The sequence below is a fragment of the Marmota monax genome, unplaced genomic scaffold, assembly GCF_021218885.2.
Source record: "Marmota monax isolate L192 unplaced genomic scaffold, Marmota_monax_Labrador192_F-V1.1 WCK01_AAM20220418_F8-fsc00035, whole genome shotgun sequence".
NCBI lineage: Eukaryota > Metazoa > Chordata > Mammalia > Rodentia > Sciuridae > Marmota > Marmota monax.
In genome coordinates this window covers 3,113,680-3,231,559 of record NW_026691961.1, presented here as the reverse complement: position 1 = coordinate 3,231,559, position 117,880 = coordinate 3,113,680, and the positions used below count along the sequence as shown (strand labels likewise).

The 117,880-nt window shown below is 50.5% G+C and overlaps 1 protein-coding gene across 12 annotated transcripts; it reads right to left on the bottom strand.

Annotated features, from left to right (window-relative positions):
* Positions 1–23,315: 23,315 nt before the first annotated feature.
* On the bottom strand, positions 23,316–115,977 carry Syt17 (synaptotagmin 17). 12 transcript variants are annotated; one of them, XM_058576099.1, is made up of 12 exons: positions 110,189–110,580; positions 106,786–107,653; positions 106,612–106,634; positions 105,814–105,962; positions 99,907–100,055; positions 95,739–96,358; positions 76,146–76,266; positions 74,503–74,658; positions 32,305–32,470; positions 28,056–28,149; positions 25,575–25,707; positions 23,316–24,361 (listed from the first exon to the last, which is right to left on the bottom strand). In XM_058576099.1, the coding sequence occupies exons 2-12, from the start codon at positions 106,886–106,888 to the stop codon at positions 24,282–24,284; spliced, it is 1,794 nt and encodes a 597-aa protein (XP_058432082.1). In that variant the 5' UTR covers positions 106,889–107,653; positions 110,189–110,580; the 3' UTR covers positions 23,316–24,281. The 12 variants fall into 12 exon arrangements, with proteins under 12 accessions (XP_058432082.1, XP_058432118.1, XP_058432208.1 ...); XM_058576135.1 differs by lacking the exons at positions 106,786–107,653; positions 110,189–110,580 and adding an exon at positions 115,958–115,977 and having other exon boundaries at positions 106,612–106,629; XM_058576225.1 differs by lacking the exon at positions 106,786–107,653.
* Between the last annotated feature and the right edge of the window lie 1,903 nt (positions 115,978–117,880).

Below are 117,880 nucleotides of genomic sequence, written 5' to 3'. Positions count from 1 at the left end.
GAACACACACAGCCAACGCGCACATGGTGCCGAGTGAGCGCCAGGCACTCTTCGGGGGGCTCTGAAGTCCACCTCAGCCTCCTACGAACTTCCCAAGGAAGGTGCTGGCTGTGGACTGGACGCCTGCCGACCCCGCCCCCTCCCCATTCATGTGTGAAGCTCTGACCTCCATTGTGATGGTGTTGGGAGGTGGGGCCTTCGGGGGGTGGTTGGGTTTAAAAGAGGTAACGAGGGTGGGGGTCCATGGTGGGATTGGGGTCTTTAGAGATCAGAGCATTGTGTTCTCTCTCTCTCTCTTATGTGAAGACCACTGCAAGCCAGGGAGAAGGCCTTTGATGGTGGACTTCCCAGCCTCCAGAACTGTAGGATGTCTGTGTGTAAACCATCCAGTCCGTGGTATTTTGTTATAGCAGCCTGGGTTGACTGATACAGAATGTTACTGCCTTTTCCCGTTTTTGTAGCTAAACCGCGGCTGTGGTTTGGAAGTTGGCCTTGGGTTGAAGGTCTTGGTCTCCAACGTCTGGTGCTCTTGGGAGGTGTTGGAAAAACGCAGCCTCAAGTTCTCCACAGCTGTTTCACATTTGTAGATGGGGATGACAATACTTAGCCCTCTGAATTGCTGGAGGGCCTGCCTGAGACGGTGTGGATGCAGTACTGGGCACACCACGGCCTTAGAGAAGACGGGATCCTGGCACTGTGCCTCTGGGGCAGCCTTTGACACGGTCAATTTCGAGTCTGTTACTGGTATGTGGCGTTCATCTGCTTTTTGTCACTGGGTCCAAAACAACTGATAAGAACAACTTAGAGTAGGAAAGGTTTATTCTGGGGTCATGGTTTCAAAGGTCATGGTCAGCTGGCTCCTTTGCTCTGGGTGTGGTGTACGGAAGCTGCTCAGCTCCTGGTAGGCAGGAAGGAGGGAGGGAGAGGGAGGGAGGGGCCAGGGAGAAGAGAAACCCTTGCAGGGCACACCCCAGTGACCTGCTTCCCCTGACAGGTCCCACCTCCAGTGGTCCACTGTTATCACTGGGGGAGCCCAAGTCCTTCTAATCTAATCATCTCACCAAAGCCCCACCTCTGGACTTTGTTGCATTAGGGACCAGGTTTCCAACCCTTGGGCTTTTGGAGACATTCCAAAGGCAAACCTCAGGGCGTGTAAACACATTTCTCGCTCCACACCCGAATGCCAGCCCTGGTGGCTGGAGGCTGGATATCATCCAGGGCTCTGTTCTTCTGTGATGCCGGGGATTGAACCCGGGGCCTTGCACAGGCCAGGCAAGTGTAGCTCTGCCGCGGTGCTATGTCCTCAGCCCTAATCCGGTCCTGCTAGCCCATAAGTAAGGCCACACAGCAGACACTAAGCAGTGTTTCTTCCCATCTGTCCCATTCCCCTGCAGAGAGCCACCTCTAGGCCACTGATTCTTTCACGAGTACCAAGACACGTGTGCTCAGAACACTGACCTCTCAGATCGTACATCAAGTCATGTACTTGCCTCTTTCTTTAGTGGTTGATAGACTCTCGGTTGTAAAATGGACAGGTTGGAACCCATCCAAACTCAACAGAAACCATCCGATGGCCTCGCAAGAAGCTTCACGAATCAGCCTTCCTGGTAACCGTGCATGAGGGTGTCCATTTCACCACAAGAGCTCCCACACCAGGTGTTTCCTGTCTTTTGACTTTCTCCCTCTCTGCAGGGTCAAACATAGCACTTTGCTTAATGATGGAGATGGAGCATCATTTCATAGGCTATTGGGCATTTGGGTTTCCTCTGAGACCCTTTTGAGCAGTGGGATGACACTCGGGCCCTCTCACGTTTCCCAATCTCTGTGCTCCCGATGCCCACCTCCAGAGACGGGCCACACTGGTGTCCCTGTGGGTCAGCTGAAGGGCACCGGAGCCCTTTTCAGTCAGCAATGATCTTGCCAAGTCATTCCCCGTGGCTGGAAACCCTCCAGTTTGAGAAATCATACAAAACAAATTGCAGAGAGTGACTGGAATAAATATCTGAGCCTTTCAAAGCCACCGTGGCTGTGATTGTTCAGCCAAGCGTCTTGCTGAGGGGCAAGTCTCGGAGATTGACAGGTCACAGGCTGTGGGCGCCTTTGGTGGGTTGGGCCCGCTGTGCTATTTGGTAAGTCTGTCCCCAAAGACTCATTTGGAAGCTACTGGGCGAACGGTCAAGGAGGCTGTGGTCTGCTGTCGCGGGGGACAAAGGGTCAGGTGTGAGTCAGAGACCTCTGGGCAGCAGGAGCCCAGTGGGGCCGGCCCGAGCCTGCCTTGACCCCAGCCAGTCTGCACCAAACCGCCCTCTCCCTGACGGCACCAGGGGCCTTCACATTACTCCTAAGTTCTGCAGGCTGGTCCCGGAGACTGGCCCTCCCCTGGCCCTGTGCTCTCTCCAGCCCCCATCATTACCATTTTCTGGTTCTTGAGAACAATCACTCCCACTTCCCTGGATGTGAGGTTGAATTTTAAAATCCGCTCTGCATTCAAGCAGCGACTTCATAATCACATCCTGAGGGCTGAGCACCGTGCCTGGTACACAGCAGGGACGAGGCAATAGATCATTTTTAAAATAAACGACTCCTCGCTGTTCAACGGTGGGCCCTGGACCAGCAGCCACAGGCGTAGCCGGGGGCTTGTGAGAGATGCCGAATCGCAGGTCCTACTCCAGACCCAATGGACCGGGGTCTGCATCCTTCAGATGTTCCCCAGGTGACTCTCGTGCACATTGCATTTTGAGGAACAACGGCCAGATTCACAAAATTGTTCTCAAAATCAGTGACATGGAGTGCATTCGTGCCTGGCAAAGAGCGTGGCATATCATAGACACTCAAAGACTATGCGCCATCTCCTCCGTCCCTGCCACACTCCATCCTAGTGTCAGATCCCTGAAGCCAGGGTGGGATCTCATTTCTTATGACATCTCCAGTCCGGTTTAGCACGGGCTCATAGTAGCTGCTCAGTGAAACTTCAAGTGCCGAAAACTTAGCATGGCTCCGGGCAGAGATTTCTCCAGCTGCAGGCTGCGATCTATTCGTGGGTTGGAAAATAAATTTACTGGATTGTCAACGTGGAAAAAAATAATGTGAGGAGGGTTGTAGGAGGAGGGCAGTCTAGGAAGCACCAGGAATCTCTCTCCCCACCCAGACAACATGGCCTTGGCCAACTCTAGCTGATGTAACGACTGGGTTGTTTGAAGGGTTGTAGCTTCAGGGAAAGGCTTGGAGGGTAAGTGGTGCTTGATTCAAATCATAGCAAGGAAGCAGCCACCCACCCCCAACCCCACGAGCATGTTCCGTAGCACCTCGCAGGCAGATTGCAGAGTCCCCCCCCCCAAACAAAAAGGGACTTGTCCTCAAACAATTTGGGATCTGTGTGCTGGTTGGCAATTGCTGCTTCTGATCTTGAAAGTCACAGAAACCACATGTGAACCAGACAGACTATAAACAAAGGGACAGGAAACCCAAAAATGAACCACAAAGACATTCTGGAGGTGAAATGTACACTCCCTGAAATGAAAAATTTGTGAGAGGAATTCAAAGGCATATTTGAGCAAATAGGAGAAAGAATCAGCAAACTTGAACATAAGATGATTAAAATGACTGAATCTGAGGAATGGAAATAAAAAGATGGGAAGTGAACAGAGCCCAAGAGACCTGCAGGACACCATCGCATACAGCAAGGGACTTCCCACGGGATGAAAGAGGGGAAGGGAAAGGTTTGCTTTTTAGAAAAACAATGGTCCCAAATGTCCCAAGTTTGATGAAACACGTGAATAAAACATCCAAGACACTCAGAAAACTCCAATAGAATTGTGTTAGTCAGCTTTCCATTGCTGTGACAAAATACCCATGATAATCAACTTGTAAGAAGAAAAAATTTATTTTGGTTCATAGTTTCTGAAGTTCCAGTCCATGACTGCTTGGCCCCATTGTTTTGTTCCTGTGGCAAGGTCGAATGTCAAAGTGGGGAGTGCGTGGTGGAGGGAAGTCACTTCCATTGGGGCCATCAGGAAGCAAAAGGAGAGGAAGGGGCCAGGGTTCCAATAAAAAGTGATCCTCTTTCCTGGGCACACCCCCAATGACCTAACTGCCTCCCACTAGGCCTCGCTTCTTAAAGGTTCCTCTTAAAGGATGATGACCAAGCCCTTGGCATATGGACATCTGGGGGACATGTAAGTTTCCAACCACAACAAGGATGATTACAGAGACTCACACCAAAAATTATCATTTTGATTATGATCAAAGTTTCAAAAAAATAAAGACAGACTCTCAAAAACAGTCAGAGAGATGTGACTCATACCTAAGTTTATCAAGAGATTTGTCATCAGAAACTTTGAAGACCATGAACTAATATAATGAAAATGCTAAAAGGAAAAAACTGTCAAACAAGAATCCAATTTTTGGCAAAAAAAAAAAATGTCCTTCAAAACTGAAAGAGAAATTAAGACATTCCCAGATAAACAAAAGCCAAGTTCTTTACCACTGGAGGTGTCCTGTGAGAAGGGCTAACAGGAGTCCTGCAGGGTACAGTGAGGAGCACCAGGCAGGCAGTAGCTTAGGCTGTAGGGAGAAATGAAGACCTCAGCAGAGGCCAACACGAGACACCAAGAAAAGCCACTGTTATTATCAACGTGGTTTGTAACTTCACATTTGCTTTCTGTGTTGTTAAGGAAATTAACACTTAAGAAATTCTTAGTCTATGCTTTTGGACACATAAATACAGAGGTAATTTTATAACATCAATAACTGATAGGGTGGCAAGGATGCGGGGAAAAGGTCCCCTCATACATTGCTGGAGGGACTGCAAATTGGTGCAACCACTCTGGAAAGCAGTCTGGAGATTCCTCAGAAAACTTGGAATGGAACCACCATTTGACCCAGTTATCCCACTCCTTGGTTTATACCCAAAGGACTTAAAATCATCATACTACAGGGACACAGCCACATCAATGTTTATAGCAGCTTAATTCACAGTAGCTAAGCTATGGAACCAACCTAGGTGTCCTTCAACAGATGAATAGATAAAGAAAATGGGTACATACACAAATGGAATATTACTCAGCCTTAAAGAAGAATGAAATTATGTCATTTGCTGGTAAATGGATGGAATTAGAGACTATCACGTTAAATGAAATAAGCCAGTCCCAAAAAGCCAAAGTCTAAATGTTCTCTCTGATATGTGGATGCTGACTCACAATAAGCAGGGGGCGGGGGAGGGAAGAATAGAAAGAAGTTCATTGTACTAGACAAAGGGAATAAAGGAAAGAGAGGAGGGATGGGAATGGGAAAGATAGTAGAATGAATGGGACATAACTTTCCTATGTTTATATATGAATACATGACCAGTGTAACTCCACTCCATGTACAACCAAAACAACAGGATCTTTTTTAAAAAATAACTTATATAAAGCAGTAAAGTTTATTTCCCCTCTAGATAAAGGACTATATCAAATTAATATGAAGCTTTATGAGTTACACTGTCTTATAAATAAGAGATTTTCACCACAGCTTTGTAAAACAACCATTTTCCCCAATCATTCAGTTTCTTGACTGTCATCGAAGGCAGGGGACCTCAACCTTGGAGGCTTGTGAGAATTACCCAGAGAATTCCTAAAAATCAGAGCTCTCTGGAGATCAATCCAATCATAATCTCAGGGCAGGGACCCTGGAATATCTATTTTTATAACTCCTTGGGGTGATATTAATGGTCTGCCCAGGTTGAAAACCACCGAAGAACAAGATCTTAATTAGAATAAGTTTTACTCCAATATACGTATAATCAGTCAAAATACACTCGACTGTCATGTATATCCAAAAAGAACAAATAAAAATAAAAAATAAAATCACTGACGGGGTGGGGGCTGGTGCTATATAGGAGCTGCTTTGTATATTATGAAAGTTAAGCTGGGATACATTCGAAGTGGAGTGCTGTCACATTAGGGTCTTAAATGTAATCCCCATGGTAACCACAAAGAAAAAATACATACATACATATATATATATATATATATATATATATATATATATATATATATATATTCATACAGATATAGCAACAAAATACGTACACACACAGAGAGAAGGAAATAAGGGAATTAAAATGTAAAAAAAAAATCAACTAAACACAAAAGAAAAGAGTAACGCAGACTAGAAGAGATAAAAAAGCTATAACTATAAATGGATTAAATGCTCCAATCAAAAGACAGAGATTGGCAGAAAGAACTTGAAAAAGTGATCCAATTTGCTGCTATTTTACAAGATATTTTAGATCTGGAGACAGGAATAGATTGAAAGTGGAAGGGTGGGAAAAGATATTCCATGAAATCAGCACCTGGAAGACAGCAGGGTGGCCATGAAGGGACCCGTCACAAAAGGCCAATTAGGACAGGGTAGTGCCCTGTGAGGACCCGGAGTGGGGAAGTCCACAGAGATGGACGGTGGTTGCCAGAAGCTGGGGCCAGGGGATGAGAGCTGCTGTTGAACAGGCACCAGAGCTTCAGCTTTGCAAGATGAAAAGACATCTGGTGTGAGGGCTGGGGATGTGGCTCAAGCGGCAGTGCGCTCGCCTGGCATGCGTGCGGCCCGGGTTCGATCCTCAGCACCACATACAAACAAAGATGTTGTGTCCGCCGAAAACTAGAAAATGGGTATTGAAAAATTCTCTCTCTCTCTTCTCCCTCTCTCTCTCACACTCTCTCTTTAAAAAAAAAAAAAAGACATCTGGTGTGGGTGGTTGACCGCATTAAAAATGTGGTATTGGGGCTGGGGTGGTGGCTCAGTGGCAGAGCACTTGCCCAGCATGTGTGAGGCACTGGGTTCGAGTCTCAGCACTCGATTCATATGAATAAAATAAAGGTCCATCAACGTCAAAAAGCATTTAAAATATGTGGTATTAAAAAATAACAGGACTGGGGTACAGCTGGGTATTAGATCTCATCCCTAGCACCGTAGCAAATAAATGAATAAAATAGAAGAAACATTTTAAAATATCAAAACGCAATTACACAGAGTAAGGATTTATTGTTTTGTGAAATTTTGCTTTGTGTGTGCAGGTGGGTATACACTAGGTCACTTATGTAAAATGTGTACACCCCCTGAGGGTCACAGGCTCTTGTGAAAGCCAGGGCTTAGTGGTTTTGCACACATGTTGTGTAGTCAGAGTGGGATCCAAAGCCTGGTTCTTCCATTTATTGACTCTATGCCCTTGGTCAAGTTACTTAACCTCTCTGGGGCCAAAGTCTCCATATCCGTCAATGAAGATAAGTCTAGGGCTCCTCTTGTAAGATTGTTTTCATGAGTAAATGAGGGAGTTTGTGTCAGTTAGGTGGCTCCTGCTGGCACGTTGGAAGTGTCCCATGAATGGCATTGCTATCATTAGAAGTAGAATTAGGGTTTTGGTCTAGATGGGGGGTCAAGAAACAATATGACCAACAGGAGTCATGCTCAGGCTGCAGGAGACAGTACAAATGACCTCCAGCCCTTTGAGGACTGCAGGCGTGGCAGGGGGAAGAGATGAGACTTGGGATCGCCCTGGCGGAGAGATAAGAAGCAGTGGGTGGCTGCGATTGGGCAGGCCTTTCTGGAATCCGGCCCAGAGCCTCAGCGTGGGGCTCAGAGGGGCACCCTATTTCTGGCTTCAGGAAATGCATGGTAGCACAGTTGGGGGATCCCTCCCTCTTGGCCTGAGAATAAACCTGCCCAATTGAGAGGAAGCTCTCTGGACAAGGCTATTTTTATTGGGTGAGAACATTCTTTGGGGACCAGGGTAAAAATGGCCTTCCATCTGCCCAGCGGGGCCTTAGGTGTGGAGGAGGCAGGGCTGGGAACCACAGCCGGGACTCCCCACAACCTGCGCCTTTCCCTCTCTACAGACTTCCCGGATTCGGTCACTGGAAGTTCTTCTAAATCCAACAGTGGGAAGGATGTGAAGTTCTCCCAGTGTTTAGTCAGCTTCCTCGCTACTGTGACGGCAAGACCCCACAAGAACAATTGTAGAGGAGGAAAATATTATTTGGGGGGCTCACAGTTTCAGAGGTGTCAGTCCAGAGACAGCAAGCTCCATTCCCCAGGGCTGCAGGGAAGGCAGAACTTGTTGAAGGACGAGTCTGGCAGAGGGAAGAGCTCACCTGGTGATCAGGAAGGAGAAAGAGAGAGGAAGAGAGAGAGAGATCTAGAGAGAGAGGAAGAGAGATCAAGAGAGAGATCTCTACTCACCAGGTACAAAATATATACCCCGTATCCAGGCGGCCAATGCCCACCTCCTCCAGCCACACCTCACCTGCCTCCAGCCACCACTCAGTTAATCCCATCAGGGATTAGTTTACTGATTAGGCTAAGGGTCTCATAACCCAATCACGTCCCCTCTGAACTGTTAGGGTCTGTAAACAAGTCTGGATGGCGCCTGGCATTTTGCCAGAGGGAGTGGTTTGTGAAGTAATGCCAGCGAGCCATTAAGTGTGGAGATTCCTGATTGGTTGACTGCTGTATCTAGTTTATGTTAATTAAGATAAGCTGTGTGGAATGTATAAATACCCCTCCTGTCCTACAATGAAGGGCTCCCACTCCTGCTGTATCAATCTACACAAGTTGTTTGTCACCCCCTGGTTATTTTGCCCAGCCAGCCGGGCTGCGGCACTGAACCCTCTTGCACTGTCTCACACGTGAGCTTTTGGGGGACACCTCACTTCCAAACCCTAACACCCAGCTACATAATAGGTCCAATAAAAGGTAATAAAATGTACCTAACAGAAGGGTGGTGACCTTCAGCTGGGAAGGGTGGGGTGGGGGAATGGAGAGGAGATGGTTAATGGGGACAGGGGCACATTGGGACAGGAGAAATGCTGCCTAGTGTTCCACAGCACATTAGGACAACCAGGCTTCACAACAATTAGTTGTGTATTCCCAAATAACCAGCAGGAAGGATTTTAAATGTTACCAACACACACACACTAAATAAATAAATAAATAAATAAATAAATGTGTGAAGTGACAATTGCCCTGTTGTAATCATTACACATGGTACACATGCATGGAAATGTCACATGGAACCCCATAAATATGTGCAATTCTTATGTGCTGGGAGCCATTAGCCAAGTAGGTATGACAATTTCCTTGCCAGCGTACCCCATGTTGCAGTGACATTGAATGTACGTGACCTTGCTCAAGGACCAAGGCAGATTAGGGTGTTCCCGGTTTTAAGATAATCGTGTTTAGGGCGTTCCCAGTTTAGGTTCCAGGTTTAAGGTTTAAGATTATTCCTGCTGGGAATAGGGCGTATCCTGCTGCCTGAGTTCCCCTTGAGTTCTCACGGGATTCAGACAATATATTTTGGAGATAGAAGCCCAGTGGAAGTGGATTTGGGCAGAGAACGTGGATTTCGGCAGAGAACGTGGATTTGGGAAGAGAACGTGGATTTCCCCAGAACGTGATTGTAGACGGCTGGTGTGAGTTCGGGAATAAAGAGTTGCTGTTTGAATCTACAAGCTGTGTGGTGGCTCGTGATTGTGTGCCCAGCCAGACTGCGGCATTTGTGCCCAGCCAGACTGCGGCACTTATGTGTCAATTAAAAATAAGAATATGGTCAGGTGTGGTGGCATATGCCTGTAATCCCAGCCTCAGCAATGTAGGGAGACACCATGTCAAAATAAAAAAATAAAAAGGGCTGGGTATGGGGCTCAGTGGGTTAAGTGCCTTTGGGTTCAATCTCTGGTACCAAAATATTTTTTTTTCAAATAAAAAATATGTAAAAAGACATAACATAGAATTTAATATTTTAGCCATCTTTTAAGTGCGTGGCTCAGACCATGATGTTAAGTACACTCACAATATGTAACCGTCACTACTACCCATTCCAAGAATTCTTTTTCGGGGGGTGTGGGGATTGAACTCAGGGGCACTCGACCCCTGAGCCGCATCCCCAGCCCTATTTTGTATTTTATTTAGAGACAGGGTCTCACGGAGTTGCTGAGCACCTTGCCATTGCTGAGGCCGGCTTTGAACTCGCGATCCTCCAGCCTCAGCCTCAGGAGCCGCTGGGATGACTGGCGTGTGTCACCTGGCTTCCCAGAATTCTTTATCCATCCGAAAAGAAACTGCACCTATGAAACGATCACTCCCAACCCCCACGCCATCTCCTCTACTTTACTTTTGGTCTCTATGAAGTGGCCTGTTCGAGGTGCCTCATCTGCCTTTGTCCCTTTGCGTCTATTTTATTTCACTTCGTGTAACGTTTTCCAGGGTCGTCTCTTGCCGCAGCTCGAGTGAGGACTCTATTCCCTTCCATGATTGGGTGATAGTCTCAGTTATTTTTAATAGAGGCGATGGAGGGGGGAGGCAGGCGCTGCGATTTTCCAGAGTACTTCAGCAACGGGGAGGGAGACAGAAAAGTCACCTGTGGGTCATTTTCACGGTGGCCGCATCACCTCCACCATACAAAGAGCGCTCTTCCCAGGGTCTCAGGGGCTGGGCGAGCGCTCTACCCCAGTTACACCCCCAGCCTCTAGGAACTGTCTAACTCACGTGCTCCATGGCCCGCCGGGGCTTCCAGTTAAGTCGACTTGGCTGGAGAGGGACTTTTCTTGGGGGGTGGGGGTGCTCCCCCCTTAATTGGGCTGGTAATTTATAGCTGACAAATTGCGGTGGATTTGTTTGCTATCAACTTGGCTAAAGTGAAAGGAGGCTTCCAGAACTCCCTGGCGCCACAGACGCACTGCGCACTGCGCGCTCATCTTGGGTGGTGGAGATGGAGCTGCGTCTCACTGTCTCTGTTTCTGCGCTCACTCCCTTTGGCTCTTATCTGCTGGCTCACCTGGCTGTCTGGGGCAGCAGCCAAGTCTGGCACCGCCTAGATCTTCCTTCAGCTCTCTCTGCTCCTGGCTCAGATGCGTGTTAAGCTGCAGGATGAACCGCACCCGGGACTCCTGCTGGAGGTTCCCATCTCTGGCGCTGGAGGCCTGGAGGCAGTGAGACTCACGTGGGTTCTGGCTTGTCCTGGTGGGTCCAGGTGCCTGGCAGGTGCTCATTGGTCCTTGCTCTCTTCCACTTCACGTCCATCATCTTTTCCTGCCTTCCCTGGGGACCCAGCACAAGACACAGAAACCACGGCCCCACGTTGGCTGTGCGCACAGCTCCCACCACTGGGTAGGATCAATTGCTATGAAAACCCTTTATGCACTGGGCCCTGCGGCGCCTGTCATCCCAGCAGCTCCTGAGACTGAGGCAGGAGGATCGAGAGTTGGTAACCAGCCTCAGCAACTTGGCAAGGCTCTGGGCAATTTAGCAAGACCTTGTCTCAAAATAAGATATAAAAAGGGTTGGGGATATAGCTCAGTGGTAAAGCACCCCTGGGTTCAATCCCTGGTACCCTTCTCCCCAGCCCAAACAAGAAATCCTTAGGCTTTGTGACTCCTGATGATTGTATTTCTCCAATGGGATGAAAATGAAAATTTATAAATGAAGCCCTCACTGATAGGTGGAGTTTTAGACCTCTGTTAGCTCATTTTTTGTGTGGTGACCTGGGGATCCAACCCAGGTCCTTGCACATGCTAGGCAAGCGCTCTGCCATTGAGCCACACCTCCAGGGTGTCAGCTCATTTAGTGTCTATACTCTTGTCCAGATGTCGGCGGGAGAGATGTTGTACCCATTTTACTGAAGAACATACAGAGACTTGAGCTGTGAGCTCAACTTATAGAACTAGTAAGTGGTAAGACACCAGTAAGAACAGGCCCATTCAAAAAGGCCCACTGTTCTGCAATGCCCTTGAACCCTGCTGGTTGGTGAAGAAATCCAAAGCACAGTCCAAAGTGCTTGGCCAGCCACCTTGACCCCCTGAAGCCCTCTCCTGTAAGAGGGGTGCTCACCTGAGCCCCTCTGACCGACCTTTTTTGCATACTCATTTTCCCTGTTTCTGCTCCTCAAAGATGAGATGCTACTTTGGCCAGGTAGTAAGATGGTGATGAGGCCATAATTACTGGTGGGCAGAAACACACTGTTCATTCAGAGATGTATTAGGGTTCTCCAGAAAAACAGAACCAACAGGATGTGTGTTGTGTTAATCAGTAATACGTACATAGTTTAAAATTTATATTTTAGGGAATTGGCTCCCACTGTTACAGAAATTTTTATCAGGCAAGGGCTCATTGCCTGACCTGTGTAGCCAATACCGTGGCACTGAGTTTCTGCAAAAAGAAAAAACTTCATTGTGTGGCAAGAAGGCAAATGTATCTCCTTGATCAGCTGGTAGGAGGAGTTGGTAGGAAGGGAGAGGAAGAAGTTGGGTGGTCTGCCCCTTTGCAGGTCACATGTTTCTTCCTGGAGGGAGTTACGTTCTGTGCAGAGAATTTGGGGCTGTGGTGTCACATACCTGAAATCTGGCATCTTCTGATCATGTCCATTCTTGAAAAGCTGGTTCCAAAGCAGAAGCATCATCATCAGAAGATATGAGTTTTGCTGGAGTCCTAGCCCCAAGGGGAGGGGGCTGACTTCTGGGAGACTCAACAAACTAGGTTCAGCCACTGGCTCCAAAAATCAAATAGAAAAAAAAAAGTAATGGGTGGAGCAGGAACGGAATTTTATTCAGTGTAGCTATACTGGAAGACGTGGGGAGGCGAGCAGTGTCTTCAGCCCTGTCTTTGGGGTCCTGATGGGAGCCTTAGGATTAAATTGGGAAGAACTGGGGCAGGGCCAAAGGTGTGCAGGGCTAGGCAGCCTTGGTTTGGTGGATCAGTATCTCAGGGCTGGTTCTGCAAGGTCCTGGGGAGGTGGTCATCCCCCGAGGGGGGCAATTCAGTTTCCATCATGAGATGATTGTTCCTGCTCAGTGCGGCTACTTCATTTCCCTCATGGGTAACTGCTCCTGCTTAGGGGGACAGTCTCATCATGGGGTGATCTGCCCACAAGGCTCGCTGTTCCTGGAATGCCAGGTGACAGTAGCAGACAATGACAGGCAGACAGGAAAGATGTGGAGTTGGTTCTTTGGGGTTTAGGACAATCTGGGGGGTCTGGAATAGGATCCTGTAAAAGTGAACAGTTGACAACCCGTTGATTATATGTCCCTGCAAAATTTGAAACTACCTTAGTTATTCTTGGCTGTCACGAGCGGTCCGTGGGCTGTGTGTGAACTATTGCGCACAGTAGCCAAATGAGGGGACAGGCCTGGCACTGTGGGCTCCCTGTCAGGGAGTGATCACAAGATGCAGGTGCGCCTCCCCCTCTAGCTCTGCCTAAGATCCCACACAGCTCCGGAGATGGGTGTGACATGCCAAGATGTCAGTCCCTCTGCTGATCACAAGACATCCTGGAGCAAGACTCCACCCTCGAAACCTTATCCCTCTCTGATGTCTCCATCATAAAGTAAAGGAAATGCAGGGCTCATGCCCTCTCTTTCCAGCATGGAAGCTGACCCTTAAGGTGGCAGAGTGTCCCGCACTCTATTTGAAAAACTTATGTCTGTGTCACGTGATTTTTTTGCTGCTGTCTTAGATTAATGTTGCAGCCAGCTCTTTTACACCCAGTTTGTGTCGTCTGCACGGGGCATGGGCATGGGCGAGACTTGGCACCTTTTGCCTTGAAGGGGGATGGGAGAGATTAGGTAAATTCAGGACAAATTGACCTCACATTACTAGTTTTTAGACAGACACTCTTTATATGATAGACATGTCTACATGGAGAGCTGAGCAGGAATCTGCCCCAAGGTTTTTAGGGTAGAAAGGGGACAGATACAGCTGGGCACAGCACATACCTGTAATCCCAGTCCTCAGGAGGTTGAGGCAAGAGGATTGCAAGCTCAAGACCAGCCTCAGCAATTTAGCAATGCCCTAAGCAACTTAGTAAGACCCTGTCTCAAAAAAATAAAAAATAAAAAGGGCTGGGGATGTGGCTCAGTGATTAAGTGCCTCTGAGTTCAATCCCTGGTACCAAAAATAAATAAATAAATAAATAAATAAGAAGGGCAGATACAAAATGAAGGTAGAGATGTCAAACTTTTATCCTGCCTTTAGGATATCTATGGGCCCAAGTGAAGAGTTTTAGCAAAAAACATCCTCTAAATCTCTATTATAAGAAAACTTTTCCGGAAGAACAACTTTGTTATTTGAGAATTTATGTCTGGCTGTGTCTAGGGCTTAGCCAATTTTATCACCATTGTTTAAATTTCCTCAAGGGTTTCCAGATCTTCAATTCAGATCACTCCCTAGGAGGAAGCAAGCTTCTAGATCAGAAACTACAGAAATTCCTAGAAAATTGTAGAAATTCACGTGAAATCAAAAGATCATTCAGTAATAGACTCTGTGATTTTTTTTTTTTATAACTTAAAGCTTTTTGAAAAATTTTTGGTTGTAAAGGAACACAATACCTTTTTTTATTGATTGATTGATTTTTATGTGGTGCTGAGGATGGAACCCAGTGCTTCCCATGTGCGAGGCAAATGCTCTACCACTGCAAAAGGACAGCCCCAGCCCCACCCTGTGATTTTAATTGTGTTAAGAACAATTACCCAAGAGTTTGGAATAAAGTTAAAAGATTACAGTATAACTTTTCAAAATCAAGTGAGAAAACCGTCTGCTTAAATGGTATCTGATTCTCTAGTGGACATAACTTAGACTCTATTATTGATTAAGGCCCAGGTTCTATAAAATTAGATGTTAACTTGTAGAAAATTGAGAAGTTGCTAACGATTCTTGTCCTGTGGACATGCAACTAATTTCTATCCAGTAGAGAAGAAAACCTCCAACATTACTAACCTTTTCATTCTGCAATAATTATTCCAGAACCTTCGATGTAAAGGGCCAGAGGACACATATTTCACTGTCTGTCACTGAGGCGTAAAAACGACGACACATGATACGTACCTGAACGATCATGACTGTATCCCAATAAGCTTTCTATTTATGGTTACTGAAATGTGAATTTCATATTATTTCCATGTGCCCCCAAATATTGTTCTTTCTGTTTTCAACCCATTTGCATGTAAAATCATTCTTAGCTGGTGGGCCATCGCCAAGCAGATGGTGAGTCCGATTTGACCACCAGTTTGCCGTTGTCTGGCCTAAAGATTTTATTGTCCTTTTGTAAAGGGATCATTTAAAATTAGAAGCCCCAGATGGATTTTTCTCTCTTTCCTTTCCCTACTAGCCTGTCAAGCTATTTTTCTCTGCCACAATTTCCGATAAGCCATCATCTCACGCTAGAATGGGAACTGAAAGTGTCCCCAAAGCCCTGACCTCCAAAACCTGGCCCCCAAAACCCTGGCCCCAGCACCCATGGAAATAGGAAGCAAAGCCAAGAACCAGAATTTTAACACCTCTCAGGCTGGCTGGATCTATATATGTATATTCCTGGCCTTTTTTTCCCTGTAAATTATAACATTTCTGTAGGATGAGCAACGGAAGATTAGCCATATTCCTGTTTTAGACAAACTATGATTAAATTAATTTTCCTTTTTTTATATCATTTTCTCTTATTTCTGATGCAGGTGGGTGACTGAATTCAGTTAGGTGGGACCTGGGCAGCCTCTGCCGGGGACCTGGGTAACACTGTAAGTCCTTGAAGTTTTGTGTTTAATTTAGAAGTTAATCCTGGCTTTCTGTTTCCTGCCAACTGCATGTGCACGGGGTGTGTGTGTGTGTGTGTGTGTGTGTGTGTCTTAGCTCTTCCCACCTCCTTTGAACCAGTTTAGCCTCCTGCTCTTTCCTTCATTGATGAGTTAAGTAAATTCCTGGACATGCACTCACTGTGCATTTGTATGACGGTTGTTACGGTTTTGACCTTCTGAGAATTATGCGTGGACACATGTCACAGAAACTCTCAGGGGCTACTTTCTTCTTTCACGTCCCTCCAGTGCATTTTGATTTCAATTCGTACTGAGAGTGGAGTAGTTTGGTGGCCTCTTGTTACCTCCGTTCTCCTCCCTCACCCTCCAATGTTTTATTACGGGGGGTTTTTCTAAATAAAGTTGGCCTGCCCCTATGCCTACCGTTGCCCCCCACGGTGCTATTATCCCTGGGAGTCCCTGGGGCAGCACCTTCCTCCATGAGATAGCTGGCAGGAAGTAGAGCTTTGGCCAGGAGTGGGGCTGTCCCCAGGCTGGCCTGTGTGGGCTGAAGGTGATAAGTTAATGACGCTGGTGGTGGTGACACACAGCAGGGTGTATCAAGGAGGTATGATGGACTTCAAGCTGCCACGCCTTCCCCAGAAGAGAGCAGGGCAGGTGCATCCTCTAGGGGCTCCTGCAGGGCTTCTCCCATCTTTTCCTGGTGGCTGGGGACCTGTGGTATCATTAATGCAGATCAGTGCTCTCCAGAGAACCTGGCTTTGACAGGCCCGACTTCCTGGGGATTATTTCTATTGTAAAACAAAGAGCAAGGACTCCAGTGGGTGTCAGGCAACGTATAGGTTCCTGCCGAGGGAGGTTCACCGAATGCCCGGCTGTGGCTTGTTTCATGGGGGGCAGGTGTTAATTAACTGGTCCCCAGGCTGCGGGAGGTGGACATTTCCTAGCTGAGGAGCACGTGGAAAACCCGGCATGCCCTCCCCCTACCAACTCAGGAAGATGGCCAAGAAGCTAAAAAAAAGCTCACGCTGATCTGTGTTTTTGCAACTGCTCCTATGGTTCCACCTTGCACCCTAGGTATGTTTTGCATGTGTATCTAATAGCCGCATGGAGTGTCAATCAATGAATGTGTTGTATTTTCCTTGATTGGCAGTTTATTTTAAGGGCAATAGTTCTCCAGCTTTTAAAAAATTTTTTTAAATTTTTTTTTAAAAATTTTATTTCCTCACTCCTTATGCTTTAGATGACGGAAGAGGTTCACGTTGAACTTGGAAGTGTACTTACAAGTAGATCATTTGGTCATTCTGATTTTAAACTCCAGTCACCCTCTGTATAGAAGACAAAAAAAAAAAAGGGTTTCCCAGGGGCCCAGCTGAGCCTGGCTTTTGGAAGTGGATGAGAGGGAGACTTAGGAATGGAAATGGGAGGACCTTCTGCTTTTGGGGTGTGCAAATTGAGAAAGAGGAGAGGTGTGTTCCAGGCGCGTGGGGGCGGCCCACACTGGGGAGCCCAAGTCCGACCACCTGGCATTGGTGCCTATTCAGAATTCGGAGCTGAATCCAGGCCCCTGGAGTCTGCCAGGGAGAGTCCTCAGAGCAGATCCGCATAGGCAAAGGGTTCAGGGCCTCTTACGTTACGGAAAACGGTGCCCAGAGGGCGCTGTCCTGGGTGGCGGACAGCTGCGCCAATGCCAGGTCTCAGCAGAGCGGTGCGTCTGGTTTCTGTCACCAGCAATCAGAGCAGTCTCAAGGAGGCATCTGCCTGCAGAAAGCCCCCAGGGCTCCCGGAAGCTCGAGGACTGTTGGAGAGTGGGAAATAATGTGTTGGTAGAAGGGCAGGTGACCAAGGGTCAATACAGACTGCAGAGAGGGACATCTGACTGCTCCAAGGAGTCACCGAGTGTTCACCTCGGTCCTTGAAGAAGCAGGTGTTCAGACAGAATCAAACATGCAGGAATTTGATTCGAGAAAACACCCGCGAGAAGGAAAACAAGTGCATTCTCATGGCCTTGGTTATATGCAAACTCAGGAAACAGGCCGCTATGAAAAGTCCGTAGGGATTCACCCTGGCTGGTAGGATGGTGGACACACACACACACACACACACACAGATACACTTTCATCTACTTTTGTAGTTCACCTGTATTTTTAAAAGTCAGCTTTATTGAGCTGGACATGGTGGCCCACGCCTGTCATCCCAGTGGCTCAGGAGGCTGAGGCAGGAGGATCACGAGTTCAAAGCCAGCCTCAGCAACTTAGCAAGCCCTGGAGCAACTCAGCGAGACCCTGTCTCTAAATAAAAAAATAAAAAGGGATGTGACTCAGTGATTAAACACCCCTGGGTTCAATCCAAAAAAAAAAAAAGAAAGAAAGAAAAAAAATGTTAGCTTTATTGAGATAAAATTGTATAAAAGACACTCACATTTAATGTATAGAATTTGGTGATTGTGGACATACACCTGCAAGTGACTCCATCAACACAATCAAGGCAATGACTATATCCACCACCTCCAAGAGTACTCTCTTTGTGCATGGTTTCTGTAACGAAAAAACTCATCCTATGTACCCTTTGAACCAGCAATGTTAGGATTATCTCCCCAGGGGAATGACTGAACGTGTGTACAGAGAATCTTATCACTGTGTTATCTTTAGCAGTGAAAAACTGGATGTGACGGAAATGCCTAATGGTACAAGATTGGTCAAATACAGCGGGACCCCACGCTTCATTGACAGTGATGGTACATATTCACTGTCCTGGGCATCAGCTGCCTGTCCATCTGTCTTCCCTAAGTGGGGAGACGGGATATCCACCTGCTTACCTGTCTGTAGTTAATACCCAAATACATAGACCTGTGCAGATGGTAGTCATCATACGGCCATGACGTCATAGTCTGTTATCTCTCTATACCTAACAATATCTTTCTCTCATATCCATCTGTCCGTTGTCTGTTGCTTACCGTTGATCACGCCACCGACTCTCCCTCCCTGCCTCTCTCCCTCCCTGCCTCTCTCCCTCCCCCTCTCTCTCGCTGATTATTCTCAGGCAGGACCGCCTTTCCCGCCTACAGCATCTCTGCAGTAACAACCCGGGAAAGGTCGGGCAATCTGTGGGCTGTCAGAGGCTGGCACTGCGGCACTCAGATATGACAGGAGACAAGGAAAAACAAAACCACCCTGAAGTAGATGCAGCCCCTGTGACCTGGAGTCATGAAGAAAGGGCGAAGTCTCGAGTTCTGCTTGAGGATGCGGGGAGATGTGTAAGGGGGTTCAGAAAGATTTCCATCTCAAGTGGGAAAATAGAGATAGTTGTGGCCCTGGAGAAATATATTTTAGTTTTCTGGTAAACGTCACCTATCCAGAACTCCTCATTCCCCACTGTTACTTGATAACTCAGAGTCAGAGCTGGACGTGGCTCTGTCTTCGTTTTACTGAGAAAACTGAAACAGAGAAGTTCAGTCACTCCCGAGAAGTCACACAGTAAGTGGCAGTGGTGGGATCTGAACCCATTCCCTTTTGATTCCATATGTGATGACGTGGCAGGAGGGGCAGAGGGTCTCCGGCTGTCAACTCCTTCAGGATCAGCCTCAGCCGCAGAGAGCTACCTTAACTGCAGGAGCGTCCTTTCTAGGTAAGCCCGCTTGGGTGTCTCAGTGACACTCAGGTCTAAAGGCCTGAACGTCTCAGCTCCACGCACGTCATCCACTCTGATGGCCCAGAACCTGCCGGGTTGGCTGAGAATTTCTCAGGCAGCTTCTCGTTTCCGCACCTTCCTCTGCCTTCCTTCCGCAGATACGGGTCCCTAATAAACGTCTTGTCCTCAAAACTCAGTCTCAGTAGCTGCTTCCGGCTCAGGAACCCCCGATCCCGGGAGCAGATGAAGACACAGGTGAGAAGGTGGGGAGGGGGTCCGTAGCTGTCCCACTGACAGCCCTGGTGATGTGTGGGATAGACACAGCCCCACCCTGGGCACAAGGTGGGGGCCCAGTGCTGAGACCTTCCCTGGGTGACCTGGAGGGCTACCCGGCAGGCGGAGAGGTCCAGGGGAGCCGTGTATCAGCAGCTGAGATGAACAGAGAGAAGGGTGGCATCCGGGTGACTGGATGGGACAGCCATGGCTAAAAGGCCCTGGTGCTGCCCAGAGAGAGAACAGGGCGCCCAGGAGGGAGTTAAGCTTCCAGCCAAAGCAGAGGCTTTTTATGCCAAGGTTAGGACCCTGACGCATGGGATGGGGCCATCAGGGTGGTGTCCCCAAAGATGTCAACCCCCCCCCCAGGCCCCTCTGAAGCTTCTGAGGCTGCAGACCTGGTCGGAGAGGAGATTGGAAGGAGGAGAGATGGGCGTCTGGGCCGTGGGTGGACCATGGCTGCCCTGGGGACCCTGCTCTTGGTGGCAACTCTCTTCCCTTGCACCATCCAGCCAAGGGGGGGGGGCGATCTTTCTGCCCTTTTGGTTCCGGAAATCTTCACTGACCTCCATCAGCTGCCTTAACTCTGCTCACGACTTGGAAAACACTCTTTAATTCAACTGTTTCCACATCTCTTTGGAGGATCCCCTCTGTCCCCCAACCAAGACCGTCTAGAAACCTCACACCTGGGCTTTGGGGTCAGAGAACCTTGGGTTTCAGTCCCGCCTCTTGGCTTGGCTGCTCAACTAGCTGTTGGGACCCTGCTCAGCCCTCCCGACTCTGGGTTTTCTCACCTGTAAAATGGGCTCAGTGACAATCCCTATTCCTACCCAAGGAGGTGGCTTGTGTCAAGACGCCAAGCATCACGTTGGCACCCGGGAAGCGCCTGACAAATGCCAGCTATCACTGGGGCCTACAGTGAGCACCGGCCTGCCCACGGGTTCTCCTGGCTCCCACACCCGTCTGGAGGGCTCAGGGAGCAGACCCACTGGGCAGACAGAGAGGCAGGGGGCCTTCCGGGCTCCTGAGGTCCCACATCGTGTTAGGTGTGGGACGATGCCTGGGAAGTTCTTCCCGTGTGAACGTCACCCCCGCCTTCCCTCTCTGAAACGTGAACCCTAGAGGTCAGAGGGCAAACTGCAACCACCCTTGGCCCCCCACCTGCTCTCATAGGGCCTGGGAGTTAAGAATCAGTTTGACAGGTGGCAACATGTGACCTGACTGTGAAATGCAGATTCTAGTGTCCCACCCAATTTTCTTGGGTCACATGGCCACGTTCGCGGTGTCTGTGATTGCTTCCCCCCCAGCCATGGCCGAGTTCAGCAGCAGCCACGGAGACCATGTAGTGCAAGGAGCTGAATCGCGGACTGTCTGCCCCCCGTGGAAGAAGGCGGCTGAGCCACGGGATGGGAAATGGCTTCTCCACATCCTCAGCTGCTTGCTAAGAGAAGCCGGGGAACCCCACGGAGGAGCCCATTATGACTTCCATTACTGGTAGTAATGACCCCTGACGCGGGGCTCCTTTCTGGGTAACATCTCATTTAATCTTACCAAACAACCCCCACCCACCTTATGTTTCACCTTCCCACAAGTTACTGGCCCTAGAAACAACCCACCCCCTTCTCCTCTGTCACTTCTCCAGAGTTTATCGCCCTCTGTTATGATGGTATATAAGTCCCCCAGTCTCACTCACATCCTTCTGCTGGGCACATATCCATAACCCCAGGCACCTGGGGGGCACAGAGAGGAAAACTGCAGCCTGGCAACTGAGCAAGACTCTGTCTTCAAATAAAAATTCTTGTGCCTTTTTTCCTTTTGATCTTTTAATTCATAGGTCCCCACCAAAGAATATAGAAGATAGTAGAAAGGGTCTTCTTCTCCAGCACCCCCAAATTCCCAAGGATGAAGGCAGAAGTCCTTGACCCATTTTTTTGTTTGTTTTAGTGGAGAAGCAGAGGTGGGCAGCAGTTTTCCAGTAGAGCCAGCATCCAGCACAGGAGGCCAGCCTCTCTTTCTTGCCTCCTAAGCTGCAGCAATTTCTCAGAGCTCTGCTGACTTGAGGTTGGAGGTAGAGAGATGGAGTCCCCTTCACCTGGGACTCCCTGTGCCCCCACCAGAGGCTGATCCATTTCAGCCTGTAACTCCAGAACCGTGAGCCAAAGTAAACCATTTTTATTTATAAGTTGACTGCCTCAGGCATTTCATTATAGTGATTCAAAGTCCACTCATCCAGTCTCAATTTCCGCACCTGTTGTTTTCAATGGTAGACTCCCAGGGTCAATTCTAAAGCAATAAGAAAGTCCCATCTTAATATCCTTTTTAGAAGCCTCCTCTTGCAAAATCTGCAAAGCAGCTCGATTTACTAAATATTCATTGATGTGTTTTTGCATGCTTTGTTCTCCCGGTACCCAAGGTCTCCGATTTTTAGTTTCCTTGGTCTACCCCAAAGCCTAAACAAGGCTCAGGGGATCTAAAATAGAACCCAGACCTCCTGCCTCCCTGTCTAATGTTCTTCCTATTAATGAATATTTCTTGCTTTTCCACCTGGCATGGATCCCTTCCTTCTGGTCAAATTTTTAAAAATTGAACTAAGATTTCTATCATGTAAAATTCATCGTTGTAACCACTTAAAAAATGGAGAACTCAGCCACTTCTGACACACACACAGTCGCACAGCCAGCACCATGACACTATTTGCAGAACATTTTTGTCACCTCAAGAAGAAGCCCCGCGTCTGTCAACAGTCACTTCTCATCCTGCCCTTCACAGTCGGGCGGCTTCCCGACATTTCACACAGAGCTGCATGGAGCTGAACGACACATTCTGGGAAATGTGTCACTGGGTGATTTCATCAATGTGCAAACATTGTAGAGTGTCCTTACACAAACCAGGAGGCCACCGAGTCACTAAGCAATGGACGGTTTTTGTGTTATGTGTGGTGCCGGGAATTGAATCCGAGACCTTTTGCTACTGAGCCACACTCCCAGCCCCTTTCCTTTTGAGACAGGTTTCCCTAAGTTGCTGACTCTGGCCTGGAACTTGTGATCCTCTTGCCTCAGCTTCAACCTCAGCCTGAGTAGCCGGGATCATCAGTGTATGCCACTGTGCCTGGTGACAATATACCCTTATGGGGCTGCCATCATGCATGCCATCCATCTTGACTAGAACTTCATTATGTGACTCATAACTGTTATGGAATCATACACCATATGATCTTTTGTAACTGGCAACACAATGCTTTCAAAGTTCATTCCGGTTATTGTATGGCTCAGTTCTCCATTCCTTTTCATGCCTAAGTAATATTCCATTATATGGACATACCACATTTTGTTTACTCATTCATCTGTTGATGGACATTGGGGTTGTTTTCTATTTTTCTTTTGCTGTTATACATGATGTTGCTATGGCCATTCATGTTTTTTTTAAAGGATTTTTTTTTTTCAAAATGCCTTTAATTAATTAATTAATTGATTTAAGTTTTAAATATGTGGTGCTGAGGATTGAACTCAGTACCTCATACTTGCTAGGCAAGCACTCTACCACTGAGCTACCGCCCCAACCCTATGGTCACTCATGTTTGAATACCTGTTTTAATTCTCCTGGGTATGGACCTAGGCGCAGACTTGCTGGGTCAGGTGGGAGTTCTATGTTTTGAGTTTTTAAGGGAATGACAAATGATTCCACAGAAGCTTTGCCATTTTCCATTCTCACCAGCAATATATGAGTCTGGTGATATTTTTGTTTTCCTTCACAGAACGAATCTCCTCTTTGGACCTATCTGGTTCAGAAAAAAAAAATGTAGATTCGCGCACACACACACACACACAGTTAATTAATCTATTTTATTGAGGTAAAATTGGCAAGCCTTGTATCTACAATCATCCTTCCCTCTCTGTAGGTGCCACATCTGTGGATTCAACCCACAGCAGATTGTAAATATGAAAGAAAAAAAAATGCTTTGTACCAGCCATGCAGACTTATTTTTCTTGTCATTATTCCCTAAATAATACAGAGAACAACTGTCTACATGTCAACACAATGACATTTCCCTTGCATTAGTTATTATAAGTAATCTTGAGATGATTCAAAGTACATGGGCGACCGTGCGAAGGTTCTATGCAAATGTCACACCCTTCTATGACAGGGAATCGGGGAGCATCAGATTGTGGTATCTGCACGGGATCCTGGGACCAACCCTCCATAGAAATGTGTAATTCAATGCTTTGATATAAATATACACTGTGAACCATGCCGCAGTCAAGCTAATTCACCTGTCAATCATCACACACATTGACCTTTTGGTTTTTGGAGAGAATCCTTAATATCTCTGCCCTTAGCAAATTTCAAAAGACCACGTGATATTACGAGGTGCAGTCACTGTGTCATCCACTAGATTTCCAGGACTTGTCCATCTCATTACCGAAAGCTCGTGCCCTTCACCCAGCATCTGCTTATCCCCCCACTCAACCCCTCGGATGCGGTCAACTCCGCCCCCTCGGCCCTGTTCTGTGCGTCTCAGCAGGGCCCAGCCAATCAGCTTTGCCAAGTGAGGCTTCGGGGCGGGCAGGAGGCTGCACCCAGCCAATGAGATTCAAGCCTGAGTCCAGAACCACCCCTCGGCTTGCACCAGTACATCCACCACCGCTTTTTGTTTATTGAGCTAGTTCCATTTGGGTCTCTGTCACTTGGCCAAGTGGCCACCCTGAATAATTAAGGCTTGTTTGTTTGAAATCTCGTTAAGATTTACCTCTGGTGGCATTTTGCATCTATTCAGCTTCAGCTTTATAGTAGGTACAGCTACTCGGTGATGCTGGGGCCAACGGTGCATCAGTTAACGCTCAGAGGTGGGATCTTGCAGACAAAAGGGAACTTCCGGCTGCAGGCGTTATCATTCCATGACCTCAGAGCTGTGATGGAGGAGAAGCAGAGCATCTGGGTGAAGATCTACCCACCACAATAAAAGTCACCTCACCACCCCACTGGAGTAAGAGCCCTCCTCTCTGGTAGGCCTCGCGTCTACACTGGGGGCCCTTCCTTGCTGATGCTCAGGAAGGCTGCGGTCTGATCTTATTCCCTCATAAGGTTGGTCTTGGATTGCCACCATGGATGGGCAGGACACACTTCATTCAGAGCCTTGGCCAGCTCTGTTACCCAGTGGCTCTCAGGATAATAATTGCTATTCCATCCTACTCTCCTCTTGTCAGGAAAAGAAGGGAGAAAGGTTAAATGCTTGGGTCTGGAGATCCGGAGATCTTGGCTTGAAATCTAGCTCCATGACTTGCTTACTGTGTGACCTTAAAGAAGTTGCTCACCTTCTCTGCTCCCCAGTTTCCTCATCTGCAAAGTGAGAATATTAACAGTTTTCATTTCTTAAGATTGGTGTGGAGAGTGACGATGTTGTTGATGGTGATGGTAATTTCTAACAGTGCACACCAACCCCGACAGCCACTTCCATAGAGCATCTTCCTGGTTCTTCATGTCAACCTGGTTAAGTATCATTAGTCCCTGGGGATTGAGCCCAGGGGTGCTTAACCACTGAGCCATATCCCCAGCCCTTTTTGATTTTGATTTTGAGAAAGGGTCTCCCTAAGTTGTTTAGGGCTTCATTAAATTGCTGAGGCTGGCCTCGAACTTGCCATCCTCTTGCCTCAGCCTCCTGAGCTGTATCAGCTGTACCTCCCTCAATCCCCTTAAGGGTCCAGGATGCAGGAATGTATTAAGGCCACTTTAAGATGGAGGAAACAGCTGCAGAGAGGTGTGTGATTCCCTGCGAGGACACAGAGCTAGAAGGTGACAGAGCCTAAGTCCAAGCCCAGCTCTGCACTGCCTGCAGCAGGTGCCGCTCAGCGCTGATATTCAGAAGGGCCAGGCGGGGCTGGGGCAGCTCTTCTCCCGGGTGCCTCTCCCTAATGTCTCTGCAGGCACAACAGGGTCTGCTGCCAGTGATGACGCCTTAGATATCATTTTAACTGTGCCTACTGGGGAGAGTGGCCCTGCCCCTGGCCCCCCAGGGACCTCTGGTCGCTCTCCAAGGTGCTGAAACATTGCCAGCTGCCCCCCCCCCCACCTCCCGCTGCGGGGCCCCTCCCCAGCGCCTCTGTGAGTCTCGGGGACACCCACCACTGGCCGGCCGGTACCACATCTGCACACAGTCCTCCTCCTCCAGCCTCGCGTGGACCCCATCATCTGGCTGGCTGCCGTCCCAGTAGCTGTAGTCGTAAGAGGAGTTGTCCGTCCACTCAAACTGCCCTTCCTGGGGCCCACAGGGAGGGAGGGAGCCAGGCAAGGAGAGGGCACTCAGGGGTCTGTCCAGCTCCAGCTGGGGTAGCATTCTAGCATCTTCCTCCCCTCCACCTCTGCAGAGACGCCCCCACTTCTCATCGGGTGCTCCTGCAGTAGATCACCGCCACCGTGGCTAGCGCAATGAGACTCGGGGGTCACCTGCTGCCCACAGGGAATGAGGCAGCAGCCCTGGGGTTCAATCCCAGCTCTGCCCACGCGGCTCCAGTGCCCAGGACCCCAACGGACTCGCGTGTGGCAGGCCCTCCTCGTCTGTGTGGGTCCAGATAGTCTGCATCATTATTTTTTCCTGGTGTGGAACTACTCTGTCCAATTGTAGGAAAAGTCCTGTTGGGAATTTGATTGATGCTACAATAAATGTGCAAATTAACTGTGGAAAGAAAGACTTCTCTGCAGTGTGTAAGAACAGGAGCCCTTTCTCCATTCAGCTTTTTAGAAAACTAACCCCCACCAACACCGATGATCATGGAGCTCGTTTTTTTACGTCATGGAAATTGTGTGTTATTCCTGGGATGTGGTGCGGGGAGAGAGAGGGGTTGAGACTGAGCTGGAGTTGGCGTTTCCTCTATCCACTTCCTAGCTCTGTGACCTGGACAAGTTAATCAACCTCTCTGAGTCTCAATTTACGCACCTCTATAATGGAGCTACTACCTCCAGAGAGTGGTTGTGAGGGTTGGATGGATTCAAGGATGGGAAGGGTTTAACACAGAGCTTAACACAGCCATGAAAAGAAAAGAGAAAACAAAACCCCACAATCCTTTATCCTGTATTGTTTGTTATGATTATCAGGTCTTACAATACGAGTTCCTTAAACTCCAATTTAATGTAATTATTGTCTAACTTTAATGTTGCTATCAAAATTAGGAATTTTAGGTGTTTTTTTTTTAAGTTAGAACTTCTATATGGGTTCCTGACAGATTAATTCTGATTAATTCAGATTAATTCTGTTGGACGTGGTGGCTTATGCCTGTATTACCAGCAGCCCCGGAGGCTGAGGCAGGAGGATCTCAAGTTCAAAGCCAGCCTCAGCAAAAGCAAGGTGTTAAGCAACTCAGTGAGACCCTGTCTCTAAATAAAATACAGAATAGGGCTGGGGATGGGGCTCAGTGGTTGAGTGCTCCTGAGTTCAATCCCCAGTAATCCCCCAAATATATATTTATACTAATTCCAGCCCCGCGGCGTCTTCTCTATTTTAGCAGCAATTTCCACCATCCTTCATGGGCTCCTGTGCTGTGGCAAATACCATGCTAAGCCTTTCACGTGCATTAGCTCCTTTACTTTATAAAACAAGGCACTATTATCTCCGTTTCACAGACAGAAAAACTGAGGCTAAGAGAAGTATTTAAAAAGTCCAGTGTCTCCTAACCACCAGTAAGTTCCATCTCAGGTGGGTGAAGATCTACCCACCACAATAAAAGTCAGGAGCTGGACCCGGAACTCGGTTCCCTATTGAGCTCCAAGACAGGGCAAGACCATTAAAACAGCCCCCTGCCATCCCCAGGGAAAGCCTGGGATGGATCTCAGGCGGGGTCTGCGGTGACCATCCCAGTCAGGGGACACAGCCTGAGTCACCTCGTCAGCCTTAGCCTTATTCCCCCTCCCCCTTCACTCTGCCCACCCCGCCCCACGCCGCCCTCCAGCCACACTCATCTTCCTTAACAACCTTGAAGGTGCTCAGCTCTCCTGCTTCAGGACCTTGGCCCGTGCCGCCCCCCTACCTGGAATCTCTGTCTCTGGCTGCTCCGACTGATCTGTTAAACCATTGCCCAGAGGCTGCTGTGGCCCCGGGCTGTGCACAGCAGAAAGCCCAGCTGTAGGGGGCAGATGATTGATAGCTGCAGCCTTCTGCCTCTGCTGGCTACACTCCTCCAGGCTGTTCCCAGGCAGTGACTCGGCAGACCCGGGGGACTAACGCTGGCCCAGTTGGGGACTCCCCACCGGCCTAGCCAAGACCTCAGAACTGTGCTGTGGTGGCAGCTCCTCCCCCTCCACTCTGCATCCAGGGGTCTCAGGTCCACAGTGTTGTCCCCTATGCCACCTGCTCTATATCTCACCCACCTTCCCTCCACAAGCTCTGTACCCTCTCATGTCTTGGTGCCAAGAACTCAGAGGCCTTCTCTGACCAGACTGTGCGGTCATATCCCCTTCTGTGACACGGATCCTCGGCCATCTGTGGCCTGGCGGTGTCTGGTTTCTCTCTACACCGTGTCACCCAGCAGGAGCCTGGCCCACGGGGGAGGGTTTGCTAAATAAAAAGGAGCCTTGGTCAGAGCCCCCGGGAGCCTGCTGGCCTGCTCTCACCTGTCGATGATCGTGAAGGCCCGTCCAGATGTCCGTCGGGATGCCGGGCACACAGCTGTTGGCCAGGTCATACACAAAGACGTTCTCCTCCCAGCTGTGAGTGAAAGAAACGAGGGGCGCGCGCGTGAGTCCTACCTGGGCTCTGGGGGTGGAGGTGAAAAGCGAAGGCGGTGCTCGCTAGATTCTCTGCACCAAAGAAGCCTGCTTTCTTAATTAGGTCGCCCGTATGTGGCCTGCTTTTCTTCTAAAAATTTATTTATTTATTTTTTATTGGTTGTTCAAAACATTACAAAGCTCTTGACATATCATATTTCATACATTAGATTCAAGTTGGTTATGAACTCCCAATTTTACCCCAAATACAGATTGCAGAATCACATCGGTTACACATCCACATTTTTACATAATGCCCTATTAGTAACTGTTGTATTCTGCTACCTTTCCTATCCTCAACTATCCCCCCTCCCCTCCCCTCCCATCTTCTCTTCTAAAAATTTAAATCCATTTAAGAAACGCTAGCAGACAGCGGTGGGGGGGGGTTACGTTAAAAGCGACATTGAAGGTGTGGGGGGGCGTAGAGCACGCCTGTCATCCCAGCAATCAGGAGGCTGAGGCAGGAGCGTCACAAGTTCAAAGCCAGCCTCAGCAACTTAATGAGGCCCTAAGCAACTCAGCGAGACCCTGTCTCTAAATAAAATATAAAAAAAGGGCTGGGGATGGGGCTCAGTGGTTGAGCGCCCCTGGGTTCAATCCCCGGGGATTGCATGTCCACATAAAGTAACTTATTGAAATCTCCCCTGGCCACTTTTGTACCCTGCCAGTGCGTATAGCGCCCTCTCTCTTCTACTCTATTCCCACATGAACCAGGGGCAGCAAGATGTGCTTTCATTCTAGAAGCTAAGGCAGGAGGATGGATCGTTTGAGGCCAGCGTTTGAGGCCAGCGTTTGAGGCCAGCGTTTGAGGCCAGCCTGGGCAACATAGGGAGACCCAGGCTCAGAAAAAATAATTTCTTTTTCTGACATATCGTCTCCAGATTCTTTTCTGTTTACCTGGGCAGTTCATCCCTAGGCTAGAATCTGCACAGCCCACTCAGCAAAACCAGTCCCTGCAGTGAAAACAGCCCAACTTCCTTTAAAGGCATCCGTGTCTCCTTGGGGCCTTCTCAGTTCCTGTTTCAAAGGGCTTACCAAATAGTTCAGCCCCCAAAAAGAAATTGATGCCAAGAAGAAAAAAGAAATAGAGATGGGTGGGTGGGCAGAAGCATGGGTGGGTGGATGGATAGGTAGAAGGATGGAAGGACGGATAGATGGCTGGACAGATAGAAAGGACAGACAGCTAACAGGCACATAGAGACTCGAGCGTTGATTCATGCCAACTGCTCTCTTGGTTTTATACAAATCCCTGCACAAGGCAGGAACTGGGGCAGACATCACTGGCTGAACACCCCACAGTCACTCCTCATCCCTTTAGGAAGTCACATTTTATTTTCCCAGCCTCCTTTGCAGCCAGCAATGGCCAGAGGGCCAAGTTCGGCCACTTGGATAGAAATGTTCGTAGAGGGTATCAATGAAAGGAGGGAGGTGTGGGAGAGGCCCAGTTTTCCCCACCGCCCTTCCTCCTTGGGTTGAAGCCAGGTGTGGACATGAAATTTGGGAACTCACCCAGTTCCCCGGATATCAGCGAGCCCATTAATGGTCATTTGTAGAAGTTAGAAGGGTGGGTGAAGGATGTGAGCAGAAGTGGGTGAGTATCGGTACATGTCACTCAAAGTGTTTACAGACCCAGACAGGCAGATCCGACTGAATAAACGATTCCCATTATCATCCAATAAGTCATCATAAAATAGAGCTAACACGTAACCAATAAGTCACTTCAAACAGGTTTATGTTGAGGGACCCCCTGTTGCAACAAGGTCTATGGGCTCTGATTAGTGACCTTGTTGTTGTGACGGCTCTCTAAAGGCGGCCATCTTGCCTAGAACGTCCACTATGAAAATATTTCCTTTTGCTTGAGGCGTGGGTGACACCTAAAAGTGCACATGTGTCCTCTTTTTAGTTCTGTGCTTGTGGAAGTCATTGCTAATCCGTTCTCGGTTAGCAGCTCTCAGAATCCTGAACACGGCCCTCCAAGAAGTCACGTGTACAAGAGTTGCTTAGTGGATACTATTGAACTGGAGAGGAGAGGGAGGTAAGACTCACTTGCATCCCTTGGAAAGACGGCCTGACATGGAAATGCTAAGGAGATAAAATCTCTCTGAGGTCCCTAGAATGATCATAAATGAAAATGACAGCAGTTTCCTGCATGGAGCCTGTGAGTTGGGCAAGCCCTGCGTGAGAACTTTAGATGGAGTATCAACTTTAGAGACCCATGTCTTTTAAAGGTCAGTGTGGAATCTGCCTGCAAGCCACTACAGTGAAGAGCCAAGCTGATTGGCCTAATTTCTTGTGTCTTCTGTACTCCCTCCCCTTCTGACATCTGCCCAGGGATGACCTAGCACAAGAGCACTTACCAGACACTGGTGCCTTGCTTTCGGACTTCACAGTCTCCAGGACTGTGACAACTGTTCATTATAAATGACCCAGGCTCAGGTATTTTGTCATAGCAGCACAGCATGAACTAAGACAGTGGTTCAAGCGTCATTTGGAAACTAAGGATGGCTTCTCCATTAACAAAACACAGTGACCCTAAGACATAAGGTAACAATGCCCTTTCTTGGTACATTATTATTGTACAAAATAGTGGAATTCATTGTGATATGTTCATACATGCTCATAATTTAGTCAATTTCATTGCTCAGCATTTCCCCTTCCCACCCTCCTGCCTGCCCCCCGTCCTCTTCCTCTATTGTGTCTCCCTTCTATTTTCATGAGGTCCCCTTTCCCCTTTTTCCTCTCTAGCTTCCACATATGAGAAAAAATATGTGACCCTGGACTTTATGTGTCTGATTTATTTCCCTTAACCTGATGTTTTCCAGTTTCATTCATTGAACTGAAACCACATAGTTCCATTCTTCTTTATGGTCGAGTAAAACTCCCTTTTGTCTACAGTCTAGGTTTCCTTTATCCATTGATCTGCTGGTGGGTGCCTCGTCTGGTGGCATAACTTGGCTTTGTGAATTGCGCTGCTGTCACCTCTGGCATGCGTGCGTCTCTATCGTGTGATGACCTAACTTCTTTTGGATAGAGTGCAAGGAGTGGTGTGGCTGGGTCTCATGGTGGTCCCAGGCCGGGTCTCTGGAGGAACCTCCATTCTCCGTAGTGGTTGTACTCATTTACAGTCCCACCAACAGTGTCTAAGTGGAACCCACCAACGCTCTCTCTAACTTTAAGTCTCTGAGATCCATGAAGAACAGAGGCCAGATGGAGAGTCTGTAGTTTGAGAGCCAAGGGGACCTGTTGCACCTGCTCCGAAAAAGTCACAGATCTGCCGGAGGCCATCTCCGAAAGCTGTTGTTGAACTGTGCAGAGAGACGTGCTCTGGGGGGAGGGTGGGTAATGAATGGGACTAGGGGCCGGGGAGTCAGAGGTGGCTCTAGTGAAGGGGTGTTTCCGGAGCTACCCTGGGGGTGGAGGGGGTGTTTGACCTGCAGGAGGAGGTAGGGAGGGAAGGGCTCCCCAGCAGAGGAGACAGAATGTGCAAAGGCGAGGAGAACTGGGAGGGCTGGACCAGGCTGGAGGACCAGGTGGCCAGTGTGTCTGGGGCTTGGGAGACACAGGGAGGGAGGCCTTGGTGGGTGAGTGATGCAATGCAGCCCGAACCCCCTAAAAACAAAAGAGAACCCAGTTCCACACTTCATAGCTTTGCAACTTTGCACGAGTCAGTTACCTTTCTGGGTTCCTTTTCTATAAGATGAGAATATCTACCTAAAACCAGGGAGTCCTTATGTGATAAGGTACATGAACCCATATCCAATAAAATCCAGCTCTGATTCCCTGTGGTCCGTGCATCGTGTTCTTTATCCGTATATTATGTCAGTGGCGTCACGGGCCTGTGATCCACAGCAGAGCAGAGTGGACAAGACGGGCATTTATAAAGAGAGGTCTTCCAATGTGCTCTTGGCTACTGCTGCTAAATGCTTTGCCCTCGACAGCCAAGGATGAATTCAGTGAGAAACTGGGCTGGATAAAGAGTAGCTTTAATGATCAAAGAGAAAAACCAGTGGGAGACCCTATCCTCCACTCCCTTTCCCACGGGGGACCTTGGTTGGACCGTGGAGGACCGAGCGGGGCCGGGGGGGGGTCCACTCACCTGTGGATGGAGGCCAGTTTGGCGGATTTCCTGCCGATGGAGAACTCGGAACAGTGGAGGTCAGCCTCGGCCCAGGTCTTATTGAGAGGAAAGAATCGATAGCAGTGGCCTTTGAACTCCATCCAGAACAGGGGACACAGGGACGTCTGAGGCAGCTCTGGCAGGGCTGGGGACAGAGAGAAAATGGACCAGAAGAAAGGTTGGTGGTGCTCAAGTTGTTTCCATGATTTATTACGTATTTTTTCAACAATGGAAATAACAGGTGCCCCGTCACGATAAATGTGGGTGTCTGCCTGTGATGGTTTGGATATGAGGTACCCCCAGAAGTTCATGTGTCAGGCAATGCAGGAATGCTCAGAGGGGAAATGACTGGACCATGAGATCTGTAACCTCATCAGTGGATTAATCCACTTGATGGATTATTAATTGGAATGGATTCCTGGGTGGTACCTGTAGGCAGGTGGGGCGTGGCTGGAGGAAGTGGGTCATTGGGAGTGTCCCCTTGGGGATGGAGAACTTACTGCTCTTTTGCTGCTTCCTGGCTGCTACGAGCTGAGTGCCTAAATTTTTCAAAATAATAAGAGTAACTTATGGGGCTGGGGCTGGGGCTCAGTGGTAGAGCTCTTGGTTAGCACGTGTGAGGCATCGAGTTCTAGCCTCAACAGCACATAAAAATAAATAAACACAATAAAGGTACTGTGTCCATCTACAGCTAAAAAAAAAAATTTGAAGGAACATATCACTCTCAAACTTGGAAAAAGTGGATTCTTGGGCACATTTCCATTCTGTCGGGTTCGTACACAGTGATAGTTTTTAATGCAATTGTGATCATATGGATATAGGACAGGATTCTGTTTTCTAAAAATTAAGGAGTATCAGCATTTCCCCCATCAGGATACCTTTCTGTAAACATTAAATAGCTCTTAGATGCTCTCCCGAGTGGCCCTTCTAGAGTTTATTTAATGATTCTCTCATTTGGGAATAATTAGATTTCTTCCTTAAAAAAAAAAAAAAACGATTACAACATCACCAAGGTGAGCAGCCTTGTGCATAAAGCTTTTTCAGCCTTTCTGATGATTTTCTGAGAGATTTGGAAGGCTTTGATACAATTTGCTAAATTGCCTCCTGAAAGCAATTCTTACTACCACAGGCCACGTCTGCGAGGGCTCGTCTCCCTCTGCCCCGACCAGAGCCCAGTGTCATTATTTTCATGGCCATCTTTGCAAATTTTATAAGCAAAAAGATGGTATCTTGCTTCGATCTGCAGTTCTGGGTTCCCTGGTGAGGGTGCACATCTCCCCGCATTTATTGACAGCTACAGCTAAGGGCTATTTATATCTTCTGCCCATTAAGTGACTGGGGTTTCAGAATTTGCTGGTAACGCGGCAGAGCAACGCATAAGGGACCCATGTTGGAGATAATAACGTTCTCTCAAGTCTCAGCCCCTCGGAAGCTTTTAGGAGAGGTTTTTTTTTTTTTTCCCTGGAAATCACCACTCAAGGGGACTGACTAGGAGAGGCAGACAGGTCGAGAATCTTCCCCACACTGGGATGGATGGCTATTTTCAAGGGCGTGCAGGGAGCCCAGACAAGTGGGGGGATTTGTTAGCCTGGGCTGCCCAACCAGAGTCCTAGCCCCAGCTCTATGCCTGAGTTGCCGTGAGATTCTGGAACATTCCTTTTCTTCTCGGCTGTCCAACTAGATGACCCCTGGGGTCCCTCCTATCCAGCCATGTGGAATCTGCCTGCAAGCCACTACAGTGACGAGCCAAGCTGATGGAGTCCTAAAGCAGTGGGTGACATTCACTGAGCATCTATGACGTATTCAGCATACACACACACACACACACACACACACACTGAATGGGGGCCTCGAGAGTGGAGTCATCCTGTAATTAAGTGGCAGAGCAGGGACTTGAACTCTGCCCTCTCCACTCCAAAGCCTTTGTTTGAAAAGTGTGTATCATGCTTCACTGTGGGAAATCAACTGGGCTGAGAATGGTTCATTTTATTGAGCCTATCTATTGGGCTAAATAAATTCGTGGAGGTGCTGGCATACATAGCTTGTTCCTTGATAGCATGATTATTAGTGATTAGCTGCAAGGCTCTTGGAAATTGCTGAGATCAAATGCAAAACCAAAAGCGTGTGTGTCTAGGCGAGTATGTGCCTCTGGGTGCTTTCTCTGGGGACAGAAAGGGACAGCCACTTTAATCAAGAGGGCTAGCTAAGCAGGCAGGTTCCAGGCCATCCTTCTCAGGACTGGTCAGAGACGCTGGGCTTTCTCAGGGACCCAAACTGGACCCAAACCTGCACTCCAGCAGCTGTGCCCCTTGGTCCTGGTGAACCCCACCCTCTTGGCCAGTCTTGGCCAATAGTCTTTCTGCACGTGTCAGGATCAAAACTGGAACCAGGTGATTTTGGAATTTGCTCTTGATCCTTTTTCTGCAGAGCAAAGGGGGCCAGAACTCTGCTTAGCATGGCCAGAGTCTTCAGCTGTCTCTCCCTGTCTCTGGGTCTCCGTCTCCTCTTCTCTCAATGGACTAGGAGGACTTCACCTCCTAGTGGCATATGCTGAGAGGGTCAAGGACTCTTGTAATGGTGGGTGTGGAAGAGCTCCCTGTGGGGACTTCGGGGCACTGCCTACTGCACAGACTCAACAGACTCACTCCCTGGGGTCTACTTAGGGAGCGGCTTCTCCCCATAACATGGACGAGAAGCTGAAGATCATTCCCATTCTCCTTCCACCTGTCACTTATAGGCAAGGACACTCAGTGGTGAGAACTTGACCGGGTTTGTCTGGGTTGGTTGGAATGATCAATGCGAAGTACAACATCAAACCACTGGTTCCCCAGTCCCACCCATCTGAAGGTACCTGGGAATCTTAAACACCCAGATTATCAGGCTTGGGGTGAAGCTCACTGGCACAGCACTTACCTACCATGCCTGAGGCCCTGGGTTCAATTTCCAGGACCACAACAAAAAGTTGGTGTCATTCTATAGTAGAGTTGGAAATAGGGTGGCCCACCCATTCCACTGTGCCCAGGACTGTCCCAATTTTAAAGCCAAAAGTCACCGATCCCAGGTACCCCTGCAAGCCCCAGCAAACTGGAAAGGTCGGCCACCCTTGTGCAGTGATTCTCAACTAGGGGATATTTCAACCCCCAGAAGACAATGCCCGGAAACATGGTTGGTTGTCACAGCTGGGGGGAGGTGGCCCTAGTGGCCCGTAAGGGGTAGAGGCCAGGGGTGCTGCTAGACACCTACAGTGAACAGCTCCCCACACTGGGATAATCTGACCCCAACGGTCCATAGAACTGAGATTGAGAAGCTGCCAGGAGGTGACCAAGGAGGGTGGCTTAGGCATGTATCACTAAAGATGACGCCGGACCACAGCTCTTCACCAAGGTCCCCACAACCTCACGGTAAAAATACCTGCCCAGCATCTGCATGTCCAATCCTAGGCCACCCTTGTTGCTAATCCTCATAGCCAAGGGTTGTTGTTTCAAAGTAATTTATGTAACCCTCTGCAGGGTTCCTTTGGGCCTCTTTGCTTCAACCCCTTGGATTCTTGGCTGACTCTGGTATGAATAGTCCCAAGGCGGCACCATTTCCAAACTTCCAAGAGATTCTCTTTGGAGTATCTCTCTCTGTTTCTTCTTAGGTCTTGACCCCTCCCCGTGTGTGGAGCCCCTGAATTATGGAGACGGTGCCACTCAGGACAGATGGCCACTGCTTCCTCTTCATCTCGTTGTCTCTGACCCCCAAACACCCCCTCTTTTCTTAGATACCCAACCTAAACTTCATTGTCTTTACATTTATTTCTATTTCTGCAGTACAGGTTTGCAACACAGGGTGCTCTACCCAGCCCTTTTTATTTTTTATTTCGAGACTGGGTCTCACTAAATTGCCCAGGCTGGCCTTCAACTTGTGATCCTCCTGCCTCAGCCTCCCGAGTCTCGGGGATTCCGGGTGTGCACCCCCACACGTGGCCCAGCCTAACTTTAAAAGGGTGTTTGTAAAAATTCACAGGACATTTCTGTGTGGCCACAGAGGAAAGCTTTAGCGTTCTCCAATTCACTCTCTTGTGTGAGCTGGAAGTCTCCATCATTTTTGTCTTTTTTTACTTTTTTTCCTCCTTAACATTTTGAAAAATAAACTTTTAAAATTTTGGAATAAACAGGTCGTCAGAAAAGTTGCAAAGATGGTGTGGGGCATTCCCAAATGCCCTTCAACAGTGTCCCCATGTTAAACTCTCACATGAGGGTGGTCAAGACTAAGAAATTAACACGGTGCCATATCATTATCTCAACCACAGACTTTATTCAGATTTCACTAGTTTCTTCTTCTTTTTTTCTGTGCCCAGATCCAAGCCAGGACCCCCCATTCATTCACCTACCTATGAGTTTCACTGGGCATTAAACACCACTGCCAGGATTGAATGGGAATCAATTGAAAATCAAGACAAAATCAGCAAGACTTGGTTGGAACGGGTCAGTGTCTAGCATTGCGGGGTATTTGCTGGGGTCACCCTTAACCCCTCTTCACTCCCTGGCGTCCAGTTGGCCTTGGGGTCGGCTCCATCCCATCCCAACGCCCCTCTAGCCTGCCCCTTCTCTTCTCTCCTTCCTCGTGCCTCCTCTCCGTCACCAAGCCCCGCTCAGCCGCCTCCTGGTTCTCCCCTCCTGGCTCAGCTGCCAGATCCAGCCCTGGGGACAGCTTCACCCTCAACTAAACCCTCCAGGCGTCCTCCGCCCGTGGGAAGGGCCCCTTGCGACCCTCTTGCTTGGCCAGACCCGCGCACACGCCCTGGGCCTGGCTCTGCCACCGCCTGTTCCTGGCACGCGGCGGCCGCCTGCAGCCTCAGCACCACCCGGAGCTCACTGGCTGCGTGGGCTCTCAGGCGCGGTCGCAGAGGTCGCAGGTGAGCAAGATGCTCCAGGTGACCTGCTCACCTGGCCCTCCCTCCCTCCCTCCCTGAACAGGGCTCTGCAAAGGGGAATGAATGATTGATGGGAGGAAGGGGGCTGGTTGGGAAGAGGGGGAGGGAAGGGTCCTGGATCTGAGAGCCTGGGGTATAGGGGGATGGGGGGATGGGGGATGGGGGATGGAGGAAATTGGGGATGGGGGGGTGGGGGAGGGGGAAAGGGGGATGCGGAGGGGGAGGGATGGGGTGGGGGGGATGGGGGTTGCATCAAAAGGAAGCCCCGCCCCCAGCGTGGAGCACCCTTGACCCCGCTGCCCGCCTCCGCGTTTCTGTTCCTTTTGATTTTTCTCCAGAAGCAAATGAGGGTCCTGGATTCCTGGGGTGAAACCTACCAGAAAATGGGGCTGCGACAGGTCACTGCTCAAATCCTCCCCTTTCCACCTGGGCAGGCAAGGGCCTTTAATTGGGAGGCAAAAAGGAGCCCAGGGCTGCGCTGGAATAAAAATTAACCGTTGTCTGCCTGGTGTCCCTCTCCCCCTTGACTTCTGGCAATTTAGAAACCGCGACAGGTCTTTCTTGAACCTGTTTCCAGATCAGCCTCTGCTATCTGTCTTGGGAAGGGATGTCCTTAGCTTTCTCGCTTGACCTCCAGGCAGTGATGGAGATACAACGACCAGGGCCAACCTGGCCGAGCATTTATCACGTGCCAGGCACTGTGCTTTTATGTCTATCAGGTCATTTCATCGTCACACATCCGACCAGGTAGGTGCCACGATCACTCCAAGAAACCAAAAAGCACAGAGAGGCTGACTAACTTGCCTACCGTCACACAGCTCCTAATTGGCAGAATTGCTATTTTAAAGTCAGGCTATGTCTGCTGCATTTCAATCCATTTCCTTTTGCTTCCATACGGATGATCTGGGCCTCCATTCATTCCTTCATTCATTCATCAAGTGCTTTTGAGCATCTACTTGGTCTCAGGCAGCTGGCTACAAGCTGGTGTGGCTTCTGACCTCATAGGTCCCACAGTCTATGGAGACCAAGATCAAGAAAAATGAATGTAGAAATAAAGATGTCATTCAAAGGTAACCGGCAGATGTGTGTCACATGGGCAAAACCTTGAGGGAGCAGCCCCTATCGGAAACCCGTTATTGGTCCCTTTCCTGATCAGAACTGCTGGCTGCCTTGCACCTGTTGTCAAAGAGCCTACAGGTGATTAGGGACAGGGCACCACCTTGCTGGGTGGGGGAAATCCAGGGGACTGTCACAGGAGCACCTAAAAGTGGCACATAGATTGGATTTGGGCCATGTGGGAGGCTTCCTGGAGGAAGTGTTGTCTCCACCAAGATTTGAAAGAGGGTAAGAGTCAGAGAAAGAGTGTTCCGGGGGAGAGCATGCCATGCTCGAGGGGCTGGGGGTGCGGGGGTGATGGGCGCTTGGAGAACTGAAGTGGTTTATTCTGGCTGGGAACATGAGAGGCGAGGAGGTCAGAGAGGAGGCTGGGGAGGACGGGGGCGAGTTTGGGGGTAGGAGGCAGCGAGGGATGCCCCCAAGAAGCTTGTTGCTTTGGAAACCAAGAGGCCGAATGGGTGGGGCCATTAGTAGCACCAGAGGCCCCAAGGTCTCCCCTTTGGGGTGGGCGTCAAAGCCTTGGGGGACTCTGAGCTTGTTGTGGAAAGAAAACACACCAGTGCAATCCGGGGCTCTTCCCCCCACCCCCTCTCCCTTTTTAAAAGAATAAATTGTCACTTTCCTACTCAATCTGGCTGCCGGCTCCCCTGGCCCCCGTCCAGCCGCCCACAAACGCACCACTCTGCTGCCTCCAGCCCAGATCGGCCCTGGGGCCCAGCCAGGAAAGGAGTGGGGGAGGTTCTGGGGCCACATTTGCCTGCCCCATCCACTTAGAGGCCCCCAGACTCCAGGAAGGCGGTGCTGGGGGGCCCAGAGTCCTTGTGCTGTCCTGCTGCTGGCTGGCTGCCCTGCAGACGCCTCCCTGGCCTGCGCTCCACCTCCCCTCTCTGGGCTGCTCTGGAGGACCAGGCAAAGGGAGCAAGGACTGCACAGTCCCCCACGTCTCTCCAACTATTGTCAGGGCGCTCGCTCCTTGACACCAACCCTGTCATTCCCGTTTTACAGTGGAGGATACTGAGGCTCAGAGAGGTTGTCACTTGCGAGCAAATTAAGCAAATAAATCCACATTTCCTGGGTGCCCATATGACTTGAAATGTGTGCCTCTGAGTTGCTCACAGGGAGGAACATACGGGGCAAAAAAAATCATCATATACTAAGTATTCTACAAATATGTAGAGTACCTGGGACCATAGAGGAGGAGTGGAGTGGGCCAGAGTGTCCAAGGTACACTCCAGGATCCGGTCTACTCTAGGAGGGAGGTACAGCCAGCTTCTGGCACTCTGTGCTCCAGTTTAAGAGCTGAGACTCTGGAGTTAGATGAGCCTCATTGAAAACTTGGCTTTTCGCCCCTCAGTTTCTTCATCTGTAAAATGGGCATGGTGGTACAATGTTGGCAGCAGGTCCACCCTGGCCCCTGGAGCCCTACCTCACTAGTTTGTTCTGCATGCCAGTGTGGCCAGCTCACAAGGCCATGGCGAACTTGCGGTTTTTCTGTTCCTGCTTGTCCGTCTGAGACATATGTATCCCACGGGAATGCCTTGACCTTTTCCGGTCTGATGGACTTCTTGTTAAGGGAGGTTTCGGTACCTGACAATAATAGATGTTGAAACTAAATTTCTCCCCCCTCCCTCCTGCTTTTGGGTAGTTTTCCACTTCTGCTGCTTGGGGTATAAAAAAAGTGTGTTAGCAATAAAGGGTATTGACTCCTGGATGAAGAACCTTGGTGTCCTGTGTGTCTTTTAACCTCGCCGTCCCTCGCCGGACTCGGCTCCCTTGGCCGGACGCGGCAGTACAATAGTGCCTACGTCCCAGTGGAGAGAGTGTCTGTTTTCGTCAGCTTTTTCACTGCGATGACTTTAAGGCCTGGCCAGAACAACTGTAGGGAAGGAATACTTTCTTTGGGGGCTGACATTTTCAGAGATCTCAATCCACAGACAGCGGACTCCATTCCTCAGGGCTCAAGGGGAGGCTGGACATCATGGCGGAAGAGTGTGGCAGAGGGAAGCGGCTCACATGGGGATCAGGGAGCAGACAGAGAGAGACTCCACTCTCCAGATACAAATATAGACCCCAAGGCCACGCCCCCAATGCCCACCTCCTCCAGCCACACCCCCTGCCTCCTGTCACCACTCAGTTAGCCCCACCAGGGACTAATCCACTGATCAGGTTAAGGCTATGACCCATCGTTTCTCCTCTCCACCTTGTATTGACTCACCTGTGAGCTTTTGGGGACAGCTCACATCCACACCCTAACAGTGTCTGACTCCTAGTGGGTATTCTAGTAAACACTAGGTATTGTTACAGCAGAAGCAGCTCGGGTCCCAGAACCTCCCCAGAGCCCACGTGCGATGCAGGTTCCTGGGAGAGGAAGAGGCTACCGAACATGACTAATTCCCATCTGCGTCCCAGAAACCCTGCAAGAGCAGGTCCCGAGTGAGTTCCCAAATGCTTTGCTCTCATTTCCTGTGTCATGCAGAGTTCTTGGGCCCAGGGGCCAGGGAAAGGACATTATTTTTTTCTGGTTTGAAGAATCATAATAGCAGATATTTGTGTGGCTCTCCCTGGGTGTCAGACCCTCCTAAAAGCACTTCACATTCATTAACCCACTTCAACAATGTCATCCAAAGCAAGTTGGGAGGAAAGGCTTGGGGGAATCATGTAGTCTGGATCAGTCCTCCCAAGAGGTGCCTGAGGCTCTTCCCCAAAGAAAACCTGGGAGCCGAATGTTCAGGGTGGGGAGTGAAGCTGGGGATGAGTGACGGACACCTGTTCTGCACTGAATGATGGGCGGCGTACCCAAGAGGAAGAAACCCAGACCCTCTGGGATAGACCAGGGGCCCCTCCAGGATATCCTGTCCAGCATCTGTCCTCCTTGCCCATCATACAGGTGAGCCATCGAGACCCAAGGTCAGGGTTGGAAAAACGCTGCTGTGGACAGAATATTTGTGCCCAACCCCATTCACATGGACTCCCTGACCTCCGCGTGATGATGTGGTGGCACTGGGAGGTGGGGTCTTTGGGATGTGGTTCGGGTAGTTGAAGTCACAAGAGTGGGGCACTCTGTGGTGGCATTATAAGAGCCAAATCCGCCAGGACCTTGATCTTGGACCTTCCGTCTCCAGACCGTGAGAAATAGTGTCTGCTGTCTCAGATCCAGGATGTCTTCCTGGGCCAGCTGGAGCCCACTAATACACCCAGCGGGTTTGGGCAGAACGGAAGCCCCCCCCGAGGTTTGCCTGCAGAACCACGAGGACCCCTCGTTCTTACCAGGAGGGTCACCAGATTTGAAACAAAAGCAAAACAGAAAAAAAGGGGGGTACTTACTTAGATGTGGATTTCAGATCAACAACCACGGATTTTTCTTATAAGTGTGTCCCATGCAATATTTAGGATAGACTTATAACTAATAAAAAAAAGAAACCTACTGGTATTTTATCTAACAACCCTAGCACCCCTATTCAAACAGCCCAGTGATTGGCCTGATGAGGATCTCCTCGTAGGGATTTCATTACGAGTTTCACTTTAATGAAGGTTAAGAAAGAAAATGTAGTATCTCCGCCCGCCATAGGGTGTGGGTTAAATAAATAAACGAATACAACAAATTCGTATGTAAAAAGTGCTCAGAACTGTCTCTGGCACAGAGAAAGGGCTGTGCGAATCTTCATCGCTGCTGTCGACATTATTGTGTCTTTTAAAGAATGTTGGGAGAGAAGCTGGAGGGGTGTCAGGCAAAGAAAGGCCCAGCCGGGGAGACTGTAGAAGACGGGACCCTTTTTCTGCGGACGGGGGTCCCCAGGGTCGGCTCTCGGCCTCGCTTTTGCAAAGTGGGAGAAATCCGGCTCACGGAGGCCCTTCATGGGACACTCACTGGGAGGCCACATACTTGAGGCTGGTGGGTCCTGATCCCCGGGGACATGCCCCCAAACCTACAGAGCTGGGTGCTAAGGGGCTGCTAGAGGGACACCAGAGGGACAACCATGTCCAATCTGCCTGTCCAACCTCGGTGGTGGCAAAGCAGCGGGTCCGAGAGCTCCCTGGGAATGGCCGTCACAATCATGATGGGGGTGGGGGACCCCGATGCCGAATCCCTAACGAAAATGCCCTGAGTCGGTCCCCTTGCCATCCCCACTTTCTAGAACAAACTGAGGCTTGGAGAGATTGAGAAGCCCGCCCGGGTCGCAGGGTCTGTAAACTGCAAAAGTGGATTGAAACCGAGGAATGCAGAGGTCTGGGCTGGCAGAATGTCCCTGGAGGGGGAGGGGAGCTCTCCCGAGGCTCGGCCCACCCCCCACCCCACCCCCAGCCATTCCTCTGGCCAGACCGGCCTGCAGCCTGGCCTCCACGGTGGACCTTGAAATCCCTCTGAGTGTCCCCCTCGGCCCCTGCTCCCTCCCTTGCCCTGGGCTCACCTGGGCTGACGTTGATGTCTGTCTGTGGAAAGGCCTGGGCACAGAGGAGGCTCAGAGAGGCTGCGGCCCACAGCCCCCACCTCTGCATCCTGAGCCCCAGCAAGCTGCTTCTGCTGGAGTGGAACAGCACGGCTCCTCAGCCAGGACGGCTGTCCTAGGCGGGCAGGGTGGACCCCAGTCCCCTCCTCCCCCCTCCTCCCTCCTTTCTGCACCGCTGGAGGGAACTCTGAGTGACCCCAGAGAGCCAGCAGCCCAGGGCCAGCCTCCCTCAGAACCGTGCTGGGAGCCACCGTGTGGCCTGGGGCCTGTGTTCTCAGTTTCCTCCTGGGTAAGGGCGGTCAGGAGTCTCCCGTCCAGCCTCCCCCAGGACATAAAGCATCTCTCGCCCTTGGAGAGAAGTGTCAGAAGGTAGAAATACAGGGGAATGTCGAGTGTGGAGGTCTCCTGAGTCATGGGTGGGATTTGTTTGGTTCATACAGTGTTTTAAAATTTAAAAAAATGTCAGGACATAAAATTAGGAGATTTTCAGTAGAATTGCATATTTCTGCCTCCTGTTAAAAGTCTGAATATTGGAAAAGACTTAGTCATCATTTCCAAGGGAGAACAATCAATTGCCCAGGGCTGAGAAACGTGCGGCATCGGGCAGGGTCCATGAGCTTGGGGACACTGAGGTCCTACCCACTGGTCTACCCTGAAGGCCCCTGGATCTGTCCAGGGGCCTCCAGGTTCAAGGTTCAACCTGTAGAAGGTTCAACAGGGTTACACGGGGTGTGCGCTCAACAAAGAGCCAATGCCGGCCTTTGTACCCAGCTCTGCTGTGTGATTTATTCATACGCAAATGTTTGAAATCCACTCGGATCTCATTGCAGTTATGGAGAATTAATATTGCCTCAGAATCAGAATCTTGCCAGGCTTGGTGGTGCATGCCTGTAATCCCAGTGACTTGGGAGGCTGAGGAGGAAGGACTGCAGCTTCAAGGCCAGCTTCAGCAGCTTAGTGAGGCCCTAAAAAATTTAGTGAGATCCCGTCTCAGAAGAAAAAAAATAAAAAGGGCTGGGGATGTAGCTCAGTGGTAAAGTCCCTCTGGGTTCAACGCTAGCACCAAATAACAGCAACAACAACAAAAATAATAAATAAAATAAATAAAAATCAGAATCTCTCTCCTATTCTGTGCATCCTTAGACAAGTTGTCTGGCCTCTCTGAACCTCAGTTTCTTCCTCTATAAAATGGGGGGTAAAAAAGTGCAGCCCTCACAAAGATTAAATGAAATAATTTATTTATACTATTTGGCACAGATGCTGGCAAGAAGTAGGTGCTCCTTAAATGAGGGCATATTTTGTCATCATTTTTCTTGATCTGGTGCAAGACTTTTCCTGGCCGCAGTCACTTTTTTTTCTTCCAAAAATGCTCCGTCAGGTAGCTGGCATCCACTGGCAGGACTGGAATGTGTCAATTTGGTTTCCAAGTCACTCATTTTTCTCTCTGAAACACCCACTGCTGTGCCTGTGAGGAATAACTTAACTTGTGCCCACACAGCCGGCACCGGAGCTGAAAGTCTGCCTTGGTCTGACTCAGGATATGGCTCAATTCAGCCCCATTCCAATCTGTGGTGTGCCCTGGGTAGACCAGTTGCCTCCAATCGGTTGTACAAATGCACACTCCCAAGTGTGTGTCTGTGTGTGTTTATTCCTAGGTAGGACACACCTATTGTCTGAGCATTGCTGACCATACTAATATATTGTGCCTGTTATAAACACAACCCCCAAGCTGACTTATTAAAGGTTGGTACACGATATAAATATCCGACAGGAGAAAGTTGGGCTATTTTATCCTCATGGACTCTCAGCCTGTGAGCTGGTTCGCAGGTCCCTGCTGTCACGTTCCTGGGGCTGCCTGTCAATCACACACAGCTGGCTGAGTACATTTTGTGCTGTTCTAACAGAATATTTGAGACTGGCTAATTTTTTAAAAAATTTTTTTAAGATGTTGATGGATCTTTTTAAAATTTTATTCATTTATTTTTATGTCGTGCTGAGATTCGAAGCCAGTGCCTCCCCCATGCGAGACAGACGCTCTACCGCTGAGCCCCAGCCCCAGCCCCTGAGGCTGGCTGATTTATAATAAGCAGAAGCTACTGGCTCACTGTTCTCAGGCCGGAAAGTTCAATGTCAAGGTCTCACAGCTGCCTGCTGCACCAGTTCATGAGGAGCTGGAGAGAGCAGAGGGACGAGCACCCTCCCAATGGCATCACAGTGACAACCGCATTTCAGTGTGAGTTGAGAGGGGACAGACATTCAAATGGGAGCAGTGTGCCCGTGCACATGAACATTCCAGGTATGGAGGAGTGGGGTCCACACAGGCCCCTGGAAAGCCTTCCGCACAGGGAGAACCTTTGATTTGAAAACTAATGTGATGTCTGGAGGTTTGGGTGAGTCAGTTCACGTCTCCTCTCTGGATAGAAACCCACAAAACATTTATTCCTTGCACAAACCCAAGTGTGGTCCTAGAGCTCTTGAGCAGTAGAAAATCTAGCCCCGCCCAGACTGGTGGAGTCAGAATCTGCATTTTGATTTGTCCCCAGGGGGTTGTGTGCATAGTAGTTTCTGAAACATTGCTCTAGACAGGGGTAGGGAAACTTTTTAAACAGCCAGACAGTAAATACTTTAGGCTTGGGGGGCCATGTAGTCTCTCTCACGACTTTAACTCTGCCAGAGACACAGGAATGGGCCTGGCTGTGTTCCAATAAAACTTTATTTACAAAAACAGGGGGCCAGACTCACTCCATGGGCCATGGTTTGCCTTGCTCTAGGCCTCAATCTTACTTCCTTTAACCAGATGATCTTTACTGTCATTTGGGGGTAGAAAGGATCTTTTGTACACAATCTATATTCTCTGGCTTCTTAAAATTGTAATTAATGAGAGGTACTATGTCCCTCCACACACACACACACACACACACACACACACACACACACACACAGAGACATTGTGTTTGTGGCAGCCTGAGGAATTCAGTGAAGATCCATCTATTGATGGATCAATTGATTGATCATCGCTCTCACCTATATAGCTCTACATCTATCAATCATCTCTGTCATCTCTCACCTCTTTCTATCATCTGTATATCTCTATAATTAACAATCATTTCCATCATTTATCATCTGTTTTTCACCACTCTCATCTCTTTATCAATCATGTCCAACTATACCATCCATCTCTATATCTATCTTAATTTCTTAGCCTGAAAGAAGCGTTTAAGAATCGTTGTTTACCTACAGCCCCGTCCCTTCACGGCCACTGTACAAGGTGTGATGATGCCGACGCATCTCGCGGCTTTCAATTCAGATGTGCCCATGCTTGGATTCTAGACCTGCTGCTGTGTGACTAGGCACTGATTATTTAATCCCTCTCGGCCTCTGTCTTCTCATCTGCAAAATGGGAACAAGTCGATACCTCCCTCGTACAAGGGCTCAGAAAAACGCTTGGCACCTGATAAATGCTCCGTATGTCGGTGACATTAGGTCACTCAGGAAAATACTGGACAGGAAGGTGTAGAGCCGGGCAATAACACAACTACCTCCTGTGGTTTGGATGTGGTTGGGGTGCCCCCAAGGGTTCCTATGTTGGGAGCTTGGCACTCAGGGTGGCAGTATCGGGAAGGGGAGGTCCTTGTGTCCTTGTGAGGACTTTCCTTTGAAGGAGATATGGTTTGGATATGTGGTGTCCCCCCAAACTTCCGTGTTAATGCAGAAATATTCAGAGGGGAAGTGACTAATTTTGAGAACCGTAACCTCGTTTGAATGGACTGACTGGGGGTGACTGTAGGCAGGTGGGTGGCTGGAGGGGGGGGTCACTGGGGTCGTGTCCTGGGAGGGCGCATCTTCCCTGTGGTCTCTCTCCCTCTCTCTGCTTCCTGGCCACCATGAGCGGAGGTCTCTCCTCGGCCACACCCTTCCACCATGACACCCTGTTTCCTCTTGGGCTCAGAACAATGAAGCCAGACCTCCATGAACTGAACCCCTGAAACCAGGAGCCAAAATACACCTTTCCTCCTCCAAACTGCTCTGGTGGGGTATTTTGATTCCAGTGACAAAAAGCTGACTATCACAAAAGGGATTAAGATAGCTCTCCTGCAACCCCTTAAAGTTTTGAAGCAGCAAGCCAGCGCCCCCCCTTCCTGGTTTGAAAAGCGACATCTCGCTCCTACATACACTCTCGCATGATGTGACACCATCCGCTGCCCTCAGCAGATGCCAAGCCAACAGGGTTACCTGATCTTGATCTTTGATCCTCAAAAACTGTGATAAACCTCTTTTCTTCATAAGTATCCGGCCTCAGGCATTTCGTTATAATGATGGAAATCTAACACAGTGCCCAAACGATAAAGGGGGAGCCAACCTGCCCTCCGTTCTTCTTTCTAGATATCAGTTTTTACCTTCTAATCATTCTGAAGTTATTTCTAAATAGTATTTTTGAACACTGAAAAAGGAGAGCTATCCCACTAGCAGTGGAAGAGAAGCAGACAGGAACAGAGAGCTTGCTGGGAGAGAAACACCAGTGCCCGAATATAGCTGTTCCTGGTTCTCCGGGATCTGAACCCTCTGAGCAGGGCTGGGCAGGAGTCGGCGACTTCTGTCAGGTCCCAGGGTGTGGGACCGAATTCCTGAGGCGCCCTGGGCTGGGGCCTGAGCTCAGAGTTGCTACCAGGAGGAAGGAGGAGGCCCATGCCTTTTGATCCAGGAGACAGAGGACGAAAGGTGACTTTAACTCTCCACGGCTGCTCCCGCCCACCACTGCTGTTTTGAACTCAGGTCCCCACACCTCAAAGAGGGTGTCTGAGTGACTCTGTCTTCCCACCTCCTACCTGAGGGGGAGGAGGATGCTAATTAAAACCGGTGGGTAGCCCACAACAGAGCACCTCGGGCCCTGGTTTCTATAGAAACTCCGTCCCCTGTCCCCTTCCAACACTCTCTCATCTCCTGACAAACTCTATTCCTGGAGACGTGGCTCTGCTCTGTCCTAACACCTAACAACCAGCAAACGCAGCCAGAGGTGTGCCCGGTGACGAGGACCACCAGGTACCCAGCAAACCTGCCCATCAGCCCCGTGCGCTGGACGCCCTGTTTTCCAGCAGAGTCGTTGGCCACACCCTCTCTGACTCCTAGGTGTTGGAGGGGACCTGGTTCCAGGTTGCCCCGCAGATACCCAAATCTGCAGGTGCACCAGTCTCTTCCACAGAATCCCGTGGTCTTTGCACAGAACCTGCTCCCACCCTCCCTCACACCCGGAGCCATCTCTGGATTACATGCGATCCTCAATACGAGGCCAACGTTATGTGAATAGCCGTTATGTGCATTGTTTAGGGACTGAGCACAGATGGAAAGTCTGTGCGTGTGTAATACAGATGCAATTAAAACATTTTTTTTTTTTTGATCATTGGTTGGTTGAATCAGGTTCCTGAGGCCAACTAGTGTGCACGGGCTGCCTGGACACAGTGCCCCACACTGGCGGGATCACCGTCTCCGTTCTGGAGGCCGGAAGCCTGAGGTCCACGAGTTGGCAAGGGTGGGTTCCTCTGGGGCCCAGTGAGAATCTGTTTCCTCTCCTCAGCAGGCATGTGGCCTGTCTCCCTGTCTTTACACCATCTTCCCCGTGTGTCTGTCTGTGTCTGAATCCCGCCTTGCATGAGGACACCAGCCACAATGTCAGGGATGGCCCCAGCGGCCTCACTTCCCCTCCATTAGCTTTGTAAGACCCTGTCCGTAAACAAGGCCACGTTCTGAAGTCCTGGGCGTGAGGGTTCCAGTACGTCTTTTGGGGGGGACATGGTTCAAACCACACCAGGCTCTGGTCGGGGAGGCCTGGCTGGTCTTCAAGCCCCACCACGGCTCGCTCCCGACTTACCCCAGTAAACCCCGGCTTCCCCGAGGGTGAAGCAGATGACCAGGTCCCCTGGAAGCTGCAGTGTGGGGGGCAAATGAGGTGGCACTTCCCACGGTGCCTCGTCAATCCCCTTGTGATTCCTAGAGGGTAGCAGGTGCCCATCTGCCACTATCCCAGTGTCCCTCGGTTCCCCTGGGTGGGGCCTGCAGGGACCTGGGCCATGAAGGTCAAGGGCGCCCACCTCTCTATCCAGGGCTGGCCTTGCTCAGCCCGCAGGCCACAGGCCAAATATGAGTCCCTCCAGGGGCAGACCTCAAGCCCGAGGGACAAGGGTCAGCAGGTAAGTCCTCCACCTTCCCCACAAGTGTATCCACGGCCGGCCCGACTGAGCCCCGGCCCGGCCCCCTGCTGATGAGTGCAGCTGCTTTTCTTCTCCTGGTCTTTTCTCGCCTCCGTATGCTGCCTGGGTCCCCCCCAGGGCACTATCTGCACCCAAGTCCTTCCCCTGGGGTTGGATTTTGAGGAATTCAGGACAAAAAGGAACCTGTTGGTAGGTGTTCGGGATTTGTGCAAGGGACGCAGGGAAGGAGTGGTGGGCGCAGGACTGGAACCAGGGTTTCTTTTGGCACCAGAGCCCCGGCCTCATTGACGAGCACCCCATCTCTTGTCCTGAACGCCACCGTACCCCTGTCCTCCCTCGATCCGCTCATGCTTTTGACCTCTGTTCCACCACAGCAAGGAAGCCGTCCCTCCCGTCCTCTCCTGAGGACATAACTGACCCCAAATCACTTCAGAGCAGGAGTCACGGGAGACCCCCCAGGTCCCTTCCTGCAATACCCAATGTGGCCAGGAGGGGGTGACACATCTCAGTCCACGTGGCATTTACCTGGGTCAAGTCAAGCAGTTTTGGAGCAAAGAGTCCCAGTGGCAGTGTGTGAGCCATGGGGAAATAGTCTGTATTCCTATTTGTCAGCCTTGGGGGGACATGAAGTGTGCCACCTAATGTCCTAAAGCTTCGGTTTCAAAAGGCTGCGATAAGGATTAAATGAGATAGCACCTGTACTGGGTTAGCACACTGCGTGGCTCATGGACGGCCACCAATAAGTGGGAGATGTTAGTACAAAGGGTTAAATAGGCACACAAGCCTTTGTCATGCGGAGGTGAGGAAGGAGCGCTTATTTCAGTCTTGGAAATAAGGGAGGGACAATTTAACCTGGGCCTTAAGAACAGGAGCTGTTGCTTAGCATGCATCAAGCCCTGGGCTTAATCCCCATGACAACCATGATGCTCATATAAATGGGAAGAGTCGGTCCAGAGATGGAGTGAGAAAACAGAAGCCTCACGTGATCTCCTGGATCCAGCTATGCCTGAAGCCAGAACTTCCCCTGTTGCTTCAACTACTTGGGATTAATTTCCGGCCACTTGTCTTCTCTTTTGGCGGATTCTCCTCTCAGTCTTCGGATCAATGCACTTTCATGTTTTAGCTGTTCTTCCTTCCAGGACCCCACACTAATGTTACCCACAAGGTCCAGCATGACTGGCTGTCGGATCCCACTATGGCAGGCTGTACGCCAGTGCTCTACCACTGAGCCACCACCCCAGCCCCTCCATCCTTTCTATCCCACGTTCACGAAGGAAAAAAAAAAAAACACCAATACATGGCACAAATAAATAATCTTTAATTTCAATAAACAGCTCCTCATCACGCTAGACGGTACACTGGGGGGAAAGACACAGAAGCATCCAACAGGGAGAGGGAGAGACCTGTGCTAATTCTACACTAATTCCTCAGCACGTGAGAGGGGACTCGGTCCACACGCGGACACACCAAGCTCCTCCGAGTGTGGTTAAGAAGGAGGTGATCATGGATGGGGTGTGTGGCCACGTGACTCCACGGGAGTCCCCGGTGCGTCTTCATCGCCAGGATTCGGTCAGAAAACGTCAGCTTTTCCCTATCACGTCCTAGTGACTCGACACACACACACATCCCGAGGGGGAGGGTCTTCGACAGACAGAGGACACGGGGACTGGGTGAAATCTCACAGGGTGCGGGAGGTGGACAGAAGGGCATGCTCAGGGCGGGGGTCCTGGCAGGTACCTGCTCTCCAGGACACGTAGGCACAGAAGTGTTCAGCAGAGGGGCACATGCACACAGAGACACGCACAGGCCCCCAGGGAGTCAGTCCCCTGGGGTAAGCTGACACAAGGACAGGTTCAGTTCAGCCAGGAGAGGGTTCTCACGCTTGGGGTAGTTCTGCGTGTGTGTGGCTATTTGGTTTCTCCAAATAGTCTAATCTCTATGTGACAGTCACTAGGGAGGAGACGACGATACTTACACCTTTGGAGAGAGGTATTGGGTTTGGAGAACCCCAGGGAACAGCCGCCTGTCCAGGGATGGATTTCAGGACGGGGGGGATCAGGGCTCCCACCTGCTGGCCAAACTCTCGCTCAACTTAGTCTTGGAGATTGGCTCACTCAGGAGGCCCTTTCTCCCCTCGGGGTACAAAGTGCATTTGGGGACAAGGGCATCAACAGGAGCAGCGCTGGCAGTAAGTCCCACGGCCCACTCAGCGCTCGAGATGTCACGGGGCTTCTAGAAAGTTCTCAGGCCTCCCTCAGTGAGGGCGGCCGTTGTGTGGTCAATAGTCTGCTTCCTCTTGGTTCTGAGAGGTCATAGGTGAGCGCGCGCGTGTGTGTGTGTGTGTGTGTGTGTGTGTGTCTGTGCGGAGGAGTGTGAGCAGGTGTGGATGGAATAGGGAGGTGACACATTTTTTCTGTCTTTTTTTTTTTTAAGCAATTGAAAGCCGTGGCCCCTGCGGCCCTCAGGTCACCTCCAGGGAGGCAGGGGACACGCGGTCACACTCCGCCCGTGACCTCAGGCTGTGCCACTGCTCCACGGCCGTGCGGTGGGTGTTGAGCATCCGTCGCCAGTGGTTGGACTCGGAGGGTCCCGAGGAGTACTGGCCGATGACAATCCTCCCGATGAAGTCGTTGCTGCTCTTCATGTTGTGGCCGAACACTAGGGCGCAGGAGGGGAGAGAAGGGGGGACAGGACAGAGAGCAGGGACAAGACAGAGACCGTTAGCCGCCACACTGCGCCTCTGCATATGGGCTCGCTGCTCTGGGGTCGGGGTCTGTTTCTTTCGTGGACAGAGTTCCCCGATTCCCTCCCCTCCTCTTCCCGTGAGTCTCTCTGCAAAAGCCACATGGGGTGTCCCGCTGTCCCTGACCACGCAGGCCCTGCTCCCACCGCCCAGTCTTTCCCCGGCTCCCTTTCAGCCAGGTAGCTGCAATTCCTGTCACTACGCACTTAGGGTCCCCTGCCTCGCCAGGCTGCCTCAGAGCAGTGGATGGTTCTAGAAGCTGTTCCCGTGAGCTGCTGCAGTCCAGCTGAGTGGGCACCCCTGAGCTGCTCAGTGGTGGCCCTGTTGGCGCTGTGGGCTGGATGACCTTTTGCTGTGCATTGTAAGAAACGTAGCCGCATCTCTGGGGTCTAGCAACTAGATGCTAAGAGCAGCCCTCACCCTAAAAGTCTCCCAAAGGTGGGGAGACATTCATTTCATCCCCATGAGAACCACCAGGGTTAAGCTCTGGGGTGAAACTCAGCTCTGTCCTTTGACAGAGCCCTGTGACTCTGAGGCGAGGAAGGTAATCTCTCTGAACCTCAGATTCTTCTTTGGTGCAAGAGGATTCCTAGTAGGACGTCATCTCACAGGTGGAGGTGAGGTTCCAAGGACATCGTGTGTGGAAAGCTCCCAGCTCCCATCACCGGGTCCCTAGCAAGTGGTTTCATAGCAAGTGCTCAATAACGACTGCACCGCCATTGGGTCCTGAACTTCTGTCCCAGGAAGAAGGCGACTTTGCTGAGAGAAGCGGCCGGGGCAACTTCTGCCACCTGGGTGAGGCCCGTCTCTTTGGAAGGCTTCTTTGTAAATTCCCAGCACAAGCTTCATTTATGTCTTTTAAGCCCTAATGAGATGGTTCGCTTGATTTATCTTCCCGGCCAAGTTCTGTCTAATTCTTTACGTGCATGTGGGTAGCTGAAGCATAGCAGCCCGCTAATGGGGGAGCAGGCTGTGTCGCTCATAAATGAAGGGCCGCAGAGGGGGAAAGATCACACACTCACCCAGCGTGAGCCGAGCCAAGGCAGGCGGGATCCCAGGAGGGAGGCCGATTATCAGATAAAACAGCTAAAATATGCAGCCCCAAACAGAGCTTGAACACTAACGAGCCCCATTCTCCCCCGTGGGGCTCATGCCAAGCATTTCAAATGATAAAAATGGGGGGAAAAAAAAGAGGAGTGGAAAAATAAAGACAAGACCCTCTTGCCCCCATCCAATATCTAATAACCAAGAAGACCTAATGACGTAGGATCAGTCAAACGCAAAGCCACGTCCCTCCAGGGGTCCTGTGCCTGGTCAGCTCTGTGGGGGAAAAAATGGACCATGTATGTTTTTTGTACATTTGGTAATGTGCCCAGTACACACAGGTGGACTTCATTTACATGAAAATCCCTTACAAAAGAAGGGAAATGTCAGGAATAGAATCTTTGTTTAATAAAGGATTAAGGCTCTTTGACGCACTTGAAAAACAATTTTAAAAACAGGGAGCACTCAGGACTTCTCTGAAACATGCTTAGTGGGGGATACAGGTTGGAGGTCACCAAACAAGAATGAATTCCAGACTCCCCTTCCCTGAGGGCATCAGATCTAACAGAATACAATTATGAGACTGTTTTAGGCTCCATTTGTTTTTTTCTTCCAGGGGCAAAACATTCTCTCCTTCTCCCTGTGTCCAAAGCTTGAGGATATCAATGAATAACATACCTAAATGGGTATGGGTTTTATGTCCTTGGGAAAGGGCTTTTTTTTTTTTTTTAATTCAGGGGCACTCGCCCACTGAACCACATCCCCAGCCCTATTCTGTATTTTATTTAGAGACAGGGTCTCACTAAGTTGCTTAGCACCTTGCTGAGGCTGGCTTTGAATTCACCATCCTCCGGCCTCAGCCTCCCAAGCCGCTGGGATGACAGGCATGCGCCACCACACCTGGGGGGGAAAAGGGCTTTAAGAAAGGAAATCTTAAGGACTCTCATGTGCTCTTGCTGGAAGAGCAAGTTGGTTCGACTTTTGGAGTATCTGTTCAAAATAAAAGCGTCCTAACTTGAATCCCAACACACTCCCTTAGAGGACTGTTATCCCACAGAATTTTCTGCACAAATGCACATACAAGTATATTTTACACAGACGGGTTTGGCAAAGTAGAGTCTCCAAGCTGGATCCGGTCCACCACCTGTTTTTGTAAATAAAGTTTTATTGGAACACTGCCAAACCCATTTGCTCATGTATTTTTTTTTTTTTTAACATAATGTCGCTTTTCGGCTACAGAGCAGGAATGATGTCATTCTGTTCAGGGTGCTATCACAAAATGCCAAAAACTGAGTGGCTTATAAACAACAGAATATTTATTTCTCCCCCGTGGCTCGGGAGGCTGAGGCAGGAGGACTGTGAGTTCAAAGCCAGCCTCAGTAACTTAGCAAGGGCCTAGGCAACTGAGTGGCAGAGCACTTGCCTAGCACTGGGTTCGATTCTCAGCACCGCAGATAAATAAGTGAATAAAACAAAGGTCCATCAACAACTAAAAAATATTTTTAAAAAAGGGGCGGGGGTGACTGGGGATGTGGCTCTTTACCAGTGTAAAGCACCCCTGGATTCAATCCTTGGTACCAAAAAAATAATAATAATAAAGAAAGGAAGGGAGGAAGAAAGAAAGAAAATTTATTTCTTATAGTTCCGGAGGCTGGGAAGATCAAGGAGCTGGCGAATTTGGACTCTGGTGAGGGCCCTTTTCCTCATGGTGTCTTCTCACCACTTTCCAATATGGCAGAAGGGACAAGCCAGCTCCCTGGTGTCTTTTGTAAGGACACTGGTTCCTTTTGGGAGCGTGGGTCTCAGGACCTAATGGCCACCCCCAGGCCTGGCTCTTGACATCACATTGGGGATTGCAATCCAACATGAACTGGACTCATGTCTGAATCCTTTTGCTATAATCAACTGTCACTGTGAACACAATGGCTTTGCTCCATTCTGTGAGTCCCTCTAGTGAACCAGAGGGTGGTTTTGAAGACCTTGTAGACTGTAGACCCCTCGCTCATCAAATGTCCCCAACTGGTTTGCCCCCCTTTCTTTTTTTTGTGGGGGGTGAGGGCACCAGGAATTGAACCCAGGGGCTCTTAACCACTGAGCCACATCCACAGCCCTTTTTATTTTATTATATTTTGGGACAGGGTCTCACTAAGTTACTTCTAAGTTGCTGAGGCTGGCTTTGAACTCACAATCCTTCCTTTTTTAAAAAAATAGATTTTATTTATTTATTTATTCAATCACTTATTTGTTGGTTTCTATGCGGTGCTGAGATTCGAACCCAGTGCCTCACACATGCTAGGCAAGTGTTCCACCCCTAAGCCACAACCCCGACCCTCACAATCCTCTCTTATCTCATCTCCCCACTCCCTTAGTGCTACTTTCTGTGGGTCAAGTGATCATCCGAGAATCCACTTTGGGAGGTGCCTACACTGACCCTGAGGAGCGCTAAGAATCTCATGTAATAATAGCATGGAAATCCACATTACTGTTAAAAATGAGACATACCCAAGTACATGAGATGGAAAAGTCTCTACGACGTTGCTGGGAGACAAAAGTGGGTTGCAAACTGTACATGTAAATACAACCTCTTTTTGATAAAGCAGAGATTTACATGTCAAGAAAACTGTATAGAAGAGTGTCAGTTCACCCAGCGGTGGAGAGCAACTTTCTCTAGAGCGAAATCGCTATAATTTCTGTATTACGTAAGTATGTACAGTTTGAACTTCTTATCACCAGTACATATTCTGGAAAGAAAACAAAGAAAAAAAAATAAGTGGCTCTTAGAGAATTCACATCTAAATCGCCAGAAGGGAAGAAAACGAAAAGGAAGTCTAATAGCCTACGCGTCTTATCCCAATTTGCAAAGTAACTTGGCTGGTGAATCACTTGGCTCTGGGGAGGCGAGGTGGGCGCGCTGGAGGGACGCAGCCCTCCCCAGGGGAGGGCAGCGCTGTCCTGGCCATCTGAGTTGACTGGCAGGCGTCAGCCTTTGCAGATCACTTGGTAGAGTGAGGGCACCCGGAACATTTTTGGAAAAAAAAATTCAAAATTTAAAATGCAAATTTATAAGCTGAAGCTGATGTAGAACTAATGACTTCTATAATAAAAGTCTCTTGGGAGAATACCAAGATTCGCCCTCCCTGGCTGGAGTGTGTTGCTGGAGAGAACAGAGTATTAAGATTTGACAACTAGAATCCAAAACAGGGATGAGAGACAATGAGACAGAGACCCCTGCCCCCTCCCTTAATGGCTAAGGAAACCGAGTCAAACGGCTAGCAGCGTTTGAAGCAACCAACATGCAAAAGAAGCCAATTCCTTATAACTAGGGCCCTAAATTTCCTCTCTTTAGAAATATTCAGAACTACAATTTTTGTTCTAAGCACCTCCCTACCCCATTTCTCCTACTCACTGTTACCGGGGCCATATTGGAATGTAGACATGAATGTATTACTGGATAACGGATTGACTCCAAGTGCCCCCTGGTCATCAGGAACCCATTTCCCAACAACCTGAACAACCCAGATTATAGCAGAAAAAAAAAAAAAACTAACAAGCAAACCCTCCACCCCAAACATGCATTAGAACAGATGACACACAGCTGGTGCACAAAATTCATGGGGAGGAATTCTCAGGCTTTCTGTAAGAATCTATTTACTGTATTTTACAGCAAAATCATTGCAGATTTGAAATGAGTTTTTAACTTAAGAGTTATTGACAGATCTGTCTACCTCTGTGGTGCCGATCACCATAGCCACCCAGGTCAGGGAACCACTGGGTCCCAAGGGCAGGCTCTGGAGGAGCCCGAGAAGCAATACTGATTTACTGAGCACCTACTATGTGTTAAGCACGTTTCATAGATTAATGCATGGAATCTACACCACGCCCTCTAAAGCAGGTTTCTCATTCTCAGCACTGTGCACATTTTGGGTCGATTCACTCTGTGCTATAATGGGCAGTCCTAAACATGGTCAGTGGCACTTCTGGCCACTGGATGCCAAGTGTCAGTAACCCGTGCCAGTTCACACAGCCCTACACTGTAACAAGCAAGAGTATCTTCTCCTGACAGTGCCAATCCTGCTGAGAACCACCTCTCCAAGGCAGCTGCTCTCACTGGCCCCTTTTATAGCTGGGAAGACTGAGGTCCAGACAGGTGAAGGCAGACCACCCACTGCTCCAGTCAAAAATCCCGGTGCCCCGAATGAGTCAGGGGCAAGTTGGGGCTCTCGCATGTTGATATTTGCAGTAAAAATGAATTTGTTCTTCTCCGTGGGAGCTAAACTCTTTTGGTTGCTAATTTCGTTTGCCAAGGCAGACGGTTCTGGAAGGGAAGCTGGATGACTTGGAATGTGGGTGTGATAAACACTGCAAATTAAAAGAAAAGAAAGAAAAAACATCTCAATTCCACCAACGGGAGCAGATGCGACAGGTCTTCATCTTGCAAGCTGGGTTCGCAAGGTAACAGTGGGCTCTCCTCTGGGGCCCGGGCTCTGGCTGCCGTTTCATGCAACTCTGAGCCTGACAGCACAGGGTAGGGACACCTGCAGAGTGTGGCCAGAACCCCAACACCTCAACACTGCACCCTGTGATGCAGCAGTGGGTGCCGGGTAAATTGCTCCTGGATTTCTGGAAAAAAAATGTGCTAAGCCGGCAAGATGCACCTTGGTCTGCTTCCCAGGCCTTCCTTAAAAGGGTCCCCCCACTTCTCAGGGTGTGCAGAGCTGACTGCTAAAGGACACCTGCAGAGCCTCACCTGCTTCCTCCCTTCCCGTAGGTGCGTCCCAACACAATGACCCCCGTTCCCTTTGCAACTTCTGCAAAACTCCCCAAAACTACAGCACTCCCTCTTTTTCTTCTTTCTGGAACATAAAAGCTCCTTTCAGATTTTTCTTCCAAACAAGGTAGATCTTTGCCTTTTATACCACCAGTTTCTCCATTTATACCACCAGTTGCCAGATGCACGTCTCCAGTCCCGACCTTTAGCTCTGACTTTTGTTGTTGTTCTAAGAAGTTTCATCCATGACTTCAGGGTGATGTTTTCCGAGCTTTCTTGGCTCATTTTGTGATTCATGGCAGCTGCTCAGACAGAACTTTCTTCTTGTTTTTCCTTCCGACAGTAACCCACAATTTAGATAACCACATCATAATAATTAAAAATCAACCACACCGAATCCTGAGCTTTTTGTACTGGGCACTGAGAAAAGCACTTTATGTACATTTATAAAATTCAATCCGCGTTGCAACCTGACTAGGGAAGGTACTGCTTACACCCCTATTTTGCAGATGGGAAATCTGAGGCTCAGAGGTGAAGAGAGTCCAGAGTCGCCCAGCCACCATGTGGTCCAGTAGAAATTGAAACTCTAAGCTTCATTTCTCTCTTTCTTATCTCAGAAAGAAAATCTCACCCATTCCCCACTTTCCTCGAACCTCCCATGTCACAAGGACAAGATCAGAAGAAAAGATACACGGAGAAAAAAAATAACACCATTTAGGATAGAGCTACATCCCATAGAACCTTTCTAATACACTGAAAATATCAGGTTAAAACAACCGCTTAATACCCACCACCTACCAGACACCACAGCCCAGCCAAGCTGGCCTCCCAGGGGCTTAGGACACTCACATTGGCCTACAGCCCAACAAAACCATCTCACAGAAGTCAGTTTGATAAGAAAGCATTGGACATCTCATGTCACTTGTTGGATATTTCATGTAACTGCACTTAAAAAACAGAATGGCTGGCCAGGTACGGTAGCACATGCCTGTCATCCCAGAGGCTCGGGAGGCTGAGGCAGGAGGATCGCGAGTTCAAAGCCAGCCTCAGCAAAAGCAAGGCTCTAAGCAGCTCAGTGAGACCCTGTCTCTAAATAAAATACCAAATACGACTGGGGGTGTGGCTCAGTGGTCGAGTGGCCCTGAGTTCAATCCCTGGTACTCAACAAAACAAATCACTTCCCCACCCCGAAAATCCCTAGAATGGTCGTCTGAGTTTCCTTTCACATCATCGTAAACTCAAAGGATTGTTAAGTCAAACTGCTGTCAACCGGGGATCCTCTGTAGTGTGTGCGCATGTGTGTTTGAAAAGGAGTCAGGTCCCCAACGCAGCATGCGAGGTGAGGGGTGCCAGGGGTCAGAATGGCCTTGGAAAATCCCATGATGATTCCTCTCAAAGGGACCTTGCCCCCGTGTCTCTAGGGACCAGCACATTTGTCTCCAGCATCTGAAGGGTGGCGGCTTTTTGGTCCAGCAGCAGGAGAAACAAACTGTCAAAGGTGCCCAGGAACGACGGGTAGGAAAACCAACACAACAGCGTCTAACAGTTACACAGTGCCAACCGCGGGCCAGCCCTGCCTGCTGTGTGGACTGCCAATCAAATGTTCAGCCCCCACGATAGTCCTGGGCGGTAAGTGCTACTATTATCTCCATTCCCTGTGCCTGGAGGGCACACACTGGCAGGGCGGCCCCCTTTCCCTGGGTTGGGCCTGGAGAGCACGGGGCAGGCCCTGGAAACAGGGGTGGGCTCTTTGGGTGGGGAGATCTGGGAGCTCCGCATGCCCAGGTGACCAGAAAGCAAGATGTGGCTCCCTGGAGCCCTGGGCTCCTCCCTCTGTGGACTCCTCACCTTGGGACCCCCTCATCCCATTGAAAGCACAAGCCCCAAAGTTGGAGCCCCACTTCCTGAGCCCTGTAAGCAGCGCTGAGTTGTTGAATTCTTTCATACAATTGGGACCGATTTTGCCCTCTCAGTCTGGCCATGTCTGGAGATATCTATCACCCTGTTTTCAGTGGAGAGGCGGGAATCAGTGACATCCAGTAGGTCCAGCCCAAGGGTGCTGCTCAACGTTCTAAAGGTACAGGACAGTCCCCTGGCACCCAAGAATCGTCCAGCCCCAAATGTCAACTAGAGCCTGGATTTTCCAACCTCTGCCTTAGGGAAAAAGCATGAAAGATGAGATGCGTTTTCATTAACACCAAATCCCGCCTCGCCTCAGCCCCTCAAGGAAAGCCGCTGATATCCAGGGAGCTTTGCAGACCAAGAGAAAAGGAGCCCCCGGTCCGAGGAGGGAGCAATGATAAGAGGCTTCAGACCAAATCAGGGGAGACGAGGCGGAGGCTGAGGGAGGCCTCTGAGAAATGGCTCAGGAGCCCTTCTGAACTGGAGGGGACTTAGGAATGACGAGGAGCTCTTCCGCCTTCTTTAGGAGCTGAAGTCAAGATGGAAAGTTCTTTCCGACTCCTTTGGGGCTGCCGGACCACTTCTCTATTCCTCGGTGGAGACTGAGCCGCGTGGCTCCTGCGTTCGTCAGGACGACATATGGTTGAAGAATGGCGTTCGGCTCTGGGTGTGAATCACACCATCGTGGGGGGAAGCATTTAAAGGTGCGACTGTAAAGCCATGTGCTTGTTTTTACATGAACAGCCACAATTTAAACATCCGAATGGGGACCGTCTTTGCACATTTGTTTCAGATCTGCTGGCACGGTGGCACCAGGGGAACTGTTCCCTGCAAATGTCTCCAGAGCTAGTTACAAGATACCTGTTGAAGCTCTGAATCATCTCTCCTCAGTGCCCGGCTTTCCCCCGCAGCTAGCTCCAAAGGTCCTGTTGGTTGGTTTAGGAATGGGGGACTTGTGCCAGGTGTTTTAAAAATGCTCCCAGGTGCAGCCATACAAGTTAGATGCAAGAGCAGGACTGTCAGCTGACCTGATGGCCTAGCCTTGTTCCTTCTACAAACAAGGACCCTGACATCTGCTCTTCTGTTGGATTAAACTTCTCTGAATGCTACGGTGCAGATCTTGTCCCTGTAGGGTGGAGCCCTAACAGTGACAGAAAATGCTGCCTGTGATGGGTGGGGACTTTTAACACTGCAACCCCACCCAGCAGAGGACCAGGGACCTCTGCATAGGCGCTCACCCTCTTCCCAATCAGAGAAGGCAATTCTCCCCTGGGTGGAGGGGATAAAGGATCCAAAGAGTGCTGAGGTGCTACTTTAGGCCAGAGTGGACACACTTTTTCCATCAAAGGACAGATACCAAGTGTCTGAGGCCCTGAGGAGCACCTAAGGTCCTGTTGCAAGTTCTCAAATTGGCTGTTGTAGCAGAAGGCAGCTATAGACAGTATGTCTACGAACAGGTGTGGCTAGGATCCAATAAAACTTTATTTATACAACAGGGAGTGGGCCAGATTTGGCCTATAAGCTGTAGCTTGGTATAGCTTCTCAAAGTGGGCTCTCAGACCTGCAACATCAGCAGCACCCAGGGACCTGTTAGAAATGCAAATTCTCAGGCCTAACCAGACCTGCTCAATCGGATACTGTGGGGAGGAGATTCCGCAATCTGCTCCAGCCAACCTCTGACATCAATTCGTATCTCAAGCATACACTATAGTCACGGGGGAGTTTTTTAAATTGTTATGGTGGAGAAAGGGATATCCATGGCCCACTGTGGTGATCTCTGGAGGTGGTATTCAGGCATCAGTATTTTTTAGAAAGTTCTCCTGGGTTGGCCCTAACACACAGACAGATTTCAGATCTCCTGGTCTAAGGTAAAGCCTCTCATGCAAACATTTAGATGGGGAATAGAACCCCCTTAAAAATACCCAGAGAAAACAGCCTTATTTCTTTAGAATGATGCCTTATTTCTGATTAAGGGGGAGGGAGGCATTCCTGAGCTCCATCTGTGGACTCACTTAGCTTTCCAAGACCCAAACCATTACAAAACATGTCACTCACTTCCAAGGATGAAAAATTCTGCTACTTATGTTTTCTTTTAATGTGGGGCATACTCTGGGGTAGTTTCAAAAGAGACTTGTTCTGAATAACAGTGACATTGCTTAAAGAACAGTAGCAGTCCTCTGACCCCTGTGTCCTGTGTACGCAAGATCTTGTCTCACCCTCAAGGCCACCTGCCAGGGTTTGAATGGTCTCCCATTTTTGAGATAAGGAGGCTGAGGCTCAGGGTGTAAGTGCAATGAGCAGAACTGTTCAAAAGTGACCCCTGAAGCTCAGGAAGGAGTGCTGGACCATGGTCTGTCTAGGACCAGTGCCCCTGGCCTCTGGGGGGCGGGGCTTCCTCCACTGGAGAAAGATGAGCATAATCCCCTGTGGTCTCTGGTTTCTGGCATCGCATCCAGGCTGGAGGTGTTGCACCAACAGGCTGCCTGCCCAAAAAGTGGCAGCAGGACAGACACAAAGTCCTGGGTCACAGTGCCTGGCTGGGTCACAGCTCTCGAGGGATGGCAGGTGGAAGTCAAGCCTCTGCCTTTCTTGCTAAGGCCTGTCCTCGGTCATTGTTCCTTGTTCCCAAGTGGAGTCTACTCCTCAATCTATGGTGTGGGTCACTGCGGTGTCTGTCCTGAAGCCTGGTGCAAGGCAAGGTGTCAGATCAGAGTGAGAGGTGGAGGCAAGGCTGGGACCCAGCCATGGCCTGGTGGTAAAGCTGGGGTCTGAACTTGGGTCCTGATGACTTCATGTCCTAAGTCCCTGCTCCCAACCTGGCTGCTTGGCTCACGCAGCATCCCCCATGACTCCTTGATAGAAATGATGCTGCTGTTGACGGGCACATTCTAGTGTGTTTACAAATCACCCTACTCTTAGGATGGATACAGACACCTTTGCCGGGGTGTTCTGTGTGTGCTTTGTTGGATGAACAGCCTGGCATTGTCACAAACCGAAACACGACCCCAAGAGCAGGAGTGCTAGGTGCTAGGTGCTAGGAATACATGTGACCACAACGTTGGGTGGAAGAGGAGGCATGATTCCATTTACACAGAGATTGAAAAGAGGCGCCCGGGTGTTAGGTGAGAAGACTCAGGACGGTTATCCCAGGGGAAGGAGTGGCCACGGAAAGGGGATGGGAGGGAATTTCTGGGAATGTTCTGCTTCTTAATCTGGTGAAAATTTATGCACATTTTTTTTTGGATTGCAAATGGACAATGAAACGGAAAGATACATAGACCTGACACAACCCAGGGACTTAATTATCCACTGCTGGGATTTTAGCTCCAGGACCATTTGGACACACTGGGCAAGAAATATGTGCCAGGAGGTTCAATCCAACAGTGTCTCTACACACACACACACACACACACACACACCCCAGAATCCACTCGCTATTCAGCAACGGGACTGATTCCATAAATTGTTCCTCGTCTCATTGACTTAGTGGAGTATGATATAGTATGTGAAAAATGCATCTTTTAGAATAGGATTAAAGAGCTGCCAGGGCTCCTCCTGCTCACGCGGCCCCTTCAGGTCACTATGTGCACATGACAAGCACCCACCAGGTAGGGGAGGGCAGAGGCCTGATTTTGAAAACCCCCGTTCACCTTCCCGTCTGCAGAACACGCTGTCTCTGCTCGCACCCATCTTCACGGCTGGAGACGGGGAAGCCATGAAGATCCGCCTGGAAGGGACCCCGCATGCTCTACCCTTCATCTGTCCCACTGAGGCTGCTGAAGAGGGCCCACTGGGAACGCAGGGAGGTGACAGTACCATGTGGAGGGTACATGAACCCCAGACAGGTGCAGGAAAGGGGCCAGCAGGCTCCGTGCCCAACCTGACCTGCCCTTCTTAGTTCCCCAGGGACGTCATGGTCCCCCATGCTCCAGGAGACCATAGAATCCCACCATTCGACCTAGGGGTGCCTTGGCCTGGGTGCCGATGACCTTTGTGCTGCTCCTCCTCTGCTGTGGGGGGCGGCTGTGCACTGGGGGGCATGCAGCAGCACAGCTGGCCTCTCCCCACTAGATCCTGGGAGGAGGCCAAGTTGTGCAGCTAAAGGGCCTCCAGGCACTGCCGTGATCCCCTGGGGCACCATGCCATCCCCGTGGAGAACCTGGGTCTAACTGCTTTCATAAATCAGCAGGTGCCTGGGGCTTGCTGGGCACAAGGTGGCCCAGGTGACTGCCAGCCTGGGATCTGGAGACATGGGAGTCCCTCAGTGTTGACCTGAGGATGCACTCAGCGGCGAACGGTGCACAGGGAGGCGGCACAGCAAGCTTGCTAAGGGCAAGGTCGGGCTCTGTGTGGTCCCCAGCGACTGCTCACCAGGCTCCATGGACTCAAGGTAGGACTACATTTCCCAGCAGCCACTGCAGTGATTGACATGACTCCCAGGCCTGGCCCCAAACATCTTCCCATGCAACCCTCACTACTCTCCCTCTCCCTCTCCCATCATCAGCTGGAGGCAAGGCCCTCCAGGGCCTCAGAAGAGAGCAGAGCCAAGGAACGGAAGGAGACTGGTTGGCTGAATCCTGGCAGGGAGGGTCACCTGCGAAGGGAAGCCACAGACTACCCGGGAAGCAGCAGGTGTCTGTGGTGCCCACCACCAAACCCCCGTGGCCTTCCCTCGACTAACACAGCAACTCTCTCAGTTCCCAGCCGTCCTTTGAGCCCCCTCTGCTAGTTTCTTCCCCTGTAAAATGGGGAGGAATCCTGGGTTTGAGTCCTGCCTTCAGGACCTTGGACAAGGCCAGCCCCTCTGCTGCCTGGATTTCTCCTGCGCAAAATGGTAACAAAGCGCCTTCAGCGTTACAGGGTTGCCCTTAGGGTGGGCAGGGAAAGGCCACGGGACCTACTTGGTTGGTCATTAGTGCTCCCACAGGCCTTGGGACAGTGACTGGAGGATAGTAAACCTTTCACAGAGGCTGGTGCTTACGATTTGTGGGGACAAAGAGCTACCGATGAACTCCTTGCCTCCAAGTCAGGCCTTTCCCGCGACCCTGCTGGGCTTCCTTCTCCAAGCCACACTGGACAACTTAGAAAGCATGGTCTGCCACGGCCCTCCGATGCCCTTGGGACTCACTGGGCTTGGGGACACTTCTCATAACGAGGCTGGGGGCTCTCCTTTTATCAAAGGCAATCCTGGCATATGTTAAATGTCCTGGTCCCCTCATTACCAAAGAGGCCACCAAGAGGCCAAGGGTGACCTTGAACCAAGACAGAAGATGAACCCACCCTCCACTTCACCCACCAGCTGCCTTCGCAGCCCCAATAGGTCCAGCAGAAGGGACCCCCACAGAAGAACATGAATGTCCACTTTGGTCACCAAGTCAGAAGACACTGTCCTGGTCATGCGCCTGGTCTGTAACCCGGGATCTTAAAAGGGGTGACCAACAGTTAGGCTCCAAAGCCTGTACCCTGGAAGTGGGGCGCGCCTGCTCAGGAAGGCGGAGGGACGCTGTGCTCTCTCACCGGCCGCCGGCTCTGCTGACTCTGCCCACCTGCCTGCTTAGTCGGGCCCTCGCTTCAAGCTCGCTCTAATTACGATTTTCCAGCTTATTATGATAAGCCAACCACATTCTGTGCTGCTCTAATAAGGGGGAGGCAGAAACCCAGAGAAGTTTTCATAATGACTTATAAACTGGAAAAGAGAGAAAATTACACCCACGGAGCATCTGCTATGTGCTAAGTCCCTGCGCGCATGTCATCTTACCCCGTCCTTCACAGAGCCAGGAGCCACATCTGTTCCCCAGTGCCTCACAGCCTTGGGCATACAGTAGGTGTCTGATAAACTCTACCACCTACCCCCCTTACCATGGCCCTGACCTGAGGCTCTGACCTCATTGCACAGTTTACTCTCTTCTTCAACTACCTTCTGGCCAGTCTGACCTTCTTCCTCTTCTTTCACCAAAACCAGCCTATTCTGCCCCAGGGCCTTTGCACTTCCCATTTCCTCTACTTAGATGTTCTTTCCCCTTATTTTTGCATAGCTGGCCCTTTCTCAGCTCATAGTATGCAATTTAAAGTCATTCTCCAGGCCCTCTCTGATGCCCTTACTCTAGGATTAATAATGTGGTTATCAATTGTCTTACCCCAACCTGAATGCCAGCGCCAAGAAAGGTTGTATTATTTCTATCTTTCTGCTCTTGCTTCAATAACAAATGCAGCTCTTCAGGGTCAAAGGGCTGTCCACGTGTTTGAGGGAGTAGAACCTGGAGCTGGGTGGCCAGATTCTGGTCCAGATGACCTGGGTTTGAATCCTGCCTTCAGGAACTGGGACAAGGCACTCTGAAGGCTCTCATTGCCCGGTCTCTTCACCCACAAACTGGTAACAAACATGGTCTCAGCGTTACAGTGTTGCCATGAGGACGAGATGAGCTATTTCGTGCCCGACACTTGGAGCGGTGCCTGGCTCCGTAGGAAGCACTAGATGCGAGTTTGCTATTATTATGGTCAAATATGGCACGAACAACCCTGAGAGGGATTTTTATTCGCGTCTGATAGATGAAGAATAGAGTTAAAGGCATGAAAAGGTCTTATTCAAAATGAGGCAGCTGCAAAGCTCTGGGGATCCAGTTTTCTGATTTCTAAGCCAAAGCCAGTTTCGCTAGAGCAAAAGGTTTCCTTGAAATGTCAGCTCACGCTGTGGCTGGCACCCTGCAGGCCCTGCGCTTGGAAAGGTCAAGCTGCTGACGACAGCACTGGCTGGGTGGCTGAAGTCAGGACCAGGTGACGGCCGGGGACGTCTAGAAACATGCTCTGGGTGTCTGACGTCATCCCCCACACAAGCCTTACCCGGGCGCTGGCCGAGCCCGAGCTGTCGCCTGCCCACAGGGAGGAAGCCTGGTCTCTGCTGGCTTCCTGCCCACCCGGCCCAGCTGGGGCCCTGCAGGGACACGTGTGGTTGGATAAATCCTCTGCTCCTCGGTCCCCCACACCCCACAGGGATACGTCTGGAATAAGGCTCCATCCAAAGGCATCAAGTCATTCAACAGCCATTTCTCTGAGTGGGACACAAAACCCCAGGGGCTCTGGCAGCCGGCCTGGTCTCCAGAGGCTGCCTCGGGCTCCCAGATGAATGCCTAAGATCCAGCCAAGTCTCACCGCCTGGGCCAACTTGGGCAGCCTCAAGGAGAAGCTGAGAGGCAGGTGCCACCAGGGCTCAGGGCTGTGCCAGGAGAGCCCCCAGGGTGACAGGTTTGCACTTCCATCTGCTGACTGCTGGCAGGAGTTCTGGCCTCTGCCCACTTGTAGGATCGACGCCCTCAGATACACCCAGCGCCGGGCTGAGAAGAGCACACACATCCTTCCCTGTTGTCCCCACTACAGCCTGCAGGGCGGGAGCCAGGATCTAGACAGGAAGCCCAGACTGGGCCCAGCTCAGTGGCTTGGCCCAGGGAATGGCCCTCCCCGTCTACCCCACCCACATGTTCCACCGGCTCCACCTCCAAAATTACAGTCCACTCAGCTGCTTCTCTGAACCCCTTCTGCCGCCTGCCTGGTCCAAGCCACCATCACCTCTCTCCTGGCCCAACGCAGTCGCTTTCCAGAAGAATCCTCTGCCACCTTCCTCCCTTGCTCTCTTGAAAGCCCTGGCTAACAGCAGGGATGATGCTTTTCAAACTCAAGATCATGTTCATTCCCTGGTCGAACCGCTACAAAGGCTCCTCAGTGAACTGAGGGGAAAACCCACAAAACTCTTTTCCCTCAGGATCTGCTGGACCTGCCCCTGCTAATTCTGCAAACTCACGTGGTCTCCCTGCTCTGGCCATTTGGGGGTCCCCTGGGAGAAACAGAGAGAGGGTCTCCTTGCTGTTCAAAATGTGTTCCTCTGGGTCTTTCTGTCAGATGTTGAGGGGCCATTCCCGACTTACAGGGCCAGTATCTGCCTCTTAACCAGATCCCCAGGGGATGCTCACGCACGTCACCCACGGCGTAGAGGTTCAGAGAGAGGAGCTTAGGAACCAACCAGCGTTAGTTGACCACTCAACCACTGGCCAGCTGAGTGACTTTGGTAAGTCACCAGTTTAATAAATTCCTGCATAATGAGGAATTCTCCTTGCCCCAAGAGAGGTCTGGCCTCTGTCCTGGGCTCCTGAGAGTGACCCCTCACCCCTGGAATGTCCTGCCTCAGAGGAGAGCCTGCGTGCTTCAGGGCTTTGGTGGCAGGTCATCCTGGCAATGTGACATATGATGGGACTCTAGAGCCACATGGCATTAGTGCTAAGTCTAGAGACACTGAAGACTAAAGATATTATGAGACCTCTGGAGGCGGGGCTGGAGGTGGAAGGAAAGACACTTGGACAGAGTGTGACTGGACCACGTAAAGGACCAGACACCAAGACTCGGTGAGCTGTGCTCTGTATGGTCACACGGGGTGGCCAGGAGGAGGTAACAGTAATAAATCCACCAGGAACTTGCCCTCCTCCCTCGGCTGATGGAGACGTCCTATGGACCCCCTGAACTTGAACCTGTGGCTCGTACCTGAAATGAGGAAAAGTCTCGTGGGCACTGCTGTCTCCGACTCTGTCGGGGCTGAACCCATCGCATTTTCCCTCTCTGAGCTTCAGTTTCTCCAACTGAAAAATGGCCATAATACAGATTGTCCCTTATATGTTTGCTAAATGAGGATAATGAGGGCACAGGAGGTTTACGGTGGACATAAGTACCACTGTTGCCACTGTTTGGATAAGAAAATGGAAGATCAGAGAGGTAAAGCAATGTCTTCATTGACACACAGAAGCCACGTCTGGCCGACATTGGCCACAGGGCCATACAGTGTCCCCAGGGGTTGCTAATGCCTTCTGGGAAGGGAAGAACTGGGGTGGTGTGGCTGAGATGGGGTCCCAGCAACCTGGTAAGGAACCTGCCTGAGCTCCTCCAGGGTAAGTTGCCCTCGTCCACTTCTGTTCTCTTCTCTCCTTCCAAGATTCACATGGTGGAAATTAGACCTCTGGATCCCTCTTCCTGGGTCCCAGTTTTCTTTTCTCTGTGGCCCAAGCTGCATAATTTCTCTCGATCTCTCTTCCAGCTCACTCCCTTTTCCCTTTATCGTCATCATTCTGTCATTCGGCCCACCCAGTGAGTATTTTATTTCAGTTATTGTGCTTCTTCCGTTATAAAATTTCCAATTGGGGAAAAAAATTCCATTTGGTCTTAAAAAAAAAAAAACTAACTAAACTACTACTCTGTGCTGAAATTCCCCATTTACTATTGTTCTCAAGAGGGTTTGCCGTACCTTTTGGAGCATGGTTATCATCGATGCTTTAAAGTCTGATTGTTCCCATATCTAGGCCACCTTGCAGTTGGTATCTGTCCATCCTAATTTCTAAGAATTTGTCAGATTTCCCCAGTCCTCATAAATCAAGTCATTTCAAATCGTATCCTCGTCATTTTGAACATTATGAGACTTCAGTGTCTTGTTTAAATCCTGCAGCATGCATCGATGTGTCAGCAGCTGACCAGGGTAGGTCCTGACCACAGGTTCTCATCTGCCGTCTGCAGACTGTGACTGCAATGTCAACCCTGTTTGCCAAGCCTAGGCAGTGCTGCTCACGTCGGCCCCTCTGAGGTGTCCCCTAGGGCCCAGTTTAGGACCTGGGTTAGGGACTACCCTGTAGCTCAGTTCTGAAAGCCCACGTGATACCATCTGGGGTGAGATCAGCTTGTGAGCAGCTTGAAGTTCATGCACAAGTCTGTGGTCCCTTCTCAATCTCCCCGCTTTGTGATCGTCCCCACACTCTGGCTCCCAGGGGTGCACCTTCATGGCCTCTGGTTAGAGAGCATGGCCTTTAGTCTTCCTCCACTCACTCCCCGTGACCAGGTCTGGAGCTCAGCGGCAAGGCCAGCTCTTGCTGTGACCTGTCTCCCATCTGCCGATCCCAGGGAACAGCAGGAAGCACAAACTGGCCTGGTCCTGCGGCCGGGTTGGCACAGATCTAGCATCCGTCCCTGGCTGATGGACACGGCACCAGCTGGCAGCTTTGGGGCGCTGGCGATTAGGTGAGGGAGACGCTGGAGAGACGGGTACAGGCAGCTAGGCCGAGCTGTCCACCACCCGGGTGCCAGCATTCCGACTCTCTCACACTGTGATGATTAAAACGGCAGACAGGATTTTCCAAGCGTCCATTTCTGGACTGGATGGGCCCATATGCTGACTTGTCTCTAATTCCCATAAGAGGCACGATTTGCTATATTGGATACAAGAGGAAGCTGGCACTCAGAAAGGTGGAGCCACTTGCTTGAGGTCACCTGGCTGGTTGACAGGGGGGCCCAGATCCAAACCCAGGTCTGCGCAACTCCAGGGGCCGTCCCTCTGGGTAGGGTCCATCTATTCCCAGCAGCATCAGGAGCATCCCGTCTGCTAGTTATGGAGCACTAACTCTGTACAAGGCGCGATCTAAAGCTTATGCTATGAAGGACTGAGGCTGGACGCTCATGACAGAGGAAGAACTTGGGGCTCCCCAAAGGGGTGTCATTTACCCAATGTCAAGGGCTTGCCAGGTGGGAGGCGAAATCTGAACCCAATCATAACCTGCTGAGATACTGATGGGCCTGCAACCCTCTCTCGAGGAGGCAGAGCTGGGCTGGTGCCCACAGAGTCAGGGGAAGAGGGCTGGGAGCCTGTGGAGAGGAGGTGGCGGCTGGGCCGAGGCAGGGCCAGGACTGTGAGGGACATCTGTGTCTTAGAACAAGCCCACGGCCTCCACCTCAGACAGGCTGGGCCCCTCAGACAGGATATCCTGTCTCCCTGCTGCGTATCCTCAGCTTCTCCAGGGTCCTGCTTTTCAGACGTGTCCTCCGGTGCCAGCCCTGCCTTCCAGGCCTCTCAGCTGTTCCTGCCGCGTCTCCCCACCCATCTCATTGCCCCAGCAGATTCAATTAACCAATTTGATGCTCCAGCTGCAGAAAGCCAAGTAATTATGGAAAACAGACCAGGTGCCTTGGAACTTGCTCTCACAGTGGGGCCTGGGAGGCCTCCAAACAGACAGCAAGCTGGGAGGGAGGCAGAGCCATCTAGGCCAAGGCTGGCCAGCCCAGCCTGCATAAGAGAGCTATCTGGCCAGCTCCGACAAATACAGATGCTCCCCAAAGAGCAAAACAAAAGCAGAGACCCAGGCTGGTTCTGTTACTATGGGCTGGAGCTTGGTCATCAGGATTTTAAAAAAGTCTTTGTCCCATTTTCTGTTGCTATAATAAAATACCTGAGGCTGGGAAATTTATTAAGAAGAAAGGTTCATTTGGCTCCTACCTGGGTTTTTTTGATCTTTCCAAACTGAAACTGTGTACCCAATAAGCAATAACTCCCTATGCCTCCCCTCCCATCCCCTAAGGACCTTCATTCTATTCTCTATGATTGTGACTACTCTGCATACTTCAAATAGATGAAATCATGCACTGTGAGTCCTTTAATGACCGCCCATCTTCAATGTTTTTCCATATTGAGGCAGGTGACAGATTTTCCTTCTTTTTTAAGGCTGAGTAATATTCCACTGTATGGACAGACCACAGTTTCTTTTTCCATTCATTCCTGCTTGGACACTTGGGTATTTTGCCCCATTTAGTTATTGTGAATAATGCTGCTGTGAACATTGGTGTACAAATATCTGTCCGTGCTTTGAATTCCTTTGCACATATACCTAGACACAGAATCGCTACATCATATGACAATTCCATTTCTAATATTTTGAAGTATCGCCATTAAGTTTCTTTCTTTCCTCCTTCTCCTTCCTTCCCTCCCTCCCTTTCTTCCTTCCAAAGTGGCCCAAAGACCTCCGGGGCCAGCTCCACTTTCCTTGGGTTCTGTAAACCTTCCTGCATTTCCCAGAAGGACTCTGGACCACACGTTGCTATCTCAGGAGTCAAAAAGTAAATACTCCCCTTTCTTTTCTTTTCTGTCTTCCTTTAAAAAAAAAAAACAAAAAAACCCTCAGTTGCAGAAATCACCTAATTGAAAGTTGCAGGAGAAGAACCCTCCTCCCCACAGGGAAAAGGGAACTATTCAGAAAGCCCAGCCTAGCAGCTAATTGCGGGTTTGTATTGGGGATTCTTGGCAAATGCTTAAATTGCAGATCAACCTGACTTTTGTGATGAAGTGTTTGGAAACACACAAGGGGGCTGGGTTTGAGATCGTCAGCCTGGAGGTGACAGCGCCGCTTTCTCTGCTGACAAATAAAGCAAGTTAGAATCTTGTGGATTTGCATTCAGGAGTTCGGCAGCTTTGCCTGGATTTCTACAGGCTGCATCCCCATTTCCTCTATTATCCCAGCCAATGGCCTGTATATAAAATGCCAGCCAGCCGTGATTCCTACTCACACGGTGGCTCTGAACCCTGACTGAACATCAGAAATATCTGGGTGCCTTAAAAATACATTTACATATGTTGGGCACAGTGGTGCACACCTGTAATCCCAGCAGCTCGGGAGGCTGAGGCAGGAGGATGGCGAGTTCAAAGCCAGCCTCGGCAACTTAGTGAGGCCCTGAGCAACTCAGTGAGACTCTGTCCCTCAGGAGGCTGAGGCAGGAGGATTGCAAAGCCAGCCTCAGCAACTTAGTGAGGCCCTGTTTCAAAATAAAATATAAAAAAGGACCAGGATGTGGCTCAGTGGTTAAGCGCCCCTCAGTTCAATCTCCAGTCCCCCACAGAAAAGTTGTGAGAGTGCTCACTCTGTGCTAGGGACAGCGCCCTGCACTGTGTGTGTGTGCTGATCTTGTGGATCTACCTAGTGTTCCTTAGAGGGGTCCTTGTTATTCCCGTTTCACAGATGAGAAAAACCTAAGCACACAGACTAGCCGAGGGCCACCAAGGTGACTGAGTGGCAAAGTTGGGACCCAGGCTGGATCTCCAGCCTGTGCACTCAACCCCTGACCTTCTGGTCCTTGGGCCTTGTACACCTTTCTGTCATGTCACTCAATCTAACAAGCATGTGCTGCTTTTGTCGTAAAATTTTAGGTGAAATATGGAAGTGTTGGGGCTCCCAGGGTCCTCTGAGGTCCCCTCTTCGTCCAAGCAGGCCACAGGAAGTCTTTTATACCAGTCCAGGTTGGGAATAGATATTCACGCCTTGATCTGCATTTGGTTCAACCTCGGCCTGCTCGCCTGCCACTCAGGGACTGGACAGTCACTGATCTGTCGGGGCCTGACACCTTGGAGGGGGTGGCCCTGGTCTGTAACAGCAGCTGTCACAGGCTGCACCAGTGAGGATCGTGAGATCTGCACAGGGCAGGCAGCGCTTCATTAGCCACAGACTCCAAGCCACAGGCCCTGAGATGGTCCAAAACCAACGGGCCCATGGGGGGCCTCTGAGGATGGACACGTGCAATACAGGAAGTGTAACCACCTTGTGCAGAGGGAGCCTTGCACGAGGGTTCTTCAGCCCTGAGCTCATGGGAGACCTGGGGCCAAGGATTCTAGACTAGATCTAAGCAGAGAGCTTCCATGTGCCCCGAGAAGGACTCCTGAAGGGGTGACATTGGGTCCCCAATGCCAGCCCTACCAGGTGCTGGAGGAAATGCAGACCTTTGACCTGTCGAGCTGGCAAGACCAGAGCTTGAATCCTCTCTCTCTTTCTTCACTTGAGAGCTTGGAAGGGCTGCGTAGCCTGAGTCACTAGACCTGTAACCTGAGGACGATAATAGTGACTGACTGACAGGGCGGGTCATGGTGAATATCAGCCATGATATAGGGAAGTACCTACTGTGATAAGGATACATGGAATGATACTGTGACTTTCACTGACTCCGATCCCACGTGCGCATGGTTTCTGAGACAGCTCCCACTGACCCCTACCTCACACCATTTTTACTCTTGTGAAATCCCTTCCTCTTGAATGTGGGCTGGACCCAGCGAGTTGCTCTCATGAATAGAACTGGGCGAGAGTGATAGTATGTTATTTCCAGTATCAGATGACAAAAGATTCCTCCTTTCCCTCTGTCGCTCCTTCACGTGACCACCACAATGGAAGCCGTCTGCCATGCTGTGAACTGCCCCATGGAGCCGTCCATGCGGCAAGGAATCGAGGAAGATCACCGGCCAACCACCGGGAAGGGACCGAGTCCCCCAATCCAACAGCCTGCAGGGAACTGAGTCCTGCCAACCACTACAAGAGAGCGCTCGAGCACAGACCCTCACGATGAATCCAACCACACATATGATTATGGTGCAACAATAAATAAATAAACAAATAACAACAATAAAAAAGACAACAGAGCTTCCCTGGTTGGGCCTTCAGATGAGCCTGCAGCCCCAGCCAACTCCCTGACTGCCGCCTTGTCAGAGATGCTCACTCAGAGCCACTCAGCAAGAATCTGACTACGCTCCCGAGCACAGGAACTGTGATTGTTGATTTAAGCTACAGTGTGACTACTGCACCCTGGAAACAAGACTAAATCACACCCTGGAAAAAAGCAGACTGAACTCTACAGGACAGTGGCAGATGATGCCTTTACTTAAACACTCTATCCTCTGGGAACCCTTTCAAAGTCCTCATCTCTGAGTTATTGACTCTATTTTCTTATATGTCCCCCTATTAGACTAAGGAACTTGAATCATCATCATCATCATCATCATCAACATCATCATCATCAAAGATTCCACACAGTGAGCACTTATTATGTACCAGGTACTGTTCTGTGGTCATTAGATACCTATTCATCACAAGAATCTTATGATACAAGCACCATTACTGTCCCCAGTGAGAAAACGGAAGCTCAGAGGAGTCAAGTGACCGGTCAAAGATCTGAGTTATCATGTGGCAGTTCCGGGAAATCTAGCTCCAGAGTCAGATTCATAACACAGAACGATTTTGTTACACGGCTCCACGGTCTTGCCCAAGTTCACAGATGGTAAGTGGATTCAAACTCAGCTGGCTGAACATCCGACATGACGTTCCTAAACACAACTCGCTCCAGATGCCTTTCGACTCTGGGACAGGAAGGGGTTGAACGTGCCTCACCTGGGCTTCCTCGAGGTCTAGGGGGCTACCCACCTGTGAACACGAGGCTGGCATTTTCCAGTTCTTCTTGGGGAACCTTGAAGCTAAAGGACTCATTGTAGAAAGGATCAATGGTGCCTCTTAAGAAGGATGTCTTCTTGGTTTTCACGAGCTTGAGTCCGTGCACCAGCTGGATTTTCACAAATGGGTCTGAGATTTGGACACAGCACCAGAGAATGTTGAAGACCATGGAAACGAATCCACTCACCCCTCCACTAGGACCACCCCCTCCACCAGTCCAGACCTCTCTTTCATTGATTAATCTCCCGTCCATCCATCTCTTCTATCATCCACGCACCATTTCCCCAACCACTCCTTATCTGCTCATCCTTGTCCTTCATCCCCAGTTATCTAATATTTACCAACCTCCCCCAGGTTTCAGTCACGGAGCTCATTTTAAGGTAAGAAAACTGAGGACTCAGCAGAACAAATGACTTGCTCAAGCTCAGACCAGTAGAGTTAAAACCAGGCTCAGAGGTTACCCTGGATCTTTGCTGACAAATTTATCACGTCAGGGAGCTCACAGCCCATCCACAGGAGAAAAGAGATTAACGAATTATAAATATCATCCTTCGATCATTTTATAGTTTAGAAAGGGGACTCATGTACATTAACTAATTCAACATTTATTTAAGATCTCAATGCAGTGAGATGAATACTGTTATTATGCCAACTTCTGAGATGGAGACATCGAGGCATTCAGAGAGGTTAAATACCTTCCCCCAAGACCACATCATCTGTAAGCAGCGGAACTGCGATTTGGTTCCAGGAAGTTTGACTCCTGAACCTTTTTACTCATTCATCACACCGTCTCTCTCCCACTGGGATGAGTCTGAAACTCTCCAAACCTCACACCAATTCTTCCACCAGTTCCCTTGAAACCCCCTGTTTTACAATGTGTCTTTTGAGTCTTCTAGACTCGGTTGTTACCTTATTGCAAATATAATTTATTTTGTTTATTACATTTAGAGAAAACAATATTTCTACCACTGAACTTAAGAGGTGCCAGGGACCGTGGCTATTTTCACAAGAATACCTTTTGCTGTCATGGGAGAAGCTACATACAAATGTCACAGAACCTGTTCTAGTTCATTAAAAGTCATGTTTGAGTTGGTTTTGCTATAGACACTTAACACGTAGTCCTTTCAATTAACACATATGCCTTTCAAAGCTGGGGTTCATAAAGATTTATGCTACACATGGAATGAGCTGGGGGTGAAAAAAGAAACTACCAGGCTGTGCCCACCATGCTGGTGGATTGGAATACAAAGTCATTACACACTACCGCCACCTAGAGCATGGTGTCTCTATTGCAGGCACAGTTTTGTGAAGGTGAGCAACCTCCTCGGGGCTTCCGTGTGTTCAAAGAAAATCTAGATTTTTCAAGAGTGATCACACCTGGTCACAGTCCACTTCCCAGTTCAAACAGGGCTCCCAAGACGGTATCAAGTACCTGCTTCATCCTAAGAGATGTTTGATCATTTATTTTCCTTCTTGAACTAGCATCCTAATTCTGAATGCTATCTGCTCTCCCAAGGCCTTATCAAGAGAACACAGGATGCAGAAAAATCAGGTTCCCCCAAACAAACACAGATGTCCCCTTAAAGAATTTAGGGGAGGAAGGGATCTGAGTGTACCTGAGCCTTGGCTCACATCGGTCTGAAGAAGCTGCTTGGCTCGAATGATGTCCACATTCAGTCTCCCGGCACTCGGGAGGTAATTCAGAGACAGCAGCAGCTCCCCCAGCTCCACTTCATTCTGCAGAGAAAGAAAATGGTGAGAAAGTCACTTTTTTTTCTTTTCCTCTCTCATTCCGTTTGCACCCACCATGCAAGAGACGGATTCCAGCAGCTTCTAAATGAGTAGCTGTGGGTGGATCCGTTGACAGTGGGTGCCTGTTTCATTGACTTCTTTTAGATTCTGCCTCCAATTATTTTCTTCAATCCATCACAGAATGTTTTCTTCTGCCCTTAGAGCCCTTAACAGCAGCAACCACAATTTTAACAACAAAAGTTTGGACAGTTTAAAAAATGCAAGATGTCACATATTAGGCTAAGTGCTCTCTATATGTCATAGCAAATTTAATCTTCATAATGAGTCCCCGAGGAGTTAGTTTATTTACTGACTGAAGAGATGAAGAAATGGAGGCTCAGAGGGGTTAAGTAACATGTCCAAGGCCACACAGCACGAAAGTGGTAGAACTGGCCTTTAGACCCAAGGAAGCTGCGGGACGGTGGGGCACAGGCGAAGGCTGCCATTTTGGCAGGGAGACCAACTCTCTCTGAGAGGTGAGGCTGGGGGACGGCCCCAAATGTCATGAAGGACTGAGACTCGGGAGGCAGGGAGGGGGCTCACCAAGCAGAGGGAACAGTGAGTGTCAGGGCCGGTGGCGGAGGAAGGAATGAACTTGATGTGTTTAAGGGACAGAGGAAAGGCCAGGAAGAGCTGATGCGAGAGATGTCCATCGGAGCCAGAGCAAGCTGCCCAGCGCTGTCCCCATGGGGGCCTGGCCACCCTCACAGGACTCAGGAGGAGGAGGAGAGGCCATCTCCTAGGCCCTCAGCACCTACAGGCCTTTCCTGGATGGACTGGGCGGCTCTCCTTCCTGGGGCCCGAACACCCCATCAGCAAGGCAGCTGCCCACTCGTCCCCAGGGTCTCTGGCAGCCACTAAGCTCCTAGAAAGAGTCTCAAATCTTTCTATCGAAGCCCTTTCCTTCCTCCTTCCCCCGTAGGACACAAGCTTCACCCATGCTGTCCCCACCCCGAGCACGGGATGGCGTGTCTTCTGGCCAAGCGTCGGCCTTGATCCTCTCTCTCCTGCGAGATGGGAGCCATCAATTTGCACAAAGCCGATGTTTGGAGTCAGGGGACAGCTGTGGAAAATAGAGAGGGCGCTCACTGAGCCCCGTCAGAGGGTTTGCTGATCTGTGTGACCAACATTCATTCCATAACCTAGGTGGACAAGACGTGGCCCCTGGGGCGAGCGCGGGGAACATGGGAAACAGCCATAGTTCCAGAGGTGGCACCCCCATTAGAAAGGCCACAACAAACAAATCAATAATTACACAAAAGCAGAAAGTGGCAGGTGTGGGCAAGGTGGTAACTCTGCTGGTGACAATGTGACACGGTGCAGCCACTGTGGTCAGCCACTGTGGCAGCTCCCACAAGGGTTGCACACAGAGCTCCCACGCGGGCCAGCGATTCTACTCACAGGTAATCCCCCCCAGAGCAGAAAACACGCAGCCGCGCCAAAACCTGCTCCCCAACATTCACAACAGCCCCAAGGGGGAGAGGCCCAGTGTCCACCATCGGGAAAAACAACTTATGGTCCATCCAGGTGACGGGTGCTCTTCAGATACGACAAGGGACGATGCGCTGACAAGTGCTACAATGTGGGTGAACCTCGAGATCGTGCTCAGTCCAAGAAGCCAGACACAAAAGATCACATTTGGTAGGACTCCATCCAGACCATGAAACCCACAGGGACAGGAAGCAGACTGAGCAGCTGCTGGGACCTGGGAGCAGTGGGCATGGCAGTGTGACTGCTTCACGGGCACAGGGTCTCCTTTGGTGATAGAATGTTCTGGAATTTGAGGTGATGGCGGCACACCACGGGGTGTGGACTCAATGTCGCTGAATCACATACTTTGAAATGGCTGAATTTATGTTTATATGAATTTCACCTCAATTAAAAAAAATTATAGGGCTTATGTGTTAACAAGCCATAGGAACCAGACCCAGGAAGACTGAAGTACAGCCTATTCCCCGCAGGGGAGGGGACAGAAAGGGCTTCATGCAGAAGGAGACACTTGGGCTAGGCCTTGAAAGGTACATAGGATTTGGTCCGGTTTATTCTATTGCTGAGAAATGTTACAGCAAAGGCCATCCATGCGAATTCTGCTCCTGAACTTCCCGATCTCACCACATAAAACCCCAAGTGACTTGTATTTATAATAAAGTAGCCGACAATGCTTGATAACTTAAGATTTTAAGATAAATTAGGAATCTCCTTACAAATAACATCACCCCACTTTGCATTCCCGGTTTGTGTGGGTAAGCGGGAAAGAATGCTGGCTTCCCCTTAGGCAGAACAGGTGTGTGCTCTGGACCCCCCAGAAGCAGGTGAGGTCCTCCACCTCCACTTAAAATATCAGAAATATATTTGAGAGGGAAAACAGTGGATATTTCAGTAATAACAATGAGGAATCATTGAGACACGAGGACCTTGCTGAGACTGACAGTTAGAACTGTTACTATTTTGAATGGCATAAGGTAGGAATTGGGGCCTCAAGGTCTTTATTTTAACCCAGACCTGGAGAAAGTGCAGAGTCCCCCACTTTAACATCTGCCCCAGAAGGTGTAGCACAGAGGATCAGCAGCAGCCCACGTGGGCATCAGAAACTGTAGCTCATGCCTAGCACGCTTGAGGCCCTGGGTTCCTTCCCCGGCACCTTAGAAACAAAACCAAAAGCCAAAACCAACTGCAGTTCTAAAAACCAGAAGGCAAAAATGTCCCCCCAAGGTTTCCTGGAGCCAGAGTCTTTCTTAATTCCTCTTCCCCTGCAGAAGTATCTGATACTACATTTAAAAGCTGACCAGTAGCCAGTGGATAAAGAACTTCAAACGTGGGAACTGAAAGCAGGGCCACCTCATTCAGACGCTCCCCAACCCATTGCCCCCAAGACAGATCGTGGAGTTAATGGTGCTCTTTGCAGATGTCCATAAAGTACTGGTGGATAAAACTGCACCAACTTGGGGTGATTTTGCCCTTTCCGCATCTCCTTCAGGGATGTTTGACAATGTCACCACAGTTTTGATGGTCACCACTTGGGATAAGGATGCCACTGGCATCTGGTCTGGTGGAAAGACGTCAAGGATACTGCTAAACATCCTACAAGGTGCAGACAGCTCCCTCTTGCTTCAATGAAGAATGATCTGACCGCAAATATTCGTAGGGCCTGGGTTGAGAAATCCTGAACCAAACCCATGAATCCTGGGCTCCTTCAGGTTTCTCTCTTGGACACAACTCTGGCCAAGCCAATTGTTAACAGGAACCAGACTTGAACTCTTCTGCAATCAATTTCAGAAAAGACCGTTCCCTGCCTCAGTGGAACTTGTCCTGAACCTTCTTCAGACCCCAAGAGGCCAAAGCACCAGCTCCCAGCCAGAATCTCGAAAGGCTGAGCTAAGGTTCCCCTCCTTCTGCTTCCTTCCCATAGGATAATCCTCCCAGGAAGTGGCCACGCCATCCCAAGGAGAGTGGATGCTTGTTCTGGAAGGATCTCGTTCCTCAAGTCCCCCTCCCCTTAACCAAACTTAGTACAATAATGTTGGATGCCGGAGCTGAAATGATTCAGCGGCACACTCTATAAAAGAAAACAGAACCATGTCATTCGCTCTTCTTCCTCTTTAAAATCCTCCATCGCTCTTAAAATCTAGAACTCTCGGCCTGGTCTGCAGCGGGATCTGCCCCCTCGGCACTTCTGACACTTGCAAGGCGTCCTTCTTCACCGTGGAGGGCTGTCCTGTGCACTGAAGGACATTAAATAGGTCCCCAGCCTCCACCAGCTGGAAGCCAGTGGCATCCCCTCCCCACTCCTGTGACAACACCAAATGTCTCCGGGCATTGCAATATCCCCTGAGGGCAAAATCACCCCGCTGAGAACTACCCATCAGAAGGACCTAAACGAGTTGGCAGAACCCATCCACCAACCACGTTTTCCTTCTGTTTTTTGAAAACACAAGATTACTCCAAGGCTTGCTCCTGCTGCTTCCTGGGAATCTCAGGTCAAACGTCACCTTCTCATCTAAACTTTCCATGGCCATCCCACTACAAACAGGCCCCTGGGTCTATCACACCACTTTATTTCCTTCATGATACTTTGTTCTTTCCTGATATTTTCTTGCTCTCCCTAAAGGCCAGGACAGCGCCCATCTGCCTGCTACTGTAGATGATCCAACTTGTGATGGTTCGACTTATGATCTATTTCCACTTTACAGTGACATGAAAGGAATCGCCACTCAGTAGAAACCATCCTTTGACTTTTGATCTTTCCCTGGCCTAGTGATATGTGGTCTTGCAATGCTCGGGCCGTGGCAGTGAGCTCAGCTCCCAATAAGTCACATGATCAAAGGAGAAACGAGGAGTGTGCTGTGTTGCTGAATTGGGATGTTTGGCAGGTTAAGTGGTGCAATGGTCAGCTTTCCCTCACTGTAACAACATACCTGAGATAATCAACTTATAAAGAAGAAAGGTTTATTTTGGTTCACAGTTTCAGAACTTTCAGTCCATGATCTGTTGGCTCCTTTGCTTTGGGGCTGTGGTGAGGCAGCACATCATGGTGGGAGTGCATGGTGGAGCAAACCCATTCACTTCATGGCCAGGAGGTGAAGGAGAGGAAGAGGAAGGGGTTAGGGTCTCATTCTCCCTTTCAATGGCACACCTCCAATGACCTGAAGACTTCCTAGTCCCCAGCTCTTAAAGGCTCTGCCATTCCCCAACAGTGCCACTCAGGGGAACAAGTCTTCATTACATGGACCTTTGGAGACACTTAAGATCCCAATTATAGAAGACAGAATAAATCCTTTTTTTTTTTTACTGGGATTGAACTCAGGGGCACTCGCCCACTGAGCCATGTTCAAAGCCCTATTTTATATTTTATTTAGAGGCAGGATCTCACTGAGTTGCTTAGTGCCTTGCTGTTGCTGAGGCTGGCTTTGAACTCGCCATCCTCCTGCCTCAGCCTCCCAAGCCACTGGGGTTGCAGGTGTGCGCCACCATTTTTGACTTAAACCCATCAGTTTACAATGGGTTTATGGAAATGTGACTCCATCGCAAGTCAAGGGGTACCTGCATTTACAGCACCTGGAACCACGTCAATCCAGATGACCCCGAGCACCAGCTCAGGGGGCCGCAACATGGAGGCCGAGTTGTTGCCATACCACGGTCCCAGAGGGGACCTCAGCAAGACATCCTGTCACCTGCTCTGAGTTCAAGACAGTCGAACCTGAGATAGGAGAAGGGACTGGGTGACTGATGTCACTTCTACCTCTTCTCTTTTTGAGGCAATGTCACACATGAACATAGCTCCTTTCCTTTCTTGTAAGAGTCTGATGAGCTGAATTTGGTCAAAGCATGTGGGGTGGGCTGGGGAGAACCAAAATAGGCCCAAAGCCTCCCAGAAAGCTCCCCAGCAAGCGCTGCAGACAAAAAGCCTCTCTCCCTGCAGCCTCTAAATGCACAGGCTCTCATCAATAAAAAGGAAATCAAAGAAAACCATCTGGGACAAAAGACATTCTCTGGGGAAGACAAGAGCCCGGCTCTCCTCCTGACGGCTCTCTCTGAAGTGCTTCTAAATGGCCCTTTGGCTGGCCCTTACCTGGCAGAGGGCTTTATCTGTGTGCACACAACTTCTAAGCAGCCCAAACTCAGCTGCGCTCGCCCCACCGCCACCTGGTTCGTCTTTTGTCTCTTAATTTACTGCACAGACAACCTTACGTAAGAATGGATCTTTTTTAAAAGCAAAATCCAACCACAATCCCAGCATTTTACATATTCCACCAAATGCTCTCTTTTCTTTCTGTTCCCCCTCTCTAAAAAAGTCCCCCACCCCCTGCCACTGTCAATGCTGCCTCCATAACACAGGCAAATTCTTCAATTCCCTTCCTTAAAAATTTAAACATATAGCCCCACTTGGCATCTGACGACGGAGACACGGTAAGTGTCATTTTTAATGTCCACACGTAACATTCCATGAGGCTGAATTACTGTAACAGATGGTAACCACTTTCCTATGGCTAGACACTGGGGTTATTTATTTCTTTATTTTTTTTTTGATACCAGGATTGAACCCAGGGACACTCCACCACTGAGCCCCATCCCCAGCCCTATTTTGTATTTTATTTAGAGACAGGGTCTCATTGAGTTGCTTAGCGCCTTGCTAAGTTGCTGAGGCTGGCTTTGAACTCGCAATCCTCCTGTCTCAGCCTCCTGAGCCTCTAGGATTACAGGCGTGTGCCACTGTGCCTGGCTGTTTTTAATGACTTCAACTGGACACGTAGGCATTTTCTTTCTTCTAGGTCACATCCTCATAAAATCCAAGCATGGGATCACTGGCTCAAGGAAAAATCAAGGTCTTTTTTCCTGCCACTTGATGTGAATTGCCTGACTGATTGCTAGAAAACGGCTGACCTTTAAACACTAGCAGAGGGGAGCACAGAAGTCTCCCCACCCGGTGACCAGCACTGACTACTCACATTTTAGCAAATGCATGCAGGATCCGTGTCCCCGATAAAATATACAGCTGCAAAATGCTACCACATGCTTTGGTTGCATTTCTCAGATAGAAAATCCAGGCAGGTTTGGAGTTAACTGCGCAGGAGCCCCCTTTTCCCCTTATCTGAGGGGTATATTCCAAGACCCTCCAGGTCACAGATAGTGTAAGGCCTCGTGTATACCGTCTGGGCCTATATATTCATACTTATGCTGTAGTTTGATTTCTACATTAGGCACAGCAAGGGATCCATCATGATGATCATAAAACAGAACAATTATAACAATTCATTGTAATTAAAGTTACTTAACATTTATGAATTCTTTCTAGAATTTTCCATTTCACATAGATTCTGACCATGGTAGACCCTGTTGACTTCAATCAAGGAAAGCGAAACTCGATCAAGGGGGACAAGAGTATCTCCTTTTTTGCTCAGGAACCGTGATTGTCTGACTCTCTGGGTAAGTTCAGAGTCCTCTAGGTGGCCACGGCGTGGCCGAGGAGACAATCAATTTCACACTGGATTATATTTGTCTGTTATTAGCCGGCTTTTAGGTTTTCCTTGTTCTAAGGATACCTGATTGTGGGTTTAGTTTAAAAATGCAAAATCCTCCTAAGGAGGGCGAGCCCCTGCCCATGTTTGTCAGTTATCCACCCTTTCCCTTCTGCGAAAATCCCCTCCAATTCTTTTGGCTCATTTGTCTATTAGGTATGTGTTTTTCTCTTATTAATTTACAACTGGGCTTTAAGTATTGCGGACACCAATTATTCAGCAGCTATGTGTAGTTATGGGATGAGTTATGTATCCCCCTCCATGCAGAATGGGACCGTGTTGGAAATAGGATCACAGCAGAGGTGACCGACAGCCCTGGCCAACTAACCCTGCGCAGGGCAAACGTCTTCTCCCCGCGTGGCTGGCCTTTTGAGTTTCTTTACCATGGTTTCTGGTGGACAGAAGTTCATAATGTTAACACAATACGTGTGCCCACGGTTTTCCTCTGTGGTTTGGACCTTATGATCACCTAAACAGACACTTAGCTACACGAAGGTCATAAAGGTATTCTTTCTTTCTTTCTAAAACTGAAAATCTGGACTTGAAACTCCAAGTTCTTGATTACGTGGGCTTGGCTTTTGGTGGACGGTGTGAGGTCAGGCTCAGTGTTATTTCCCCTCCATCTTCCCAGCCCCTCTGCTAGAATAGACCTTCGCCAACTGTGGGCGCATGGACGTCTGTCTAGTTATACTTCATATGTGAAGCCAAATCTTCCAGGAAAGCTGGAGGGCAGGTCACCCTTTGGCCTCGGGGAGTCTGTGCTGTGGGCTCAGCAGCCACTCCAGCACCTGCAGAGACAGAGCCCAATGCTATCTGAACTTGGGTTTCCCAGTGAGACCAGGCTCTCACTCACCAAGACCTCTTTAACAGAGCATGTCCAGCCCAGCTACTTACAGAGAACTAGCCAGGCACACAGCGAGCACACAGTAGGCGCTCAATGCTTGTCCACTGACCAGGTGGCTAAGGCAGGACAAAGGATGCAGCCGTGACCAAGACAGGCGGGAGCCATGGAACAGAGGTCCTGAGAGTACACAATGCTTTCCTGATTCACTATCAGGCCGCATTAATTATGCAGTTGTTTAATTAGCACGGTGGTGTGTGTCATGAGTAAGGGCTGCGTGGGAGCCTCCCTGGAGGAAATGGTACTGAGGTAGAAAGGCAGAGCTGCGGCTCCAGGAGGCTCCAGTTTGGATCTGGAATGTTCAAGTCTCGGTCTCCAGCTTGACACTATTGGGAGGTGCTGGACATTTTAACAGGTAGGGCTTAGACGGAGGTCATTGGGTCATTAGGGGTGTGTCTTTGAAAGGCATTGTGGGAACATGGTCTCTTTCTCTTTTGTTCCCTGGCCAGGAGAAGAGCAGGTTTTTTTTCTGCCATGATGTGCCACCACACCCACAAATCCATAGTGCAATCATGGCCGGAAACCTCCAAAAACAAAATAAACCTTTTCTCTTTTTAAGTTGATTTTCTCAGGTTTTTTTTGTTGTTGTTGTTGTTTTTTGTTATAGTAACAGAAAGTTGACTGATACAAGGGCCAAGAAGCAAGGCCAATGATCAACTGAGAAGCCTAATATGGATCAGTGATGGTGGGGAGATGGGAAACTAGGGGAGGCCACTAACAAGGGAAATGAGGTGGGAGGAGGCGGCATCTCAGAGCTGATGCTGAATGACACAGGAAGCCGCTGGAAGGTGGGAAGCAGGAAAGACAGCGGCTGGGCACCTCCCTGGCTGCTGTGTTGGGAAGTACAGGGGTCAACAAAGGCGAGCCCCCGAGGGCAGCGTCACAGAGTTCCAGGTGGGAGGTGACAGTGGCCTGGGCCTGGCTGGAGTGGAAGGGATCTGAGGTGGCTGGGGAGTGATGTGATTTGCCCCTGGGTATGGGATGTGGCCCCCAGGTCTGGGGTGGACGGTGTCCTCCAGCAACGCCCATCAGGGAGGAACTTGGGGAGAAGCCAACAGGTGACCCTTCGGGTGAAGAGTGAGATGACCCCAGCCGACCAAGCAGGGGACCAAGGTTCCTGTTTCCAAACTGCCCTCAATGTGACAGTCCTCCAGGGACCTTGTAAAAGGCAGACTCCTGGGACCTCCGGGAACCCGTTCAGTCATCCGTCAGGGCAAAGCCTGGGAACTGGTGTTTGTTACATGTGCCTTAGAAATACTGATACTGTCAGGGGATCGAGTGGGACTCTGGAGGGACCTTCAGGTCCCTGGAAATCTCCCCCAGGGTGCTCCACTATGACCTTCGACATCCCGTACCCCAAGCTAAACTAATCATGGCCACCCACCCATCCTCACCAGCCCCTCCCGCTCCTGGGAGACCTGAGCCAGCTGACCGAGGGCCCTAGGACCCCACAACCCTCCTCCCTCAATGTCCTTTCCAACTCCTGAAATCACCAACTGGGAGCCCACCACAGCCACTCAGTGTCACACCTGGACACCTCTCGCACCCTATCAGGAGTCACCCTGCCTCTGGCAACTCCGGGAGAGGGAGCCATTTACAGGTGGAGGCCAAGGGTGCTGCCCAATGTCCTGCCATCGTGGGACACCGCCACAACACAACGACCCAGCCCAGGACGCCACGAGCACCATGGGAAGACCCCACCTGTAAAACCACCTCATACAAAGTCCAACCTGACCGGGGGTCTCGCCTGTATTTTTTTTAATCTTTAAATGGCTCCAGTTCCCCTCAGAATAAGAGGTAAGATCCGTGACCTGGTCTAGGAGGCTCGTCCCACCCCAGCTGCCTTCCATCTGGCCTTACGCCATTCTCAAATGATGCACCAGGCAGATGGAACATTCCAGACCAAACTCCTCCCACTCCCTGTCCATCCATGGTGGCCTGTGGCCTTTCCATATGCTCCTGACCTCTTAGGATGAGCTCTTCTTGGCCACTCATTCCATGAACAGAAACCCCACGTGAAGCCAGGTGCTGGGGTGGCACCAGGCGCAGAGCCATGAATGTCCAGGGAGCGCCCACAGAGGACAGGTCTCCAGACTCCGGGTTCTAAACGTCACCTTGGGCTAGACACCAAGCCCTCACTGCCCGCCCTACCTCCAGGACCCACACTGGAGTTGACACGAGGAACCCCCTAACATGCTCGTGAGACCAATGCACTGTGACCACAGCAGCAAACACTTTCTGAGCGTGTCGCGTGCATTAGCTCATCCAGTTCTCAGAAGGACCCTGGGCTGACACTGCTGCCCACCTGAGCACACAGGTGCACCAGGCAGAGTTCTCAGCGCTTGCCTTTATTTCCCTGACTAATCCTCAAGTGGACCCTGCGGGGAGGACCTATGACCCTCCTCAACAAGAATCAAGACACGCTCAAAGCGTAACAGAGACAATGGGTTTGACACTTTAGTATGATAAGGCAATGCCGAAGCTCAGATTGATAATTTTTTATAGGTTACATGTGGAAAGGATGACGTTTTAGCTATACTGGATTCAATTAAAAGTGTTCAAATAAATTTAGTTGTTTTTTTTTTCTTTTAACGAGGCTTTAGGAAATTCAAAGTTACATGTGGGCCTCACATTGCATTTCTTTCTTTTTTTTTTTTTAGTTGTAGATGGACACAATATTTTTATTTATTTATTTTTTAATGTGGTGCTGAGGATCGAACCCAGGGCCTCATGCATGTGAGGCAAGCACGCTCTACCACTGAGCCCCAGCCCCAGCCCCTCACATTACATTTCTATCAAACAGAATGTTCCATGCTATGAAACAGGATGCTGATTATAGGTAATACGCTGGAAAATCCAAATCCATAATCTGAAACTATGAGTGATTCGATGCTCCAACTCCCAAGCCCACAGGGTCCAGAATCCTAGGCAGCAAAGGTCTACCAGAGTCTATTCTGGACAGGGCAAATCTCAGGTGAATGCAATTTGCAGAAACATAAATACCCAGCACTCCCATTGGCAAATATCATTTTCCACTAAACACATTTTTCTTCTTCTGGGACCAAATGAAACATTCCTCCTCAGCAGGCAATTCTGTTTTTGTAACACAAGATACTAGACCCGGACAAGACTCAAGAATCACCCGCCATGAACTTCTAAGTGCACTCTAACTTGAGTCTGCTGTCTTCCAGAAGGGTTCCGTGGAACACCACCAAAATGGCAGCCGTATCTTGGCTGTGCTCTGTACACCAGGCACCGGCATGGCATGGGCATGGTACCAGCTAGGCCATTTCACTAAACCACCTCCCATCCAAACAGTAAGTGGCAGAGCCAGGTTTAACACTCTGCCCTGTTCTATTCTGCTCTAATGGCCAAACTCTTTCCACCCTCCACCACCACCCAGCATGCTCTGAATGAAGTCCAGAGCTCACCTGCATTAGAATCTTCTAGCACATTGGCTAGAATGCAGATCTGTGGGCAGCACATCTAAGAATTAGGAAATCAGAATCAATAAGGCTGAGGTCTGGGAACCTCCTCCGTCTCTGCTCTGGGAAATGCTAATGCTTGGTCAAGAGGTAGTGGACAGCCCGCTCTGTGTCAAGGCCCTGTGCACAGCCTTGCTGGCAGCTGGACTTCAGTGTCTGAGAGCTGGACTCGGGCCTCAAGACTCTGCCTCCAACTGCAACCCAAAGCTGACCACTTGCCACCTCCACCTTCCATGGAGTCCAGAGTGTCCCCATCTCTCATCCACAGCCAGCAAAACTCCTAACGCCATTAGGTACCTTGCTGGGTTCCATGAGGAACAGCTATTAAAATTAACGATTCTGTTATTATTTTTAAACATATTTGCTTTACTGCATCTCTGTGTATCCATCACTGCTGTGAATGCATTTCAAAGTAAGCTGCGGACACGAGAACACTTCCCCGGGCCTTGGTGCACTTGAGCTGCTGCCACAAATACATCAGAAGCTGGGCAGCTGGTGAACCACGGAAATGTGCTGCTCAGGGGCCGGGGCCGGGGCTCAGTGGCGGAGCGCTTGCCTCGAACAGGTGAGGCCCTGGGTTCGATCCTCAGCATCACATAAAAATAAATAAGTAAAGATATTGTGTCCTACAACCAAAAGAAAGAAAGAAATGTGCTGCTCACGGTTCTGCAGGCTGAGAGGTCCAAGATCAAGGTGCGGGCAGACTTGGTGCCCGGGAGGATCTGCTCCTTAGATGGCACGTCCTCACCTCACCCTCACATGGAGGAAGGACAAGCCCTCTCTGGCCTCTTGTAGAGTCAGTGGTCCCATCAGGAGAGCGCTGACCTCAGGTCTAGCCACCTCCCCAAAGCCCCGCCTCCTCGTGCCTCAGCTTGGGGGTGAGGATTTCAACATATATGTGTGGGGGAGGGACACGGACACCTAGACCACAGTATCCTTAAACGTGTCGGCAGGGATGTCATTCATCAGAGTTTAATGTTTGCCTATGGTTGGGTATTCGTTTGCTTTAAGATTTTTATGTTAAATTTATATATAGTGAAATGTGCAAATCTTAAGAGTCAGGCTTGGTGAGCCCCCTAAAGGCACACACCTGTGTATCCTCCCAACTGCTCTGGGAGGTTCTGCCAGGATCCCGGGGACGCCAGCACCTTTGCCCTTCCTTTCCAAAGCCATGTGCCCTCAAGAGGAATGAACTGGAAACACCCTGGATATGTATACAGCTCAAGAAAAGAAAAGGGCCGATCAGAGATGTCTGCACACCCAATGTGTTCCAAAGCAGCACAGCATCATTCCCAAGAGCCAAAAGATGGAAGCAACCCAAGTGATATACCAATAGATGAATGAATGAACAAATCCGCCCCCCCACACACACATACAAACGCACATACACACACAGGAATATTACCCAGCATTTAAAAGGAAGAAGATTCTTTTCAGATGCCACAACATGAACAAACCATAAGGACATTATGTGAAGCGAAATAAGCCAATGACAAGATAAATACTGTCCGTCTCCACTTCTGTGAGGTCCCTGGAGTAGTCAAACCCACCAAGATACCAAGCAGAATGGTGGTTGGCAGGAGCAAGGGAGGAGGGCTGTGGTTTTTTGTTGCTGTAACCAAAATATCTGAGGAGACCAATGAAGGAAGGAGGGATCATTTGGACTCGCGGTTTTAGGAGTTTCAGTCCTTGGTGGTGGGCTCCGCTGTTCTGGGCCTGAGGTTGGGGAGAACCCTGTGGCTGAGGAAAGCTACCCAGCTCACGGCAGCCAGGAAGGAGCTGGGAAGGAAGGGGCCAGGGACGAGATATAGTCCCCAAGGGCACACCCAGTGACGGAGCTCCTCCACCCACGCCCCACCTACCCAGTCGTGCATTCAAATCACTAATCCATCAAATGGATCAGCCCATCGATGAGGCTGGAGCCCTCGAGATCCAAACACGCCCCCAGAGCCTCATCTCTGGCCACCGCTGCCCTGAGACCAAGTCTCCAACGCCTGAGCTTTGGGGACATTCGAGGTCCAGCCCATAACAAGGGGAAAGGGGGATCACTGTTTAACGGCACAGTTTCCATTCCGCAGCATGAAGACAGTTCTGGAGATGGACAGTGGTGAAGGTGGACCATCCTCATCCGTGTGCTGAGGGCCAATGAACTGGACACTCAGAGATGGCGAAGATGAGGCCATGTGTGGATCTGTTTTTCTTTTTCAAGATGCAGGTTCTCACTCTGTTGCCCCAATTGGCCTTGAAATCCTAGGCTCACACTCTCCTCCTGCCTCAGGCTTCAGGGCAGCTGAGGCTATAGTCCATTCCACGTCTGGCTTGGATCTCACGAGCCCCCCACAGGCCCATGTGGTGAAGCCTCCGTTCCCATGTTGGCAGTCCTGGGAGGTGGTGGGACCTTTAAAAGGCGGGGCCTATTGGAAGGTCCTTAGTCAATGAAGGCAGCCCTTGAAGGGAATGGTTGGGAGCCCGGCCCTCCTCTTCCTCCACCACTCCACAGGTTGTGATGTCGGTGGTTTTACTCCATCCTGCTCATGACCTACGGTCTCATCAGATGCATCACAAAGTTACCCTGACCTTGGAATTGGAACCTCCAATCTATGAGCCAAAAGAAACCTTTTCTCTCATGAGTTCATTCTCTCACGCATTTCATTATAGTCCTGGAAAGCTAAGACAGGTGATAAATTTTAGATTACATGTTTTTGCACCACAATTAAAACTAACTAGTAATTTTTTAAAATTTTTCATTAAGTACTGATGGACCTTTATTTATTTATTTGTTTATATGTGGTGCTGAGAATCGAACCCAAGGCCTCACACATGCTAGCCAAGTGCTCCACCACTGAGCCACGACCCCAGCCCCTAACTAGTAATTTTTAAAGAAAGAGTTGAACCGACACAGATTCCGCTGATAAATGGCCTTCAATCCGCTTGGAGGAGCAGAGTCCCTCTTCACAGTCAGGGTAACTGTGTGGTGCTCACCCTCAGGTTTTGTATCTCTGGGTCCTTATTTTCCATGATCTTTTGACCACATCTAATCAGTCAGACCACAAATACGTGACAGGCCCATTCGCTGCCTAGTTCCTGAATGCCAAGACCAAAGCCACAACGCTCACAGGCCATTCTGCCATGAGCTGGAGAATGCCTACACACCAGCCAACAAGTCCCCTGCTCATCCTCCATGTGGATTCCCCAGGGCAGAGATGGCAGGACCCTTAGAGTTACTCTGACGCTGTACACCATTACCAAGGGATCAAGTGGCTCTGATTACACCTTGTGACACAGCTATGTCCTCCCTTCCCGTTGAACTGACCATGAGCAATCGGGTGAAGGCAGATGCTGGCCTCCAGTGAGAACCAGAAACTCCATTCACAGTCATGGCCTTCATGCGCTGTGCGGGGATTTTGTTTCTCGTCTACACTGCAGGCCTGTTTTGCTCAATGGAGGTTTTTGTCTGGGGCCAGTCTCTCCTTTTCCATTGTACGGTGTGAAAGACAAACCAGCACCAGGAACCGGGTCCTTGTACCCTCTGCTCCAGGATTCTCCCTCCACTCCAAGTGCGGGCTAGGACCCGGCTCCCAGCATGCTCTCTGCCCTCCCGCATGGCAGTCTGCAGCACTCCTGTCGGTACTGGCTGGACAATTCTGCCGTGGGGACCGTCCTGGGCAACTTTGCGGCATCCCTGGTCTCTATGCACGAGATGCCAGTAGCACCTCCCACCCACCAGACCCAAAATGTTCCCCAAGTTGTCCCTGGCTCAGAATCGCTGTTCCAGAGCTTTGGCAAGAATCAAGTTTCCCAGTTTGGCTCATAGCCAATGACTGGCTGATACTGGGGTGCGAAAGGCCAGCTCCCTGGCTCTAGCTGTCCCTAGAGAGGGAGCAACTGTGCAGAGTGAGTTTATGATGAGCTTATGATGGAGAGTCCCCTCCCCGCTATGGGCCAGCCCGGCTCTGGGTTTGGCAGGAGACCACGCAGTGCTTGGCGATTAACCCTTATCTAGAAGGACTTTCTCAAGCACCCTATTTATGGAATGAATTATGTCCCCTGAAAAGACATTCTGAAGTCCTAACTGCCAGTACCTCAGAATGTGACCTAAGGGCATTGCCGACATATAGAAGGCCTCCAACTCACAGTGGCTTGACTTACAATGTTTTGACTTTATTATGGCATGAAAGGGAGCCCATAAAAACACCGGTTTCCATTCTCAGTAGAGTTCAACACCTCAGGCAACACTTGGTTGTAAAGCAGAACTTGCTCTAGACGGTCTGGCCCCGCGTAGGCTGATCCAAGCGTTCTGCGGGCATTTAAACCCGGCCGAGCCAAACTCGTGTGCAGCAGATCCAGGGGCATGAACTGCACTTGGGACTCAGGATGCGCTAGCTGGGATGTGACCCTGTCTTAAGTCCAGGAGCACCTATGATGATTTTATCTAGGATGAGGTCACACTGGAGCGGAGCCAGTCCTAATCCACATGACAGGTGTCCTGGGAGACACACCCGGGGAGAAGCTGGCCATTGACAGCCAAGACAGAGAGCAGACAAATGCAGCTGGGAGCCAGGAAAGGTTGAGAAGCACCCGCAAGCCAGAAGCCAGGAGGGAGCCAGAGGGAAAGACCGCGGAAGCTGTGAGGGAGCCTGGCTGTACCGGTGCCTCCATCTTGGAGGCTGAGCCTCCAGGACTCCAAGACAATACATTTCTGGAGTGTTAAGAGACACGGATTCGTGCCCAGGAAACTAACCCACGTCCCCATCCCTGTCATAGGCTGTGCTTCCAGAGAACCCAACATAACCAACTGGTCTTTCCGCCCAGAGAGCGCGGAGCCCCAGGAGAGCAGGACACTCTTCCCTGCAAGTCAGCACGAGCTCCTTGTCTCTCAGAAAGTATGGCTCTGGCATTCAAAGAGAAATCCATGAAGCACGATTCCCCCAAGTCAGTGTCACTAACATGAAAACTCTCAGTTAAGATCCACAGATTCGGCTGGGGTTGTGGCTCAGCGGTAGAGCGCTCCCCTAGCACGGGCGGGACGCGGGTTCAATCCCCAGCACCACATAAAAATAAAGGCATTGTGTTGTGTCCATCTACACCTAAAAAATAAATATTAAAAAAAAAAAAGATCCACTGATTCCCCAACTGCAAGCTGGACCTCCTGTGTTGGAATCAGGGGAAGACGGTGGTGCCCTCCAAAGGGTTTTTTCAAGGGCAGATGTGACCACACTCAATGAAGCAGGCACCTTGGTCCCTGCACGAGGCGCACTATATACTAAGAACTGCCATTTGCAAGTCTGTGTCCTCTGCTAGTGGAGAGTTCCCTGTATGATATTTATTTTGTTGATCCAACTAAAGATCTCTGGCACCTAATAGGACCTTAAGAAAAATAGGAGAAAAAAAAACTGAGCAAACTAGAAAAGAAGAAAGAACAAAGGGTAATAAGGGGGGAAGAGACAGAAAAATCTATCCAAAGGGTCTAGATGATTCTCCCAACACTGCTCTAAGCAGTTGCAAAAAAATAAATAAATAAATAAAGTTCTCTTAATCGTAAGAGGGGCACAAGAGGAGTCCTCAGCCAGGACTTCAGGGCCAAACCCACAGTGACAGGAAGGAACAGCCACCATCCGCCTGCCAACAGCACGGTAGCAAGCTCTGAAGCCCCGATGTGACATCACAGAGCGCAGATGAGCAATCCGAGCTGTTCCCACGCTTGAGAGATCTCAGTCTTACACACTTGGAGCTCACGGAGGTCCCCGGAGGTCCCCAGAGGTCCTCAGTGAAACTAAGGCCCGACCTGCAGCTCATGCCGAGGACAGGGAGCCGGCCTGTCACCAGGGACAAACCTGCTTCCACAATGACAGAAGCCAGGCCCTGCTGTCTCTCTTGAGGAGGAAGGCAGACAGCCGTCCTTAGAGTCACTCGGCTTCTGAAATGGCAGCTGCCCTGCTTTAAGAAGCCACGAGGTGGGGAGTGGGCAGACAGCCTCTCCCCCCGTGGCCTTCCCCATGACGCCCACGCAGGTGTCATGACTGCGTCCTGACAGGAGCTGCCCCTGGGGTGGGCTAACCACACACCAGCCAGGTGACCCAGGAGACCCCTTAACTCCGAGCTCACACCTGCACGGTGGTGTCCCTCCCTCCACTCCACCTGGACCTCCCGATTCCCTGTGAGACAGCACGGGGACCCTCGCACAGCCAGGACGTGGCGGGGAGGATGAGCACCGGTCACTTCCTTCACGCTTACCAGACTGAGGGTGGCCCAGTTCCCCTCCCCTGGGTCCATCTCCCAGCCCTGTGTCTGCTGCTGCCATCCCACAAGTTTCCGTAAGTCACCAGATGTCAAGCATCACGGGAGACACACAGGAAGCACCCAACCCACCCCGCTGGTAGTCCCAGGAGGGAAGATCCGCCCAGAGGAACGGCCAGGTGCTGGGCTGGGGTGACAGCAGACGCAGCCAACACCTTGCCCACCCTCTCCCCGCCCTCAGCACCTCAGCACAGCCCGCCTGCCAGCCAGCTGCCACCACCTGCACTCGGGGACACGTGCAGAGGTCAGAGGTCTCCTGGCCTGCCAGTGCCACAGACCCGGGGTGTCAGGGAATGGACCTCCCGATTCCCAGCAGCCCTCCATCAGTGACCAGCCCAGCAGAAGCTGGTGGACAAACACCCAGCACCTCGCCCCTCTGCGGCGTGATCCACATGAGCACCCAGTTTCCACAGCAGGGGGGAGGAACTAGTCACCTCCTGGGACAGCCAGCTAGATCATGCATCCTGTCACCTCCTGGGGTCCCCTCCCTCATAAACAACTTGCTTTGCCTCAGGGTCTTCTTGAGGAATCCAAACTAAGGGAGGGATCAATCTCTACCATTGAACACACACTCACACACACTGATAGTGGAACAGTCTCTTTTGTCCCCGTGTTTAGAACCTGCACCTGAGGGTTGGGGGTGAAGCTCAGGTACACAGTGTGTGCACAGCATGCATGAGGCCCTGGGTTTGGTCCCCTGTACCCGGCAAAAGCTGCACCCCTAGATGTGGAGCAGGGTCATCGAACCTTTGGCCAAGAGAGCACAGCTTTGAGGTGCACGTGGCGTGTTCATGTAAAACGATCCTGCCGCAGGGGTGGACTGTGGTCACCTGTGTGACAGCTGGATGGGCCTCCTACTGGTTGGGTCTTCCCCTTGCCTGGGGCGGAGGGGGCGGTCCAGATCCTCCTACCCAGCCCTGGGTGGCCTCCCAGCAGCAGCCAATCACAGGTCCCCCGCTGCGGGGGTGGGGGTGGGGGGACGGGAAGCCAATCTAACAATTTGCCTGAAAAATATCCATGCATCAGCCAATTCTCCTGCTCACTTTTTTTTTTCCCCCCAAATCAATTTCTGGAAGTCAGAATGACGGATAGCTTTATACCCCAGACAATCATTCTCCTGATTAAATAACTCAACATCAATAACAGAACAAGTCCCAGAGTGGTGCTGGTTACATGAACCTACATATGTGGTGAGATTTCACACACAAACGCGCCCCGCCCCCAACACACACACCCGTGCAAAAAAAAAAAAAAAACTAAACCCAAAAAACAGGGATATCTGAGCCAGGCCTAGGCTAATCACCATTATCCATTTCTTGATGTGGATAATGTACTTTGGGGTACATTGAAATGCTGTCCTTGGGGGACAGAGGACACAGGAACTGCACGCGCTTTCCTCAACCTCTTGGGAGTCAAAAATCATGTCAAAAAAATTTAAATAATATCTGGGTGCATGACTCACGCCTGTCATGCCAGCCTCGTGGAGGCTGAGGCAGGAGGATCTCGAGTTCAAAGCCAGCCTCAGCCAAAGCGAGGCACTAAGCAGCTCAGGGAGACCCTGTCTCTAAATAAAATACAAAATAGGGCTGTGGATGTGGCTCCGTGGTCGAGTGCCCCTGAGTTCAATCCCCAGAACCCCTGCCCAAGAAAAAATTAAATAATAAAATCAAATTAAAATGATGTTTTTTTCTCAAAGCTGCCGAGGAAGCGCACCCTTACCTGAGAGCTGGGGATCAGCGCCTTCCACCAGTGCCCGCCCTTCACCAGGTCCACCTCGCACAGGGGCACGGACACTTTCCCAATGACGCAGTGGCGGGAGAACTTATCAAAGTCCACCACGGTCAGGAGCAGGGTCCTCCTCTGGGCCTCGAGGAAGGGGATCTCGAAGGTGTAGCGCTCCTCGAACACGGGCTTCTGGGTCTTGCGCTTGACCGCGGTCTGCTTGGAGTTCTTCTGGTCGGGCAGCAGGCAGATCTTGACGTAGGGGTTGGAGTGCGCCAGGTCCTGGCGCGCGCCGTCGTGGGAGATGGGGGGCGGCAGGTCCCGGGCCTCGATCACGCGCACCGTCAGGTGGTTGTGCAGCAGGTCGTACTGCGTGCTGAAGTGCAGCATGCCCAGCTGGTACCTGGACAGGATCTCCTCGTCCGTCAGCGAGTCCACGTCGTCGCTGCTCGAGTCCAGGGAGTAGAGCCGGGGCTCGAACTTCCTGAAGTAGTCGTCGGGGGTGTAGGTCCGGCGCAGCACCGACGGCTGGATGGGCTCCTTCTTGGCGCTGAGGACGCCAAACTCAATGGGTTTGATGTCGATGAGCGGGGAGCTGGGGCGCCGCGACTCCAGACCTACACGGCCCCAAGAAATGACAGTGAGTACCGCCACCTGGAGGACATCGGCAGCAGCCGACAGGTTCTCAGTGTCCACTCTGCTCTGAATGCTCTTCTCTGCACACTTGGAAAAACGGCTGTCCCTCCCTCTGTGCGGGGGACTGGTCCTAGGATCCCCCGAGATACCAAAAATAGGTGGGGGTTCAAGTCCTTGGTATTAAGCTGGGGTGGTGTTTGGGGCACAGAACAGGGGCACATCCACTTGTCCCTTTCCAGGTTATCTATAACCCCCAGTCCCCTCTCAGTGCCAAGTCCTATGGAAATAACTGTCCTACTGTGTGGTTGAGGGATAAGACCAGGTCTGTACATGTCCCATGCAGACGCTTTCTTCTTTCTCTGAGTATTTCTGATCCACAGCTGGTGGAACATGGGGACACAAAACCCTTTTTATATTGAGACAGAGTCTTGCTAAGTTGCTTAGGGCCTTGCTAAGTTGTTGAGGCTGGCTTTGAACTCGGAATCCTCATGCCTCAGCCTTCCAAGCCACTGGGATTACAGACGTGTGACACAGGGCCGAGTGGACTCTCCATTTACACCAAGATCACACCATCGCCACCCTCACAGCAGCCAAGGGCCAGGTACCTTCTAGACGGACCGCGTGTCCCAGGTCACCTGATCTTTTCAGCCCCTTGAATTATTAGTTTCACTCTCGTCCCCGTTTTACAGACGAGGAAGCAGAAACTTTAAGGAACGTCCCAAAGGTCACAGGCTTCTAGGTGGAGGAACCAGGTGACGAGCCTGGCCCATCTGGCTCTGGTCAGGACCCTGGGCTGCCCCTCCTGTAAGAGCCAGCGTGCCTGGCTCAGACTCCACTTGTCTAGTTATTCCTGAGCGCTGGGACTCGGGGCACTTTATTACAGATTCTCTGGGGCTCAGTTTTCCCATCTGTAAATTTGAGTCAGTGCCGGCTCCTACATCAAAGATGGTGGCACAGGTGCCTCCCCCCCACCATGAACCTGCAGAGGTCAAGGCCCCCACATCTGTCTCTCTAATCTTTGCTCCTCCCTCTGTTCTAAAGATGACCTCATCGCATTCTCTCTCTCTCTCTCTTTTTTTTTTTGGTACCAGGGATTGAACCAGGGGTGCTTTACCACTGAGCCACATCCCCAGCCCTTTTTATTTTGAAACAGAGTCCCGCTAAGTTGCTGAGGCTGGCTTTGAACTTGCAATCCTCCTGTCTCAGCCTCCTGAGTTGCTGGGATTACAGGCATCCACCATCTCACTCAGCACAGCATTCTTAATTAATTGCCCGAACATCTGTTTTGCCAGCAAACATCATCAGACTCCTGCCTGAGGCACGGGAGGTCTGCGGATAACTGTGAGAACAAAATCCCCCATATTCAGAGCTGGGAGTGAGACTTGGGAATCATGGAGACCAGCGCTGTCCACAGAAATACAATGAGAGCCAGGAGCGCAAGCCGTGAGAGTGACTTAAAATGATCTAGCCGCCACAACTTTTAAAACATGCAGAGAAACAGGTGAAATCAATTTTCACAATTTATTATTTGACCTACTAGTTGAGCATCACTCATCTCAAAACTCAAAATCTGAAATACTCCAAAATCCAAAAGTTTGGGGGAAGAGACGGGGGTATCAGGGATTGAACCCAGGGGTGCTCGACACCTGAGCCACATCCCCAGCACATTGAGACAGAGTCTCACTGAGTTGCCTAGGGCCTCGATAAGTTGCTGAGGCTGCCTTTGAACTTGCAATCCTCCTGCCTCAGCCTCCCAAGCCACTGGGATTACAGACATGTGTCACTTTGCCTGGCCAGAATCCAAATTTTTGAGCACCAACATGATGCCAAGGGTGGAAAATGCCACGCCTGACCTCATGTGACAGGTGGCTGTCAAAACACTAGGCACACTAAAAATACAGTATAAAATTACCTTCAGACTCTGCATGGAAGATGTATATGAAGCATAAATGAATTTCACGATTTGACGTGGGTCCTACCCTCAAGATATTTCCTGATGTCTCTGCAAATATTCTAAAATCTGAAATCTGAAACGCTACCGACCCCAAGCATTTCAGATGAGGGACACCCAATCTGTATATCCAAAATATCATTCTGACATGTGACTAATACAAAAACATTTCCATTTAAAATGTGTAAAATTCTGACATGTAATTAATACAAAAACATTTTAGTTTAAAGTGTTTAACATATTTTAAATTCTCTTTTTCATACCATCTTCAAAGTCTAGAGTGTGTTTTACGTTTTTACCCCTCCCAACCTGGCCCAGTGCCACTTCTGTGCCCAACAACAAGGTGTGGCTGGTGGCTGTTGCACCAGACAGCAACGTCTAGAGCTCAGGAGGCTTAAGAAGCTTAAGATGCCCTCAGTCCCCCTGATTCAAGACCTGAACTTTTTCCCCCCTATTTCCTTTCTCATCTGCTCCCAGCAATAGAAGCCAATTACCTCCACCTGAATGGATTTGTCACTTTTGAATTTTAAGATTTTTTCTTTCCATTAAAAGAATCTTGGAGCCAGGCATGGGGGCATGCGCCTGTAATCTCAGCAGCTCAGGAGGCTGAGGCAGGAGGATTCTAAGTTCAAAGCCAGCCTCAGCAACTTAGCAAGGCCCTAAGCAACTCAGTGAGACCCTGTCTCTAAAGAAACATACAAAAGAAAAGGGCTGAGGATGGGGCTCAGTGGCTAAGCACCCCTAGGTTCAATCCCCAGTTCTCCTGGACCCATAAAAGAAAATCTAGGACATCAACTAAATAAGATCAAGATAGTTTGGGGGAGTGATAGGAGGTGGGAGTCTTTGGACTTTCTTCTTCTTCCTCCTCTTTTCAACCCAAATCTTTCCATCTGGTCAAATGCACAAGGTACACAGCAGAGTGGACAAAATGGGTGGTCAAACTGACCCGAATATGCATTTTTTTTTTTTAGGTTCAAAAGTAAGAAAATTTCATACACAACCCCAGGTGGCCAGCTTCTCTTAAGAAAGATCAGGCCACACTGGGACCAAGGCCTTGAGTTTTGAGACCTGAGCAGCAGCCACCAGGGCCCTTTCAATGAGACGTGAGCTTTCTAGTTGGCCACAGTCCCCACTCTGCCCTAGAACTCTACACCAGAGCATCAGCTGCCACTCGTCTCTACATGAGGGAAAGGTCTGTCTCTAACCAACCCTCTGGCACAACCCCAAAGTCACCTGAATTAGCAAGCCCTGGGCTACAACGCGGCAACACTCTCCTTTTAGGATCTAAAATGATACATGGGAGAATGTCAATCAACTGAGCAGAGTCAATCGAACGGGTGATCAGTAAGAGCAAAAATCAATCAAAATGATCACTCTTGACCGAGCTCAGCAGAAATCAGGGAGGTGTGACCTACTCCTCTTTCACATCATCATCTGTGTCACCTTGTCTCTTAGACTGTCACCCACTCCACCTCCTCCCCCCAGCAATGATGCCCTTCCCCCTTTCTCCTTGGGGACACTGCTGAGTGCCTGGGAAAGCCAGCCAGGACCCCCAAGGGTCCCAGCAGGGACACTTACTGGAAATCCTCCGCGTCAGGCTGTATGTGGACTTGGATGTGTCTGAGGACGAGCGTCTCCCATCTGGGGAGTTGGTCCGGGGAGTGAGGGGGACATCGCTGGCTGTGTGGACGGAGTCACCATCCTTCTCGCTGCTCCGGCTGGCCATCCTATGGCGGGGAAGAGGGGCCGCGGGTTGTCGAGCAATCCCCGGGGGATGTGCCCCCCGACCCCCAATTTCATTGGCTGCCTGCACCTTTTATGCACCAGGAGCAGGAAGCAAGCGCATCTCCAATGGCTGAGGGCAGACCCTGGCACGGGATGAAAGACACCCCCAGGGAAGTGACTCTCAGATCCGTTCCATGCACTTGATGCAACTTGGAATAACACAGGTTATAGTGTGGTCACCTTAGACTCTCCGTAGCATCTTGCTTTTTGTACAAAATGTGACGTGATGTCCAGGAATAGTCCCCAATGTAGACCAATCTGTCAGGGATTTGCATTATTTCAAAGCTGGAGTTGGGTGGGGAGGGGGATGTGTAAATTCAGGCTGTTGCCACGTCGGGGCGCCACTTTGGCTAAGTGAAGACAGAGACCTGTCAAGGAGACCTGTCCATCTTGGATCCAAAAGGGTACCTCGTGGTTGTTTATAGGCATCCAAATTTGTGCAAGTGGCTTCTGGTGACAAGAGTCCTACTATTTCAACAGTCCCTGCGTCTATAATTTAACATCCTTCAAAAATCTCCCATAACAATGTCACTCAAAGGTTCTCTGAGTGGCAGGGCATCCACTGCAAAACAGCCCGGAGAATCAATGATTTAAGAACAGAAATTCGATGGGAAGAAACAGCCATGAATTTGCAGCAGCACCAACAGCCATGCCTCCAAGTGCCCTCCCCCCACAAGAAGGGACACATAAGGTTCTGGGGGGGGGGGACGAGGAGATGGGGGGCGAGCAGGGAAGAAGTGATAGGAGGTGGTCACTCTGCGCCCTGGCTGGGTGATAGGGGCAAGTTCCTGCCCCTTTCTGAGCCTCCATTTCCCCACAGTGCTGCCTTGTGTGGCTGCCGTACCTGCTGGACACATTAACACATAGAAGATGCTAGAACAATGTTTGGTATGCAGTGGGCAGGCGCTCGGTGCACGTCAGTGATGTCATGACAACAGGTGTGGCTTCAGGGTCTCCTGAATACCCACCAGGCTGCTGAGGAGGCTGGGGAGGGCAGGGGGCAGGGAAAGCTGGCAATGCGGACGGGGAATCTGCAGCTCCTAAGGCCCCTGAGTCACCAGGGCTGCGGTCCACCCTCCAGGCCACTCCCCCAGCCTGAGCTTTCCACCTGCGGCAGGTGATTTCCAGGAAGTCTCCACAGGCAGAGCTGAGACTGCGCCAGGTGCCTCCGACGGCAGGGGAGGGGGACAGGCAGGACCCCAGGCCCGGGTGCTGAGAGAGAAGAGCGAGAGGGGTGTGCTCACTCCCTGCCGCGGGTCAGTGAAGGCGCAGGTAGCAGATGAGGGCGGGGCAGGGGCGCGGGGACAAGCTGAAGCCGTCTCCTTTAATGGAAGCAGCCTCCTCCTCCAGGGAAGGAAGGACCTGAGGGTCTCCACCCGGGGCGCCTGGGGCACCTGTCCTCCTGCCAGGACTTGAATGTCACCACCCCAAAGCCTCCCAGACACAATCGCCGGCCTCTGCCGCCACCAGACCCATGCCGTCCCTCCATCAGGCCCAGCCATGCTGTTCTCCTGCCCAGAGTGCCCCTCAAGTCCCCGGGACCAGCGTCTTTTCTCTCTCTCTCTCTCTCTCTTTTTTTTTTTTTTGTACCAGGGATTGAACTTAGGAGCACCTGACCCCTGAGCCCCATCCCCAGCCCTATTTTGCATTGTATTTAGAGACAGGGTCTCATTGAGTTGCTTAGGGCCTCGCTATTGCTGAGGCTGGCTTTGAACTCGAGATCCTCCTGCCTCAGCCTCCCGAACCGCTGAGATGGCAGGTGTGTGCCATGGCGCCCGGCTCCAGTTCCTTCTTAATGTTTAGGTTGCCGAGGGTCCCCATCCTGTGCTGGTCACCTCCCCGCCCACCATATCCCCCTGCTGTACTCCCTGAGGGCTCCTCCTCCGCCTCTGGCACCACACGGCAGCTCCCTGTGGGGGACTGTGCCCACCCACCTGGCCTCTCGCGGTGCCTGGCACACTGAGATGCCCCACATTTCTCTTTTCAATGAATGAATGAACACGCCTTGCCCGGGGTCCTTATCTGAGTCTCACGTCACAGGTCTCTGAGTGAATGTCCCTTGTCCCCTCTCTCCCCTCTCACACGGGGTTACGCTGCTGAATGGGGGGGTCTGTGCTCGTGGTAATGAAAGATTCCAGGCGCCGAGCACCTGTGGCGTGCCAGGACGTGCACCAACGCACCACTTCACTTCACCTTTCATGCAACCAGGGGTCAGGGTGAACCCCGTCCCCTCCCTCAGGGGTCCTGAAATCGAAGCCCCAGGGCCACACGTGGGGGACAGAGGGATAGGGAACAGGCACAACCGTGATGAGCAGGGCCCCAACTGAGCCCAGTATAATGTTGAGGTCTGCAAGTGGGGCATCCCCTGTGGGACCGGTCCCCGCTGTGCACACGCTAGACACTTAAGGTATGCGCCAGGGACAAATAAATAAGCACCATTATTTGATTGTTACTCCTCAACAAGGGATGCTCTGACGTGACCCCACAGCAGCCAATCAGATCATGGTTTTTCGGACCCTTACCAGCCCAGCCCCACCCAGCTGAAGAAAGCTGGTGACAGTGAGCACGTGACAATAAGGTGTCCCCCGAGATCACCTGCAGAGCACAGGCAAAGGGCCAGCTCCTCTGCCACGTGCCGCTACACAGAGGCGCGCCCAGTGGCTCCCAGCTCCCATGTCACTGTAGGAGCAGCTCCGCCAAGCCGGCGCTAGTGACATCTCTCCTCCCTGCCTGTTCGATAACATTCAACTGCCCACTTGGTAAATAAATCTGGGGCGAACACAAGCTGTAAATTCGCTTTCTGAACGACGTACCCTGCCTCCCTGGCACAGATTTCGCATGCCCTGTCGCATTCGGTCGAGTGCCCAAAAGTGGGTTAAGCGCTGCTCGGGGTCAAGGGGAGGAGACCTGGTTCATCCTGGGAAGCGTGAAGCTCATGCATGGCTGTTCACGCTGCAGACTGCACAACTCTAGATGGTGCCATTCAGCCAGACCACATTGTGAAGGATGCCATCTGGAGTGTGCGTGGTGTGCTGACCCCAGAGGGAAAGTTCCGGTCCCCTTCTTCCATCTCGGCTTGCGGCAAAACCAAAGGACATGGGTCTACTTGTGGTATCTGCCCACCCGGGGCCCATTCCCTCCTCTCTGGAGTCAGCAAACCGCAGAGCCAGACCCGCCCGACCTTGGAATGGTGTGTCACTGGATTGCAGCCATGTCCCTCAGTTCTGTCTTATCAAGGCTGCTATCACACAGCTGCAGGAGAGGGAAGAGGTTGCCATATGGCCCCTCGGTTAAATATTCACCCTCCGGCTCCTGACGGGAAACAGTCGCCAGTCCTCGATGCCCCAGCTTAGCTCCTGTGTGATGGTGGCTCTGGGGTGGGCAGGCGACCCAGAATGATTCTAAAGCATCATTCCTCCAAGGGGAGGGCTAGGTCAAGTGACTGACCCCAGGACACAAGCCAGGCCAGTGAGTCTCTCCTAGTTTGGGTTTCTTTGTAATTTTTTTTTTCTTGCTACAAAGACAATAGAAGGTAAGTCTAGTGCTAGCATGTGGGCAGAGCAGGCCCATTCAAAAAAGAAACAGAAGAAAGAAACGATATCACGTGAGCTACTGGATCCAGCCATGCCTGAAGCCCTCATCCACAGACTATCCATAACAAGACCCTCTGCGGGGCTGTCCCATACGGTGTGCAGGGTGTGAGTGCACAACGCATGGGGGCAACTGGACTTCCCCACCTGACTTAGGTCCTCTATGAAATCCAAAATCCCCCAGCATGATAACAGGACCCCAGCTCTGTGTGTACTCAGGAAGTAACTACCAAAAAAATGACAGTCACTTTTCAACTGGATGGCTGGCACTTCCGGGATTCCTTTTCCACCTGTAGGTTAAACTGGTTTGTTTTTTTTTTTTAAATGGACAAGACAGGCACAATTCCCTGTCCTGCCAGAGTCCGCCCTCTTGCAAGCAGAGCTTTAATGAGACCAGATGGGCTGAGCCAGTGTCTGCCACAGAAGCTGCCGCAAGGTGGGAATTACTTCTCGATGAATGAGTTGCTTTCACCAACGTCTCAACTTCAGACACACTCAGAGGACTCGGGCTGCCCACAGATAATGGAAGAGATCCTCAGCACCTTGACCCCAGCTTCAAGGCTCTCTATCCACAGCTAGTAATGGCAGAAGCCAGTTCTTACAGAGCTCATACTACGGTGCTGAGCGTGCGATATGCACCTCTCACTTACCCTCGGTCACAATCCTGTAGATTCTTTTACTATTCCACTTTCCAGAGGAGGAAACCAAGACCAAAGTACAGTAAAAAGAATCCCATTCCTGATCGACAAGGTGTGGCCAGGCATCAAGTACTTTTCCATACGGGAATTCATTTATTCCTGCAATTAATCTCAGCACTAGGAGATGCCTCTATCTTATCATCCTGTTTTACAGATGGGAAACTGAGGCACAGAGTGATTTTTTTTTTATTTTTTAAAGTAACTTGCCCAATTCACAGTACTAGAAAATGACTGTAGAAATAGGATTTGAACTCACACAGTCTGACAGAGAGCCACTCTGCTGTGGAAAGATCTGGTACTTGCTTTTCTGTTTTTGTTTTTGGTACCCAGGATTGAACTCAGGGGCGCATAACCACTGAGCCACCTCCTCAGTCCTTTTTGTTTTTTTTAATCTTGAGACAGGGTCTCACTAAGTTGCTGAGGCTGGCCTCAAACTTGCGATCCTCCTGCCTCAGCCTCCCGAGTCTCTGGGATTACAGGTGTGGGCCACTGCACCTGGCTAAAGTTTGCTTCTAAGGAGAGAAAATGAGAAGACTGAGGCATGATCCCCAACCTGCAGGGAAAGCCGGGCATCAGAAGCTTCTGGAATCTCAGCCCAGGGACTCAGCTCGGACAATACAGGGTACATGCCCCGGGGCTGTGGGGACTGGTACCACCTCTCTCTCTTTTCTGGGGCTCCTCCCCGGCCCGAGGAGCTGCACTTGATGATTTGCAGGCCCTTCCTCCTGGCCTTTACCCAGACTCTCTGACCATGTCCCTCTCCCAGCCCCAGGGGTGGGACCAGACACGTGGCTGAGAAGCTTCAAAACTGCGTTCCCAAAATATCTGAGCGACTGGCAGATGGAGATGTTGTATGCAGGCGCGGGAGGAAAGCGAATTAGAAATAAAATGAAAGATAGCTAGCGAGAACATAAACAGCGTTGGAGGACTGGATGGAGCCGGAGGTACTTTCCTGCTTCCTTGTTTCTGAAATTCTGGTTTGGACCAGCAAAGAAAAAGAAAAGGCAATTGCTTATTCATCCATCTACCCCTCTGTGCAAAAAATATTTATTGAGCATGTACTAAAGTGCAGAGAGTCAGGACAACTTGTCTGGGATGCAGACCCTTAGACTGCGGTCACCCTTTGAAGCATGCCAACGTGCACAGATCTCTGTTCCTCTCGGAATATCACTCCCCGGGATCCAAAGTGCCCCACCATCAGCACTGGGAGGCCATCACCCATCTCAGAAGCCCCGTGTGAAACCAGCTGAACTACAGCTACCCCACGGGCCAGCCGGCGGGACCCAGCTTGCCAAACAAAACAAGGGGTTCAGGACACATCCCCACCAGCAGCCGAGATGCCCCACGGAGCCTCACACCCCAGAATCAATCTCTCTCCGGTGGCCCGGACCCGACTCTCAGGTGGTACTTACAGCCAGGGAGGAGTCTGCGCTGGGAAAGGCCCCAGGATTTCCACTTCATCCTCACTTGACTGGCAGCAGCTGGACTCGTAGCACTTCTGACAGCAGTGCCGGCAGCTCCATCTACACATCAGCAGATCAGAGATTCTAGAAAGAAAACCCTGAGGCCCCGGGGGAGGTGGGCAGCGGGCGAGGGGGGAGAGGGAGGGGAGAAACAACACCCAAAATTACAAGCAGCCGATCCCCGGCGGGAAACAAAGACAGGAGCATGACTCGGACTCGGAGCCCGGAGAGCAAGATGTTTTCCATCTCTGTTTACCCACCGAGGCACAGAGACGGCCAACATCTGCGCGCCCAAGGCGCTGACAGCCAGCCACACACATTTGCAGGTATTTCTTTCCTAGTGTCTGGGAGCATCTTTCTTGGTTGGCCTTTGAGTGTTTTCTAGAACCCCGTGAGGGCTAGACAATAGGTTCTCCCAACACCTATGAGTCTTACTCTCTTCTTGCAAAGCAAAGAAGCAAAAAAAAATTGTTTTCTTTTTTTTTCCCCCAATGATCTCGAAAGTGAACCGGGAGAGTCAAGCGGAATGAGCCGGGGTAGGGAGGGACATCTGTCTTGCTATTAGTGCTTCCTCTGACACGGGGATTGCCTTTCAGTCGAAAGGCGGGGGAAACGGGGTGCCCCTGGTCCACAGCCAGTTATTACTGAATCGTCAACGTCCCCGAAGCCCCACATGACACTCCAAAACGAGAGACAAGCCCTTCTTGATGAGAAAACCAGACCCAACACATCATCGAATTAACCCACCTCGTTCAGTGGTTCCAGCTGCCCTTTTAGAGATCCACACCGAAGCCCAGGGGCGGGAGGAGGTGAGGGTTGGAAGAGAGAGAGAGAGACCAGTTTAGCCATATTCCAAAAAAAAAAAAGAGAGAGAGAGAGAGAAGCACGTCACCTGGAAGGCACCCTGCATCTTCCACTTACCATCCTGGGAAGGGAGAGGAGTTTCTAACAAGGTGTTGCTATGCTCAGGACTGCTGGTAGCCTCCTGATTAGCCAACACCGAATGAATGGGCAACTTGAGCATTTCGATTGGGTTTGCACCGTATGCTGTTATGAATCAGAGCGGGTGGATAGAGAGTCATGCTATCCAGCACAGCCAGACTCCAGGGGACTCGCAAACCTTCCTATACAGAAATAGCCACTAAGCCACCCCAAAAGGACATGATGAGCTAGCGTGCAGGCAGGCACCGAATGGATGTCACTTGGAGCCCACGCCCTGCCGGAGGCCCTACCTTCCAATTCTGCTCCAATAGTGATGTGCAGAGTTTTATATGACCACCCACTAATTGGGGGAGTTGGACAGGAAGCTGCAATCAGGTCCTCAGGAGGCGGGGGGTGGGGGGCCCCCCCCACACACACCCCGTCTTCTTCTCACAGGTTCTCAAGGCGCAGACTCCCCCACCCTCTTGCTAATGACTTTCAAATGGGCCAAGGAAACCAGGAAGCTCAGGGGCCTGCAGCCCAGCCCAGGATGCCTCCCGAGATGCACTGGGGTGCCCAGCTCAGAACTTTGAAATCAAGAGGGAGACGTTATCATCTTTTTTTTGGGGGGGGGTCTCTTGCAAGCAGGGAGAAGGTCTCCGTTTCTCCCATGGACATATTAACATCTTTCTGACCCTGGATCACACCCACCTTCCCTCTGAAACAAAGGAAGGTGAGCCCAGCTCTGAGCCCCAGGTCCACCTACCCAGCTAGCAGGGAATGATACGGAGTCGCTTTCCAGTTACTTTCTGCATCCACCACCACGTGATCCCGGTTTCCTATTAGGGTACTTGACATAAAGTTTCCTCTTCACATGATTTTTTGAAGTTAAAAAAAGTCCATTTATAGAAAAAACAATTAATAACAGTATAGGTCATACATGGCTCATGAAAAGTTCAGAATCCTTGAAACTGCCAGAGATGAACTGCAGCTTGGGAAAGACTCCAACATACTCCCCCAAACTCCAAACTCAAACCACACACAGAACAATATCTGAAGGTGCACCCAAAGGAGCCGGGTGGGGGAGTACCAATCCTGGCCCTGCCCCACTGACTGGCCATGTGACTTGAGCAAGTCAGAGAGCCTCTCTGAACCTGTTGCTTCTTTTGTTTAGTAGAAAGGCCACTCCCTACTTAAAGGGGTGCTGTTGAGATGGGACATGGACTTTGAAAAAGCTTGGGTACTGCCTGGCTGCAAAATAAAATGCACTCTTTCTGTGTCTTATGAGAACAAGGTGATTGATTGCCCAGGCCCCAGGTATTGTCCTGGCACATACACAGAAGTACACGGATCAGCAGGAATCTATCACCTGGCGGGGTTTACAGGTGAAAGTGCTTCAACTTTGTTTGGAATAAAGTGATGTTTATTTACAAAGTCCCATGTCCATTCTCTCGTTCCCTGGGCATAGGCTGGTCAAGAGGGAACCATCTATAAAACCATGATGACCACACCCAAGGCCACTGTGTGCCCCTGCTGAGGATGCACAGTTTTATCAAAGCCCAGGAGCAAGATGAGTGTCGTGGAGCAAAAAGAACCATGAAAGGGTCAAGGGAGGAGAGGTCCTCTGGATTGCTGACTCTTCCTCACACTGGGGGCCCTGGGCTCATGGGTGGTCAGCAATGGAGAACTGATTGAGACCAGAAGGTAAGGGAAGGAGAACCCAGCTAGTCTAAACAGAGGCGGGCAGGTAAGACTCCAAGGTCAGCGCTGGCCACAGAGCCTGCTTCTCTCTACAGCCCTCCAGCTAAAATGGATTGGTATATTTTAAATGGCTGGGGGGGAAAAAGTCCAAAGTAGGTTACTCCTTATGGACTTGTGCAAAATGTCCGAAATTTAAATTTCAATGTCCCAAACAATTAGTTTTATTGGAACACAGCCACGCCCACTCAAGGACTGCGATGGCTGCTTTACCCAGACAGAGTTGAAGAGCTTTGACAAGGAACATGTGAGCCTCCAAGAAAAAAAAATATTCACTTTCTGGCACTTCACAGAAGTTCACCAACTTGTTCTGTAAGGAAAAGTCGGTATCAGGAGCCCTCACGTGAGATGCTGAAGGTTACCTCCCATACTATCCCCAATGGGCATTTTAGATCCCACCTGGACCCCTGAGCAGCTGGGTGGCCTTGGGCAAGCATTAATTTCTGGGCTGCAGGTAGTCATTAAAAGCCCCCAAAGGCTTGTTTTAAGGTTCATTTTTCAGTAGATTGTGCATCCAGAGGGGCAGGGACTGTGCTGCTGTGTCCTCAGCACAGGGGGTGGTCACCCAAGCATTTGTCCAGTGACGAGTGAACAGTCTCCGGACAACATTCAGCACATAGTAAATATGACCTTCGTTGAACTTGAAATGAGGACCTAGGGATTCCACGAAAAGGAAGCCAATCCAGGGATTCTTAGCCTCAAAAAGGAGTGGGGAGTCTCTGCCAGGTGACAGACCACAGAGTCCTTGGGTCTGGGGACAAGAAGAAGGAATTCGTGAGCCAGCAGCCCCCAGCCTGGGCTGAGGGGATAAGATGAGGCCCGGGGAGGGGTAAGCGTTGGCTTTGCTGCCAGGCTCAGGCGGAGGAGCCAGCTCCTGAAGGCAGCAGCTCCATGGGTCTGACAGCCAGTCTGACTGTGTGACCTTGGCATTGACCTGTCGCCACTTCTCTCTTTGCAGAGGAGAAACGTCTCTCAGCCCAGCTCATCCCCACCCCACCTGCCAAAAAGGTGCTTGGAGATTATTTCAGCCCATGGGCTCCTGGGGGAGCTTCTTCAAGGTGAAGGGGGGAGGGTCCAAACTCCCAGACCCCAATGCAACGAGCTAAAGTGCCCAGCTCCTTCACCTTCGCCAATGCGCTCTGGCCTCTATGTCCCCCACCCCTCAGTACTCAGTGCCCGGGAGAGACGACGTCCTTGTCCCTCCTGGCCGGAACAGCTGCCTCAAGCTCGCTCCGCCGGCCAATTAGCCGGAGCCGTCACCACGGCAACGGCAGCTGGCGGGCCGGGCAGCTGGCGGGCCGGGCGGCTGGCGCGCCCCGGGCCGCCCTCTCCGCGGCCCCTCCCCTGGGGTGGGGTGCCAGGGGGAGGACAGGCGGGCGGGGGGGGGGGGTCCGCCCCACCCCCATTCCCTCCCGGGGAGGCGAGGGCGCGCAGGCAGAGCCCACGAGGGCCCTCCATCCCGGGGTCCCGGGGTCCCCTGTTCTTTTCCCGGGGCGCACCGCCGCTGCCGCACGGGTCGCCTGCGCTCGGGCACCCTTTTTTCTCGAGGCAAGTTTGTGGGAGCCTGGCCGCGTGCCCTCCCCTCGGCGCGCGCCCAGCCGGAGGGCGCTGCCCCCGGCGGCCCGCGCCCCCGCCTCAGCCCTACCTGGATGTACGCCATCTTCGCCCGCGCGCACTCACTCCGGCCCGGGCATGGCGCCGCCACCGCCACTTTGCCCTCGCCGACAGGGGCGGGGGGAGAAAGCAAGGGGGAAAGGAAGGAGAAGGCAGCCGGTGGCCCCAGACGTGACTGGCGTGGCTGATGAGCGACGCCCGCCCCTCCGCCGGCCGCCCCGTCCTTGCCTCCCCTGCGTTCCGGCTCTCGGAGTCGGGCCGCCTCCCCGGATCGCAGAGCTCGGCACCCGGGGCCCCCGCCGCGGCCTCCCTGGCTGTCCCGCGCTCCCCCCGAGGCGCTCCCAGGCTGGAGTAAGGCCGGGCCGCCTGGGAGGGAGCCCGGGGCAGCCGCGGGGACTGCAGCGACCCCGGCGCGGGCGGGGCCGGAGACGCCGGGGCTGGAGCTCGCGGGAGGCGGGGGAGGGGACCGGGCTGGGGAAGGGGGTGGCGGGGGCGGCGCCCAGGTCAGCCCATCCGGCTGGCCCCAGCGTTGGCACCACCCGTAAGCGGCGCTCCGGGGGTGGCGGCAAAGGTCGGAGTGCACAGCCTAGCCCGCCCTGGGGTCCGGAGCTGGGAGAGTCCTCCATCCAGCCCTCTCCCCAAACCCGCTTGGAAAAACTTTATTCCCGCCCCACCCGACGCGCCTAGATCGGTTGCGGCGAAACAGGTAGAGGCTAAATGAGTGGGAGCCCTGAGCTAAAGGTGGGCGCAGGGAGCCCCAAGGGCGGTGCCGTGGCCGGGGCTCCAGGGGGCGCGCGGAGAGAGCGGAGCGCCCCGGTACCTAAACCTGCCCGAGTCGCGCCCTGGACGCAACAGGTCTAGCGCGGGGCGGCACAGCAGCGCCACCCAGCGTCGAGCCCGGCTCCTGCGCGCTTCAGCCCGCCCGCAACCGAGCCCGCCAGCGTGAGCCCCGGGGCGTGTCCACCGCCCGAGATCGTGGCTGAGGCGCCTGGACCCGAAGGCCTCAGCTAATCTCCCGGCCCAAGGTGCCCCCCCCAGCCCAAGGCCACAGAGCTCGGTGTGGCTCTGCATCGAGGAATTTGAATCGAAACATAGCCCTCCGCCGGTTCGCCTCTTTAAAGAACCAGCTGTCTCCTGTTGCTGGTCTCCAGCTTTTCAGCCTTTTAATTTTAATCTCCCAGCGCCTCTGGGGATAAAATCTCTGTCCTGCTTGTCCTCCAGGACTGTTTTGTGGGAGTAAGTGAGAAAGTGAACGCGGAAGTAATGAAGCATGCAATACACATATGTGTATTTATTTTGTGTAAAAAGCCAGCTGGTGTGGATTTTGAGCATGATATGTTTAGTTTGTAGCACAGCACATGGAACATGCTGTGCGCTCCTAATCCGGCGGGCATAAAGCCAACGCTTCCTGGGCATTTTTCTATGTCATCCTCGTGCACCTTTGCTCACCCGAGTTCCTCTAGCACAAGCCTGAGTGTAGTAAGTAGAGAGCGAGGTTTTTTGAGGTTGTTGGGTTTTTTTTTTTGGGGGGGGGGGGGGGGGGGGGTTGCTGGATGGAACCCAGGGCCTTGGGCATGCGAGACACTCTAGCAGTCTACCAACTGAGCTATTTCCCCAGCCCCAAGTGAGGGTTTTGCTATTGCTGCTGACATTGCTTCTGGAACGGGTGCTGCAATGATCCCCAAATTACAGATGGGGGAGACTGAGGGACAGAGAAGTAAAGCTGCTCACCGGGGGCCTGACAGCTGGTGTTGTAGGCCCTGGTCTTTCACACTGTTCTTAGCCACCTGGCCATGTTTCCCCAGCACTGATGGAGCGAACGCGGAGGTAATGAAGTGTTTGACTGGGGGGTGGACTGAGCCAAAGAAGGATGCCTAGGGAACTGGTGTGCCTTGTGGGCACACCAAGGAGGTGGAGGAGTTGCCAGCTAGCCTTTGAACAATGCCAGGCACTGTTTCCAGCTTTTCCCACAAATTCTATCTTAATTCTCTGATTAGCAGGAGGTAGGTGCCCTTACCATCCCACTCTTCAAATGATCGCAAAAAAAAGGAGGGGCAAAGAGGTGAAGTGACCTTCCCAGGGTGTATAACAGCGTCCAGGGCCTGGGGTTCAAATCCAGATAGGGTGTACTTGAGTTTGTCCCCCATTCTCTGCATCCTGCTGTCTCATAACACCTGACCTTGGGGGAAGGGTGAGAACACTTAGAGTTAATTTAATACCTTAATCTCTTTAAGATCTGAAAATGGGAAAACCAAGCTCCACTCCCCTAAGGGAAGAGCTATGCAAATATTGGTGGAGAAGCCCCCAGTGCAGGTATTGACAAATGCACAGAATTACACGCAACACGTGGTGTGATAAAGAGAGGCCCAGGGGACTTTTACCTAGGAGGGACCCAACCTAGTTTGATGAGGGTCATAAGGCTTCTTAAAGGGATGGCATTCAATTGAGTCCCAAAGAACTGAAGATGAGATTATTCTAGAGCTTAGTGGTGCTTAATTGGGTTAGGGGGTTTGTGGAAATATCTCTGCAGGGTCCCTGAACTTAGAAAGAATCCCAATCATATCTCCAGTGCCACCAACCTCTACCTGAAACTTAATATTTCTTTCCCTTACAAATGCCAGCAACAAATTAAAACAATGTGAGCCCTTAGCTGGGACTTTGTCACCCACAAAAATCATGTATGTTCACATCGACATTAAAAGTTGTTACAAATAACTTGAAATTTCATTTATACCCTTTCCTGTTTGAAAATTACAATAGTTATTAGTCTCACCACTAGGGCTTTCTTTCCTGTTTGAAAATTACAATAGTTATTAGTCTCACCACTAGGGCTTTCTATTTAATGTGTTAACAACAACAACAACAAAAACACATATAGCTGGGCGCGGTGGCACACGCCTGTAATCCCAGTGAGTTGGGAGGCCAAGAGAGGAAGATTGCAAGTTCAAAGCCAGCCTCAGCAACTTAGCAAGACCCTATCTCAAAATAAGAAATAAAAAGGGCTGGCGATGTGGCTCAGTGGTTAAGTGCCTCTGGGTTCAATCCCTCATACCAAAAAAAGAAAAAAAAAAAAAAAAAAAAGCTCATATAGTACCATATTTAAAATTGTTTCGATACTTTGACAACTGTATGTGCAACTAATTTCATTATCATCCTATGTAGTCTATGCTTTAAAAAATTATTGGGAGATGCAATTTACAGGCTTCCACTATCTGCCAAGGGTCCCATGGCACAGAAAGGGTTAAGAGCTCCTAAAATCTTCCAGGGGAGACTGGGAACTGCAAGTCCTTCTCTGGCTGGGGTGGTTCCAGTACCCCATGGAACTGTATGTAGAGGAGGAACGTGATTGGAAAGATTGGGGGCAGGGGTATGCATGTCTACCTGGCTGTCTTTTTGCTGCAGGAGAAAAGCCCAGAGTCAGGGAGGCCGGTGGGAGGCTGTTTTAACAATTCAGAGAAGAAGCGAGGTGGGCTGAACCAAGACAATGGCCATGAACCCATGGCAGTAATGAGGTGACCTGGGGAGGGGTGGACGGCAGGCCAGGGTGGAGGGGAGAGGGACGAGAGCTTTCCTATTGGATATTTTGAGTCTCAGATATTTTCTAGAGTTCCTTAGAGAAACCCAATTGACCCAGCTTGAGCAAAAATAATAATCTATGAGCTCATTAACTGGGAAATCCAAAGGGCAAATCCTCCAGGCACAGCTGGAATTAGGGATGCTGTCAAAGTCATAAGGCTCTTTCTAGGTAGATCTCATCTCTTCACTGCCTCCTCGTAAATGTTAAAAAATTTTTTTTTTTCCTAGAGTAGATTTGCTTCCCATGGCTGAAAAAAATGGTCTTAAGTTTATATTTTTATAGTTTGTGCTCCAGAGGAAGAAAGATTTGACATCATCTCTTATGGAGAACTTCTGGTCCTGCTCAGGTCACATGCCTGCTGTGTCCAGAAGACCCTGTACTCTGCAGGAGCCCAGACAGGTGACTAGAGATACGTGGGCACAGTAAGCCGCAATCCTGCAAGGACCGTGCAGAGGCCGGGAGCGGCTGGCTCTCTAAGAAACGATGCTGGGAGATGGAAACATTGTGCCCACGATGAGGCAACCGTGGAACACCTGGGCAGTGTCCAGTGGGCAAAATAGATGGTTCTGGAATTCACCCCTTCCCAGCACAGAAGGACACTCAGAGCTAACCCTAGCCCTAACCCGAACCCTAACCCTGTCAATCACCTGCACTGGTGGCTTCTCCACCAGTGCCCTCCGGTGGGCACTTCTGGACTCATCCATCTTCAGCTGCTAAAACCAACCCGCCTTCTCGCTTTTCCTCTTGAGCACCCAGCCCTGGATGTGGGAGACACAGGCTCCTAATAATGGTCTTCTCTTTAAGACTCTTCAGAAAGTGGTCAGAGGTGGGAATGGAAACTGATGACTTCAGAATACCTACTGTAATTAAGAAGGGCCCCAAACTGGTAAAAACCAATCACTGGCATCCATTTGGGTCACGCAGATTCTGGTTAGGTGACTTTCTATTTCTGCCATCCGGGCTTAACGGCACTTGTCTTTGAAGTCAGTTTTAATTATAAGATTCCCAAACGTGCCATCCAGGTCCTGTTTTAGCTGTTCCCATAACCCTGGGCAGTGTTTCTGGCTGTCAGGGAAGTAGGAGGGCTCCAGAGTAATTAAATAGCTAGTCTGAAATAGAAAGGGCGGCCCCCAGTTAAGTATGAGCCCTGGAGCCCAGGCTGCCCTGTGTGGGTGTCAGGGCCTTTCATCTCCATCCTCACCAGGGGTGGCCTGGTTGGATAGCAATAGATCTAGCCTGTGACCTCCACCCACCTGTGACCTCCAGCAAACCAGGTCACCTCTGTGAGCCTCGGTTTTCCTCATCTGCAGAATGGATCTAATGTTCTCCTACCAGGGCTGGGGTGGGAGGTACAGCAGATGAGAAGATTGCCTTTGAAATGTGTCACGCCAGCATTTCTCTGTGGTTCTCTGTCTCTTTCCCCGAATGCATAACATTTAATCTGCTTTATTTTATAGTTGGAAGGGGAAAAGCATGTCATGGAGGAAGAAGGGGTGACATGGGTCCAAGTCTGGCTGCCCGCCACTTGCCAGCGGTGGGACCTCTGACGTATTTCTCCTTCCATGAGCCTCACCTTGCTCCCCAGGAAATGGGTTGGCAACAGCCACTCTTTTGTAGAATTGAGGGGTCCACTGGATAAATGTATACAGCCAATCTATACTTAGTGCCCCTAGCACTGTGACCACCACCAAGGAGACGCTCGATAAATGTAAGCTGTTACTATTTTTTTTTTAGTTTCAAAACATGTACGCATGACACAGACAAGTTGGTAGGATGACTTGTCACTGTGCTAAGTTCTTCGTTTACCCTGAGCTCCATTCCTTCTTTGCGCATGGATAAGATTGAGAAGAGAGAGCCACGTCAAACACACAGACAAGATTGTGCATAGAAGGGGGAGGGGGGAGGGGAGGAGACAAATGACCTGTTCAACTCCCTATTCTCGGATTCCTTACCCAGAGATTCTGATGCAACAGATTGAGGGGCGGAGCCTGAGGATCTGCTTCCCAGGAGATGCCCGTGCAGGTGGTCTGAAGTTTAACCTTGACCTTTGCCTTTTCGATATCATCTCTGTGATGTTCACACACTTTCTACCTAGGAGGATGCTCACTGCCAGCCAGGCTGCCCCATGGTGGTGTTCCACTGGCTTCAGGGCGTCAGGGTGGGAAATGGCAGGGGGGGGATGGGCCTATTGGTACCCTTGGGTCCTGAAGATGCTCCACTCACCCGTGCGGCTCGACTTCCAGCTGGTGCCTGCATCCTCTCAGACGGCTGTTCATCTTGCATGCTGTCTGCTGGCTTCACTCCTGAGGCTCTTGCTTAGATGCAGAAGGCTGACAGTCTAGCTCTGACTCCCCCACCCCATGCTCCCTCCAGCCCCCACACTGGTTCAAGAATTTCCACTCCATATGCCCTTGACTGAGGCTGGTAGCTACAGCCAGCCAAAGCCTCTCCACCCCATGATTCAGAAAAGGGTAGCTAATTATGTAGTCTTCAAGAAGGAAAATCTGAGGGCGATTTTAATAACAGGCTGCAAACATGAAGGGTTATTAGCAGGAAGCTGGTGACCACCTGTTCCCCCTCTCTCGGCTATCGCTAAGAGGAACAGAGATGGGTTTTACTGCAGAAAGAGGAGCCCGTGCCAGGTTAGGCATAAACATGACAGCACTGATGTAGTTTCAAGGGGTAGCATATAAAATCTGCTTTCCTAGGATTTATGACAAGAAAAGCAGCTTTGGATCTGATGTGTCATCTTCCCCAGAGGCAGAGAGGAGGACCTGAGGCTGGGAGCATCTTTGAGACGGGATGTCATCTTACTCATGCCGATCCCCAGCACCTGGTGCACTGTGGACCAGTGGTTCTCAAAGTATGGTCCCTGGACCAGCAGCTGCTGCAACTTCTGGGACCTTGTTGGAAATGCAGTCGCAGATCCCACCCACACTGACTGAATCAGAAACTCTGGGGGTGGGGACCAGCAAGCTGTGTTTCAGCAAGCCCTCCAGAAGATTCTGATGCTAACTGATGTGTGAGAAGCACTGTGTATTCTTCACCTGGGATCTCAGTCAATGCCAGTTTCTGACTGAGCAGGTCTCCTGGGCAGGGCCTGAGAGCCTGAATTGCTAACAAGCTGTAAGCGATGCTGCTCCACTTTGGATGCTGAATGTCCTCAAAGATCTGTGCATTCCAGGCTTTGTTCCTAGGGTGGCGCTACTGAAATGTAGTAGGACCTTTAAGAGGGCTGCTCTAGTGGGAGGTCCTTAGGTCCTTGGGCAGATTATGGGACCTCTTTCTCTTCCTTTTCTTGCCTCGTTGGCCATGACATGTACTTCTGCCATGTTATGCTGCCTCACCATAGGCCCAGAGCCACAAGGCCAACCAATCATGGAAAACCTCCCAAACTGTAATACAGAATAAAGCTTTTGTCTTTTTTAAAATATTTTTTAGTTGTAAACAGACACAATACCTTTATTTTATTTATTTCTATGTGGTGCTGAGGATCAAACCCAATGCCTCACACGTGCCAGGCAAGCACTCTACCACTGAGCCACGACCCCAGCTCCAAGTTTTTGTCTTTTTAAGTTCATTATCTCAGGTACTTTGTTACAGTTATAGCTGACTAACCCAGATACCAATGTGGCTGGTCCACAAACAGGTCACCACCATTTGAAAATTAAAAAAAAAAAAATCTAGAATGCAGACATTTACCCCTGCACACACACCACAGGGCTCATCCCACTTCCATAGGAAGCACACAAAGGATCAGGGCAGAGGGAGGATCTGCCTCAGCCACACCCCAATTCTCGACTCCCAGAAGTTATGAGATAACAGATGCTGTTCTCAGTGGTAGATCACTCAACTAGCATGGGGGAGGCACTGGTTCGATCCTCAGCACCACGGAAAGATAAATAAATAAAGGTATTGTGTCCATGGACAACTAAAAACTATTTTAAAAAAAATCTAAAATCTGAAATGTTCCAAAATCTGAAACTTTTTGAGCACCAGTGTGATAGCACAAGTGGAAAATTCCACTCCTGAAAATCCACACTCCCCTGTGAGAGGTCACAATCAAAACACGAGTGCGCTAAAAATACATGAAATTATCTTTGGGCTATTTGTATGGTTAAGGTGTGTAGCAAACAAATGAATTTC

Excerpts from the sequence above, each read along its gene's own strand:
- Syt17 (XM_058576099.1), bottom strand. The coding sequence starts at position 106,888 with ATGCTCAAGTTGCCCATTCATTCGGTGTTGGCTAATCAGGAGGCTACC. Across the intron at positions 76,267-95,738 it reads CGCTGATCCCCAGCTCTCAG|AATGAAGTGGAGCTGGGGGA; the intron begins GTAAGGGTGCGC and ends CTTTCTCTGCAG. Across the intron at positions 24,362-25,574 it reads GTGGTACCGGCCGGCCAGTG|CTCTGAGGTCATGGAATGAT; the intron begins GTGGGTGTCCCC and ends CCTCCATCACAG.